The sequence below is a fragment of the Festucalex cinctus genome, chromosome 3, assembly GCF_051991245.1.
Source record: "Festucalex cinctus isolate MCC-2025b chromosome 3, RoL_Fcin_1.0, whole genome shotgun sequence".
NCBI classification, from domain to species: domain Eukaryota; kingdom Metazoa; phylum Chordata; class Actinopteri; order Syngnathiformes; family Syngnathidae; genus Festucalex; species Festucalex cinctus.
Window position 1 is genome coordinate 12,704,933 of NC_135413.1, and position 122,429 is coordinate 12,827,361.

A 122,429-nucleotide genomic window follows, 5' to 3' on the forward strand; every position below is an offset into this window, starting at 1 on the left:
TAAAATGGTACTCTTCAATATTTTGTGGAGAATCCGGCAATGACAGCCTGAAGCCTGGAACCAATGGACATCACCAAACGCTGTGTTTCCTCCTTTGTGATGCTTTGCTAGGCCTTTAGTGCAGATGTCTTCACTTGTTTTATCTTTGAACGTCTTTTGCCTCAAGTTTTGCCGTGAGCAAGTGAAATGCTTGCTTGATTGGTCAGAGATCGACTGATTAACTGGACCATTGAAGAATATTCCACTTCTTTGCTTTAAAAAACTCCTGGGTTGCTTTTGCAGTATGTTTTGGATCATTGACCATCTCTACTATGAAGCACCGACCAATCAACTTTGCTGCATTGGGCTGAATCCGAGCAGAAATTATATCCCTATACACTTCAGAATTCATTGGGCTGCTTCTGTCTTTTGCCATATCATCAAAAAACACAAGTGACCAAGTGCCATTGAAAGCCATGCATGCCCATGCCATCACACGAACACCACCACCATCATGTTTACAGAAGATGTGGTGTGCTTTGGATCATGAGCTGTTCCAATTCTTATCCAAACTTTCTTCTTCTCATCATTCTAGTACAGGTTGAGCTTATAGTCTCATCTGTCCAAAGAATGTTGTTCCAGACCTGGACTGACTTTGTCAGGTGTTTTTTTTTGGCAAAGTCAATTCTGGCCTTTCTTTTTTTGAGACTAACGGTTTGCACCTTGTGGTGAATCCTTTGTATTTACTCTCATGATGTCTTCTCTTTATGGTAGACTTACTTACTGATACACCTACTTCTTGGAGAGTGTTCTTCACTTGAGCGGATGTTGTGAATGGGTTTTTTTCTTCACCATGGAAAGGATTCTGTGATCATCCACCACTGTTGTCTTCCATGGATGTCCAGACCTTTCTGAGTTCACAAGCTCACCAGTGCGTTTTGTTTTTCTCACAATTTACCAAACTGTTGATTTGGCCACTCTTAACATTTCTGCTCTCTCTTTGATTGTTTTTTTTTTTGTTTTTTTTGTTTTTTTTGTCAGCCTCAGGATGGGCTGTTTCACTCCTATCGAGAGCACCTTTGACAGCATGTTGTGTGTTCACAGCAACAGCTTCCAAATGCAAACGCCACACATGGAATCAACTCCAGACCTTTTAACTGTGTATTTGTTGACAGGTTAATGAAGGAAGGGCCCATGTTTTTATCTTTTGCAGCCTTCTGAGTCAATTGTCCAATTACTTTTGGTCCCCTGAAAAAGAGACTGCTACATTTTAAAGAGCTGTAATTCCTAAATCCCTGCTCCAATTTGGATGTCAATACTCTCAAATTAAATCAGAGAGTCTGCACTTTAATTTGATATTGATTATATGATTGTATCCTGGATATGTTTTTGTCAACAGCTAACATAACAAAACTTGTCTCACTGTCCAAATACTTTTGGGCCTAACTGTATATACTTTTTTTTTTTTTTTTAACCCAGATTATCTGTTTATTGTTTTTGGTAGTATTTTGATTGATTACAGTCACACTGCTGAATTCCATTATTCATTTTTTTTATGTACCACCTTTTAAAAAAAAAAAAATCACTCAGTAGCAGGCTACCATTACGACTAAATACAAATTTTAAAAAATAAATACAAAGAAAACACAAACTTCCTTTCATACAAATCAATTAACCGGAAAAGTAATGTTGAAGCACCAGGGATATTATTGCCTTTCCTTTATATTCTCCTTCTATACAGTCCTATGAATCACATATAATTACAACAAAACAAAAACGGATAAATACTACATTCAGCATTATAATTCCTAAATGTTTTACATTTTATCACTGACACAATAAGCATTTATTATTTTACATTTTAAATTTGTCTTAAACCCCAACAGAAAAGTACACAGCTTCAACGCATCATTAAGTCCATTCCACAATTTCACACCAAAAACTGAAATACATCTATATGTATATGTTCTGAGGACTCCGGTTCGAGTCCAGGCTCCGGCCTTCCTGGGTGGAGTTTGCATGTTCTCCCCGTGCCCGCGTGGGTCTTCTCCGGGTACTCCGGTCTCCTCCCACATTCCAAAGACATGCATGGCAGGTTAATTGGGTGCTCCGAATTGTCCCTAGATTTGCTTGTGAGTGTGGATGGTTGTTTGTCTCTGTGTGCCCTGCGATTGGCTGGCAACCAGTCCTGGGTGTCCCCCGCCTACTGCCCAGAGCCAGCTGAGATAGGCTCCAGCACCCCCCATGACCCTTGTGAGGAAGAAGCGGTCAAGCAAATGGATGGATGGATAAATAAATAAATAATAAATAACCACACTCAATTACCACCAATGTGTGGATGGACAGACTTGTTTCGTCTTTCTGTTGGACTATGATTTAAAATGGTTGATTTTGCCCACTACTGTAGCCTATTTGTGTTGTCTCATTATGTCAGGTTGCCTTATTATTAATTTTACCTGGTCTAATCTAATATTTTTGCCCAACCCCTCCCAGTGTCAGCCAATCAGCCCCTTTCTTGACCTTGCCCCACCAGCTGTGGCTCCTCATCTGTCGTTCTGAATGTATTTAGATCTTCAGTTTAAACTCCTGAGTCACCGTTGCGTCTGTTCTGATTTGCATCCTATTCTTTTGTTGTTTATTCATGTCATAAACGCCCATGAACTGACACTGCAGAAAAGACACAGTCTGCTGGTGAAATGTGTGTGTCATGTGCCTACACTGCTCAGACCCACACCGTCCATGCCCCTCCCTCTCCGGCTGCCAGCATCGCTGTTGACCGGCGGCGACGCTGTCATCAAACGAAAGAATAAAATCCGGTTGCAGCACGCGTGCAGGCCTGGATGTCATTCATATTTGGATTTGTAAGTACGCGTGAGTGCATGCCAACGAGTTGTTGACTGTGTGCGGCACGTCAGCGCGTATAGGACGTCGCTCGGCTTCCAAGGACATTGGCGATGTGCACGTCTGACGACGACTGCACGGTGCAAGAGGGAGCGAGCGTGCACACCCCGCTCGTGTGATCGCGGCTTCGTCGAGTTTCATTGACGGTTACCAGCGCCCGTTTCGACGATGCCACGTCACGAGATGATCGCGCCAGGCAGATGCTGTGCTGCACTAGCACGGCCATAGATCGGGCTCTTTTGCTTCCCTCTCTCGCTTTAGCGCCTCTTCCGTTTTTTATTTCTTTTTATTTATTTCTTTTTATTTTTTTATGGTGTGCATACGATGATACCCGCCAGCGCCGCATCAATGTTACCGTCTGCAGAAGCTGCCAAACTGTACCAGACCAATTACGTCCGAAACTCCCGCGTCATCGGACTCCTGTGGGCCATATTCACCATCCTGTTCGGCATCGTGAATGTGACCATCTTCTCGCAGCCCTATTGGATCGGCGATGGCGTGGACACGCCGCAGGCCGGCTACTTCGGCCTTTTTCACTACTGCATCGGAGACGGGGTCTCCAGAGAGCTGGCCTGCCAGGGCAGCTTCACCGAGTTCTCCGCCATCCCGTCCAGAGCCTTCAAGGCCGCCTCCTTCTTCATCGGGATGTCCATGATGCTGGTGGTCACATGCATCGGATGCTTCTCGCTCTTCTTCCTCCTCAGCACCTCCACCGTGTATAAAATCTGTGGCTGGATGCAGGCTGCTGCAGGTAAGCCACAAAAAGACAGTGAACATGTTCCATAGGACACACATGTGGCTCCAACACTATTATAGACAGATAATTATTGGCGCGAAGGTTACAAGTTCCATGTCAAACACAATAGGATACATACAATACATATTTGGTGTACTATTGTAAGTCATCAATATGTCATTCATTTGTTAATAGTAGTATTCTACTAAACACTTTGCAGCAACATAATTAGACTATTCATTATTTATTTACCAATACCACCACACATGTGCTTTTTTTCCCTTGTTTGGATTCGCTTTAAATGTATTGTATTTCCTATTCAGTGCTGCTCTTTATTGTTTTGACTCTTTGTTGGCTGTACTCTATCTATCTATCTATCTATCTATCTATCTATCTATCTATCTATCTATCTATCTATCTATCTATCTATCTATCTATCTATCTATCTATCTATCTATCTATCTATCTATCAACTGCACCAACCGCTGAATTAACTTGCACATCCATTATATTTTGATTGACTTATTTTATATATATTAATATTATTTACTTAAAAATCGAAACTGACAGCACCATGGGTTTACTGTGTGCTCTCTGGGTTCCCATAAATTCCATAAACACACACGTTAGGTTAAATAAAGGCTCTTAATTGTCAATAAATGTGACCGTGAGTCTGAAGGGTTGCTTGTCAGTTTGTGCCCAGTGATTAGCTGGAGACTAGTCCAGGGTTTACGCTGCTTTTCATGCAAGCGTTAAAAAAAAAGTTAACCTTTGTTTATGCAGTAGTAAAAGAGGGAAAACCCTTAAATAGCAAGAGACAACACATCATCACAAAGAATTGAGTTTTCCTAGTCTAAATTTTCGGACCTGTCTTCTCTTAATGCTAGTTCATGAGGCTGCTTCTTCACAGGATAAAGAAAGATGTGCAAAACTGAGATCTCATGGATTTCTTGATGTGCAGTGACAACGTGTCTAAGTGACAATACATTGTACCGATAAGGATGCAAAAATAGCCAGATAACAATACACTCCAGCTATACAATTCTGTCTGTCTCACAGTCATTGTCATAACTTTGTACGTGAGCACTTGGACTCCTTTCCATGTGACTGGTGCACTGATTAGATAAATGAATTGTCAGTGGGAGCTGCCAAGACTGACAAACGCTGTCCAGAGTGTCTCTCCGAGCTGCGCTTGCAATGACACGCTGTCTGGAGGCGTTTTAGTACCTTTATACCTCATATAGCAGCTGCAGTGACATATGGATGTCGGCTCACATTGTTTGTTTCCCCAAGTAGCCTATCCTGATATATCCTGTAGTTTCTCAAACATTACTTACAATAAAAGACATGATCATCAGTAAAGTTCCAATGAGAATTATAATTATGTCATTGTATAAAGCCAAGGTCTATTACACCAAGGGTAAAATTTGACTCTTGCATGTAGGACTCATTTGTTTCCAAATGACTGAGGGTTAAGTCATGTTTTTGTTTTTTCCTCAATGCCATTGAGGGTTTTCTCCCATTAAAAAAAAGAAAAGAAAAAAAAAGCCATTTCCAGAGTGCAGATGGAAACAGTCAGATTCCAATGCTCTCACTTTGCTGTAGGTGTGATTGTTCATGTGTTGATATCGCCATTGTCACCATATAATGCCATCCATGCAGTTTGAGTGTTGTCTGAGGTATTGAGGTTGCCAGCCTGAGGTCGTATTATGTGGAACAGATCCAGCTCCGTGTGGTGTGATGGTCTGAATTAATGCATTAAGGCCGTTTTAATGAGCAGGCCACTGCTGCAGTGAAGAGATGAAAGAGAAAGCAGAGAGGAGAAAGTCTGACCATGACAAGCTGCTGATGTCTAATGAGCGAGCCTGACTGCTTAGCACTGTCGAGTGGCATTACTCTTAGATGAAGCTTAAACTTCCACTGCCTTCACTTAGCTACTATGTGGAAGACTGATGGGACACTTACCACTGGTGGAGGCTTTGATAAAATATACAATTTAACTTAAAAGTGCTATATAAATAAAGATGACTTGACTTGACTTGATTTGACTTGAGTGTGATGTGCAGAAGTCTTTCGCCAACGGTTGCTTTGTTGTTTTAATTACCTTTGTCATAGTTTTTCTTTTGAATCAGCAGACCAGTAACTATGATGGTCTAAGAACAGTACATCTGGAAAGTTTTCAAACACCTTTATTTTGTCCACATTTTGTTACATCGGTTGAATTAGACCAGAACATTTTATAAATGCATATAGGAAAAGGATTTATGGTCATCCATCCCTCCATTTTCTTTACCGCTTCTTCCTCACAAGGGCCGCGGGGGGTGCTGGAGCCTATCTCAGCTGGCTTTGGGCAGTAGGCGGGGGACACCCTGGACTGGTTGCCAGCCAATCGCAGGGCACACAAAGACAAACAACCATCCATACGCACAAGCACACCTAGGGACAATTCGGAGCGCCCAATTAACCTGCCATGCATGTCTTTGGAATGTGGGAGGAGACCGGAGTACCCGGAGAAGACCCACACGGGCACGGGGAGAACATGCAAACTCCACCCAGGTAGGCCGGAGCCTGGACTGGAAACTTGCGTCCTCAGTACTGGGATTCGGACGTGCTAACCAGTCAGCCACCGTGCCGCGGATTTATGGTCAGGTTGATCTTTTTGAACAAAATTCCAAAATGTAATTGGTGCATATACAACACCGCTCATCACCAAAAGAACACCTACCTATAAACAAGCATGGTGGTGCGAGCATTATGCTCTGGGGCCTTCATTAAGGGTGGAGGAAATTATAGCGTTCCAAATGCCAGTTAGTCTTAGCACAAAACCTTCAAGGCTTCTGCTTGAAATTTAAAAAGGAAGGAAGAAAGGAAGGAAGAAAGGAAAGAAAATGTCACCAAAAGCATACTAGAACAGTTGAACTTTAAGTTTTTATCTGAAGCACTTTAAATCATAGCAGTTTGCTGACTCCCATTGAACACGAGTTTGGATGTGATTGGTTAACTCTGAACACAGCCACATCCCTATTATAAGAAGGTGTGCACACTTATGCAACCCCCTATATCATTTATTTTTGCTTCACCCTCTCAAAGATTTTAAAAAATATATTTTCATTTGAGTTGTACAGATTATAGATGACAGTGATGGTGGGTTCTTGCTCTTATTTAAAAATAAATAAATAGACCACAAAAACATTGCATTTGAATGTGTAGACCTTTTTTCATATCCACGGTACATGCAACTTCTTAAATTTTTATTTGTAATACATTTGAAGATTTCTATAAAACCTTTTTTGTTTTGAATTAATATATATATATATATATATATATATATATATATATATATATATATATATATATATATGCAGTTGATTGATTGATTGAAATATTTAAACACACATCGAAAAATCAGCTGCAGTTAAGCACGTTTTACAGATATTATTATTTGTGTGTGTGTTTTTTATAGATTCAGATGTAAAAAGCATTACAGATATAGGGTCATGCATTAAAGTGGCCAAGTTGTGGAGGGGCAACTCCTGAAACTGTCTTCAAATATTCCTATTAGTAATGCTCAGATAAAAATGTTGAATGATTAATCTAAACGCAGACCACCAAGAAACACCTGAACTTTCTGTGTGCGTGTGTGCTGAGTGCTCCTGTGTCCATTTGATGGACTACGGTCTTTGCCTCTGTGCAGCTATTTCTGTCCATGCATCAAAGCCTTCTTACCTGATCTCCTCCTGTTACTTTTATATAATGTCACCCATCTGTGCATCAATCGCACTCATTTTGACCTTGTACAATATCTTTTTGCAATCCAGTGACCCCTCTTTCCTTGTAAAAAACAAACAAACAAACAAACAAAAAATCTGTCTTTGTTGCTTTCAGGAGAACAAAATGTGCTTTCCATTCTTTATCGGTTATCAGTCTCCTTGACTACTAAAAAATAGGTATCGGTTATCAGTAGGCAGTGCGAAGCACTTTGATAAGATAAGAACATTTATTGTCATTGTAAAATACAACAAAATTCTGTTTTGTTGCATCTCTCAATAGCAGCAGCAAGTCACATTAAAATACACAATTAAAACCAAAAAATAGTAATAATAAAGTAAGTAAATAAATAAATGAGTTGTGTACCTTAACAGGAGGAAAAGGCCTTATACTTTGTGTTTTACACTATGCAGTAGGACACCGTTTTAAATAGGAAGTCCATTTTGCCATTGAATGGACAGTCACAAGGAAACTGCCTCTAAAAAATAAGTAATTTTACAGTAAAAATGGACGTAAGGGACACATTTTAACTGTTTAACTGTTTGCAGTGTAAATGACAGTCCAAGGTACTCAAGTTACCACGGTGTGGTAGGCCTCTACATACCATACTGTACATACTTGATGAGCTGCCTTTAGCCACTATGGTCCTCACCTATGGAATGGCATGCCAGAGAGCATCAGGTCTGCAGAGAATATTTATGTTTTTAAGAGGAGGCTTAAGACTTACTTTTTTAGTTTGGCATTTGATTGACCTTTTTTTTATTTTTATTTTATTTTATTTTATTTATTATTATTTTTATTTTTTATCCCCTTTTATTTATTTAATTTTAAATCTATATTGTCTTGTAGCTTTGTTTTTATTTATTTATTTTTTCTATCGTGTTTAACCGTTTTCTTTTAGTGTTTAAATGTTTTTATTTGGTAGTTATAAAATTTTTAGCTCCAGTGTTTTCTCATGGGGGAGCCTCCACAGTGAGAGGGATGCTTGGTCTTCATCCATCTCACTGTGGATGAACTCCTCCTGGGTGCCTTTCCTTACAGGGTACATCTGTGCCCCGCCATGTTGTGGTTTTCATGTGTTTGTTGGGTTTTGGGTGTGTCTGTGGGTACGATCATGGGGATGGGGGGGCTTTTTCTTTCTTTTATTTTATTGCATTATGGATGTCCAGCACTTTGAGTTGCATTTTAAATGTATGAAAGGTGCTATATAAATAAAGTTGATTGATTGATTGATTGATAAAAGACTATTTTTCTGAAGCTTTCTGAAAATTATATTGGCAGGCTGTCAAGTCGTGTTTCGCCAGTCGGAAGCATGAAAAAAAACCATACTGCAGCTGCATGAGTAATACTATGTTTTTTTTGAAGTAGCAATACATTTGCTGTATTTATGTGTTATAAATATCCTCATATGGTCCGCAGGTTTAAGGTCAGTCGATCTCATATTGTAGGCCGATTGCTTAAAAAAGTAGACAAGCTTAAAAAAAAAAAAAAAACCTTGTTTAGCAACTGTCCTTAATTAATAGTGAATTTGTTCGCACTCATTTGTAATGTATGCAAAAGCACAAATAATTTTTTTGTACAATTTTTATGACTAAACACAATTTCTCTTCATAACATTATGTGGCCCTTGTGTCCTTCTGATTTTCTGTATGTGGCCCTCAAATGAAAAAGTTTGGACACCCCTGCTGTAAGGGATTTAAAATATGTAGTGTTATGGCTTCATTATAATACTGTAGGATTAAGATTGTCATAAAGCTCACTGAGCTTTTTCCCTAACAAGCAATTTAAGGGCCTCTCTGTTTCCCCGATCGCTACACAAACACTGAAAAGGACATTTTTGAAAATATTCACCTGAGCTGCACTTTTTTGAAAGCTTAGTACTCTGCCATCCTGAACTCACTTTATATGCACAGTGGCTCCTCTCTTCACATGCTTCGAAGTAGCCTGCATTAAGGGGAGTGGAAGAGAGAGAGAGGGGGAGAGATGTTGACGAAAAAAAAAGTGCGATAATGTTTGATGACATGTTGACTGTTGAAGGCTACCGAATGAATAATACTGAGCTCTCAAAAATAAAAAAAGACAACATTGAATGTCAAAAGGATTAACACATAATGGGTGCTCTTCAATTTTGGCGGGCAAAATATGTTGATAAAAAGTCTTTCTAGTGAAGTGATTAATTGTGATTAATCAAAATTATAAGATGTGATTGATCGTTTGACAGCTCTAGTGTGCGTGCGCGTGTGTGCGTGTATCGTGTGTGTCTTCCAAAATACCCAAATTTATATATGGACATGTTATCAGTTACCAGCTGAAGTACATTCAAATGAATTAAGTGATGACAAAGAAAAAACACTTATCTGTCTTTTAAAGCGGAAGTGGTCCCGATAATAACTGCCGTCTTGGCCCTTATCCACTCTCCAGATGTAATGCTGCAAATGAATACTTTCATTCCCAATCAAGCCTGTGAAAGCATTTGTAGTGCTTCATTGGAAAAATGTCTGGTTGTGTTGTGTATGTTTCTCATAATGCTGCATTCAACCCATTTGGAAGACAGAGGCGAGCAGACCTGCTGTTGCATCCTAATTGTACTAAAGATCGTTACAGCGACGATTAGTATATTGATCAATTGTGTGTCTATTAAAATGCATGAGTGGACCTATGCAGGCTTCTGTCTATAATTGCATTGACTCTGATGTTGTTCAAGTAGGACACTTCATTAGATACATCCACACCTTTACAGGTTATTGTGATCCAATACAATAGCTGTTGTCTGACACCGTCAGAGAGGACTTTATTCATTTTTTTGGGAGAACAACCTGGGTACATAAACGCATGCACGAAGCAGTGCTTTATGAAGCCTTAGCAACATGTTGACCTATAGTTACCTTCTTCCAGTATGATGCAGTGCAGTTCTACATCCATTTGAAGTACAAAGTTGGGTGCGATTTCAGGATCAGGGGTTCAGGGTTGCTAAGCTCTTAGGAAAGATAATTTAATTGTTTTGTACAATTGAACACACTTTCATTCCCACATGAGGCAACCTGCTCATACCACTTGACAGAAAGCCAATGTCACCTTGGGGGCTTTTTTTTATCTATTTGGTTGTCATGATAGAATCGACACAAGCAGTCAATAAGTTGTGGCTGATGCAGTTTCACATGAGAGTAGATGGTGTTGTTTTTCATACAGTGCATCAAGTCGGATACCCACTGGGGCAGATTTATGTAATGCACAAACTGTCTGTTACCATTAGAATGTGATGCATTGGGATTTTCATTCTTCACAAGCACTCAGTGTACTCTGCCATAGGGAAATGAGAGAGTGAACTCTTAAACCCTCAGAGGTAAAACAAACCACCAAGTTTGATATTTTTGCATATTCAGGCCTTTTACTTTTAGTCCATATAGCGTTACACAATAATATGGTTTAGGGGGAAATTCTGCTGCAGTGCAAGTCATCAGCATGTAGAAGATGTGCGTGCAGCGCGTATATGCTACGCCCGGTGCAGCAGGATTAAGTATGAAAACAAGTATAAGGGAGATTTTGGAAATGAGAGGAAAATGAATCCCCTGCAGAGACACTCACTCACTCACTCACCCTAAATAGTCCTCTCTTAACAAAGAACATTCTTTGAGCGAGAGACCATTGCTGGCTGCCACCTGCCACGGCATGGATCATGCGCGAATGCATACACTTATAAAGCTATATCAGCTAACGTTACTACTGTTTACTTTTTAGATTCAAACCAAGGTCATTAGATTTGAAAGCTGGCTGCATTCTGAATGAAACGGCCTAATCATAAATGAAGCTCTAGCCAAGAGTACAGGTGCTGGATTGAAGCTCGACAACAAAGCGATCTCTAGTGCTCAGGTTGTCCTTTATACTAAAAATAACAATAACACTGTGTCAATCTGAGCCAAATTAATGAGTGGAAAAACAACACGTCATATAAATGGTGAGGATTGTCACTATCAGTAGATACCGGATATGAAGTACCTTCCATACTTTGTTTTTCCACAGAGAAAATAAAGCATTTTTACTTTTAATGGAACTAAGATCTTTTTCATGATCAAACATGTACGTAATTTAAAATAAAATGTCATTTTAATTTTGACAAAGTAAATAGTTGACTAAAAGTGAGCAGGCTATTTCATTTCCTCTTTTTGTTTGCCTTCAAATGTCGAGTATTTAAAAGGGAAGTCAACCCAAAAATGTTCTTTACAATATGATTCATCTCCACTAGTCTGAACACACGGTTTTCTGATTAATGATGTGTTTGTGGAATTGTGAGTTGAGCACCAAAATCCACCTGTTTTTAGCCATCTCGAGGCGGCCATCTTGTCACGAGCTGTCGACTGAAAATGGCATCACAGTCGCTCAGGTAACGGCCAATTACAGCTCAGCTTGACGTCACATGACCAAACTCATTGATTGGTCGTTTACTGAGCCTGAGTGACTGTGATGTCATTTTCAGTTGAAAGCAAGTAACAAAATAGCCTTAACATGAGATGCATAAAAATGGGGTGTATTTTGCTGCCTCAAAAATCTGCACACTGCCCCCAAAATAAAGTGGAAGTTACATATTGCACTCACAGCAGCGGAACTCTAAGTGACCCAGCAAAATGTTGTCTGTGTGTCATCGGCACAGAGACACAAACTCAGGTAAACACGTGCTGACTCACCAAAAACACATACAACACGCATTTTTCGCGGCACCTGCGTCATAGCAGCGCATACACAATATAAGGGTTGGTCAACGGTGAACTGTACTGCAGTAAGTGCAGTGTGAAAACACCACAAAAAGGGGGCTTAGGACTGGTCTCAGACTAATAAGCTAGTTTTCACAGTCTGTGTGCAATGGCTCCTTCACAAGGGTTAGGGTAGTTTCCAATGGGAACACATCAGTGTTAGAAAAACTCACATCATCCGTAGAATGAAATAAAAATAATGGGAGAGACAGACAGTGGAATAATCTGTATTTACAAGCAGTAACTAATTTAGGTTCAGTTTTTCTTGTCCACTGTCCAAATGTTCATATCTGGTTTCTTCTACAGAGTATATCAGTCAATGTAAGTTAACAATGTCACAAAATTTTATGGCATTTGTGAGATCATAACAGACTGAATTCATTGCAAATGGCAGCCCAAGCACTCCTCTTATGTTCAGTAGCAGCAGGGTGGCATTTACTTTTAATAACATCATGGTTTCCCACAACTTGTTTCTTGAGGTTTTTTGTTTATTTTGTCATACTCTTTAAAGTTTTTGAACAAGTTCTTTTTCTTTCAGCCATGGAATTTCAGCATCTCAACAATAAATATTCTCAGATTTTTGTAGCCTGAGTAGTGAAAGAAGTTGTTTGTGTGGGTGTTTTTTTTTTTTTTTTTTTCATATATAATAAATGTGCAAATATCTGCTTTCACTTTGGAAAACAATGATCAATATTTTGCCAATTTTCTGACACATTACAGACCAAAGCAGTAATTGAATCATAATTAATTTGCATTTGTGGATTTTATGCACTGCAAATTATGAATAATCTCCTGTTCTTGAATCAAGGGATTTAAATTAAAACACTAATCAACAGATAAACGATATTTGTTAGTTGCAGCTCTGCTATCATAATTGTTTAAGCTGGATTCTATTATTCTATTTAAACATATTTAGAAGTGCCTTGTGGTAGACTACTTACCGCTATTTTCTGCCATGTATAGACACATATAACACATAATTGATTTAGGTCACTGATTGTGTTATGGTACATTTCCCTGACAGCATGGTTCAGTTCCTACTTAATGATGGTGTGAATGTTAGTGTTAATGGCTGTCTATGTGCCAGATGACTGACTGGCGACTATCCAGGGCAGGGATCGAGAATAACTTCTTTTCCGAGTAGGACAGAACGTGAAAATTTGATCCCTCATTTTTCCCTTCATGACTGATAAATGGGCTGAACTGTGGAGACGAAGTTTGTCAGCAACAAAAAAGATTTATTTATTTGGTTATTTATTTATTTATTTATTTATCGAATTAGCAAATTTGCTGGACGCACAGGCACGAGAAGATGAAAAATTTCCTAGCACAGTCACACATTTTAGGACCATTTAGAGGCAGTCTGGAGTCCTGCAGGGTGCAGGATCCAGTGACCCACGTCTTTGAGGGTGTCGTGGATGGATGGATGGATGGATGGATGGATGGATGGATGGATGGATGGATGGATGGATGGATTTCCACAATATATCAAGAGTGTGTAATAACCAAAAGCTATCTTACTGATGATTAGGAAAATGAATGTAACAAGTTGCAGTATGTCACATTTTCACATAAGCATTGTGCTCTTATCGTTGTAACTCCAAAATTAGTAGAATATTACTATCAACTCTTGTACTAACACAGTATTATGAGGTGTCTCGAGATAGGCCGATATGTTTTTTTCATGGTTGATACCAATACCGGTTATTAGTAGTCAAGAAGGCTGACATTTGGAACTGATATTCACTTTCTCGTACGTTCTTTCCTGAAAGTGAGGAAGGAAATTAGTCCCCTCGTGATGATTACTCCAGTAGGACGACCACTTTAAATGATATTTTCGCTGTACCATTCCTGGAGTGCGCCAGAGGACCAAAACAAAAAATACACACTCTTTACTTTGTTGAAATGTTTGTAAGCATATGTTTATTGAACACATTTTCAGCTTTGCAAAATGATGAAGTTTACTTTTAAAATCTTATACAACAGATGTCATTGCTTTCAAATTAGGATCAAGTTTTATTTCTATGCCATTGATTGTAGAGTAAACAGCATAATAATTTTAGCTCTTAACAAGATCAGCGATTCTCTACTGCAATAGTGTGCCATGATAAATCATCAACTATGCTGATTATTGGTAATTTGCAAAAATAATATATAGTATCTTTGTTGGTCTAGAGCGATGCCAGTTATGTATAGTGACAGGCAAAATAACAAAATGGTCTTCTACTCAATAGCAGAAGGTGCACTTAACAAACGATATATATCATGAGTTGCCATTTATACAACAGAATAATAGGCTTGTTTTTAACGAAACAACAGATTTCACAAATAAGTAAGACCATTCATCTTTTTTTTTTATTATGTAGTTGTAATATGTATTCTTTTTTGACATTTACTTTTGGTGTGTTGTGAGATTTTGTGAATGTAATATAAAATATGTGCTTTTGCTCTACAGTACAAAGGTTTGGAAAAACAGCTGAAGGTGATCTGAGGTCATCATTCTACGATTGATACATATTGTTGCTGTAAATCATAGTATTAATGGAATAATTCACATTTCTGTGGCTGTTTTGCATTAGTTGAAGCCGAACTGCCGGACCTGTCAGTATTGACACAAAATGTAAAAGATGCTTTTGATCCCCATTGCCCTTGCCTGTGTTTATCCTCAGTGGAGGTCTGCAACCTCTTTCTGGACGCGTTATGTAAGCTTTGGCTCTCTCCTTCTGTGAGATGGATGTGCTTGACTCCCACCCAACACCCTCCCCACACATTCCCCCACCACCGTCACCTCTGCAGTCGCACCAATGTGCAATCATTTCTTGTTAGTAGACGGATTAGGTAAGGTTGTTTGGATAATTAATACATAAATAAGTAAATAAATACTGCAATAATGGAACCACTAATTGCCAGATGCATTGTGGTGTTTGGTTTATACAGGGGAGGTGGCTGAGAGACATTTCATGACTTATTCATTGATTAAATAACTGTCGTATTTAACAATTACATTTGTATATGTGTAGGTGGCAAAAAGACATTAAATCATTCGGCCTCTGCATTCCTTTTCCCTGCTCTGTTAGATGCATTTTTTTTTTTTTTTTTTTTGGTCACCTGATGAGTCACTCAAGAAGTATAATCACAACATTTCGAGCCTCCGTCATCATTCCAGCCCTTGTAACTTGTAACTTGTTCCTTTAATAAGTGTTAAACAATCACAACTACTGCACTAAATGGACAAATGAACTCTATTTTGATCAATCTCGTTACATTGATCTGCGGGTGTCGCACGCCTGTAACAAGGCTATATAGATCATATCACATGTAAACAGGTGACAGATCTTCAATTGATAGGACAAAAATGTGTCTGACTGGTCCGGTTAAAGATAATTTTCTTTGACTATGCAATCAATATAAAACTACGTGTTGACACACTTGAAGTCTCCACTTAGTCCCCCTTTTATATGGGTGCAATTAAAGCATATCATGGTGCCACGCCATCTATTTGGCACTTTGTGCGCTCTTCCTTGGAGCCAGATAAGAGTCTTAAAGTCTTAACTGTCCAGTGTGAAGAGCAGCCCACACTTCATTAGTGCTTGGGCTGGTCATGGGAAAGATTGGATTGATCTGTCTTGTTCTATGCACTCATTATATGGGTGTTGAAAAGAGAGGGGGTTTGTTACACCCACAGCCCACGTGCAACTACTATGACCTCCACTACAACTAAATTCATGAGAACTTTTCTCGATATGCAAAAAAACCTATGGAAAAAAAAATACTAAAGTAATATTTCTCTTTATAATTACATAATTCATTCGTTATAAAAGCTCACTATTCATCTTACTAATAATAAAAAAATGCTATCACATCTACGTATTTTTTTTTTTCAATATAATTGTAGGTCTAGTAATCACTAACTGTATTACACAGGCTCGCCACACCTTCTGTGAGTTCTGGTCCGGTGTTGGACGAGAGGAAAATAGTCCAGCAAGTTGGCCACCCCCAACAACATGAAAAATCAAAAACTATTTTCCTTTCCACCTTTTAACAGAAACTTAGAAATACCAACAAAAAGAAGAAGAAGCTAAAATAACTATAATCCATAATTGCTTGATGTATTAGGTTTAGCATTTTCAAAAAGGTCGGAGAATGTCAAAGTGGCTGAAACCTGTCTAAAATCAGCATTGTTATCTGCCGATCCACGTTGCAGCTGATGTTTAGATTCAACTTCTGCACACAAAATTCAAAAATAGTGACCAGCTTTAGCTTTTCGGCTCCTGTTAAATCCAATCAAAAAGGGTTCAAAAAGTTGGAACACACTGGTATGAGCAATCTGCAAAGTGCTGTTGTAGTCACTGACACAATTTTGTCACGTGTTTGTATTTGCACATGTATGCGCAAAAAAATTGATATTTGCTTTCCTTAGTCACGAAAGCAGATGGACTGAGTCTCGCCAAATCCCATCCTGAAACTGCACTACAGTGCTAACAAATGATGCTCAGAGTTCACAAGTCAATGGGATTTTTTTTTTTTTCGCTATCAATGGGATTTGCTATTCCCTTTGTGCAAATGAGCCAATGTGCTGCTGTCAAATCTGCAGTACCATCTGCCGGTCTGCTGTCAAACTCTCGTGCGGCGCCGTTTGAGCGTCATCTGCCCTACCTACAGCATATTACATAAGCTGCTGTTAGCTTTACTAGAATTTCCCGCAACCTCGCTTTCCACTCGCATGATCCCACTGTTTGCGGGATGGCAGCAAGTCAGGGGAGGTGTGTGTGCTCGCGGCAGACGTGAAGAAAAGCTTTAAATAGCGATGCCAAAGGCGGCTCCGGCATATGGTGGCCAGTGCTCTTGATGGTTGCGTGGTGCTCGCCAGCGGCTGCATGCAGACAGACAGATAGACAGAGAGTCGGACAGGGTTGGAGAATGTCACCCCTGCACGCGTGTGCTCAGGCCCTCACCACCGAGCCCACCTCTCTCCCCCGCTTGCTAAGCTGTCTCTCCTCCCTGTCCCTGTCCTCAAGATGAGAAAGTGCGAAGGGTAGCATGAGGCCATCAGCTCCCTTCTGCTATGACTGATCATGCTCTTTATTCTGTCAGCTGTAACACTACTGCTGATGCTGAGCACGAGGAGCATTTGATAGGCACAATGCGAGATTCTAGATATGGAAAATAACACGTTCCTGTATTAGATTAGCACATATGCCTCAACTGAAGTTTTGGATTGCGGCCTAAAACCCAATTCACACTGGCTGCGGAACGGACGCGTTTGCCGCAAGGATAGAACGCATTCAACTCTACGTGTCAATTTACACCAGCTGCGGTGCGGTGCGTCTGCAGTGCGTAACGACTGCAGCGATGCAGAAGGTTTCCGCAAGCGTTCTATTTCTTCCGGATGCTGCATGCGGAATTTTGGGAAGTTGAAGAAATTACACGAGCCGAACAGGAAATTGGGCATCTCGCATCAAGGTAAAGGTGGTATAATTCAAAATAAAATCGTTTGCAAACTTGTTTTTTTGGGAGGGTAGCTAGCTAGCTACATAGCATGACATGAGTCAGACATTTAAGACAAAAAAAATGAGCTCAGAATAAATTAAACATGACAAAATAACACTATTTAAACACAAAACGTACTTAGAACAGCCATGGTAGAAGTCCCAGAAATAAAGTCCAAAAAGCATATCGAGGCAAGTGTGGCTATTGTTTACAAATAGGACTCTATATACACGGTTGTCATTGGGTGAACTCAACTCTCCAGCGTGAACCCCACGTGATCTCGTGGTCTGTCGGGAGTAGATTGCCGGACACGCAACACACGCGGTGTGAATTGCAGTCCTTGCGGAAGCCGTGCGGAAGCCGTACAGAAAACGCAACGCGTCCTTTCCGCAGCCAGTGTGAATTGAGCTTTACAGTGTGGAGTTGGCATGTTCTTCATGAGTTTGCGTGTGTTTTTGCCAAAACCTAACATTGGCTCGGTTACTTTTAAACCCAATGCTGGCTTAGGGAAGTCAACCCAAGCATTTTTTTTTTCACAATAATATGCTCTATGCAGCCACACAAGTCTAAACACAGTATTCGTATTAATGCCGCATTTGTGGAATATGAATTAAGTGGCAAAATCCACCTGAATTTATCCATCACAGGGGGCGGCCATTTTGTCACTGTCGATTGAAAATGGCGTTTTGTTGCTCACGTAATGACCAATCACAGCTCACCTAGTTTGGTCATGTGACGTTCACAAGCTGAGCCATGATTGGTTGTTACCTGATCAACAGTGATGTCATTTTCAGTTAACAAGTGACAAAATGGCCGCCCCTTGAGATGGGTAAAAACGGGTGGATTTTGCTGTATAAAATGTATTGAGCCATCCATTGCGTTGAAGCGCTGTGAATTTAGACTTTGTTATGTAAGAGGATTCTGCACTTCTGGAATGAGCGTGCTGCTGTGATTGTGGATGAGTTGACTCCAGGCTTAAATTTTTATTTAAAAAAAGTGTTTGACTGCATAAAGGGTGCTTGTGCTTCTGCTCTTGCCACTTGTCTGCATCTGGAGTCACAGGAGGCCACCATGCAGACACCAGATGAGCACAGTATGTAGAGCACATTCTATGACTCGCCATGATATTTTACTGCTCTCTTTTCCACTTTGTCCCCTGATGCTATCACTGCATGACAGACTACTTTTCTTCTTCCTCTGCCTCTGCTCGATCCTTTTGGGTCATGTAAAATTCATGATGGCACTGAAGGCATGCAGCAGCCACCCAGATGGATATGCTCCAGCTCTTGTTACTACTCTAGTAAAAATAACATGAGGCTGAAAGAAATATAGGATTGACTCACTTCTTTTTTGGTGTGAATACATATATCCTACACACACCATGCAGTCACATAATGTCCTAGCGTGCAATCTAATAAGATACAGTACAAACACTCAAAAAAAAAAAAAAAATATGGTACCTATGAGGATAACAATGCTGATTGATACTGTCAACTGAGTACATTGATAATGAGTTAGTAAATTGACTTTTTAACCTCTTGTATACAAAAAGTTAGGTTTCGGGTACCTGCCCACCCGAAAAATGTGAAATTAACCGAGTAAATATTTGGACATTTCTGAAAATATTCACTGCTGGGTAGGGCTGAGCAATTTATCAAATGGGTATAAAACGTAATCTCAAATAATCTGATTTTGTAATCTTCAAAGCTTCTTTTAAAGCACTCGTATTGGCCCCCAAGCTCACCAATCAAAAGCGGCAAGCTACTCGTGGACAGGTCAGGTCACACTAACCAATCAGTATAATCAATAGCATGAATACTTAATTCTATAGATGGTCGATTTGGATATATGTATTTGTGGCACTTGGACTTGGTCTTTGGTTAAAGATAGTGACTCCAGTTGTCTTCTAACAGCAATCCTTTTTTTTTCTTTATTTTCTTTGGTTTAACGGAATGCAATTTTTACTCATCCAATTGTTAATTTGTTCTATACAGTGACACATGTTAATTGAACTGTTGTCATTTGGGGACATTGATTCATAGCTGTGTGTCATCTGCATAGCCATGATAGCCAATATTGGCGTTTTGAAGCATTTGACCCAAAGGTATCATGTGTAGACTGAACAATAGGGGTCCAAGAACTGACCATTGCGCGACCACACATGCCATGGCTATTTGATCGGATTCGAAACTTCCAATGGTCACAAAATAACTCCTTTCCTCCAAGTAGAACCTGAACCAGTTTAGGACTGTTCCATTTAATCCCGCCTAAATTTCCAACCTGTTCAACAGTATCTTATCATTGACTGTACAATGCACTGGAATCCATTAAGATGAGCAACAACACGTCTCCATCGTCAATGTTCAATCTTATATCAGTTGTTACTTTAATATAAGAGCTTCTGGACTGTGACGAGTTGGAAAACTTGATTGAACTGTATCAAAAGGTCCATTTGAGTTCAAGAACGTGCCGAGTTGTTTAAAGGCCACTGTATCACTGTGTTAGTGACAGGAACATATATATGGGTAAAAGGAGACTTTTGTACCGGAGATAACCCGCCGTTGGCTCCACTTCTGTATAAATCTCTGCAGTCACAACCTGTGTCCATCAAGATTTGAGCCAGAGGCGGAATCATGCACAGGATTCTAGAGGACTTCTGGCAGGCTACGATACAGTAAAGTGAGTGACACAGGGCCAAGTTCACAGCCCGTCAGCTCCGACTTCAATCTGGCCTGAATAAAAAGGTCTTGTTGTCTGGTACCACCTAGAGGCATTCACTTGTTCATTCACTCAACATAGCTCCAGCCAAAGGTTCCATTCACTGGTTCTTTAACCAGCTATTCTGTGAAATGGTTAATTTCAACTCTTCCCTGAAAAAAGAAAATGTCAATTTATGTTCAGTGATTAATATTTTGTAGTACTTTTTATGAGCATTTTTGCATTTGGTCCAGTATCGGCTATTTTGGACAGTCACGTGATCATCGTGACGTATCGTGTGCGCAAAACACGCATAGAATGACATGGCTGCCAATGACTACAAAGAGACTCATGAGGAATTATTGTGTCCCACATCAAAGGTGAAATTACGCCCTATAGGACTCTCCAAAGACGTGTCCAGCCGAAAGCGCGGGTGAAAGTGGCCGATAAGAACTCATTCAGCCGGCCAGCTTATAGCAAGTCGGCGTTTGGGAGCGTCTGCAAGTTGCATGTTACAAAGGTTCAAATTGCCAGTCAAGTCACCATTGACATTGTTCAATCTGGAAATAAGCTATTAAGATAACCTGGACATTAAACATCCGGGTGACTTTTACTCTGCCAGGCCAGCACGCTTTAGCCCACATTAGGAGAGGCCAACCTCCACACGGAATGACATACTGACGTGCTGAGATTTTTTTTCTCTGATCAGAATTGGCGCAGTATTTGGGAAAAAAAGACGGACTTTTTCTTGCCCATCACGTCAGCAAACTCCCATTCAAATAAACCAAGGCAGCTGTCGTTTTCGCACCGGATACGTCATCACGACCACGTGATCTGGATAATGGCATTGCACACAGTATGTTCTTATTTTGATACTTAATCGGTTGAAAAGAAAATTTAGGGAATAATATGCCAGAGATATTTTTTTTTATACACAATGCCTAATCCAATACTGGAAAATGAGTTATAAGTCTTGTGTTGCTTTTATCACCATCATTATCTCTCTGTTTCTCCCTCCCTCATTTTAATTAAAACTAGATCTCCCAGAGCCGTCATTTTGACTGTTCTCAAAATTGGATTTGTTGTTACTCTGTTTACATAGATCAATAATGTTCCAGGTCTTTTGACTTTTCCTCTCTCTGTATATATATTATTACTGCACTGCCATTTTATTGCATTAAAAATAGAAAAATATTTAGGAGTACCGTATTTTCCGCACTATAAGGTGCACCTCATTATAAGGCGCACCTTCAATGAATGACATAGTTTAAAACTTTTTCCATATATAAGGCGCACTGCATTATAAGGCGCACCGCATTATAAGGCGCACCTTCAATGAATGACATATTTTAAAACTTTTTCCATATATAAGGCACTACAGTAGAGGCTGGGGTTACATTATGCATCCATTAGATGGTGCTGCGCTAAAGGGAATGTCAACAAAACAGTCAGATACGTCAGTCAAACTTTATTAATAGATTACAAACCAGCTTTCTGACAACTCTATTCACTCCCAAAATTAATAAACAGCTGTTTTATTGTTTTCTCTGAGGTAAAGTATTAGTATTAGCTAGCGATCCAAGATGGCGGGATCTTCCCCGCATGCGCGTGAACGATCGTGCAGGGTCACCGATAGCGTATTGACAGCGAGACTTGTTGCGGCTCAATATTGATCTATATACAGTGGAACTTCTACTTACGAACGTCTCTTCATACGAAATTTTCGAGTTACGAAACGCCTCAACGTGAAAATATTGCCTCTTGTTACGAACGAAATTTCTAGATACGAAAGGTAAAAATACATTACCGAACACAACATACTTTCGGCTATGGCTATTTCCTACCATAGGTATCTATGAGCGTAAATACGAGATTGGTGTTTTTGCATCTTTCTGGCATCCCATTGGCTAAGAGGAACCTTTACCATAAGTATCTATTAGCCTAGATACTAGATCAGTGTCTATACAGTGTCCTCATCATTCATCCCGCAGCCCATGAGGTGTTCCGATAGTATTTCATAAATGTATGAACTAACGGCCAACGAATTAGTGCAAAAATTAAAAAAAATGGTGATTCATGAAGGCACAGTAAGTTTTTAATTGCGACGTGACGGGCCTTTTTTTTTTAAAAAGATGCCTCGCCATACCGGAAGTTTCCATGACGTTTCAGAATTTGTTTAAAAGAATCGGCCAGAAAAAGTGTTCACCAGTCGGGCGTTTGCTCACTAAGATGATGTTTGCCTTGGACATTTTCAAATTGTTTAAAAAAATAAAATAAAATAAAAAAGCAAACATCCTTGGATCAGTTCTTTACAAAACACCAGGCAAAAAAAAAAGAAGAAAAAAAAAAACACTCTGAGAGAGGTGGACATGAACCAAAGAGGGCAAAAACGATAAGGACAGCAGTTAAAAAGGTGAATGACCATCATTTTTATTCTTTACTCTATTCTTTGTTTTTTTACATTACGCACAACTCTCATTTATTGTGCAATAATCTAATTGTAACATGTTGTTACATGTTTTGATGCATTTTTATGCTTTATAAAACATTTATGTCTGAATTTTGGGAGGCTTGGAACGGATTAGGGCATTTACATGGAAAATGCGTCTCTACTTACAAAATTTTCTACTTAAGAACTTTCTTCCAGAACCAATTAATTTCGTAAGTAGAGGTACCACAGTATAAGGCGCACCTGATTATAAGGCGCATGGTCAGCTTTTGAAAAAATTGAAGGCTTTTAGGTGCGCCTTATAGTCGTGAAAATACGGTAATTACTACTTTATCTCCACACCCGTCAATTTGACTGCTCAATTCATTTCAATGTACATCTTTTGCGTTGGGCTTCTGTAATTGGCGCCGCTGGGCTTCCATAGCAACTACCATTCAATGCGGAGGCATTTGGCTTTGAATTAAAATCAATAAATAAATACATACATACATAAATAAATAAATAAAAACGATAATAGAGAGGCTGCGATTGGCTGGCAACCAGTCCAGGGTGTCCCCCGCCTACTGCCCAGAGCCAGCTGAGATAGGCGCCAGCACCCCCCGCGGTCAAGAAAATGGATGGATGGATGGATGGATACTAGAGAGGAGACTACACAGCTACATTCTGAGAATCTGACAGAGGGTCCGACAAATCACAATGAGTGGTCGCTGGATCGCTCAGCAGTTTCAGACAGCATGTCCAAACAAGACCAGCCCACCCTCTCTAAAAGGAGCCATCGCTTCACTGGAATTGGTGACGCAGCTCAAGGTAGAGTGAAAGCTTATAGTAAAAAAATGCGCTCCTAGATGTGATGGAGTCATGGCGTTTTAGGCAATACAAGCCTAATAATCAAAATTAATACACCCGTTTTCCACAGAAAACCAAGAGAGGGACTTTATTAGCTACTCAAAACAGCGTGTAATAAGCATATTAGGCGATTACTAGTATTATTATTATTATTAATAGGCGGGAGTGCAACCCGTCAAAATGACTGCTCTGGGAGATCTAGTTGTTTTCAAATTCTAGTGCTAGTGTTAAGGATTCAAAGGGAGTGAAATTGCGTGTTCATGCCTCTTGGTGAGCTTGCAGGGTGCTCGCTGTCCACCTGAATCAGAGACAGTGTCTGACTCTTTGCTCTGGGAACTAGCGGGCCCACATGAATTGCTTATGACAGTTAGAGCCATGGGGGAGCGAGAAGTGGATGCTCTGCTCTTTTAAATTTGTCTCCTGCATGCATTGCTGTGTCATTCCCTTTGTACTCACTGAAGCATCTTGAAATGTCCCCTGTTGTCAGGATTCAGGATTATATACAGTTGCAAGAACGTTTTTACTGAATACAACATGGAAATGTCCAAATGCACGTAGAAAGATTTTGTGGACCTGGATTTATAGTAATTAGTACTTTGAGATCTCTTTGGAAGCAGTAGCCACGCCAAATGTTTCCTGAAGTTACAGATCGGAATGTCACATTGGTCAAGAGGAATTTTAGACTATTCCGCTCTGCCAAAAGTTTCAGTTCAGCACTATTACTGGATTGTCCAGTGAGGAATTTTGGATTCATGCCACAGCATCTCGAAAGTTGTGTTTTCTTCTGTTAAAGCCATTCCGTTTTTGATTTACATCTACTTCCTTTGAGCTGTGGTTGTGTTGCATCATCAATAGTCTGTTAAGGTTCAATGAAGATATAGATGGTCTGAAATTTTCCTGCAAAATGTCTTGATAAACTTCATTTATCCATTGATGATTGTTATGAGTCCAAGTCCAGAGTTAGCAAAGCAGTGCCAAATTGTGACACCTTCACCAGCATACTTTACAATTGGTTTTGATGATGATGGGCTGCGCTTTCTTTTTCTCCACTCCTGTTCCCGATCTGGTGCGGCATGGCTCAGGTTGTAATCCTAACCCCGCTCTTGTATCATCTTAAGCATTATTGTCAGATCACACTTTGTGACCAGTTTATGCAGAAATTTAGGTAATTACAAAGGGATCGCAGCCTATAACGTCATAGGATCAATCTAATTAAACCTGTTAAAACTTCAATTTGTTTTGAGTAGTTTACTAACTTGACCTTCGAAAAACAGTCTGCTCTATGAGGTTGTGGACAAGAATGTTTAGTTTCATCAATGAAATACAATATTAGTGTGTACATGTTTGTGTATGCGTGTGAACTTTAATGCAAATTTTTGAGCAGCTATGTTAAGAGCAATTTATTTAAAATGCAAGGTGAGAGAAGCCACAGTGATGAAAATGGATGGAATACAATTATAGATTGAATTTACATTTAAAAGGCGAGGCCATAAAATAAGGTAAACGAGTGCTAAAGATGCAATTTCTATGTAACAATCAATGATAATGTTGAAAAGTAGGCGCATTCATCCTTCACACCCAAACGCACAGCAAAGTTAGAGCAAGAGCAATGGGGATAACTAAGTGGAATTTGTTTTGTGTTATTAATGTGCAAATGTGGTGCAGTCAGCTTCTTTAGATGTTTTTTTGCAAAGGGGGCAATTTGAATCCTGAGGCCCTTTTTTTTTTTAAGAAGCGTAATAAAAAATAAATAAATAAAGGGCCTCTGATCTCATTGTGCTGCTCTGCTTCAAGACTCACTTTTATATTACACCGACCACTCGACAAATTGAAGATCAGAGTGATTTAATCTTCTGACTGTGAAAAACTGCAATTTCACATCTTTTAATACTTGAAAGGCAAGTCGAAGGATGAAGTTGCGTGGCTAAACAAAAGAACACTCATTATAAAGCACAGTGGTTGCGTGTGACTCAACTTCAATTAATTTATATATTTACATTTGAGCGCAAACTTTCGATACACTTCTACAGTAAGAAATTACAGCATTATCTCATTTTAATTGAATTTTACAGTACTTAACAGTACTGCAATGCATTATGGGTAAAAACAAAATACAGTCATTTGCTGTAATAATAATTAGCGGTCAAATACTGTAACTTTCACAGAAACTATGTTTTGGCATGTGGATTACATATAATACCATAAAAGATTGTTGGATTTTGGCGGGTAGAGAACTCTCTAGAGGTGAAGAAGCAAATAGCTGATCCTGTATTGTCACCGGAGGCAAGGACAAGAATTCAGGGAATTGGTGAGTAATATTTTAGTGCGAGGGCAGTCTGTGTCATCTTCACATCACATTTCTCCGATAAAGAGCCAACATTACAGCTAACATTCATTTATACACTTGGCTGCAGAACGGGAAAAGATTTTACAAGGGTGGCACGGTGACTGACTAGTTAGCATGCCCGCAGTGCTGAGGGTGTAAGATCGAGTCCGGGCTCTGGCCTTCCGGGGTGGAGTTTGCATGTTCTCCCCGTGCCTGCATGGGTTTTCTCCAAGTGTCCTGGTCTCCTCCCACATTCCAAAGACAACCGTTGCCAGTTAATTGAGCGCTGTATTGTCCCTATGTGTGATTGTGGGTCCAGATGATTGTTTGTCTCTGTATGTCAGCTGGGATAGGCACCAGCACCCTAGTGAACCTTTTGAGGACTAGGAAGTTAAGAAAATGGATGGATCGATTTTTTGACACTGTATTATTTAGTTAAATGAGAATACAAACTAGATTACAGTGAATTGCTATTTTCTTTAAAAAATAAATAAATAAATAAATAAATACAGGAAGTAACTGTAATTTATATATACCGTAGTAAATACTTGTAAAAAACAAAAAAACAGTAATATTCTGTAATAGATTTTCACATTTTAAATGAGATTTTGCAATAATTAGTTGGCAACTTGTTTGCCAGTGTTTGTTTTTTTTGTGTAAATTCTACAATCAATTTGTTACAGTGTACATGTGCTGTATAGTGGCAGTGAACTTAACTAATCAAACCAATAAGAATCAGTTTGACAGATAGTGGACAATTCCTTAAAAAAAATAAAATAAAATAAAATAAAATAAAAAAAAAAAATTAAAAAAAAGGCTTTGAACCATTTAAGTTAAGAAGTACACATACACAACCAAACCACCGTGTCTTAAAGAATGTCCCAACGAGCTTAATCCTAATGCATAATAGGGACCGTGCAAGGCGAGTCATCATTGACGTCATTGTCGACATATTTGTCATTTTGATGCAATGCCGCTATTGTTTACATGGCAAAATGTGCAAAACATCGTAGTGTCGCCGATTTATTGTCATTTATCTGGCCGAAATAATGAAATATGGTGAACTCTTTCTGTATTACGGGGTGCAGCACCACCTCCCACAATAGCAAAGGTAAAGAAACAACAAAATGAGTTTTTGCAGGTTTCCTGCTTGATGGAAGACCGAGGGAATCCACGTTTGTGAAACTTCAAAGCGACAACGAATGGCTTGATTGTCGGTCATCAGAAGGGAAAAAAAATCACCTTTTGAAAACATTCTGTCCTGGACAAGAGTGCAATCCATACGTTCTGTACGTTCTTAGATTTTTAACTTACACAAATTAAAGCAATGTATTAATTTAATTTATAGAATGTGATTTGTTACTTTATGTAGCTTAAGTGGATTTATAAAACAAACATAATGGTACAAAAGCATCAACAGCACATACCGTCGTCTAAATGACAGTGTTGGTATTGTACACCGGGTTTCATCATCTGCAGGTCCTGCACCCACCCATTTGTTAACTCCACACATGTGAGGCTACTGATTTATCATTTTTAAACTGTTCGGAGGTGTAGGCATTCACACCGTACATGGGGTATGCGAAATATCCGGTGCACACAAAGGAGGCTGTCGGTCTGGGTCACTGCTTCACTCCGGATTGGATAGGAATCCCAAACCATTTATAACTTGTATTTTTGCAAAGTATCAGTCCTGGACTTCGCGGTCCAGTTTGTCTTTCTTGTATTTTAACATGAAAAACAACCTCGACAATACACCGCCCTTACAGTACGGCTTTGTTTACATTCGCAATTGCATCCAAAATGGTGGATGATTATGTCTGCTGATATTGCGATGACATGGTGCACACGCCTTTTGGAAAAGGCCATTAACAAATGGCTCAGCAACATATCGACAGACATTGTCACAATACTAATCAACATATATTCTCTATCCTATGCAAAAAAAAAAAAAAGATTAATATGATTGCTTCTTTCTGAGTCCATAGATATATGACAGTCACATAAAGCCTTTTCACACTGCATTTTTTTTTTTTTTTTTTTTTGGTGTTTGTTACAAGGGAGCGTGCAAGGGCAACAGCGCAAGCTTGCCCATATTTGGAAGTACTTGTGTAGCAGCCCACCAGGAAGTAACAGGGAGGGTTTTTGGTTTATTACTCGTATGCTGCATTCGAAGATGGTCGGAAGTTGGATATATCTGAGTTGGTTTTTCCCGGTTCTGACCTGAAAGCGTTCGAGGCGAACGGAAACAAATAAAATGGCGGATAGTGATAAATTGTTTTTTATTTTGGTCTTTAAAACTCATTTTGACCTCTAGAAAACTTACCTTTTTGTAATTTTGCTTCATTTATAGTTTTAATCTTATTTTATAAGCATTCCATACAGTAAAGTAGTTGACAGTATAATAATTCCATGCAGGGAGATAGCGGCAATACTGTCACGTACGTTGCGTTACGTGGAGTTATGTTCAATATTTATAAATGAAAAAAGCTATCTAGTTTTATACTCAAGTAAATTGTGTTTTGGCACTCAGAGTAACGTCACATTGTAGTCCGCTGGTGAAGTCGGGGTGGTGAAGTGAAATTTCCGAGTTCAAGGGAGCTTTCCCGTACACACTTCCTCGTTTGAACTCGGAAAAGTCCGACTTCCGACCATCCGCGAATGCAGCATTAGCACTCTGCAATCATTCTGCTAGCACCTTTACAAAAGGATGCGACTTCTGATGTCACCGCAGCGCCGCTACCGAGATGAACATTTTCATTTACGGTAATTCTCAGACTTGACAGGAATAAGCCAGATTAACGACTTGATGAATTGTGCAACTTTACGTTTTTTGAGTAAACTGTACACATGAAAAAGCAATTGAAGTGGCTTTTTTCCCATCTCTGACTCACTCCCTCCTGGCATTTCCTCATACGATAACCTCTATTCACGCACATTGCCATTTATGTGCCTTCTCTGCAGGTGTGTGTCTGGTACTGGGCTGTATGATCTACCCCGATGGCTGGGACAGCGACGAAGTGCGGCGAATGTGCGGGGAGCAGACGGACAAATACAGCCTGGGGGCCTGCTCCATGCGCTGGGCCTACATCCTCGCCATCATGGGCATCTTGGACGCGCTCATTCTCTCCTTCCTGGCTTTTGTCCTCGGGAATCGACAAGACGGCCTCATGACGGAGGAGCTGCTGGCTGAGAGCAAGGGTGAAAGTGACATCATAACCTAATGATGATGTCATGTTTTATTCTTTCCCTATTAAAACCCAGCAGACATGATGAGTTGTTGTTTAGGACACCAATTAGTTCAGACTTGGTGCCCTCTGCTGGTCTCTGTGAGCAATACATGCTTTTGGCAACTTGTGAAAGTGGGAGTCTATTTATAGCATGACCTTGAGAGCCCGCAGATACATTTTAATTAATATTGTCTCCCTATTTCTGTTATTTTTCAGAGGGAGGCAATGCTTAGCAACATTCTGGTGAGTAAAACGTTTTACATTTGGATCCAAGTATTACCATATAATGTAATCAAACACAAAATAAGGGACTGGTGTTTTGGTAGCCATGTGTTAGTAATGTTAACTTTTTTTTAATGCATATTCATTTTAAGAATACAAACAATTTGCCCTGAAACTTGAGGCTATCTTATGGAGAGACCTTAAACATCTTGCTCTAAAAAATAAAAATTGTTGACATTAATAAAGAATTTTCATGTAAACCACTTTTATGCGGTTGCATATTGTTAAATAAAGGTGAAGTTAATACACAACATGCATAAGCACAAAATGTAATTACAGACATAAGTAAAAAAAAAAAAAAAAAAAAAAAAAAAAAAACAGCTGGACACCTGCAAGCATCATGCAAATGTATTTGATTGTATTTCATGTTAAGTTGAAAATTTCATTTGATTCAGTGATATGCACACCTGATTCAAATGGTCAGCACTCTATACAGAAAGTTTGTGTACCACATTTTGACAATAGTCTTTTCATTGTAAGTAAATGCCATTCCCGGCAAGAAACAACATTAACCATTAAAGGCCCATGACGCAGGATTCAGAGTTTTTGCACATTTGCGACCCCACTGACGAAACGCGGAATGGACGCCAGCGACGCGCACACCCAGGAACACGGGCATGACGTCATACTCGGAGCAAAAGTTAGTTTCCGGCCAGATCGCTCCAACATTATTTCACTTTACAGGAAAATAGGGGCAACAGTTATTTTGCCACAGGAGTAACTCCTGTCCATTATACAATTCTTAAAACATGTGTGGGTGAAAAATGTGATTATTTTAACACTCCAATTCGAGTCTTAGGTTGTGTCATGGCCCTTTAAATAGCTAGTATGTTTTTACACATCTTGTTAAAATTTTAAATCATTTGAATATTACCACACTACAAAATGTCCCATTTTGGGGGGCCATCCTAATTCATTCGTTTTGATTTGTCATACTTCCAGGCTCCTGTGGTCCACGGAGTACCATCCCTTCAACATCACATGCCAGGAACGAGGAGAGGAAACCAGCCTCTTTCCATCAACTTTCCAAATCCCCTCAGCCATTGACCTCTCCTGTTTGCTTGCAGCCCCTTACGTCATCCTCCAGCACTTAGACCGAGCCCGTGTATTACACATACAACCCAGTGAGTCTGCAGAGCAACCCGCTTTGCGTAGACTGACCATGGCGGGGGGCGCAGACTGTTACTAAATGACACGTGTGGACTCAGCACTACCTGCAACAACATACAAAACATCATTATCCAATACACACATGCTTACTGTACTACTGTACAACCCATTTACTATAATCTATTATCTGTATGTTCCACTGTCAACATCTGTGTCACAATTTATCCAAACGAGCAGAATCGATGTACAATCAATCTGTTGTGTTTCATCATTTTGATGTAAAGACTTGACAACAACACATTTGTTTGTCTTTCACTGTTCACATTTAACAAATATTCTATGTACAGTAGATTTAAGTATGTACAGAAAACGTATTAAGATGCTATAGGACTCAATCCCTTCTATGTCCATCTAGCTAACTTTGCACAGTGCTTCAGTTCTGTTTTCAGTAATTAATTGTAGTATCTACACTGTGATTGGGCTGTTCGAGGACCGCCTGTTGCAGGACGTGTAGCTGCTGTGTGAACGTAAGACTGAATGAGCACAGGCGTACACGCTCGTGTGAATGTGTCACAGTCTGTGTGTATAGTACTCACACACACACACGCACACACAATTTTCCTCTTGTATATCTATTTTAATGTGTCTTTATCTGTTTGTGTTTCTCTTTGACTTCCCCAGCTAACTAGTGAGTGCAAACAGGGTAACAGGATGCAGTGTCATCTAATGGTATGGCTTGTGCGTAAAGTCGAAATGAAATGGAATTAGCTTCACCTGTCTTGTGTAAATAGATATAGACAAGACCCCATTGGGGTTATCTCACAGCAATTTAATTAAGAGATTCCTTGAAGAATACTGTATATCAAGACGTAATAAAGATTTTCACTCTATCACTCTTGTCCTTTTGTTTTGGTCTGAGAACGCGGTGATAGTGTATATCGATTGTTGAATAACATGGGGAACACAGCGGAACACAACTTTTGTTGAGTTACAGTAGTTCTGACTTTTAACAAATTTTTGGGTGAGGAATCCAAAACTGGTCTCAGTTTCTTTCTATTATGTCAACCTTTTGAGGTATAGGATCCCCGTTTTCAGTTTTAAAAGATAAACAAACGAAATGAATTTTTATGCATTTAAATTAAACACTAAAATGAAATAGTTATAAGCTTTGAAAACTAAAAAAATCAGCAGAGAACAAAAACAAAGATTAAGAGACAAGCCAGCACTCATCCTATTAAACTATTATCAAATGAATTATTAAAATGACTATTTAAGTAAGGCAAGGCAAGGCAAGTTTATTTGTATAGCACATTTCATACACACGGCAACTCAATGTGCTTTACACGAGGAAAGACAACACATAAGCATAAAAAAACAATAGTTAACATTCAGAGGAAAAAAATAAATAAATAAAAATAGGTTACAAAATTTACTAAAAAAAAAAAAAAAAAAACATACAATAACAATCTTAAAACATTATTCAACAAACTTTAAAACATTTAACATAAAAAAGTTTAAAATAATATTTAAAAAAAAAAAAAACACTTAATTAAAGCTGTTTAAAAGTCCCTAATCAAAGGTATAAGAAAAAAGCAAAGTTTTTAACCTGGATTTGAAAGCATTTACACTCGGGGCTGACTTCACTTCTGTTGGTAGCCTATTCCATCTGTGTGCAGCATAATAGCTAAATGCAGCTTCACCATGTTTGCTTCGAACTCTGGGTTCCACTAGTTGGCCCAAGTCTGTAGATCTCAGAGCCCTGCTGGGTTTGTACTCAATCAGCATTTCTTGGATATATTCAGGACCCAAACCATTTAGTGATTTATAGACGAGTAGCAGAACTTTAAAATTGATTCTACAGCTGGCTGGGAGCCAGTGTAAATCCTTAAGTACTGGAGTAATATGTTCTGATCTTTTTGTTTTGGTCAGAACTCGAGCTGCAGCGTTCTGAATGAGCTGCAATTGTCTCATGTTCTTTTGAGATAGTCCAGTCAGAAGACCGTTACAGTAATCTAGTCTGCTGGAGATAAAAGCATGGATAAGCTTTTTTTTTGATAATATTGCAGGACTGATCTATTGGGAGCTACACGCACCTCTCACCGCACACTCTCAAACAATGGAGCTGTGTACGAGTCCGATTATATCATCTCTTCTTACTACAGTCTCACTAGAGTGAATCTGTGGAATTTTGCAGTAATCTGTGGAGTAAAAATGTTATTTGCTAGGGAAAAAAACTGACTGTAATTTTAGAATTAGCATGCCAATTCTTTGATCAGCATAAAAAAATCTAACAGATTTTTTTTTTCCCAAAAAAAAATTTCACCAGTTTAATAGATCAAAATGCTTCATAGTCATAGTAAAATGCTAAATGAAGCCTTAACGAGACATTGACTCATTTATCATCAGATGGTTGATGGTTAGATACTGTATGCAACTGAGCCCCTAATTTAATAATAAATATTGCCAACGATTAGTTGATTTAATCGTCACAGCCAAAATCATGATCATGATTAAGATTCAATTAATTGTGCAGCTCTTAGCACAGCTCATAGTACATGTTTAAAAGACAACAGGGAATTGTTTTAAATTCTGAATAAAATGACTGTCATATAAAACATGACATTTTATCAAAATCACTAAACCCTCCTAATGTCCTTGGGGTCAAAGACACCCTTGACTAAGAAGGAAAAAAAAAACTCCTGTAAGATTAAGCAAATGTCACAAGTAACAAATAGTATATATATATATATATATATATATATATATATATAAATATATATATATATATATATATATATATATATATATATATATATATATATATATGTGTGTGTGTGTGTGTGTCCCTTATTTCGGGATGAGAAAGTTGGCAACCCTACCTACTGAACACATGTAGCAACAGCAATGTGTTAGTTTGATGTTTAAATTGGGGATTATTGTCTCTTTTATAGCAGGGTTATTGTATAATTTATGATAAATCCCCTCTGAATCATGAATCAAACAGTATCCAGACAGCTGAAATTAGTTTGTTTAAAAATGAAAATAGATATCACAACCATTATCGTTTTCACTGCTGTTTTGTGTCCAAATGGATTTGTTATTTGCGAGGAATTAAGAAAATGAAATGGGACCACCCAGCCATGCAACATTTTTTGGGATCATCAAGCGACTTGACAAGCCCGAGTGCAAATTGATTTTAGTCAGCATGAGAGGTAGTTTTATTTTTTTCCTTGAGTTTTTCTTTGAACATTTATTTAGGTGTAATGTTTATTGAAGTTTGGTGCAAAAAAAAAAAAAATGTTAAAATAAATGATTAAGTAAAAAGGTGAAACGTCACACTCGGCGGCAAACCTTGCGCTGTACCTTTAAGAGTAACCGGAAGTGGGATTCAAACTGTTTTGGCCCCGCCTCCACCCCATCATCCCGGAAGTGGGTTTCCAAAAACATCGTTTCACGAAGGCACAACATGGGGGGAGTGTTGGAAACTCCAGTTAAGTGTCCTCTGTGTGACGAGCTAACGCGTGACTCTGTCGCCCTCAAATGTAACCACCGCTTCTGCCAACGATGTATCAGGGACCTGTGGAGTGCTCATCCCGACGGGCCGTTCTGTTGTCCGGAATGGAGGTGTAACACGAGCTACGACACGCTTCCGTTTGACAGCATCAAGTTATGGCCGCCGAACAGCAGCAGCCCTGGTACGCGATGCAAAAATGAAACTTAACTTTGAACGGTTTCACTTGGTAGACGTTTAAAACGGACAAATGGGTAATGTCATTCTATAAAAGTGTACATATAGGTGAATCATGAGTAGTCAGAACGTAAAGCGCTTTGAAGGCTTTGTGGGGTGGAAAAGCGCTATATAAATGAAGTACCATTTAATAATTAAACATTTATTTTAAAACTATGTACAATTGTTCTTTGTAATGTCTACTTTGTTTTGCATTCTTTATGTATTTAGTCATTATTATTATTATTATTATCGTTATCATTATTATTATTATTATTATTATTTAATAAACATGCATAACCCCTTAAATGAATCACATACACTTAAATGTGGAATACTATCATCTAATGCTGAAAATGCTTTTCCGGAATGTTTTTAATAATAATGATTTGCCGAAACGTTTTAAATGTATAGCTAAGAATATCAAAGAGACAACATTAAAGCAGTCAAATGGACACGCATTTTTTTTTTTTATACAACGATTTTGCTTTAATATGTAATATTAATGAAAACACGCATTCTTGTTTTAATCCTTTAGTGAAACATACATATTATTTCATAGTATTTTGTTGCGTATTCAGTATCACTCACCCCCCCCCCCCCCCCCCCACACACACACACACACACACACGCACACTAATCCCAAACTATCCATATGTTGTCCATCCAATGCATTTTGTCAATTGTCATATAAAATCATCCCCACCACAAACATTCACACACTGCCCAATTCTAATTACCATTCTTATACCAGTGTTATATCACTTGTTTTGCTGTTTTAATCCTTGCTGCTTTTGGTTGTCTGTTATTTCCAGGCATGTCCGCTAAAGACCCAACCACACTTGTCTCCCCACTGAGAAGGACCTCATTGGCCAGCCGACTCCTTCGGAAGAGAAAGGCCAGCACTCCTGACCCAGAGCAACCTGACAAAAAGCGACTATCGACAGGTGAAAGGTCATCTGGCAGCAAGACTCCTATAAATTCGCCGTCGGACACAGCTGAGGAACCCCCTAGTGTTGAGGCAACTGAGAATGGGCTGAATGCCGAGTGGGATGACCAATCAGGCTCATATGATGGTGATGAAGATGATGGGTCACAAGAATGCTCACAACAACTTAATCCATCTGAAAATGTGGAACTAGTTGACTCCGACGGCTCCACTGATTCTGATGTATATGTCGCCCTTTCTACCACAACACCCTACCAAGATGGCCAAGTGTCAGGGGACGCAGCTGCCGGTTGCCGTTCATTTACTTCAGCCTCCACTTCACTGGTATCACTTTCCCCTGTTCAGAATGTCAGCAACTCACCGATTCTGCTCCCAAAAAATGCCGCTGTCGCTTCAGGATCCCCAAGCAGGATTAGCACGTTTGCTCAGCCTGAGAGCAAAAATACAGGCCCTGTGCCATGCCATTATTGCACTGGAAGACTCATAAAGCAGTTGGCGGTGAAGACCTGCCTGGTGTGCGGGGCCTCCATGTGTGCCGAGCATCTGCGTCCCCACATGGAGTCCCCCGTGTTCCAAAGTCACGCACTGGTTCCACCCGTGGTGGACATTTCTATTTGGAGGTGCCAGGAGCACCAGGAGATCAACCGCATCTACTGCCGGCAGTGTGCCGCCTGCGTGTGCACAGTGTGCACCGTCATCGGCTCCCACCGTGATCACGTCTGCATCAGCATCAGGGATGCAGAGCAAGAGCTCAGGGTAAGCGTGTGCTAGGGCTGAACAGTTAATTGTAGGGGTGTTAAAAAAAATCGATTCGGCGATATATCGCGATACTACATCGCGCGATTCTCGAATCGATTCAATAAAAAAAAAATCTTTTATTTTATTTTTTTATTTTATTTTATTTATTTATATTTTTTTTTAAGAGCTCAGAATTGTTCCTTTGGTAGTCTTACCGATTCAACGTCTTATCATCATTGCCTTTTTTTTTTTTTTTTTTGTGTGTGTGTGTGTGTGAATCGATTTTTAAACTTCCATTTTTAATGGAAAAATATTCAACAAAACGTCTGACTTCGGGTTAGGATTCACACCTTGAGCATGGAAGAATGTTATATGAACGGAACATTAAGCCTTAATATTTTATTTTAATGCTGTTCAAACATGAAACAGATTACAACCTCTATAAGACTGAAATTTCAGATAAATAAATAATACATTTTCATATAAATCTTACACTCTACAAGCTTACTGATTAGTATTTTCTAAATTTGAATGAAAAAAAATCTCAACAATCGACTTATAAATTCGTATCGGGATTAATCGGTATCGAATCGAATCGTGACCTGTGAATCGTGATACGAATCGAATCGTCAGGTACTAGGCAATTCACACCCCTAGTTAATTGCATTCCAATCTACATCGCAATCTACCGGGAGCAATCTAGCGCTCTTCTAACTTCAAAGCTTGGAGAGCGGATACGTCATTTTGTTATGTTTTGACCAATTGTTTGTCTTTTAGCTGATGAAATGCATCAGAATATACACAAGAGGGTGATGTGGGCCTCGTAGCATGTCCTGGAATTTTATTTGCGCATTTATGGCTGATGCAGATTGGCGGGAGTTATGGAATTAATGGCACGGGATGAACTTGAATCAGTGTAACCAGTCAACAGTGACATACTGTTAAGAAATATGTTTCTAGACAAATGAGGATGTTGAAAAATTTCTACGGCTTTGTAACGGAATGGGCGGCAAATAATTACCACTCGATCCCCGAGGTTAATACAACTGCGCTCCAGTGTTGAAGGTAAATATACCCGCAGATGCGACACAGTTGTTTGTTGATATTAAAAAAAATAAAAATAAATAATAAAAAAAAATGAAGGTTTATAATAATAAACTTAGGATTGCGTGAACGCTGCATGTGTAAGCTCTGGAATGTTTTTGGAATTACGTTTCTATCTGCTTCAGGAACTGAGATATCAGTTACTTTGAATTTTGTTGAATTTTCAGGAAAATTTCAAACTTTATGGGGGTAACTCAAAAGTTACCCATAGGTTTTTGAGGAATGTTTTGTCAGGCGCTTTAGGCCTAAATGGGTTAAGCATTGAATGCACCGAGACACTATATAAATAAAATATAAATACCTTAACTCTTTAACTGCCCAACGTTATAACAACCCCGACAGTGCCAGACGATTTTCAGCATTTTCACTCATCTTTCAAGGCAGACAGAATATTGTGCACACGGACTACATAAACATGGTGAATAGTAATACCATATGAAAGATTGGATTTCATTCTTTCATTAGAAAAAAAAAGTATTTTGCTACTTTATTCGGTTCTTTAGTAATCAGTGATCACCATTTGAAAATAGGTAATTTGAGTGACAATGAGCGAAAATTTAAAAAATAAGGAGAAAACAAGCTTTTTGTGAAAAGTAGTGCTGTCAAAGTTAAAGCGTTAACTAATTAATTAATCACAAAAAAATATCGCATTAATCATTGTATTACTACAGATTAATCACACTATTAATTTTGACCGCAGATGATCCTTTTTAGCCGACAGTGGTGGTTTCATTAAAGGTAGCTGTTGGAGTTTGAGCAATAAACATAACTACATGCATTAAAGTAAAGCATTTAATAAATGTTTACATATACAGTAGGTCATTTTTTTCTCATTTTAAATTATGCAAATAATTAATTGATTAGAAAAAGCAGGATGAGCATGTGCAGCGGGCAAAAATGTTGGGGAAAAAAGCTTTTTTAAGTCAGTGATTAATCATGATTAATCAAAATTCTACGATGTAATTAATCTGATTAAAAAAAATTATCGTTTGACAGCTCTAGTGAAAAGATACATTTTCTCCACAACAGTGACTTTGACACTAATATTTTTTGTTTAGTGACGCTCTGTGAATTAGATTTAATGTGACAAAGGTTTTGATCATTCATGTCATCCTTGAAAACGTTCGATTTCTTCAGATTTGTCATGTTTCATTGAAATTCCATACACCAGCAGCCCATTGAAAAGAGATTCAATGCTGCCATCTGCTGGCCATAGTTAGTTGCTGTTTTTGATTCCACAACCCATTGACCAGGCAGCACTGCACATTGATTAAAAAAAAAAACGTACATGACGTTAATTTACGTTTATGGCGGCATTCATAAGGATTTTTAGCATATGTCATTAAACGTTTTAGGCGGTCAAACAGTTAATTGAAATAAATTCTATGATGTCAATTTGGCTCAAATGTTTGGTCCCTGCATTGGTATGTGTGTTTGTGCAGGGTAATCTGAAAGGGGATATTAATGAGTTGCAGAGGGTGGAACAGCAAGTGAAAGACCAAGTGACTGAATTCACTCAGAAAGAAGAAGCCTTGAGAGTAAGAAAATAGATTGTACATGCATAATATTGAATATTTTTGCTTTGTTCAATGTTTTCATGTGACACTGACTCCTTTTTCTTTTGGGTTGTCCCGTCGCAACAGCATATTATCGTTTTCCTTCTAAGCCTTTTTCTGCATCCTCCATTCTAGTCTTAACTGCCCTCAACAACCTTCCCTTCAGTCTCCCTTTGGCTCTCTTACCTGGCTTGCTGCTTGCTTTATCATCCTTCCAAATATACACTGTCATGAAATAGTGTGTGACCCCTTCTCAAATTAGTTTTTTTCCATGTCAGACAAAGTGCAGTTTTTTGAACAATGTTTTTATTAAGAGTGAAAAAAAAACCCATTCATTTATGCCTGTCTTGCACAACTGCAGGAGGTTTTGAACGTAACGCGGGCAGGCATACGTCAGCAGTATGCAGCCATCGCGGAGGTGCTGCAGCAGGAAGAACAATCGGTGCTCAAATGTGTGGAAGAGGAGGAGAGCAGGGTGGTGGGCGGCCTGCAGGAGAAGCTCAGCCTGCTTCGAGACTCCCTGCGCTCCATCCAGGGAGGACTTCACACATTGGAGACATTGGTTGATGCCAAGGGGCAAAATCTCATCAGGGATCAAGCCTTCATTATGGTGAGTTTGTAAGGTTGTCATAATGTATAGGAGTCATAGCTAAACATGACAATATGTTCTGTTCCTTTGTCACAGGAATACAGAAAAGTACCCCAAATGTAAGTCATTCATTTCTACTTCATTATGGAACCTGATTTCATTCATAACCGAATAGTACAATATACAAAGTATAGTATACTGTATAAACAATTTAACAGCAATGTACACGGTCTGATGAGGCAAGCATCACAATTAATGAATTCAATACCATTAGAATTTATGTAAGGAAAGTTCTCTTAAAAAAATAAAAATCTTTTACAATGTTTAAAATCATATGGTCTTGGATGTCTCTGCTCAGCAACATGGATACTCTACATCAGTTGGAAGCTTTGGAGAAAGTGAATGAAGCTCGGCTGGAATGTCTTCAGCGTTGGGTGGAGAAACGTCTGAACATGGTGGTCACCTCGGAGCCGAGGAAGGACCGAGAGCTCTACACCGTGTTCTGTGAGACTTGATCGCCTTCCAGTCATTCATCATCAAAGCTTATAAAAAAATCGAAGCCAGTAGAGATGTAACAAATTTGTTTGTTTTTTTAAGCAAAGTCAAGTCAAAATTTTTCTTTGAAATAATGTGTTGTTTGTGTCTGCTCATCTGAACACGTTATTAATATTGAGTATGGAATATGAGTTAAGCAGCAAAAATCCAGTCGTTTTTCTGCATCTCAGCGGGGTGGCCATTTTGCCACTTGCTGTCGACTGAAAATGACATCACAGATGCTCAGGCCTCAGGTAACGACCAATCACGGCGCAGCTTCAGAAAACAGGAGACCTGTCATTGAATGTTATCTGAGCTGATGTTATTTTCAGTCGAAGGCCAGTGACAAAATGGCCACTCCCTGAAATGGTTAAAACAAACAAACAAAATAACAGGTGGATTTTGCTGCTTAACTCATAAATAAATGAATAAATGTTATCGGAAAGAAAATGTTTGGCTTGACTTCCCCTTTAAAAAACTTGTTTTGTTTTGTTTGTTTGTTTGTTTTTATGAATCGGTTTAAATACGTAAATTTAATGTCCATCCCTTTATTTAAAAACTGAACATTATTTCAAATTGACAATGCACATAAATTATGATAAGTTACGTGACGGGTTTGGTCCATAAAATGTCAGAAAACAGGCAAAAACACTGATCATTATTTTCATTATTATTGTCTGCTTTCATGAAGGACAACAGAAATCGAGGGTTTCATAAGTAGCGCTCCCCTTCGCTCTTTTTTTTCCTCTTCATGCGCAGATGGCACCATCCCCATCTTTAATGCCAACACGGCCCATCGCAAGCTGCTGCTGTCCGATAACGACAGGAGGGTGACCTACACCGATGTTCAGCAGGCCTCCACCAATCAAGATGCTCGCTTCAGCTGCTTCCCGCAGGTGCTGGCCAAGCACGGCCTTCAAGGAGGTCGCTGGTACTGGGAGGTGGACGTGCCCGTGGACGAAGGCCGCTGGAAGGTGGGCGTCTGCGAGGAGAGCATGGAGAGGAAAGGTCAACGTGACGGCTCCCGTTTGGGCTTCAACGCATCCTCCTGGTGTCTGGCGTATGACAGGAGGAAGCTGGAAGTGCTGCACAACAAGACGGCGACGCCCGTGACTGCAGACGGGCTGCGGCGGGTAGGAGTGTTCCTTGATCATGATGGGGGAATGTTAACATTCTTCAATGCGACACCAGGGGGCAGTCTTGCTTCAATGCATATGTACAAGCACAGGTTTACTGGGCCCTTGTACCCTGCCGTGTCTGTGTCCAAAACCCAGCTGGCCATCTGCGATATTTTTGAGTCTTAATCGGCATTTTCCATAATCATCTTTTATGATAAGAATAATCTACTATAGAGCCCAAGGGCTTTTTTTTATAGACGAGCCGAAAAAAGCTGTGATTTTTTTTTTCTATGTTCATATGACATTCTAATTGTTTGAATTCTGAAAAGAGTATTCTACTCATTTCACATTTCTTAAACTGATTTAAACCTTTCAAGTTAACACATTTCCTCTTTCAAATTCCAACTTCAAACTGTTGAACTCTTTCAGGATGTCTGGGGAACTCTTCTACATTCCAATAATTCATCGAAATTCCACACAACCCTTAAATTTAAAATTGTATTGTGACCATTCTACCTTCGCTTACATTTCTTGACTGGTTAAAACCATTGCAAGTTGAAAATGTCAGCTCTTAGGAAGTCCACCCAAAAATTGTCTTTACAATTACAGGCTCCAGCACGCTTGCGACCCTCCTTCGGATAAGCAGTTCAGATAATGGAAAGATGGATGTTGTATGTGCCCCCACTAGTTTAAACCCGTTATTTTTGATTAATACTGTATTGTGTGTGTGGACAATGAGTGAAACAGCAAAATCCACTAGTTTTTAGCCATCTTGGGGCGGCCATTTTGCCACTTGCTGTCGACTGAAAAGGACATCACAGTTGCAAGGGCTCAGATAATGACCAATCACTGCTCACTTGTTTTCTGAAGCTGACCTTTGAGCGGCCAAATGTCAAATGTGTGGATTTTGTTGCTTAAAAGGAACCCCCGTTGTCATGACAAGTTTGCTCCGTGGAATTTATTTGGTTGTTACAAACATAATTATGAGATTCGTTTTTCAAAAATCATTACAGTTTAATACATTTTTACATTTTGTAGAAATTTTATTTATACCTACCATTGTTGTTTACATGCCAAACGCATTCTACAAAGTGACGTATAATGGTGGTTGGCTCTCTACGACAGCATATTAGGGCCACATATAAATAAATATTTTTTTTTAGAGTGTGGGGACAATATTACGAGAAAAAAACTCTGGGGCTGCATCAAACAGTTACAAAGAGTATTTTTGGGTAGACTTCTGTTTGAAGCATTCTTGCTCAAGTTTGACAGAAATACAAATTCTCCAGTTTATCTTTACAGTACAGTGGTGCATGCTCATGGTTCGCCACTGCCCTCCATTTTTCACGGAAGACGCACGTTGGAAGTGTATCAGTGGTTTATGAAGAATTTTGGGTGTTTAAAAAATATTTAATGCATTTCAATGGCTGTCAATTATACACAGATTTTATTAGGGATGCACGATAATGTGGCCGATAATTATCGGCAATTATCGACCAATTTGATATAAAATAGATAAACCAGATAATAGAGAAATCTGCCGATAATTATCGGCAATTTGATTTCATGCAGATAAACCAGATAATAAAGAGATCCAGCAATAATTATAGACACGCCACGTTGATTCATCTGTTGTGGTTTTGGCTCATATTAATAAAATTCAGCTTCATGTTCCTTTACATACATTGAAACATTCCGCAAAGTTTATACAATGTTTCAGTATATATGTTAGACTTATAGTAGGACTCGAAAGTATATTTGTATTCAAGTGAATTTTGCAAACAATTATCGACTTATCGGTTATCGACATCGGCACTTCTAAATTATTGGTTTATCGGTATCGATTGAAAATAGCATTATCCTGCATCCCTCGATTTTATCGCTATTCATGGGTCGGCCAGATCTCTGCCTCCACGAATAGTGGGTGTCAACTGTATTTGGCTAATACCACAGTTTGACCTTTTCGTCTGTCAATAATCATGAAACAATGTGTTGATGTGATAGTCTTTCAACATTCATCCTGTCTTCTCTACAGAAATTAAATAAAGGAAATATACAACTTGCTTGTTTCAGTTTAGTCTTATTAAGCCACCGTGAGTTTATATTGTACTCAAGTTAACGTGCCAACTTCCTGCCGCAACATGTGAGATAGCCCTACGGACAGCTGGATGTTTGAGATAATAGAAGCCAATATCTTTCTTCAGATCAGACTCATGAGAAATCCTCTCTGGCTCTCTCCCTCCTCCGTAGTCAGTGAAAGCTGCAAATAGAGTAGGGATAAAGAAGGAAAGTATACACATCCCTCTAAAATATTAATGAGCCAAAGATGAATCATTTTTAACCTTTAATAGTGAATGATTAAATGAGAAAGACAAACAGGGTCGAGCAGTTGCAGGAAAATTATAGCCTGCACCATTTTTCTTTTTTTTTAATCTGCCCAAATGAGCCAAAGATGAATCATTTTTAAACTTTATAACTGAATGATTACCGGTAAATTAGACAAATAGGGTTAGGGGTTGAGCAGTTGCAGGAAAAGTATAGCCTGCAGCATTTTTTTTTAAATCTGCCCACCAAGCAGTTACATTAGCAGCAGTCTTTATCAGCATTAATTTAGTCATTTATTTCCAGAAATTGGTTAAAATGTGTTTTCTAAATTCATTTATCTCATTGAATATCTGGTGAATTTTTTGGGTGTGCAACTCCATTGTAAGACGATTCGGTAACATCTCGATTCCATGGGTGAGATACCGTGATACGATTATGGTTAGATTTTTGAAGTGGAATGATTCAGGTCGACCTGGATTGGCTGGCAACCAGTTCAGGCTGTACACCGCCTACTGTCCGAAGCCAGCTGGGATAGGCTCCAGCACCCGCACGATCCTCTTGAGGAATAAGCGGGTAAGAAAATGTATGGATGACTGGATTGATTCAGGTCGATTCAGTGAGAATTCTATTCGATATGGCTAAGCTCGAGAGACAATGATACAATGAGTTATCATTTTTACATTCATGTGGATGAACTTATTGTCAATACCGGTACTTTCAATGTGGCATTTATTTCCTTCAAAGATCTAGCTTTCCAATAAAAGACATATCTCAGTTTGATTTGATCCACTCACCTTTTAAATCAAAAGCGCTTTTCAAATTATTTTTATTTATTTATTTTTTTACATCCCCTATGTATGGGCAAACTTGTTGATAACAGCAATTTTATTTCGATCGATTTTGCTGGTGAACTCGAGTTGCAAGTCTGTTAAAATGTCATTTTCAATGTAAACCTAATGTTTATTTCACTGCATCTTGGTCGACATGATTCATGAGGTCTGTTCATTGTCAAGCGCGAGAGAAAGCTGGGTGCAAATGCGAGGAGCAGGGGCGTGCACCGTCTCGACGCACGGGGTCGTCATGCCTTGTGGCTACGTCTTGCGTTGGCATGGCAACAGCTGGTGAGCTCAGGTGAGCGGGGAGTCTCACGTGTGAGTCACCTGGCAGACTCAGCTTGGCACAGAATGGAAATGTGAGACGAGGCTAGTGACAGTTTTTATTTATTTATTTATTTATTTATTTATTTATTTTACCCCCCCTCGCACTCTCTTGGCTTGGCCTCTGGGCAATTGTGTTTATTTTTCACTCACCTCATGACTTGAGCAGAGATGCTCTTGATCCAAATTTTGCGTTTGCGCTTTGCCAATTTTAAAGGCAATGCTACGGATCACATGCCACCGTGTAATGGACACAAGGATGTTCAAACCTTTTCCATAAGGCGTCACATACGGATGATAGGAACAAGCGACTTTGTGTTTGTGAAAGCATGCAAATCAATTCGATATACGCTAGGTCAAGATATGGTTGTAAGATAAATATATTGAATGAAAAAAAAAAATCAGGCCATTTCTCAGCTTAATCTCATCTATGACAAATACATTAGATGTTAAAGTGATCACATAAATCTCTTGTCCAATCATTGGACTTCAAGTTCAAATTGAAAATTAATAAATTACCCCACTCTTCCACATTCTCTCCGTGAAATGCATGCACTCAAGGCCAATGACGAGGCACTCTAAAGTGGACACATCAGGCCAAAGCCACTGTCTACCTGCATGTGTCAAGTCAAAAAAAAATTCCCCCCAAAAATATCTACCATCTTTCTTGCTACTCTGCCTTTTCCTATATTACATGGGTGCACTCATGGGCAACAAGGCGCTCTAAAAAGCTGCGGCACCTAACCTTGCTCTCGCAAGATGAATTCTTGAGTGAAGAGCGATATCAATATAGTTATTTCCATGTTATGCAACGCCAGCCCACTATTCAAAGGGATTAGCGAGCTAGCTAGCTAACCGAAGACAGTCAAGTTTGGTTTTACTGGACCCCATTTTAGCCACACACAATGAAAATGAGAAAACACAACACCTCAGATTTGTAAGATTCGTTAATAGTGTGTCATCGTCTTTGTACATCCAATACTTGAACATTTTCTTGTAACATTAGAATCCAGGCTGCATTTAATTTCATGAACAACATGTGGTGAGCCAAGTAAACACGTAGTGCGGTCTGCAATTGGCCTCAGGCCTTATTTGCACACCCCTGCATTGACATGTCAGCACATTGGGCGAGAAAGGACAAAGTGGCATCTATTTCAACACTGTTATGAGCTATGATGCCTGTTTGCTATGTCCTACACAACACACACTAACCCATCATTCATCATCCGTCAGCATGGTTAACACCAAACAAGGTGCTCATTCATTCCTGTAAGTACTCTCTGTCCGCCCAGCTAAGCAAACATTTTCACTGCGATTTTTAGTCATCTTCAAACATGCCGTCTGAAATCTGCTCTTCTTGACACGTCCTACAATGACAGACAGGGTCCTCGCAGAGCATCTGCGTTGGGAGCTCTCTGATAGTCAAGCAGCGACTCAGAGTCTGTGTTTTTGTCAAGGACATGTTCATCGAACGGATTCTTTCACGCATGGCAAAAATGAGATGTGATGTAACCCCCCTCCACCCGCCTGCTGCCTTTCTGTTAGCTGCTCTGCCCTCAAGGCGCACGTCAGCATATGCCTGATTGCAAGACCTCAAATGTCCTACCTCATGTATATCCTAAAGACAGCCAACTTTTTGCTATTACTTTCGATTAATGCAACAATCATTTGGAAATGTGGCCATCATGGTGGGCTAGCGGGTGATACGTCTGCCTGCCTCATAGATCCTGTGTGTTTAGATGTTAGAATGTGGGCCATATATCCGGGAGCGCCTAATTCACAAAACACGCGCAGATGGGGAAATCCGTCACTAAGTGCGCTGCCAACCAGACTGTGCCACGGTGCGCTGGTGTTATTTGCGTGCATGTAAAAATATAAAAACCTATGAATGTTTGGGTGGTTTTAGTTAACCTTTAACACCTTGTCACAGGCCTGGTCAACAAAGACTATTTGGGGTCTGGCTATATTATCTATACAGATATATATATATATATATATATATTACAGAGAGAGAGAGAGAGAGAGAGAGAGAGAGAGAGAGAGAGAGAGAGAGAGAGAGAGAGAGAGAGAGAGAGAGAGAGAGAGAGAGAGAGAGAGAGAGAGATCTACCAACGAAGAGATGCTCAACTGAATTGAAGCAGAGCTACTGCGCATGCCAAATTTTTAGCAATCAATTTAGCGTCAATGGATAAATATTTGTGCATCATTAAGCAACACGTGACACAACACAACTTTGATTCTATAGGCTGCATGGGTGGACGGGGGGGGGCAATTACATTTACAGCATTGTGTCAATATATTTAGCTCCACTTTACAACATTAAACACCATCCAGGAGCGATCCACGCTGTTGTAAACTAGCGAATGAGTTACCTCTATACACACATCAAGCAGACCATCAGTGGCTCCCAACGCAATCAGTTTTCTGCCGTGTAAATCAGCTCCCCCCTGGCCTGGACCTCTTTTCAACCACCTCCAATGCATTTCTGTCTTTTTTTAAGCGTGAAGGCTAATTGGTATGCTGTTGTTTGTGTGGGAAAAAATGCTTGTTTGGATTCTGATAGTTTTCTGTTTTCATGACCATGAAAGCCATAAAACTACACATCAACTTTACATGCTTCAATTTCTTTTTAATGGCAGAGATTTGATTTGGAGTGCACATTGAAACAATGTCCTCAAAGCTTTACACCTCCTACTCTACGCTTTCCTTGGAGCTATTTTGAATCCTAACGGTTCTCTATTTTCCTCGTATGCACCTTTCTTTGTCTCCTCGGAGATTTTCCGACGTGACTAATTTACACTGCTCGAATTCATGCTGGGGGAGAAATGTGAATAATGTCTTGCGGGTCCCTTTATAGCTCACTGGTCACAGCTGAATACACTCTGCACCCATTTCCCTTCGAAGCTGACAATCATTTACATGTTTGTTCCATTTAAATGTGAATATAAAAGTCTGAGTGGGCTTTTTGACTAATCCAAAAAACATCTTGACATTAAAAAAAAAAAAAAGTTGAAAAGTTGAATCCTACATTCTAAGTGTGTAGGTGGTGTATTACCCATTAACACTGGGAAAATACATTAGGCTGGGCCGCAGTGTTAAAATAATACACTTCATGTTGCACTTAGCATGCTTAATAGCCAAGTACAAAGTGAAGCTCCATTAATTCCATTATCACAGAGAGTACAGAAAAGGAACAAGTACAGATTTCAGATTCAGTGATGACAAGGGTTCATTCGATATATAGCAGTTAACATAGCTGACGTTTGTCTCACTGGCGTGGGCTCAAATCCCACTCAATGCACCATCACACCTTGACTGACAGGTGATCAGTAAAGAACGTAATCGTGTCTTTCCCTCAAAGTCATTTTGGATGGACTCTACGGCCCCTGTCGAGAAAAGCAACTGTCAACAATGCTGTTACGTTGAATTTACTCAACATTATCATCTTGTATTATTTACTAAAAGCAATTGTGTTGAATTTACTTGATATTAAATAAAAATGATTGAAAATTATCACAACCACCAGATTGGGAGATGCGCACGCTACCACTGATCCACGGCGTCTTACTGCAATCACATATGTTAAATATACTTAATTGAAATTTGTTTCGAGAGCAAATTGCCAAACACTGGCCCTAAAATACTTTATGTGTTTGTCTGCATTTGTGGTTGTCTGACTGTTTGTCCATCTGCAGCAAATGGCCATATGTATAATGGACTACAAATTAAAGAATGTAATCGTGTCTTTCCCTCAAAGTCATTTAGGATGGACTCCACGGCACCTGTCGAGAGAAGCAACTGAATGGATGCCCGTGAAAATTCTTTTGGGTATTACCATAGACATGTATTAAAGGGACTTTCAGTGATGCTAGCGCCATTTAGTGATCAACTAATAATTCATTTAATTCAATATGCAAAAAAAAAAGTACGGTCTTTCGGCATCGCTCGCCGGGCTTCACAGCTGCTGCCAATTCACCGTCACCGTAAGTCACACACCTACGCTGCTTCCGGTTACTGTTTGCGTCATATAGGCTCTGTTCCAATTGCATTTTCCACCATTGTGCCCCTCAGGCTAATTTCCACGCACTTCCGACGATAGTGATGTGTTGTGTACGTGCCAGTATCGAGTCCGTCGCATATACTCCATTGGTGGAAGACTTTATAAATGTGGTCTCTCTGAGCCACCGTAGTGTGTGTGCGCTTGCGTGCTTCTAACGTTATTCTTTGACCACTAGATGGCGCTAGGGACTACGCACTAGGGTTGGAACGATATCCAAACATCACAATACGATATTTTCCCGATATGAAGGTCACAATACAATAATTATCACAATATTGTTGGGAGGTCGGCGATATAAAAAAAAAGTCATAATATTTATTGAAAAAAAATTGGTCATACTAAAGAAAAACAACAACAACAAAAAATAAAATAAAATGTTGTGCTTTTTTCCATAACAGAAATGCCTACAATCTCTAATAGCACTTAATATTGAGGCACTTACTTGCTCTTGCACGCACGCATTAAATTCCTCCACATATTGACTGTGTTCACAAGCATATTACGTTCCCGTTCATCTGACCATTAGCGTGGATTTTAAACATGGAAGGGCCAAAACATGCCTTGTGAAAATTAAATGCAATAAAAAACTAGCCACTAGAGGGAGCTAGAACTGCACAAATGGAAATCAACCTGACTTGTTTAACAGATGTGCTGCTTTTAATATGACATGACGATATTGTGGCAGTTTTAATATATTGTGATATCACGATATTGCCGTTATCATTACATCCTACTACACACTGGGTCTTTAAATACAGTTGACCAGGTAAATCATGTTTTGCTAAAGCTAATTCAAATAAAGGAGGAAATATTAGTCTTTTCAGACCCCACACCACAGGATATCATTCAGAGATAACAGAGTTTGCTAACGTTTGCAAACCTTGATCGCAAGAGAAGAAAAATCCTAAAATTAGGACTGATTGTTGCTGTTTACCCTACTTTATTGAGGACGACAACAACCTGATCTATACAGCCAAGCCAATTACTGATCATTTTTATGACTGAACCCACCAGATGACTGCCACAGTCAACATTTGCTTGGTCATACGTGTCAGTTTTCACACAGTTATTGGAAGTGAGCTGAAATATAGGTCAGCTCATGTGTCATTTTTTTCCTTGGCAGACAGGATGTGTGGTCTTTCAACTCAACACATTTGTAATTGTTCAAATTAAAAAGTTGCAGTCTTTGACCTACCTGGCTGCAACATTGTGTTATAGGAGCTTCATGATATGTGAATAAAAAAAAAACAGCCAAAATGGCTTGTTGTTCCCAAAAGTGTGTTTTTTTTTTGTTTTTTTTTTACTAAGTATTTCTGCCACTGCAAATCAGTGTTGGCTTCTATCTGAGGACTACTTTAGTTTTAACTGTAGGCCAAACTAAGTGCATTTCAGTTGTACATTGCCCTCATCAATAAATAGCTGCACGGCGGGAGATGAATAATTGGCCTTGCTGGATAATCGGACTGCACAGAAAATGCAAGCTGTGCTGGTGTTGCATCAATAAAGCACTGAGGGGAAGTGTAATAGAAGTCGCCTCTCTTTGTGGATCCCCAGAGGGCCGTCATATTTTCATGCAGCGCTGCTAACATTTCATGACTATCATGAGTGTCAGCACCTCTCACTCAGTCTCCACTTGCGAAGGAGAAAAATATACTGCTAAAAAAAATTGAATGAACAAAGCGTTCCCTTAAATCACAGGTCTCAAACTACAGTCCTTGAGGGCTGCAGTCCTGCATGTTTTAGAGGTTTCTCTACTCAAACACATCTGATTCATCAGTAAGCGCGGCAGGAACCTGATAATGATCCTCGTTATATGATGCAGTTGTTTTTGAGGAGAGAAACCTCTAAAACATGCAGGACTGGGGCGCTCGAGGACTGGAGTTTGAGACCTGAGTTTGAGTTTGCGGCGAATTCTTTGTGAATGTAGCGACTGTCATTGGTGAGATTTAGCGTGATTAAGGCCATAATCTCACTGAGCGGCAGAAGCTTGTGAACTTGGCGAATGTTGGATTCGTCAACTATTCTGACGAATGTTGATGAAAATTATTAGGTCACCTCTGCCATTAGCAACTTTTAGCGATGCCTGTGACAGGCACGTGTTTAGTAGGGCTGGGAATTTTTGACTGTCTCACGATTTAATTCGATTATGATTTTTGGGTCTCTGATTTGATTCAGAATCGATTTTCGATTCTCGATCCACAGGATTTTCGATTCAAAATTATTTGATTGACAAATGATTCCTGCTTCAATTTACAGATATGGAACAAAATGTCATGATCTACTCCAGTCTGCTTTGCAAGACAAAATGACAAATAGAGACCTTAAAGTACCTTTTTTTTGTTTAAACATTTATTAATTTTGTATTGTAAGTGCCTTTTTCCACAAAAACAGCACGTGGGCTACAATTATTTTTCTTCATTTCTAATTTAAATAAAATTTATTTTTGGATATTAAATATTGATTCAATTCGATTAATAAATAAGAATCTTGATTCTTTTATGAATCGATTTTTTGGCACACCCCTAATGTTTAGGAAAGTGTTTGGAAAAAACCTTATACTCGATCTCTAGTATTGGTGAATAGAAAAGAAAGTCGGCGATACGTCTTACAACTGTTTACAAATGCTTGCAACTGTTTTGCAAACTGTTAACAAACAATGAAAGAAGAAAAACAGTGACAAGTAAAATTGGTTGCGAACATTTTTGCAACCTTTTGCGAATCCTGACAAAACCTAAAATTTGACTGCTTAGTGAGATACGAGTTAAGGTGAGCAGGCACCAACCAAAGACCTGACTACTTCCATACAAACATGTAAAAGTCAGTTTTATGATGTCCCCTTTGCATTTGATTCAAGTGAGCTACATGATGGCTAACGACATTTAGTCTCCAAGTATTACCGAATTATCTATAATCATACTATTTGGTCAGTTCAGACAGATATTAACAGTATTTGCCTGTCAAAATAAATGTGTTATACTTGGCTTATCCAGTGTGTGACCTCAGAGGGCTGGAGCCGTGTTCCAATCTGAACTGGCCGCCAGCCAATCACAGGGCACACACAATAGTCCATAGAAAAATAACTATTCATACCTACAGACAATTTCTGCTAAAATGGTTTATGTCCATGCTTCAGATGTTAATAACTACCCACTAACCTGTGAAATTGTTTTTGCTTTTGAGCTGGGAGAATTACAAATATTTACCCTGTAATTAAGTTTTTAATGTGTCTTTGATGGGGCAGCGTTGCGTCACACTCGAGAGACTGAATAATGCATGTTAATTAGCAACCTTTTTGCTGCTTCCGTGGGTTTTAATGTGCACTCAAGCGCCAGGACGACTGCTGCCTCTCAGGCTGAAAAGTCTGATTTCATCAAGCTGTTTATGAAGGCCTTCCATTAAAAATATTCCTGTTATCAGTCTTTGAACACACCAGTGAACATGGGCCTTTTCCTGCACTATTTTTTATTATACACACGCTATTTCCTTACCGTATTACTGCGAACAAGATTAGATGAATTGCCCTGTAATTATGAGTGAAAGCAGCTCACAAGATAGAGGAAGAAGTCATAAAAATGAATCCGCTCTGCAAAAACTAATGTAAATCATGCGAAGCCATTCATTCGTTGAGATATTTCTGGACCAAATCAAGGCTTGAGTTTAGGGATTCCCACACTTGCACTGTTTTACTTCCAAAGAGTAGGTTTTTTATTTTTTATTTTATTCATTTATTTATTTCTTTTTATTTTTTTCAGTGGGTGGGTGCTTTCAATGCTCCATGGGCCATGACTTCCTCACATGATTGCTTTGGCATATTTTCTGTTAAAAAAAAAAAAAATGAATGAACAGTTATCCTGTCCTGGTATCCCACTCTTGATGACCAATTTACTACATATCAAATATAACATGAAAGAAAAATTCCATCCATCCATCCATTTTCTTGACCGCTTATTCCTCACAAGGGTCGCGGGGGGTGCTGGCGCCTATCTCAGCTGGCTCTGGGCAGGAGGCGGGGGACACCCTGGACTGGTTGCCAGCCAATCGCAGGGCACACAGAAACGAACAACCATCCATACGCACACGCACACCTAGGGACAATTCGGAGCACCCAATTAACCTGCCATGCATGTCTTTGGAATGTGGGAGGAGACCGGAGTACCCGGAGAAGACCCACGCGGGCACGGGGAGAACATGCAAACTCCACCCAGGAATGGCCGAAGCCTGGACTCGAACCGGAGTCCTCAGAACTGGGAGGCGACGTGCTAACCAGTCAGCCACCGTGCCGCCTGAAAGAAAAATTAAATAACACAAATAAACATGGAAGGAGACGATACATTAGGCACAGTCGTGTTTCATGCTGACATTTTGTGCATCTGCAGTTTTACGTAGTGAGCAAATGTGTTTTTTATACAATACGATACTGTTGAGTACAGTATTTCTTATGAAAAACATGAAGACGATTTGAGTATTTTTGAATGAACTAAATTCATATCTTAAGGAACCACACAACAACTTTTTTTTTTTTTTTGTAACAGGCACATATTTTAAACAATAGTAATTAATTATGCTCTGAAAACTCTCAACATGCTGCAGTTTTAACTCTGGTTTGAAAACCTTTTAGCCATCTAAAGTAAAAGGGGAGAAAAAAAGTGAGCTGCATGACTCAGCAGAAATGCCAAACTTATTGCCCTGACCATAGGTTGATGTAAGTTAAGTCCTCAAGTCCTTTTTCATATTTCTTCAATATTTTCAGTATTTGCTTTTAAAACAAAGCAAACATGTGAATTTTCGACAAGCATGGGAAGACTTGATTCCTGCAGATGAATGATGGATTATCTAAGTGACAAAAATGACTCGTTTAGCGCTTACATGCAGCGATTGTAATAGGTGGTGATTATATATTGTGGTGACGCACCTGCAGCCATATGCAGAAAGTCATACATATTCATCCTGGATTTAAATGTATTCCATCTGGGTTACTTGCTGTCAACATAATGATTTCCTATTCTTTCATCTCAATTTTGATGGCTCTCAAATATTCATCCGTGCATCCACTGTCATACTTAGCCAAAAAAGATTACATAAATTAAGTGAACTCATTCACTGCCAGTCATTATAGAAAATTTTTACATTTCCAATACTCACGTGATATTACATTCAATAATTATATATAAACCGAATCTACCAAATAACAGAATAGACTCCCTACTTTTTGTCCCGTCCCGTTCTTTTATAATTGACAGCAGAAAAATGTAGGTTTGCCAAAATACAGCCATTTCTCCCATGGACTCTGAAACTGTGTTTATTTCCTATAAAATGGGGCAATGATGTCATCTGCCGGTGGTTGGGCATCAGTAAAGTTGTTTCCAAGTTTGATATTTACAGTGGAGCATGCTCAGATTCGCCCCCATTTAGCACCGCTCTAAAAAATACAATTGACAAGTATACTTGTCAAAGGCAGTGAATGAGTTAAGTGAAGTTATTAGGGTTCTGGACTGGCAGAGAGTAATTGGAAAAAACATTTCATATTATAATATCCAAGACATTTTTGTCTTGTAAAGTAATATTTGGTCACCCCACAGTCTTTCAACTGTCAAACCTTGAGAAAGATTTTAATTTGTGTTTGGTTTTAAAAACTTATTACAGGAAATAAGGAATGCCACTGCATTCATAAGAGGAGCAGCTTATAGAAGCAATTTGTGAGACACAAATGTACCAAAGCCTCGGAGAGCACCTTCACATTCAATTTCTGTGTAATTGTTTTTGAATGTGAGATATCATGCAGCCTGTGTACTCTTTTGGGAGGACATTTTTACTTTCTACTTTTATCGTGCATCCTTTGGAGAGCAATTAGCTTGTAATAATATTCTGTTTTGCTTATGTATTAGCAGCTTTTCTAATTATATCCAAAGATCAAATTGAAGGAATAATGATTGATCTCAAAGCAAAGGGAAAACAATCAATCAATCAATCTATCTATCTATCTATCTATCTATCTATCTATCTATCTATCTATCTATCTATCTATCTATCTATCTATCTATCTATCTATCTATCTATCTATCTATCTATCTATCTATCTATCTATCTATCTATCTATCTATCTATCTATCTATCTATCTATCTATCTATCCATCCACTATATGTGTTGATCTCTGGTGTTCTCAGATATAACACTTAATGATGCTGATGCCTCAATCTGCCTTAATGTTGCCAGAAATATCGTTCCTCTTCCTGTGTTTACAGTATAGGCATCACCGTTTTTCTGCAGGCATTATTGGCTTGTTCTTTCCTTCTTTCAGGAAGTAACTGCCCCCATTGATTTTCTACAACCTGTGTTGTGATGAGTGGTTCCCCTCCGGCGACAGCCCGAAATAATCCTTTTCATTAAATGAAGATGCCGCTTTTACTGCCTGGCGCTTAAAACGGCAACATCCTGTTTTCCATGTTAGCATCAGGGAATTTCGAGGAGGCGAAATTTTGAATTCTTGATACGTTTTTGGGCCGTGGAATTACCAACTAAAAGGGATATGCTTTAAAAAAACAAAAAAAAACAGAGACTCTAATGCTAATGCAGAGAGGGGTGTTTACAATTACCTGTGGATGTAGGATCTCTCGAATAAAACTGGTTTGATTATGCTATGTGCTGTATCCTAGTGTATGTTAATCATGACCATTTACTAGAATACTCTCAGTAGAGTGAGTGCAGACAGAGCTCCCCCAAAGTGGAACTGTTTACAAAAAGTAACTGGATTTACATTTGTTTGTCAGGCCACATTCTGCGTCATCTATCACGGTGTACTTCTGAAGTGGAATTGTTTCCGTCATGGACCATCAATATCTTTATGATATATATTACAAATGTGATCAAATATAGATTGAAATCATATTGCAATGACTACTTTTTGACATATTACCATCAGAGAGAAGCTGTCCTATTCAATGCAAAGATTTCAATCGCGCTGCAGATTTCACCAATACACATTCTGTAATCCTGCCTCCGCCACTAACTCCTCTGAGACTCCCCCCCCCCCCCAACACTAATTCAGCACCTTTGTTCAATGTCGAGGAACTTGTTTTATTAACACCTAGCCGAGTCGCAGTACTGTGATTTTCTCCACAAAGACAAAATGTAACAACAAAAAGATGAACAGCAGAGGCGGGAGGCAAAGAGAATTTAAATTTTTTTATTTGTGTAGTACACATGTCAATAATCGACATACATTTCAGCATTTTTTTTCTTCCTCTTCCAAATTAAGTCAACACATCAGATGTTTCTTAGATTATCTAGAGTGAGTGTTAATTATACTGTAACATGGAGCGATTTTTCCTCCCCGATCTGCTAGGAAAAAGGTCAGGGTCAACACTCACAAATGTTCAACCTGTTCAAGATTTTATGACGGACAATTTCAGGGACGATGAAAAATCTTAAATATGATTATGAAAACAGAATGATTCATTTTATTAAATAACTTATTTGAATGTAGTATGATTTATCCACTTGTCGCACACCATAGTTAGCAGAATTGAGTGTGGGATATGCCAAAATCACAGACATCCAAGAAAAAAAAAAAGTGTAAAATGAAAGAAACATATTTTATTATATTTATCATTTTATGTGTGTACATTTTTGCCAACTTTGGGGTTTAATTATTGTAATTATTCTACTGTACTTTTATGGCAGGATGATTATAGTGATACTGACACGAACTAAACGTGAGAGGGCATGTTTATGGGAGACGTATGAGGCGGTGCTTGTGTGTATATTACGGTAGTTTTTAAATACGCGCGTTTAAGAGAGCTCCGCTGGTTACGGTAAGCGGGAGCTCGTGTCTGGCTTTTTTTTTTGTGGTTGAGGAGATTGTGTCGAGTGAAAGCTCGGAGCGCGGGGATGTTCCTCCTCACTGTTTGCGGGGCTCGCTCGCTGCACTAAACGACGACTGCATTCCTTCAACTAAACTCCGGCTTCTGTGCTGTTCCCCAATCTGTAAGTTACTTTACTTTCTCCTAAAAGAAATGTGTACTTTACGTTGATTTGGGCGATGTTATCATGTGTGCGTCCGTGAACGCCTCATGCTGACTGTTTGCTCAAATACTGTCGGTCCACTCCACAGTTAAAGTGTGAGATCGCTTCACTGTTTGCTTGTATTTTTATCCTTGGGTTTAGTTGATGTGCTAATGAAGTTTATGTGTGTTCAACGTCGTATGGCTAAGTTAAGCGTGGCATCCTGATTCAATTCAACGAAATTACGCAAAACAATGCACGTCAAAAACGTCTTATTTACACAGAGGCAAATTTTGAGTCCGTGTTGTAATCTTGTAAACTTCACCGTTGAAGTATTTATTTATTTTTTTCGGGTCAGACTAAGTACAACTGTGACACCCCGCCCTGTTGATCTTGATTAATGGATAACGTTACGGTATTATTTTCAAGGCCGATAGTTATTAAGTTATTTAATTTGTTTTCTACTTATTGACAACAACTAAATAGAAAAATAAAGAGCAATAAGTACTAATTAAAGTAATTAATTGAATATTTAAATTCAGTGTAAACACATACACGCATATCTCCCTTCATACACAAGGTAGTTTGTTTGCCCGGTTTCTTTAGACTATTGCATTTCCACAGCAATGAAGGGTGTTATGGTATGAGCAGGAGGCATGCATGAGTTCGTGCTGCAGTTCAGGTTTGTCATGACTTGCCCTCAGAGCCGTTAAGCAATGCTGCAGTACACTCAACAAAAACTCTGCTCTCTACTTTTGTTTTGAGTAGAACAACGTTATTACCTTCAATCCATGCATGGGTCTTTAGCTTGGCCTGCAGTGAAAACAACACACAACAAACCATTAACTAAAGATGGTGGCTCGTGTCAAACAGGCGCCAATCATATAATGCGGGAAGTTTCATGCCTTTTTTTTTTTTTACATTTCTAAGTGTACAAGCATTGGTTTGAAATGAATACTTGGTGGACATAGGTTGTTGTTACTTGGCAAACATTGCAGAACGTAGCGTATGTTCTGTTTCGTCAGGGTTCGTAATAGGTCGCCATTCGCTAATATGTTCCTAATTAGTCTTCGTTGTCGTCAATGTCGCAAGGATATTTTGAACATGTTGAGAATCCATTCTTTTGACAACATGTATAAATGTTCATAGACGTTTTGGCAAAGTTAGTTCCTTCAATGTCGGAAGCATTGCCATATTCAGATGCAGAGGTGGGCACTTCCCTCATTACGTCGGCCCGTCATTGATGGACGCTCACCTTTCAGCGAGTGCTTCCGCATTTTCGGAGAGTGCTGTATGACATGAATCTTTGAAAAAAATACACGGACTGAGCACAACTGCAGGTTTATGTTCCTCAATCCAGGTCAGTACAGATGGTCCTCCTCAGTCCATGTGTTTTATTGGACTCAAATTTCAGATTAATTTGTGCGTTGTTATAAAGGTCGCTAAAAAGTCATATAGTTGTTGTTGTTGTTTTTTTAAATACGTTTGCTGTATTTGGCAACGTTCGCCTCTCAGTGGGATACGGCCTTAATCACTTTGTGATTGGGAATCAACAAACCATCCAAGCGCTGTGAGTGGGCACAGGGACTCTAATGGCCTGGAGTTATATATAGGAAAAATACAACTGGGCTTCCCTATGCTCTTTTGGAACATTTAAAAAAAAAAAAGAAAACGTCTCAACTGTACGGCTGATGCGTTTTCGCTCAAACATGCGTATCCAAATATTTGATCCATATTTTCCTTAGTTAAGCAGAATACAATGAATATCAGAAACCCCACATATTATGAGGAAAAACAATATACAATGCAAAATAGTTTAGGAAATAGTGCACTATTTCTTCTTTTAAAATATTGTTGTTAAACCGGGTCATACTTAAACCCTGTAGACAAATTGTTAGATTTTGCATTGTTGACATTTGCAACCTAATCCCAAAAAACCTATTCCCAAATGACAGACATATTTGTTTTCTTTGGGGATTAAATCCCCTAACTGCACTTCTGGTTCAGTTGAAGCCAATTGAGAACACATTAATGTTAGAAAGCATCAGAAGGATACTGATTGGCTAGCGTGACCTGTCCACAAATAGCATGTTGTTTGTGATTGGTGACTGTGAGCTTGGCAGGATGGTAGGTAGACGCAGTTTATATGTTAAAATAGTTGCCACAACGCGTGTTACAAAAAAAAAAAAGAAAAAAAAAAGGCTGATTTGGTGATCACATGATCATGTTGCCTCAAAACACACTTTCAATCAGAAAATGATCAATCTTTGTGCCTGCTACTAGCTTTACTTAAATCTATTGCTTTTTCCAACTTTCCTTGTCATGTTATACAAACATTTAACCCAACTAGTTCGTTCATTCTGAAGTTGCCTATAAAAATGTAAGCATAGAATTACGAAAGTTAGTGTTATCTAATTATTTAGTCTGCTTTATGCAAGTTTTTCCTTATCGCTTTAATTGCTGCATCATCATATTGTTGCCGATGGTCAAATGTGCGATTATGGAATTGTGTTACAAAATCTAATCTATTAGAGGTTTTGGCAAATAGGTCAGAGTGGCCTGATGACAACCCCCCCAACCCGCCTCCTTTTTACTGCACTTGTAGCCTCAGGATAGACTGACCATGGACAACCCTCATTCAGCTCTCCATCTTACTAATGGCACTCATGGAAACCAACAGCACAGCATGCTATGTCTCACTGACTGGATTTGAATTGGATGTCTAAGTACACAATTCTGATCTGATCTGTGTGTATTTTCAAGTGACCCATATCCAGCATTATTAATGAAGATCTGGAATAATGCATAGATTGTGTTGCTTTTTTTTTTTTCCTTTTTTTTTTTTTTAAGCCCAAATATTTCTTACAAGGAAGTTGAATCCAAGATCAACAGAAACACAGTGGTAGTGATGTCCTGTTATTGTGTTAAAGTACTTCACTTTCATTTGAATTGCTCTATGCTCCTCACAACATCTCGGGGGCATATTTGATAAGTTGTGGTGGTAAAGACGCTGGTTCACTGTTGATTCTTTTTTTTTTTGTCTTCATTTCTCAGCATGTATCATTATTTTTAGGGCCCAACTGATATGGAATTGTTTTAGGCTGATTCTGATACTTGGAAGAATAAAATTCTGATAACGATTAATCGGCCGTTAATGAATTCATAAATATATTGAATAAACTTTAAGACATTTACAGCCTTTTACAGGCATAACATTTCACTATTTTACAATACATAGTCCTTACAACAGGGGGGAAATGTGGCTAAAATCTGAAAAAAAAAAAAAAAAAAAGGCAGATTTTCTTTTGTGGTGGGGTTAATTTTTGAGCGTCTTTAACTTTGTCTTATGTTATAAATAAGAGCTTCTATTGGCCAAATAATTTGGATGGCCGATTTAATCGGTCAGGCCCCAAGTGATTTCTGAGTCTTTTATTGACATGAACATGTTTGTTCACACGTTTTCATGCTACAAGTGTTTTTTAGCATGGGCATCCCAGGAGGGAGGCAGTGAATCCCCACTAATCGGCAAAGGGTTTTTGTGACAAGGAATTGAGGCATATGGCAGCACATCGTACAGCTTTGTGGTCCCTCAGGTCCTTTGAATATTCTTTCAAAGCAGATGATGACCCCTTTTTTATTTCCTCAGTAACTAACAGCTTAAACTCATAATATAGGTCATTACGACACGGCATGCTGAATCCATCGTAGATTTATGATCATTGGTGGTTTGAAATGAAAAGGGCAATCAGAACAGAGCGGTTAGTATTTATGTGGCAGATCGAAGGCAAACATCCCTCAGGCGCTAAAAAAAAGGCTATGTTGTGCTTACAAAGTCTGAAGTGCTTGCAAATACAACAGTACTACTTTCACAACTAACGGCTGTATGGCTGGCTGAATAGTGCACTTGGATGGCATATTTGACCTGCATTATAAAATTTATAATCTATTTTACACACACTATATCTTATAATGGGATTCAAGTGCAGAAAATTCAAAATAAGCATTTTAAGAATGCATATTTGAGCAAATCTAATGGAACCACTAAAGAACAACCCTTAAGTCCAAGTGTAAAGTAAAGTTGGCCAACCATCTTTTTGAGTAATGCTAACGGCTAAAGCTATTTTATGCCTACTTCTGTTATTTTTATTTACGCAACCCACTTAGTTTCTTAGTTAGATCCATAGCAACGCACTTAACAAAGAAAATGAATATGATCAGCAATCTTCGGCACATAATGTTCAGAAAGGCTGAGCCGCCAGTCATCATAGTTGATTGTCCCCGTTTATAGTTAATCTGTTGTTCATGAATATATCAAGATGCCTCGGCGCTGTGTGGCGATGCAAAAACTATGTATGTTTGAAATAGGATGTTTGGAAGACTATCAAGTCAATCTTAATGTAAGTTGCATTTGATGATTCATTAAATGTGATGCTTTCACAAAATCAGGCATATGTCGTGGCTCTATTTTAATATCCCAGCACTAGAGATGTTTAATTTGTAGTCGGAAGTTTAAAAAAAAAAAAAAAAAGCAGTTCGTAAGTAATGTACATAATAAGTAGGTGTGTTCTTAGGTACTCGGCTATATATTAGCCGAGGTGCTAGCTAGCGCCGCGTCAGCAGGCACATTCCAAAACGTGTTCAAATGTTCAACGCCTCTAACGTCAATCGCTAACTATTTATACAAATGGATATAGGAATCAATAAAAGTCGAAACCACCATAATGTGACACTCAGCGCGAAATTGAACAGAAGCCAGACCACTGATCTATATATATTAGTGGATAGCCGATAGGAATTGAGAATTTTCAAGCCACGAGACCGCCATATTAATCCTCCCAACAAGTGTTTCTCGGCATATGATCCTATACTTTTACAGTAAGAAATCGGAGAACATTTGAGAAATACTTAGTAGAAACAGCATGATTTATGTTTTAAATGTGTTAAACATAAACAAGAGGACTTCAGACATTTTACAACTTGCTTTCAATACATGTATAAATGATATGCTTAATGATATTTACACGAGGAAACTTGTACCGGTGTGTGAAAGAATTATAACTGTAATTCAACAAGATGACTCTGCCAAATCTAATATTGGGGTCTAAGGAACTGAGCGATAAAAGCAAAAGGGGGTCTTCAAAGCAGCACATACCGTCCACTAGTTGTTTTTATAAAGAAAAAAAAAAAAAGAAGTGACTCCTCCCCCTATACTAAGACTCCATGAGCTGTTTGTCAAATCTGTACGTATAGTTTATAGTAGTCTGCATTCGAGATGGGGGGAGTAAGATGGCCGCCCTGTGGCTTCAACAGCTTGCACGTGCATGTGCTATCGGCTATCCAGTAATATAGTCAGATCAGTGAGCCAGACGCATGTACAGCCGTGTTGCAAGGTGCACATGTATGCGACATGGCTTTGCGTGTCCTTCCTTACCTTATCATGTGATCCGAACATCGGCGAATAATCCAAATATAGAAAATCGTCAGTTCCAGCATCTCTTTATCAAGTCTACTTTTAATGTAATGCTTTTATTTCTGCACTAAAGCAAGTTATGTTGTGAGGGTGTTCAGCTTGTTGACATGAGAGCACATCCCACCAGCGGAGGTAGCGAGTCGGGTTTTAGTGCAAAAGTTTAGAAATGCCTTTTGTGAAATCATGTACAGTATTCATAATGCAGTGTAAATATGTTTGGTCTTTAAGTTGAGAAATAACATATTCCACCAAAACTTTAACACTTTTGAACAATTGTCGTGTATGACGTAATGCAGACCGAAAGAGCTTCGTCAGCATGTATACTTTTCTATTAATGGTTACTCTTGATCTGAACCATTCCAAAAGCAAATATTGATGAGGATAATTAGGAAAATTAACACAGCATGCAAAAATTGTAGTATTTTTTCCATGCAGTAAATGCGTATAAAGAGAAGATTGGAATGTACATTGTATGTAAAGTCAGCTGTCTTTTGGTATTTTCAATATCAGAAGCTTTCACTGAATTGCAAAAAAGGCATTTTGGTTTCCTCAAAAGTTGTTGTTAAGATTGAAAGAAATATAATTTAGATGAAGTGTACAGTGTCCCGCTATATTTAGAATCATGATTATATTCTGCTTTGTGTTTAGTCTGTAGGGAGTCTTTGTATGATCAAACATGGATCACTTTCTTCATGGCATCTTGCCTCTTAATTCCCCGCCGACTGCAATGAAAGTTTAACTGTGGCTTTAATAATGACCCTCGAGCAGATGTGCTTGTTTATTTCCCGTGGACAAGATTAGCAAATCTTAGACCATATGCTGCCTTCTATGATGCTGGCACTTCTATTGCAACTGTAGGCTGCCAAAGTCATTAATTCTTGCAGGGGGAAGACACCAAAGCAATTCCATTTTTGAGCCGTGACAAACCACTGTGGACAATATTGTGTGTATATTTGGAAATTCATGTCCCTCCTCAGGCAGGTCCAGCTGTCTGCAAATCTCGTTTGGCATTTATTGTATAATTCCCCCACTTCTTCTTGTCATGTCGGTCAACCTGACCTTTAGGTTTTTTTTTTTTTTTTATTATTATCTATTCATATCTGTACTGCATTGTGAAAGTTTCCAGTTGAATGTATTTTAAAGCATGCTCTTATCTTGACTGACAGGTGAACTACTGTTGACACCACGGGAAATTTGTTACAACAATATAGCTGCATCATCTTGCCACTCCAAATCCCATATCTACAATCGGTAAGCCCAATGTAGCTCCTTCAAGGACTAGCAGTCACTGGAAATTATTTTGTTGTCAGTTTGTGTTGCTCGCTTCCATTGCTTTGTCACTCCAAGTTTCCATGTTTTGTGCGTGTGTGTGGTTGTGCGGATGTGTGTTTGGGCGAGTGGTTTCACATTCCCCTTTTGTCATTTGGATGAGGTCATCAGCCGCTTTCACTTAGAACTTCTTGTATTTCACGTCTAACATTTCACCTCGCAGCATAATGTGCCGTTACCTAATGCTGATATCTTGGAGCTACTTTTTATGATGCTGACATTATTCAAATGAAATGAGTACAGAATGTGTAAAATGTGCTAGACGAGAGCCATTATCAAATCATTACGTATCTGTAAATGAACATTGGAATCCGGTTTTACTCTTGTTAGCTTTACATTCAGTGATGTAAATTCCCCAAATTTCAAACTCATTGAAAACATAGTTTTGGTTGAAGGCCTTCTGCTTACCTGTAGTATTAACCATTATAGAAACATAAAAAATAAAAAATAAAAAAATAAAGTCTCATTACAGATACCATAAATTCCTGTGTACATTATGCATCCATGTATAATAAGCACACACACACACACACACACACACACACACACACACACAAAAATCACCCTTAAAAAGCATGTTGTTTTTTTCACCCCCCATCTGTACCAGTTTGATACGGACCCCTGATTTGCTGATATCCTTTATTATACTGGCCAACTACCGCTAAAAAAAAAAAATGCCAAGGAGATGTTAATGATGAGTAATTCTGGGCTACTGAGTCTGAAAATGACATCCATTTCTTTCTTAGAATTGGCTCTAATTTTAGAGAGATTGATATTTTTGACAATTAATGATTGATAATTCATTTGGAGATATCAAAAAGACCTGTCACTTATTCTCTAATAAAAGCGAAACAGGCTTGTTGATTATGGCTAAAATTGCTTAATTTTCTGTATGTTTGGGTTTTAGATGAATCTCTCCCAATAGATTTTGATCGATGAAACCAAGTGACGTCCGTCAGTAGTGATTTTGCCAGCTTAAACAACACGTAAAGAACTGTGTCAGGCAGCATCAAAAGTTGTTTTTTTTTAAGAACTTTTTATTTATCACACACAATCCAACAAAGAGATGTACAGGTCTCAGTATTACGGTCTCATAACAATTAACCTTATATACGAAAATAAATTATTGGATAGTCCAATCGGATTCAGTCCTCTAGGCAGAAAGCATCAGCCACTTTATACATCTTGGGTTAGCATCTCTTAACGCAAGTCACTCACTATACAACACAAAAAATATACAATTAACATCCCCATAACAAACAAAACAAAACAAACAAACAAACAAAACAACAATAATAATAAAAACAATTTTAATAATTTTTATTATTATTTTAAACTTCCTTATGTTAAATGTTTTAAAGTTTGTTGAATAATGCTTTAAGATTGTTATTGTATGTTTTTTTTTTTAGTAAATTTTGTAACCTATTTTCATTTATAAATAAACAAATAAACTTGCCTTGCTTGGCCTTGCCTTGCCTTGCCTTCTGGCAAAATTCCTAATATATAGGTCACTGGATCCAGCCTCAACTCCCAACCAATAATTAATTTTAATTCTGTCTGAATACTTTTCCAGAAATCTAATATCTGGGCAATCCCAAACAATGTGAGTAAAGTCCCCCACCCTGCTATAGTTCCGCCAACATAAATCAGATGTATTCTTGTATTTTGAAATGATAGATGGTGTATTGAAGTAACACATTTTTACTTTCCATTCAAACTCCCTCCATGTCGGACTGTTGGTTATTGTGTGCCCCTCTTTGAAAGTGTTCTCCCAATCTTCATCTTTTATCAATACATTAGCTTCCAGTTCCCAATTTTCCTTGTCCCCCATAACATCATTTCTGAAATCAATTTGCAGAGCTTTATATATTTTAGAGATAACCCCCTTTATAGATTGTCCCTTTGAATACAATATGAACAATTCGTCAACTTTAGTTGGTTCCTTACATATTTTTCCCCATTCCTCATGCCTCATGTCTTAGTTGCAAATATTTATAAAAGTCATTCTTAGACAGATCAAATTCTTGTTGAAGTTGTTCAAATGATTTCAATACCTGTCCTTCAAACACCTGGGTAATAAACATCAATCCTTTTCGTGACCATTTTTCAAATCCGACATCCATAACCCCAGGTATAAAATTTGGGTTTTTCGCTATTTTCGTAGCCCTACTCACAGACCTTGATATTTTTATTTTGTATTATTGACCATACTTTGATAGTTCCCTTAATCCATTCATTCTGGAGTTTTAACTTCTTCCGCATTGCTCCTGATATGAATGGTAAGGATTCCACAGGCACATTTGGACAAGACCGCTGCTCCATGTCCACCCATATTGTATCTTTGTCTTTCGTAATCCAGAGAATAAGAGCTCTAATTTGAGCTGCCCAGTAATAATTTCTAATATTGGGTAGATTCAAGCCCCCTTTATCTTTGGAAGCTAAAAGTGTTTCGTATTTAATTCTTGGTTTCTTATTTTGCCATATGAATTTTGACATTAAAGGGACACTTCAGTTATTTAGCCCATTATAGCAATAAAAAGTTAATAGTTTGTCTAGAATTAATTTGATATTTTCATTATTTTTCACATACAATTAGTACCTTTAAAAACACATTTTGCAAGTTGCTGTCAACTGAAAATGACATCACAAGGGCTCAGATAACCAATCACAGCTCACCTGTTTTCTAGGTTTGGTCATGTGACATTCACAAGCTGAGCTGTGATTGGTTTCCTGAGCTCTTGTGATGTCATTTTCAGTCGACAGCAAGTTGCAAAAGTTGTTTTAAAGGTACTAATTGTACGTGAAAAATAATGAAAATATCAAATTTATTATAGGCAAAATATTAATGTTTGACTGCCAAAAATGGCTAAATAAGTAAAGTATCCCTTTAATTTATTTAACACTTTAAATGTGGAGCCTGGAACCACGATAGGAAGAGACTGAAACAGAAATAGCAGTCTTGGTAATATATTCATTCTAATTGTTTCTACCCTCCCAATAAGGCTTAAGGGCCAAATCTTCCATCTTTCCAAATCCTTCTTAATTTCTTTTATCAATTTCCCATAATTTGCATCAAACAGCTGTGTGGAATGTGGGGTAATAATCACGTCCAAGTATTTAAACCCTTCATTCGTCCATTTAAAATCAAATCTTTCTCTCACCTCTGTTGGACAATTTCCTGATATCATCATTGCTACTGATTTACTGTCATTAGTCAAATACCCAGAAACTTCTCCATATGTTTTAAGAGCCTCCAATGGTGGTGGTAATGATAGAGAGGGATCTTTCAACATTACTTACAGGTCATCTGCAAATAGAGATGTTTTATGCTCGTCTCCACCCTCATCTAATATTCCCCTTATTTGCTCTTTTTGTCTTAACGATTCCGCCAGTGGTTGCATACTTATTTCAAACAAGATAGGACTTAAACAGTCCCCTTGCCGGACTCCTCTTTTGAGATCATAAAAGTCCGAACAGTGACCATTTACTCATAGCCTAGAAAAGTCATTTTTGTCTATTAAAATGCCTTTGAAAAGTAATCTGATATCTCTCGCTTGTCTTGCTTGCTTAGCGGCTAGCTAGCATCTAGCCAGAGATGCTAACACTGGATGAACAGGCGCCAAATAATACAATGTTAGTGTAATTAAGTTTTTTTTTTGCCACCTTAAATAGCAACTGAACTTCAGAACAACATTGTGTTGTTGACGTTGGTGGCAAAAGTTTGCAAGACACCGCAACCACAGTGGCTGTGTCCAAATGTCCACCGAGGCGATCCACCGAATCGTGGCGATTCGGATCGCCAGCTCACTACTTTCCATACCTGTCATGACACACTAACACATAAATCTCCGACTATTTATTGTGAATGACAGTTTTAAAACTGTACTTTATTGCCTTTGTTGTAAATATTTTCAACTAGAACAAATTATTTCCGTACTAGTATATATTTAATGCATCACTTTGATTCCCGCGCTTTCGCTGTCGCTCGCGCCATGTTTTTTTCATACTCACATTGTGGTCTATTTCAATCCGTTTGAATGATCGATGTTCACTACTTTTCACTGCATGTACACTAACTGCAGTATTTCCGCATTGAACAGTTGGTTAAAACAGTTGCTGGCTTATTACATCATTCATTACTGAACTTTCTGGGCTCATCTGGAATTAGCTTCACTGAAGTAGTCTCTTAGTGATCACTATAAAAACACATTTCATATAAATGGTTGCTTTGCTTTATTATAAACGTTGGCTAGGAATTGTTGTGATTAAAATACATACGGTGTGTACTTGTGTACTGTATTTAATCCAAAAAATAGTCCCACACTTAACTGTATGTATGTATGTATGTATGTGTGTGTGTGCGTGTATATATATATATATATATGTATATATATATATATATATGTATATATATATATATATATATATATTCTGCCCTTTTAGTTTGTTACAGTAAATTGTGATTTGAAAGTACAATTTAGTAGTTTGTCCTTCCTTTTAAAAGCTAGTAAAAGATATAGGTATAGGATGATTTTCAATAACAGGAGTTTAGAAACTAACAATATGGGCTTCAGTCGGGTGCATAACATTCATGTTTGCTGTGTGCCATGTGTTTGCAGTGCAAATTTCAGTTGCATACATTTCGCTTTGTACTGATGCAACCAAAGGCATTCTTGTTGTTTTATTTGCCGTGTCAATTTCTGTCAATGGGAATTTAAGTTTTTTCTTGCCAACAAAGAAGTCTATTTTAAGCAACTGACTTTGGAAAATAAAGCCCACTTTTGAAAGGAGGAAGTACATATAAATGCAAATGTATGCAAATATATGCTAAGAAGCTAGGCTGGTGCTTTGTATGGACACACAATTTACACAATTCTATTGTCTCATATTAATTCTAGAAACGAGCTGACGCTTTTGTTGGAGTGTGTTTGTTTGTAAACATATCTCATATGCCTGTTTGGATGCTCTCATGTTGGACTATACTGTACAGTGTGTGATGAATTGTGAGACGGTAATGAGTTGGATGTCCCATCCATTACAGCCGACTGTGTTGTATACCCGTGGATCCCTCGGACAGCCAATGATATTTTCCCACATTGTTTTTATTTCACCGGGTGTGTGTTTAAACTTTATTCGGCTGTGTGTCAGCTTGTGCTGGGCCTGAATGTGATGTGATGTAGAAAGTACATTCTCCAACACCGATTGACTGTCGGTGACGCTAAAAGTTCACATGAGCAAAACATGGCGAAATGGGCGAAGGAGCAAAATGTTCCCTTCCTACACTGGCTACATATGGCAGGTTGGAAACGTGCCGCCAGAAGCGTCCAGCTTGCATTTGGTCTGACTGCAGCAGAGAATTAAATTGTGATGTTATTGGTCGTCAGGTTTTTTGCCCGATATTCGTTAAAGTGCCAAATGTCGGTGCCAATAATTGGCCTGGCTGATATTCAGTCTATCCCCTCGTATTGAGACTGTCTGTAGAGTATGTTGACCCAAGCAAAAGACAAATCTACTGGTTTCATCATTACATAAGAACAGGGCAGTTCTGGCAGTTCTTCTACTTGAGCATATTCTGCATTTTTTTTTTTTTTTCAACATTGCAATACAAATATTTGGCGAATTAACAAATTTAGATCTAGCCAATGTATCCTGACAGAAAAATCTGTTACTAACACATGAGACTGAGCAGTAGGCCACTGAAGTTAAAATGGATAAAAATCTCAAAATGACTCTAGCTAAGGAAATAAATTAAACTAATTGGTCCAGGAGACAAATTCAACCTTTCCTGTGATTAAAGTTCAAGCTCCTCATGCATGAACATCAGCCATATTGTGCAGGCAAGAAATTGCTGCCGGCTAAGGTTGATTCCCTCATTTGTTGCTATGTAAACTTTGCTGAACCCTCATGGCATTTTGTGGACTTTGTAAAAACCTGATTAACAAGCTGTGTGGCTGCACTCACATTTACCAAGTAGCCGCTACGTCTTATTTGGAGATATAGAGCATGACAAAAAAATCCACTTAAATGGAGCCTTCCAGTTTGGACACATTTAAGATGTATCATATCTCAAATGAACATCATACGAGGCCATATCAGTGCACTGTACCTTCATAACTCAGTCAAGCCAAAGGAAATCAAATTAGCTAGATGCGTTCACTGATTGAGCCATTTCAGTGCACTGATCTTTTTCTAAAGGGTCAGGAGGGGCATCTGAGAAAAGGTGCATGATGCGTCTACTGTCGACATCAAAGCTGTCTTTTAATACTCACGGAGATTCAACGCTCTAAGGCTCCATCGAGTGCAAGTTGTAAAACGAATTATGCACATGAATAGGAAACACGATCATTTGAATTAAAATTTGTCTATTCATTAGAAATGTTGTCATTTGTTTGCAGATGGGTCTCCAGTCTTGTATTACATGACACCTTTTTTTTTGTTTTTATTTGGGATGCTAGCGGTGAGTTGCCATCTAACTAAGGCCCCCGCCGGTTGCATATTAGAATGTATTATGTCGAACACTTTTGAGTTGACTTCCCCTTTGGGTCCGGAAAAGAACGAGTACCAAACAATTACCTCTGGTGCTCAATTGAGAACCACACCAAAATTTTTATGTGCACTCCAGATTATATAACCCACACATTCAAACAAACAATGATTTACCATTAATAAATCATATGGAAAGCTTGTGTCGCCTTTGAGATTCATCAGGTAGTGATAGTGAATGGAAATTTTGAAGAGTGAGAGTAAAGACGGACAGCTTTGGTCCCAAAGAATGACAAACTTGACAAACTGAATTTAGTTGTTTATGTGTGCTTCTCTTGATTGGTTGCTTGCCATTTTGTGCTTCCAAGATGAGGACATTTCAAAGACAATTTACTAAGTCCTCCAGACCAGAATTAATTGAATTCTCTTGTCTGGCACCTGATGCTTTGCCACAAGCACGAAAAACAATCTCCAACCCCCAGTAAGGCTTTTGTCTATTTATGCAGCCTTTCAAGATCAAGATACGCACATAAACTAGGGGAAAAAAGTCAAATAAAAACTGGTCAATATAAAGATTATATTATACCTGTTGATATACGATGTGCTTAGTAGGGCTGAACCATTCAATACAATATTCAATACAATTTTTTGTCATTGATACAATTACATTAAGCTTAATTCAAAGCTCAGACAGTGTTAGTGGAGCTAGGATGTCAAAGACAAGGATCTCTTCAACTTCTACACCATGTATCCACTGCGATTGGCTGGCAACCAGTCCAGGGTGTACCCCGCCTACTGCCCAAAAGCCAGCCCAAAGATAGGCTCCAGCCCCCCCGCAACTCTTGTGAGGAATAAGCGGTTAAGGCAATGGATGGATGGATCGACCATGTATCCATCCGGAGGTGTTTAAACGGGTTAGTTGTATGAACAATATAATGTTGTTGAGAATTGTACCAAGTCGACTGTTGGGGTGTGCTCAAAAAATCGATACGGCAATACATCATTGCAGGTGTCATTACAATACATGTATTGATACGCAGGCGTCATAATCAATATTGCTCGTTAACTTTAAATAGACAGTTAACGATTCGTTGCTTGCGCAGGACTGAGTAGAGGGAGTAGAGGAGACATGGTTTGGCCTTTGCAGCTTGCGTTGTGCCTATTCAAAAACAAACAAACAAGCAAACAAAAAAAGACAGCAGTGTCTTTGAAGTTAATTGCCTTCAATTAGTGCACGTGCGGCTTGCTATGAGGGGAAGGGAGTGGGCCAGTGTACGTGTGGCTGGCTGCAGTGTCCCAGGAGTAACTGAATTATCTTCTAAAAATAGCTTACCAGTGATTGGACGCTGTGTCTTGCTATGAAAATTTAAAACAGAGGAAGAATATCAACATTTATGTACTTATAAACTTAACATGGTACATGTTTCTTAACATACTCATTTAAAAACTATATGATGTGTTACATGAAGAAAATGCTGTTTTTATTTCCCCAAATATTTGAAATAAGCACATTTTAGCTCTGTAATTTAATACCTCATTAAGATGACTTGACTTGACATGACCTTGATATTTTTGCTCATATCGGTCCATGCCTATTCATAAAGTTTCCTGGTGTGTCTGTGAAAGCTGCTCCTTGCTCTGCAGTGCGTACACATTTAGACCAGGACCAGGCATGCCACTTGGTGGTAAACCAGAAGAGCAGCTAAGTGACGAATGTGCGTTGTCTGCGTACTGATAAGTGTTCAATTGATTCAGGTGGTACTGACAGTTGAGTTATTGCAGTAATAATTACAGGCCGGCCAAATTTTCCTAACGGGTTTCTGTGGATATGTTAACTCAGATTTGTCTTTCACAAACCAAGTATGCACAAGTATAGGATTTTCATATTTTAGTGGCTGTCCTACAGTGCAGAAATCCAAATGTCACATTTGTTTATGGTCGAAATGTTGATGGTCAAAAGGCAACACACACAGTCCTCCTGAACATACTGAATCAAAAGGCAGAAACGGAAATGAAAGACCTGATGGGGTTTATGAACAATTGCAAGCTAATTATTTTGAATTGGCTTTGAAAGTGAAATACATTTAAATTAATCTATCAGATTTCACATTAATATTGAATGTGTAATGTAATAAAAAAAAAAATCCCCTTCATTGTTAAAGGGGTACTTCACTTATTTAGGCCATTATAGCAATAAAAAAATATTTTGTCTATAATTAATTTGATACTTTCATTATTTTTCACATACAATTACCTTTAAAAACACATTTTGTAACTTCCTGGCAACTGAAACTGACATCACAAGGGCTCAGGTAACCAATCACAGCTCACCTGTTTTCTAGGTTTGGTCATGTGACATTCACAAGAAGAGCTGTGATTGCTTAGCTGAGCCCTTGTGATGTCATTTTCAGTTGCCAGCAAGTTACAAAATGTGTTTTTAAAGGTACTAATTGTACATGAAAAATAATGAAAATAACAAATTTATTATAGGCAAAAGATTAATGTTTGACTGCCAAAAATGGCTAAATAAGTAAAAGTATCCCTTTAAGTAAGGTTGATTGCTGGTGCTTTTTCAGTAAACATAATGGCAGAATAAAATTCAGATAACCGGTTAATCGGCCATTAATGCTGAAATAGTCAAATTTTTGCCATTTTCCAAGAGCTAATATTGGCCGATTAGATTGGCCCTAAAACATTTTACCGTTTATGTACTCTTAACTGCTGTTTCCTTATCTTCAAGTGGGCGGCTTGAAATGTTGCTGACTTGTCAAAACCTCTTGGTGGTTAATTTCAATTGGTCATGATAAGCATTTGTAAGTCTGTGTACTTACATTCTCTTAGTACTTACTACTCTAACCCAGCAAACCGCACCTCTCACACTTCTGCCAAAAGTATTCATTTGGTGAAATGAAATTCTTATTTTTGAGAAAGTGTAATGACGTATTTTTGAAACTTCTGATCGATTTTCGACCTTTGCCAAGCCGTGAATGAAGTCCATGTGTAGGCATTATTTCTGACGCAAATTAAATCCTGAAATTAGTTCTCCTTGTCACCCAGGGAGACTGCTTAGCAACCAGGTAGCACTTCAGTAAGCCAGACTACCTCCTGTGTGCAACTAATATTGTTTTAATAGAGATACACTCAAACATTTTCTGCAATAGCCATAAAGTCAAGGAGTCTTCTCTTGATTGACTTGCATTATCTTGTATGTATGGCTTGATCAGTAAAAGAAGTCATTTTATTGCCAGTGCTGTTCAGGGCTACAGGATGTGGGCAGCAGAAAAATGGTTTCATTTGCTTTATCGCTGACCCAAGGACATGAATAGAAAGGAAATGTCCCTTCCGTAAGATATTTCTCCATACTCTGAATGTCATATAGAAGAGATAAGCGCATGCTGATTCTCTTCAAAATGAGTAGGCTTAGGTGGGGAATGCACTTTTTACTTTTACTTTTTATTTCCATGTATTAGAATGAAACCTAACTCATTAAATTTGTCTTATATTTGTTTAATGGTTAATAATGTTAATGGTACGTTAGGGGTGTTAAAAAAAATCGATTCGGCGATATATCGCGATACTACATCGCGCGATTCTCGAATCGATTCAATAAAAAAAATCGTTTTTTTTTTTATTTTTTATTTTTTTTATAACAGCTCAGAATTGTTATTTCGGTAGTCTTACCGATTCAACATCTTATCATCATTGCCTTTTTTTGTTTTTTTGTTTTTTGTGTGTGTGAATCGATTTTTAAACTTCCATTTTTAATGGAAAAATATTCAACAAAACGTCTGACTTCGGGTTAGGATTCACACCTTGAGCATGGAAGAATGTTATATGAACGGAACATTAAGCCTTAATATTTTATTTTAATGCTGTTCAAACATGAAACAGATTACAACCTCTAGAAGACTGAAATTTCAGATAAATAAATAATACATTTTCATATAAATCTTACACTCTACAAGCTTACTGATTAGTATTTTCTAAATTTGAATGAAAAAAAATCGCAACAATCGACTTATAAATTCGTATCGGGATTAATCGGTATCGAATCGAATCGTGACCTGTGAATCGTGATACGAATCGAATCGTCAGGTACTAGGCAATTCACACCCCTATGGTACGTTGCACATTGCTTATTGGAAAAATCCAATATAATCCACAGTGCCTGCTGTGTAATCCATGGTCTGTGGTTGCCTGAGAAATAAAAAAATAAAATAAAAATCTCCAAATTACTGGTGGTCTTGATGAGGGGGATTGTTTGCATAGGATTTTTATCCACTTGTCATTAAAGCCTACCTAATTAGTTTCCACTCACAGTTACCACGGACAACAAGCTTTTGAGATCTAGCATTTCTAGATACCTTTTTGATTCTGCCTTATTGTCTGGCCTCAATTTTCTTCACAGATCCTGCTAAGAAAAATTGTAATGGATGTTTTTCCTGTCCTCTACATTGTACCTGATTTAAAAAATAAAAAAAAACACACACAAAAACAAAACTACAAGATATGTCGCGAAGAACATCAAATCAATCAATAAAGCAAATTTAATCAATCCTATTTGTAGTGTATAACAATACACTACAAATAACAGTAAAAAAGAAAATAAATAATTACGTATAAGTACTTTTATTGTTTGGCCCTGATAGAAAAGCATCTGTTGGCGCAAAGCAGAACAACGATTTGTGAGCTTTGCTGCAAAGAGCTCAGGACCTGATTGTTTACTTTTCTTTCAGCACTAGCTAGATCCCTGCTGTGCTATGATGTCATTTCATTTTATTTTCTTGCTCCTTGGAAATCTTTCATCTACTGCCTGCCTGTGTGTCTGTCAGCACTTGTTTTACTTCCCATTTTTACTCTTTCAAGCATGCTCCAGTGACAGTAACACCATCACTGACGACTCCTAATGAATCTACACCTTTGAAGACGCATCCCCCGATTCTGTGACCCACGTATGCATGATGTAACGGATTATAAAACAAATCTCAGTCAACGTTGTCATGACACAAGAGGAAACCAAACTTTCCAAATCAATTTGTTTCAGGTTTTATTCCATTAGTGCAGTTCGAGCATCCTCTGGAGTTTAATTTAATGCAGTTTAATTGTAATTAGGGATGTTTTGGCCACAGTGGCGGTTATCACTCCCATAAATCGGTCATATCAGCAATTATTTTGCAACGTCTCTGTCAAAAAGTATTACTTTTCACCTGAACACAGCATTGTAAACTACGTAGACTAGGATATTTTCACCTCTGAGCCAGTGACATGGCCAAGCCTATTTCTTTGTCACTGCTGTTAATATGTACAAAAACATATTCTTTTTTTTTCTCCCCAATATCAGATTTTTAAATACAATATCATGAGGGTTTTTTTTTTGTGTTTTTTTTTTAAATACAGTACCAATCTCCCCACAATATAATTACAATTATTGTATTAGGAAGTCATTATCATGATATATATCGTATTGTGACGGTTGGATATTATTACATCCCTAGTAAACGTTATTGTCAAACAAAATTCACCATTAAAATGTAGTACTCTTTGAAACCCAGGTTGCTTGGGTTTGCGTTGGCAAGGTGATGGTGAGGTCAGATATCTGATTTTTCTAGACACACCAACGTAACGAAGCACAACTAACCCTTAAATTCAACAAAACATCTTGATTGTGTAATGTCGTTCAAACACATCTCACATTATGTCCTCCTCTTAGCTTGTGACTAACGACACAACACTTTGTTTGAGAAGGTGTACTTCGTTTTCTCATTTGTAAACCAACCAACTAACCATTCATCATTCAGTTTTCTCCTTGGATTTATAGTGAAGTTGCTTTTTATTTTTGTCAACATATACATCACAGTCATCAATCATTCCTCCACGCCTAAGAAATAATTGAAGTGATTGTCAGCTCCTGGTAAGTGATTTCTGCAGATTTCAAGCCTTATCACTTTCTTGGTCCCAAGTTTGCCTTGATTTGCCTTCCTCAATCTTGCTCCAAATTTTCCCTTTTATGTAGTCTCCGACTGCCACCATTATCATATAATAACAGTGATTATTACCCCAGCACAAAATGTTGAAAAGTGTGTGATTATTTTGTTCTACTTGACGAAGCTTTTATCTTGGTCTTCATTATATATATATATATATATATATATATATATATATATATATATATATATATATATATATATATATATATATATATATATATATTAGGGGTGTGAATTGCCTAGTACCTGACGATTCGATTCGTATCACGATTCACAGGTCACGATTCGATTCGATACCGATTTAATCCCTATACGAATTTATAAGTCGATTTTTGCGATTTTTTTTTTCATTCAAATTTAGAAAATACTAATCAGTAAGCTTGTAGAGTGTAAGATTTATATGAAAATGTATTATTTATTTATCAGAAATTTCAGTCTTATAGAGGTTGTAATCTGTAAACGCGCGATGTAGTATCGCGATATATCGCCGAATCAAATTTTTTTAACACCCCTAATATATATATATATATATATATATATCTCCATCCATCCATCCATTTTCTTGACCGCTTATTCCTCACAAGGGTCGCGGGGGGTGCTGGCGCCTATCTCAACTGGCTTTGGGCAGCAGGCGGGGTACACCCTGAACTGGTTGCCAGCCAATCGCAGGGCACACAGAGACGAACAACCATCCACACTCACAAGCACACCTCGGGACAATTCGGAGCGCCCAATTAACCTGCCATGCATGTCTTTGGAATGTGGGAGGAGACCGGAGTACCCGGAGAAGACCCACGTGGACACGGGGAGAACATGCAAACTCCACCCAGGAAGGCCGGAGCCTGGACTCGAACCGGAGACCTCAGAACTGGGAGGCGGACGTGCTTATTGTAGGTGACAAGGGCTAATGTCAGCCATTGAGCTAATAGAAGCAACCGTCGTACTCGTCATATTGAAACTTTTAATATTGTGGACTCAAGTAATCACTTTGAGAATATCCGTAATTACAATGGATAAGATATTTGACAAGGGAGCTAATTCTCTTCATGTTATTATTAACTGACGAGCTAATTCTATGTTGACTGCTCTCAGAAGAGCAAACAGTTTTCATCTTTTTTTTTTTTTTTTTTTATCCCATCACAATAATATGTTGATGGTAAACGGGGGGATTAGTTCAATGCACGGAACTGCACAAGTACTGTAGGTCTGTTTCTAACCTGACCATTCTCAGGGATAGGGGTTGTGCAAACTAGTCAACTGTACTACTTGACAATGACAATTAGTCACTAATTTTGCTTTCACAAACCCATTTTTTTTTATTACTGTTTAGTCATCGATTATTTTTGTTCATTTGGTGTTGTTTAGTGATTAAATGACAACTTCACAACAATGACGCGGTATCACACGAAGAGCGATTGACCTTTTGAAACTGATTCAGTTACTGGTTTGGTCATTGTTTTCCAAAGACGATGTTTGCAAATGTCTTAAAGATAGCCACTCAGCTTTCATAAAAGACTACTACAGTAAGCAGTTTAAAAACTATTGTTGAGAGGTTGAAATCAAAGGATTTGGACAATTTTCATTTAAACGGTGGCTCTTAGCGAGTCCTCAATTATTAATATAGTGGGCAATTAATTTGATAAATGATGAGCTGTCCATTTAATCTTGCCACTTCTAATAACTGTGTTGTATTGGCGTGTTTATTTTAGAGGCCTGACTTTACCAGCTACAGGATGTTGCGGCTCCCTTGGGGCTCTGCATATTATTAAATTGACGCTCGTGCCGTTTAAACTGTGTATAATTTAATGAGGTGTATAATTTCATGTGGTCAATGTTGTTGCATTCACTGCAGCATGGTCATTATCCTGAAAGGGGGTGAGGTCGGGGAAATCCCTCCATCTGTGTTTTTTCTCAATGTTTCTTACTTTCAGCCCCAATTTAGTTTGCGGTAGTTTTCCTTGTCTGGCTGTGAGTAAGGGGATATCTGCAAATTAATTGTACTTTATCGCTGAACGTTGGGCTTGTAATGCGGAATTTAATACAAAGGTTTTGTTAGATTGTTCTATACGTATATGTGTAAATATAGATTTGTTGGATGCTTTGAGCACCCTCAAACTAAGTCATACACATTTACAGTTACCTGACACACATTTGTTGTACTGCCATCATTGATGACTAAATGTACGTTTTTCAGCATAGGCACCAGGACCAGTTGTTATAAATCCAGCATTCACGTCTTTTGGGGATTAAACAAGCATTTCTCCTTTGCTGTCTTCCTTCACTTTGCTGACTGCACATGGTGAAATCTATTTACAGAGACCGACGTGATGCTGAGATATACTGCAATATTACTGACTTGACCTTACAGTATGCTGATGCTCCTGCTGATCTGCTCCACAGGGACTGGTTCTTCCTTTCATTAGCTTAAAGTTGCACCACTATGAAACTAGTGGTACCTCTACTTACAAATGACCCTTCATACAGAATTTTCAAGTTATGAAACTCCTCAACAGGAAAATATTACACTACCGAGAGAGAGCATGAGCCAAAGATGGCAAAAAACGATGAGGACAGCAGTTAAAAAAGTAAAAGACCATCATTTTTATTCTTTAAACTATTCTTTTTTTCTTTTCTTTTTTTTACATTATGCACAATTCTTACTTATTGTGCAATAATCTAATTGTAACATGTATTTGTTACATGTTTTGATGCAATTTTATGTTTTATAAAACATTTATGTCTGAATTTTAGGAGGCTTGGAACGGATTAGGGCATTTACATGGAAAATGCGTCTCTACTTACAAAATGTTCTAGTTAAGAACTTTCTTCCAGAACCAATTAATTTCGTAAGTAGAGGTAGCATTGTAGTCCCTGAAGTAACAAGGAATGAAATCATTAGCAGTTGATGTTTTTGTTACACATGGCTACACAAGCAAGCCATACATCATGTAATGTCACCAAAAAATTCAAATGGCCGTGTGTCAGGATTACTAATATGTTAAAAAGAACACGCTTTGTGTGCACCATATTCATAACAGCTGGTACAACCCAGAAGGTAATGGCTACATTTTCTTATTTTTGGACAATAGAAGATAAGCAAGGGTGTTGGCCCTCTAATTTTAAATAACTTGATGTTGTTGTTGTCGTTATTGTTGTCGTTGATGATGTTGTTTTAGCACATTTAATTTCGCTTGCACGGTTCCTGGGGAGTTCACACATTTCCTACAGTTCTTCCTATGTTTAGCCATTTTTGTCATTTCACCAACACTTGCTCTGCCAGCAAATCCAGCAAACGAATGAGACTGTGATGCCTCTTGTGCACACGTCAGACTAATATTTTGCTCTGTTTGTAATGTATATTTTTATATATGTGTATGTGTGTGTATTGTAGATTGGTGGATGGATGGAACAACACATTTAAACAGGCAATATAAACAATCCTCCAAAATTACTTATAGCAGCTTACTGAGTAAGTTGTGAAGTCGTATGCTTTTCTGTGTCTGTCTTATACTTACACCGGGTGGCCAAGGCACGGACACCAGAGGAGCAGCATATTGTCAATCAAGCGGAAGCAAAAAAAATGTCAAAAAACTGTTCATTTCTTGACGCTGTATGTATTATTGGAGTTACTACATAGTAGGCAATGAACATTGCCAATCACGTACTTTCCCATGAAATTGGCCAATCATAATCGTTGGCTGATCTTTTTTTTAAGTACAGTATTTTTGACTGCTGTTTTCCTTATTAAAAAGTACATTAATTAATGTTGTTTGGGGGTAGATTGGACTGCATTCATGTTATTGTGCTTCATTGAGGAAAGAAAAATGATCTGAGTTACAAGAGTATTTATTCATGGTATCGTAAGGCATCACTTTATTTTATAAAAGCTATAGGCTCGCATTTCAATGGTTGATTCTTGCTGACTGTGAAGTGAAAGTTTGGGTCTTCAGTACCTTCGATCACAGAGACTATTCAAATTCACACCATTTTTTTATTTTTTATTTTTATTTATTTATTTCAAGTACACTCACTCACACCAACATGCACACATACAAAGATGGTCTCGCGGGGGGAGAAGCGAACCCACGCCGGTTGCATCGAAGGCTGGTGATGGTACCACTCTATTCACATTCACACCTGCGTTCTACAGGTATAAGTTCACAAAAACACCTTGTTTATTTATTTTCCATTTTTACAATCTAGCAGTGCCTTTTCTGTTGCAACCCCTCCAAGTTCTTCGGGATTTCCATCTGTGTACTTTCCTCATTTTTTTTAAACTGTATTTCTGAAGAAAGCAGCACTAGTTCTTCTCAAATTCTGTTTTCCCCCACCACCTCCTCTTTCATTATGAAAACATGGCCTGTCTCCAGTTGACTGAGTGACTGAATACTAATCTTAGTCGATCTTGAAGTATGCTGTGGAGAATAACGCCAGTGGAGTCATCATCAGTGGCTCTCAACAGCGACCTCCTCATCAAAGCTACGGTAGTTGTAATCATGACAGGTATTTTCTACGATGAGAAGTTGATTGGACCATGGGTAGTTGCTAGGCAACTGCATCAGCGCTACATTGGCAAGTCAAGAAGCAGCATTAGGGAGATTCATAGGGGAGACCTATGCAGGAGTATTTGAGCATATGGAAGATTGTGTACTTTGATGAAGAGTGCAGGATTAGCACTCAAAGTCATTAATGGGGGTCTTGGCCATGAAGCAGTCCATGGCTATAGTCGTATATATTGTAACCATTTAGAACAGGCTGGCTCATGCTGCGCAACATAACCAAGTAAATGGGTCTTGATGCTATAAAGATTTTAGTGTTTGGTCCAAGTGGGGAGGTTCTCCATGATTACTTTCCATTTTCCTCTGTGGACTGTTATAGTTTGCTTTATTTTATTTATTTATTTATTTATTTTCTCCACCTTAGCAAGAGATTCTTGTGAAATGTCATTACCTCAATGAAGTACAGCAAGTTGGGTAATTGTGAAAGGCGTAAAAAAAAATAAAAAAAATGCATGCATTGCATACAGGTAAAATATATTCCTGTGACATACTGGTGACCATACAAGTTTGTTTGTTTGTTTGTTTTTTCAATAATTGGTTCTATTAAAGGGATACATGACTCATTGAGCCATTTTCAGCAGTAAAAAGTTAATATTTTGTCCAGAATTGATCTGATAACTTCATTATTTTTCACATATAATTAATACCTTTAAAAATCCAATTTTTCCACTTGCTGTCGACTGAAGATGACATCAGCTGTGCTGACGAAATGGGTAACGGCCAATCATGGCTCACCTGTTTTCTGGGTTTGGTCAGCAAACTGAGCCATGATTGGTCATTACCTTCTTCCTCAGCACAGGTGATGTCATCTTCAGTCAACAGCAAGTGGCAAAATTTGTTTTTAAAAGTATTAATTGTTCATAAATATGATGAAGTTATCACATTAATTATAGACAAAATATTATCTTCTTATTGTTGAAAATGGCTCACTGAGTTGAGTATCCTTTTAAACTCCCCGCCAAGGATTTTCCCTGTGGAGCTGTCATCAAATTCTGGACAGGTTGTTCCTTAGAGCACGTGTGCTTTGTGGAGATTATCATTATTGGAGCAATGATGATGTTTCTTGTTTTGACTATTGCTTGTCCATGTTGTGTCAGACAATGGTCATTAGCGCTAATCAGTTGGCCCTCTGCAATTTGCATGTGACAGTTCCTATTCGTATGTATTGTCAAACATATAATTAATGAACAACATGCATTTGAAGCATTCTTTAGTACATTATCTGCAAAAACACTTGAATTGGATTGCGTTTTTAGAAAAAAAAATATGTCTGATGGAGTAACACTTCTTTTTGTTCATGCTCACTACTACACTAACGAGGAAAATGAAAGGACATTGATAGCAGAAAAGAATGGCCCACTGATTGAATTCATTTTTTTTCTCCCTGTTTTAAGTGAGTCATTGTCAGTGAGTGGATTTAGATTTGCCATTTTGAGGTTTGCCCATTCTATTCTGTCATAAAGATGAATAATACCAACAAACAGTCATTCACAATTCACAGGCCTTTCGGCATACCAACAAAGTAACATAATTTCCGGTCTATAGAGTGCACCTGATTATAAGCCGCACCCAGTACATTTCTAAAGGAAAAAGCATTTTGTACATATATAAGCCGCACCTGATTATAAGCCGCATGTGCCCACATTGAAACATGAGATATTCACAAAGAAAGACTTTTCAAAGGTTTAATAATATACCTTAGCTTTTCTTTCTAAACAGTGCCTGTGACGCGGCAGTAACACAGAAGTGCTGGTTAAAAATAACATACCGGTAAAAGTCACTGAGACTGAGAATTCTTGTATTTTCCATTATGATGGTCTGTTCATTCTCATTTTATTCATGCACAAAGCACCAACTTACATTAAACTTGCGTCTTCCTCGACACTTACTGTATATTCCACCTGTCTTACTCTTACCTTTTCTGCTCGAGCGCCCTGGCGGCCATTAGAAAAAATGCATGAATTAACCACATCATTGTATAAGCCGCAGGGTTGAAAGCGTGTGACAAAAGTCGCGGCTTATAGTCCGGAAATTACAGTAACTGTCACTTGCGTCACATCTGAGTTAAGACGATATCAGTTATCTGTCTTTATCCTCTAGAACAGGAGTGTCAAAGTCATTTTTGTCACGGGCCACATCATACTTAGGGTTTCCTTCAGAGGGCCGTTATGACTGCGAACTGTGAATGTATGATAGCCTCGTATTACATACTGTACCTGTATATCCAACAAATTGATGAATAATTTGTTTTGAAATCAGAGGCCAATAAAAAGTCTTTGTTCAAGTATTACTACATTTATTTTAGAAGGGGGATTGGTAACAAAAGTCTTGCAATATCTCAACCTCTTTAAAAGTGAAGACAATTTGAATGTAGGCATTTAGCAAGAACCATGTAATTGATAAAGGACTGGGTAATACATTTGAATTAATTTGTCATTTTAAAAATCAACAATTTGAAAATGAGCTAAATCGTGAAATTGAGGTGCGCATAAACATAGTAACTACAGTCTTTTTCTGGATGTTATCTACAAATGTTATTGTGAGTTGTAATTTTTCACAAGTGGCATAATGCTTCATGGCTGGTTTACAAGACATGTTTACAATAGTTACTAACTAAATTGTGGCATTTAAGCAAGTTAGCTACTTATAGCTATAGCTTAGTTGCACAAACTGTGATGTGAATGTTAACTTTACGTTAAAATCAGTTTACATCTTGTCTGAATATTTTGCACGGGATTTATTTTATAATGAAACCCTTGAATAAACTTTTGTTGGGTTTATTACTTTGATTAAATTGTAATCATCCAGATTGACTGGGGGAAAAAAAAAGATATTATTTTTTGGCCATTTCTCCCAGCTCTAAGTTGATGCACATAATTTGCTTACCATGTAAAATGATGTGGTGAACCAGATCTGGCCCCCGGGCCTTGTGTTTGACACAGGTCTGTGCTCTAGGCTTGTGTTATGTCAAGTCAAGTCATCTTACAGCCTTTACAGAAACACAACAAAACAAACGTAACATAATTAAGTTTCTGCTTTATCATGTTTAATTCCACAAGGGGGCGTTTCATATTTTATAGGACCCTTCTGCCATTGAGCAGCATTAAAAAAAAAAAAAAAAAAAAATCCCCCCCAAAATGTTTTTTTTTTTAATTTCAATATCATTTTCTATTTTCTTGCCAGGTGTGTGGATCATGGCTTCTAAACCCCAACCTCCTCTGATGAAGAAGCACAGTCAGACCGACTTGATAAGCCGCCTGAAAAGCCGGAAGATTCTCGGAGTTGGAGGCGAAGATGACGATGGTGAAGTTCACAGATCAAAGGTCAGATTAAATTCCAATCGTGGATTGTGCGAAAGGCAGATTGTAGCTGGTGTAAATAATGTGAAGCACATTCTTCTTCGCTAGCTTAACTCATTTGCTCCCAAAAATGTATTAATACGTTCTAGTTTAAATGTTTTAAGTCTCCCAAAGACGTATTTATATGTTTGTTTGTTTTTTAAATATATATATAATCTTAGAGCATACAGAAGGCTTTGATGCTGCAGAGAATGGGGTGAAGTAATGGTATTAATTACAAAAACGGCCAGCAGATGGCAGCAGAGTATAAGAGATCAACCAAGGGCCATGTTGAAAACCAGCTGTTTCCCCACAATTCTAAACAGCATTAAAATATAGCTAAGATTCATCATTATTCACAAATCTAATTGCTGCAAAATGGAAGCAGATAGAAATATACTTTTTTTTCCTATTGAAAGAAGATACTCTTGTCTTTCTTTGGGTAGGTTCCATGTTTTTATAGCAAAAGAACACAATATTCTGTGGGCCTTGCAAAATCAGTCAAAAACCAGTAAAACATCCGGGAGCGAAGGGGGTTACTTCAGTGAAAATGGCTGGGAGTGAATGAGTTAATGGCTACTTTTACAGCAATGTGTAGAATACAGTCTTCGGATCCGCTTTCAAAGCTACACTAATCTGCTAATTGGCTCCTTACTTGTACCAGTGTCCTATTCGGTGCATTTTCTGTTTCCTCTGGAAAACAGAGGACTTGGATGCTGAGCATTCCGATAAGAATTCACATGTGCTTGTACTTTTAGACAGTGATACATACTCAAAGCAGTCATTTTCCAAAACTCGATGGTCAAGTTGGCCTAGAAAGACTCATTTGAGGTTTTGATCATTTTGAGATTTAGATTATAGTTGAATGTTGAAAATGAAATTAGAGTAAGGACCATCACCAACATTAGGAGGCCAAATCAGACATCTGCCATGTACAACCAGTTACACATATCATGCATCGTTGGACGCATACTGTTTATATATAGTCATCTGACAGAGGGAGGCTCTGTTGATGCTTGACAGTCCATGCTAATTAACTTAGTCTCATGGTCGGTGTTATGGAGTGTAATGATTTCGTGGTAATCCATGATAAGTCGCACTTAAACCACTGTGGTTTTATGTATGTAAATTGTGCTGTTAATTCCTTGTTTAAATCAGACATTCACTCTGGCTTAGAATTTTAATTATGGTTCATCATGTGAGGTGATGAGTAGAAAATGTGGATGGGAAGTCTGAATCCATGTGGCTTTGCAAACAAAGGAGGGAAGTGCTTCTCTTGTGCCTCACTTGTTGCCTCTTCCTGCCGAGATAGGAATAAATTGCTATTAGTAATACACCAGTTAGATAGACGCATTCTATTTATGCTATGCGATTTGACATATTGGCTGTGTTTCACTGCCAGCTTCTTAACACAGTGGACGCTCTTTCAATGCTCTGACAGCATGAGACAAGGCCTCCAAAAAAAACGCCTACCACTTCATTAACTGTCAAAATCCAGAGCAGCCTCGTATAGATTGTGTTTCACCTGGACATTTTTCATTCTCTGTTTACTGCTCGTTTCGGATGCAGTGATGAATGGTGAAAAAACAGGATTGAGCAGCTGTGATTAAGCGTCTCTCCTCAAATGCCACGCTCGTTCTTCATTTCCTGTTTCTCCCTTTGGCTCTCTTTCCCTCCCCGAGTCAATCCTGTGCCATCAGTTGCTGCTCAGCTCGCTGTGGGTATTTTTCCATGCACAAATATTCCTGTGTTTCTGACTGTCAAACAGCCCCCTGGAACCACAAGAAAGTGCATTCATGATGTCACATGGTCACAGCTGCCACAGATGGATTCATTATGTATGGTATATGTAGAGCTGTGCAATATAATGTGTGGTGTTCATTTCATCAGCCATGTTGAAATTGTCTGTTTTAGTCCAGTTTCAGTCACATCTGTTAGTCTTGATCACATTGAGTCAACCTCATCCCATTTTTATTGAGTCAAGTTTTAGTTGATTTTGAAGTTGAGCATTTTCGTGGCGGCCGTAGAGACGGTCGTTCAATAACCCGAAGGTTGGCTGTTCGAGCCCCGCTCTCCCCAAAAGTCATGTGTCGTGTCCTTGGGCAAGACACTTCACACACGTTGCCTCCAGTGCCACTCACACTGGTCCCTGAAAGGTGCGAATGTTTGGTGGTGGTCGCAGGTGCATACTGGCAGCTTCCGTCAACCTGCCCCAGGGCAGCTGTGGCTACTTCAGTAGATTACTGCCACCAGAGTGTGAATGTGTGCGTGAATGAATAATGTAGCCATTGTAAAACGTCTTTGAGTGTCTAGAAAATCACTGTAGAAATTTGGTGCATTATTATTATTTTAGTCTTTTAGTCCAAGATAATTTTATTCATCCAGTTTTCAGAAACAAAAGCTCAAAACTAGTCTAGTTTTAGTCAGGGCAATTTTATTTACTTTTAACCCTTTTAAAATTTTGTCAGCAGATAATATTGAATATTTCCATCCATCCATTCATCCATTTTCTTGACCGTTTATTCCTCACAAGGGTCACAGGGGGAGCTGGCGCCTATCTCAGCTGGCTCTGGGCAGTAGGCGGGGGACACCCTGGACTGGTTGCCAGCCAATCGCAGGCCACACAGAGACGAACAACCATCCACACACACAAGCACACCTAGGGACAATTCGGAGCGCCCAATTAACCTGCCATGCATGTCTTTGGAATGTGGGAGGAGACTGGAGTACCCGGAGAAGACCCACTCAGGCACGGGGAGAACATGCAAATTCCACCCAGGAAGGCTTGAGCCTGGATTCGAACCCGAGTCCTCAGAACTGGGAGGCCGACGTGCCGCCCATTATTTTTCATCTGGTCTGAAATTATTTCACAAAACATTTGCACTCTCTCTTTTTTTTTTTTTTTTTGGATGTAAAACAAATTTTTAATGGACCATGTTCTGGTCGCCGGAAGTCTTGCTCTGTTTAACAGGAAGTAGTACGCCTTCCTGTTCCTAATGCGTCGGGCCACCCACCATCTTACATGTGTCTGGCCGGCGGCAATAAATGAATTTAAAGCTATTATTTATTTAGCAATTTTGAGGCGGATTGTTTTGTTACAAACATAAGACATGTCGCGATGTTAATTGTCTCCCTTTTCAGTCTAAAGAGACCACAAACAAACCCTAATAAGCATCTTAGTTAGTAGGAGTGAAGCGGAGTCTGTCAGCAATAAGGGTGGAACCGAAATATTCGTTCTCACTGTTCTCATTGTGCACACTGAGAACAGTGTTCACACAATGCGGAAATTGGAAGATTTTTAACCACAAATTCCAATACTGTGCCTGTGTTGAAGGGAGCATTAAAATGTATGTACTTGTACAAACACAGCTAGATGAAATTTATACTCGTACATGCTAAAAGTCAGGTCGCAGATGTGAACATTTTTGTCGCCGTCTCAAGCCAAGATACCCTTAAGAATGATGACACAGAACATGGCTGTAAATCTATGTGTACTTATTGTTATGTACTGAAGAGGTTGGATCCCAAAGCGCAGACACAAATAAGGTTTTTAACTATTTATTCACATAACTTGGCTAAACGAAAAACGAGAATGCATCGAATCACGAGACGCCAAGCCCCCCTTGGGCTGCGGAGAAGCACAGAGGAACAGAGGGCAATAATCCGGCAACGCACACATTTCTCACACAGCTTACAGTGGCATGAAAAAGTATCTGAACCTTTTGGAATTTCTCACATTTCTGCCTAAAATCACCATCAAACGTGATCTGATCTTTGTCAAAATCACACAGATGAAACAACAGTGTCTGCTTTAACTAAAACCACCCAAACATTTACAGGTTTTCATATTTTAACAAGGATAGCATGCAAACAATGACAGAAGGGGGGAAGAATAAGTAACTGAACCATCACATTTAATATTTTGTGGCCCCCCTTTGGCAGCAATAACTTCAACCGGACGCTTCCTGTAGCTGCAGATCAGTCTGGCACATCGATCAGGACTGATCTTGGCCCATTCTTCTTTACAAAACTGCTGTAGTTCAGTCAGATTCCTGGGATGTCTGGCATGAATCGCTGTCTTGAGGTCATGCCACAGCATCTCAATGGGGTTCAAGTCTGGACTTTGACTTGGCCACTCCAGAACGTGTATTTTGTTCTTCTGAAACCATTTTGAAGTCGATTTGCTTCTGTGTTTTGGATCATTGTCTTGTTGCAGCATCCATCCTCTTTTTAGCTTCAACTGTCTGACAGACGGCCTCAGGTTTTCCTGCAAAACATCCTGATAAACTTTTGAATTCATTTTTCCATGAATGATTGCAAGTTGTCCAGGCCCTGAGGAAGCAAAACAGCCCCAAACCATGATGCACCCTCCACCATGCTTCACGGTGGGGATGAGGTGTTGATGTTGGTGAGCTGTTCCATTTTTCCTCCACACATGACGTTGTGTGTTCCTCCCAAACAATTCAACTTTGGCTTCATCAGTCCACAAAATATTTTGCCAAAACTTCTTTAGAGTGCCCAAGTGCCTTTTTGCGAACATTAAACGAGCCACAATGTTTTTTTTTAGACAGCAGTGGCTTCCTCCGTGGAGTCCTCCCATGAAAACCATTCTTGGCCAATGTTTTACATATAGTTGATGCATGCACAGAGATATTGGACTGTGCCAGTGATCTCTGTAAGTCTTTAGCAGACACTCTAGGGTTATTTTTTACCTCTTTGAGTGGTCTGCGCTGAACTCTTGGCGTCATCTTTGGTGGGCGGCCACTCCTTGGGAGAGAAGTAACAGTGCCAAACTCTCTCCATTTGTACACAACTTCGCTGACTGTTGATTGATGAACATCCAGACTTTTAGAGATGGTTTTGTATCCTTTGCCAGTTTTATACAAACCAACAATTCTTGATAGCAGGTCTTCCGACAGCTCTTTTGAGCGAGTCATGGTGCACATCAGACAATGCTTCTCATCAAGACAATTCTGACCAGGTGTGTGTTTTATAGTGGGCAGGGCAGCTTAAAGTCACTCATCAGTGATTGGGCACACACCTGACTTAAATTGTTTGGTAAAAATTGGTTTCAATTGCTCTTTAAGTATCCTTAGGCAGAGGGTTCAATTACTTATTCCTCCCCCTTCTGTCATTGTTTGCATGCTATCCTTGTTAAAATATGAAAACCTGTAAATGTTTGGGTGGTTTTAGTTAAAGCAGACACTGTTGTTTCATCTGTGTGATTTTGACAAAGATCAGATCACGTTTGATGGTGATTTTAGGCAGAAATGTGAGAAATTCCAAAAGGTTCAGATACTTTTTCATGCCACTGTATATAGACAGTGAATGGATCTCATTTGTTGTGGCTAGACATGTCTGTACCAGTACTGACATGGAATTATCTGATTGGCTGTTGACCTGTTGACACGATTAAAGGTTCTTGACATCCCATAGTTCTTACAGATAGTTCTTAACATCACCTAGCATTAAAGATTCTTGACATCACATAGTCTTAAACTAGTTGAAACTAGATGATGGTTACATCAGTACAAAACAGATGCTTGACCTCAAACTTAACAGTTCATGAACTCAAACCAGGCGTGACCCCAGACATGTGAAACAAGACCCAAAAATTACTCCTGCATGACCCGAGTCATGACACTTATATGTACTGAACAACTTTATACGAATAAAACCATGCTGATTTTACAGTTTACTTTCGTCATTTTATTTTCTTCAGTATTTTTTTATTTATTTTTTTCACCCATTTGCTCCTATTTTTTGTGGAAACTGCACACCATGATTTAGAGTTAAAAAAAATAAAATAATTTATTCTTTTTTTTTTTCTTCAGTGCATTTGGGCAAAAGTTATATGCAGATTTTCATTATTCACTGGCCGTGGTTGTTATACACATTATTCATTTGTGGTTGATAATACAGACTTGAAAATCAAGTGATGTAAAACATGCCCCAGATATGACTTGGCAATTGCCAGTTGAGCATTGTTTAATAGAATACTACTTTGTATGCGACTGCAAAAGGCATAGAGATTTTCCTTAACTTTTAATCTGTCATATTTTCCCCCTGCAAGCAGCTTTCAGTTTTCAGGAATATAAATTAAGCATTGTTTGGTAGCAGGCGCTGTCAAGATTAAGTTAATTTGCAGCAAACAATTTGTCTCCTGGGATTCTCTTGACTGCTGTTTATTCATCCGGAATTCACAAGATGATGATGTTATGACACATCCCCTCTTAATCTTCAGGCTCTGATTAAGGAGCTGAAGACATTTACAGTCGCTAATTAACATCATAAGAGCACTTGCTATCATCCTCAGCCTGACTCTCATTTTGTCTTCTTGTTTTGTTTATTAATGGCATCTTACTAATAGCCACATGAGCTACAAGGAGGGCACTTTCTTCCTAGTTATTTGCTACTCACTGAATAACTATCATTTAGATATTAAGTTAGACTAAGCTGTACTAATTGTTCTTAATCCTTTCTTCCCTCTTCTGTTACAGATCAGTCAGATGCTGGGTAATGAGATGAAGTTCGCAGTTCGGGAGCCAATCGGCCTGAGGTGAGATTTCAGCTCCTCAGTTCACTCGGCAGCATCTCTTATGAAGCTAACTGAAAATTTAAATAAACTGTTCCATGAGATTATCACAGTTTTAAATGGATCTGTTATCGTCTGTCAGATTATTTTTTTTTCTTTTTTAATGTCGACCGGTGTTTGATCCCGTCAGTAATGTTCAAACAAATTCAAGGTGGTTTCACCTTTGTTCTGTGTCCTCCTGTAGGATGTGGTTGCTAACCTCAGCTGTGGGTTTCACTGTGATCGCCTTAATGGTAAGTGCTGCGGAAATTAAAGCATGCTGAGCAAATTGTGTCCATCAGTCATTGTGTCATGAATGAATCGTCACTTTTTCAGTTGTGCGTGCGTGAGGCGTCTTGAGAAACAGTTTTGTCTTTGTCCGCTTTGTTGCTTGCATGTTCAATATCGCCAGTGTTCATGGCTTTTAGCTCGCATGCTGCACACTGGCTGTATTTTGGGGTGGGGGACAATGTTCCTGTGTTGAGATCATGATGTTTGTGTCGTCGTTTTCCCACACAGGCCTTGGTGTTTCCCAACCATCTATATGAGGTTGTTTTTGAGGATGAACTATCTACAACCAGCCTCTCCGTTCGCCTTTATGGAGGAGCACAACTCAGTGAGTCTTGGTCCCATGCAAAAAAGCTTTCTCGCTCAGTGATCTATCTTAACAGCTGTATTTGTATAAATGGAGACATGATGTTTTAATGTTCTCAACACTGCACACTGAGTTTTTTGTGTAGTCATAACAGCTCCGTCCAAGCATTCATAATGGAAGCTACAGTTGGCTGGAAAACATCCCTTAGGGCTAATGGCTGAGGCTTTCTGTTTTTTTCCCTCTAATTTCATTCATGGGCATGAAAAGGTTCCAGGAATTGTTCAAAAATAACTTCTGTATCCTCATACATCACTTCTTCTGGCAGGATGATGTATGTGCTGTAGTGTGGAATCTTGGTTGGCCAATGGTCCAAGATTTGTGAACGCAAGCAATGTTTCCCAATGAAAGTTATGGAATTAGATTTGATCTTTTCCAGCCAGAAAATTTGTTTCCCTTTTTTTATTGGCATGTAATTTAAAATTGATATGGTACAATATAGAAATAACTGAAAAGGCACTTTCTTATGAAATACCATAATTTCCACACCATAAACCACAACTTTTTTCACGATGCTTTGAACCCTACGGCTTATTGATTTTAGAGCTGTCAAAATTAATCGACTTACTGCCGGAAATGCGGACCAAACTCTGGCAACTGTTGTACAGGGACAGAACAGCCAGTATCAGGGGGTTCGGTACCCCATACTCCCGAAGCACCCCCCACAGGACTCCCCGAGGGACACGGTCGAACGCCTTCTCCAAATCCACATTTCCGGCAGTAAGTCGGATTCGTTTCCAGTAAGGGTTGGACTCCGCCAAGGTTGCCCTTTGTCACCGATTATGTTCATAACTTTTATGGACAGCATTTCTAGGCGCAGCCGAGGCTTTGAGGGGGTCCGGTTTGGTGGCCTCAGCGTTGCATCTCTGCTTTTTGCAGATGATGTGGTGCTGTTGGCTTCATCAAGCCGGGATCTCCAACTCTCACTAGAGCGGTTCGCAGCCGAGTGAAGCGGTTGGGTTGACGATCAGCACCTCCAAATCCGAGGCCATGGTCCTCAGTCGGAAAAGGGTGGCGTGTCCTCTCCGGGTCGGGGATGAGATCCTGCCCCAAGTGGAGGAGTTCAAGTATCTTGGGGTCTTGTTCACGAGTGAGGGCAGGATGGAGCGGGAGATCGACAGGCGGATCGGTGCAGCGTCTGCAGTGATGCGGACTCTGTATCGGTTTTTAGTTTCAGTATTAGCGTTAGTTAAAAAAAAAAAAAAGTATTACTTGTGTGCAATATTTAAAAAAACACCATGGGAGCAATGTCATCTGAAGGTGCTTTTCTATTGGCTGATGCTAATACTTTCAAACGTCATTATTCCAGTTTGTATCAAAATAAATCTATAAAAAAAAATCACATTTAATATCATCCCCAAAGGCTCATGCATTAAATTAATTACTAAAGACTAAAACGAAGGACATGTTTGCTATAATTATAGTTAGTTTTAGTTAATTTTGTAAACATAAAATGTAGTTGGTTAGTTTTCGTTTTTAAAAGGCATTTTCATTTTTATTTTATTTCGGTAACGATATTGTTTTATGAATTTTAGTTTTTTCCTTACTTTTAGTTAACTAAAATAACCTTTTAATGGCACCAGTTTTTCGATACCCTCCCTTCTTCCTTTGACCATTTCCAAACATTTTTGTTTAGTTTATTTTATTTGAACTGAGTCAAATGCCATTTTTAGCATATGTCGCGGGCCACTGAAAAATGGACAGCGGGCTGCAAATGGCCCCCGGGCCGTAGTTTGGACACCCCTGCACTAAATAAAGTGTTCTCCTTTTTTGAGTCATAGCCTACAAGAAAAAATATTTATTTAAAAAAAACTGTAGAAGTGGATTTAATAATCCTCAACATGAATTCAAGCTACAAACCCACTTTAGAAGATGACAACTTGGCAAACAAGGGATGAAAAGTGAGAGCACCCTTGCTGTAAGACCCATATACCTTCAATTGGATATTTTTTTTTCTTGTTCTTCTCTCATTTGAATTCAAGCATTGTAGTCAACAGAGGACAAGCCATGTTGAGGGGTAATTATGGCTTTTCTGCTTTGCGGCTTCTTTTGACAGAAATCCTATTGGCAATGCGTAATGTTTACGGTAATAGCAGGTGTTTGGAGTAAAAGGCTCTCAGGCAAGTCTGTGAGTCGATCACGTTATGATTACAGGTTTAGTGCTGACTTACTGACAGCAAGACCTGTTGAAAAGTAGACTGAGCAGGCTGGCCTTGATGAGGAAAGCACTTGAGAAATACTTTTAAGTGTCAAGAAAGACTTGTCGAGATGAAAGATTAGGACCGCAACATTTACCTTCCATTTTCTGATGCTTTATTCCATGTGACTTGTATCCTCAACTGACCTTGCCAGCAAGCTGAATTTTTTTGCGGTATTTGTGAGTTAAAGCTACTATATGTAGGATTTCCCCAAAAAACATCTTAATAGCCTTTTTATTTGACCATTTATGACTGAAACATATTCTAATTAGTAGATCAACATCTTCGCTGTTCACAATGGGTACTCCGACAAGCCTCTGGCCAATATTATTTAGGAAGCGTCCGGTCCGAATCCTTCGAATTTCCCGCCCTCTGTCTGCGGGATGTGATGTCATGCACGTTCTCGTCAGTTGTTTCCTGTGGTGCGAAGACGGAACTAGTACAGATTTTCGCTGCCCCAGACACCCGCTTTTACTCCGCGGAAGGCTGCTTAAAAAAATAAAAAATGAAAACAATGTCAAGTGCCACGAAAAAAAAAAAAAAATCTAAACTTGATAGACCGACGTCGGGCAAGACCGAGAGTGAACATTGGTTTGACATTTCAGCGGTGGAAAAAAAATCGGAATTAGAAAAGTGATTCACAGCTGGCTCTCTTTCTACTCCAAAAGGTAAGAAGCGAGTATCTTGACATTTAGAAAAAGATGGGTTGTTTTCAAATAGCAGTAACCTCAAGATCGATCACTTCTCGGTCGTAACTATTGGGGTGAAAGTGAGGTGGACGGCAACATTTAGCGTGAAAGGGGCGGCAAAGTTGAATGTAATAGAACAGAATGACTTTATGAAGAACAGACGTTCCATTCCGCGGCGTTTCAATCAGGCTAAATGTTGCCTTATTTTCCTCCGTGAAAACAGCCTATTGTAGCTACATTATGCTAACGGCATGTGAACGGTACTACTGAATGGCGATAACATTCACGGCCGTATCACACTAAGTAGTGAATGGGTCTATATGTTTTTCACAATCGTCAATTTCCATAAATGACAGCCCACCTTTCGGCTCATGCACAATGACGCTAGCCTGGGGGCGACATACACTAATAATGACTAGAATCAGGTTGACGTCCGTCGAGCGGGGTGACTACAATATGGAACTGCATATTAACATCGGAATGAGGTCCAATTAATTGACGTAATTTGCACATCGTTTTGGAGTACAGCACAGGACTGGACTTCGACCGACTAAAGCAATATGATCTGCACGTCCCGTGGACATCAGTTGTTTAGTGGGGATCGAGAATCTCATTCCGTGAAGTGGCCAGCTGTGTATAACATTATAAAACTTCTTACCTCTGAAAACATAGTTTAATTGGATATGAAGAGCCCAGTCTTCAGTATTGAGGTCGTGCACGTACGAGTGCGCGCAGCGTGTACGAGCGTGCAGTTTGTTTTCCGCCACAGGTGGCTGTAGCGATTTGAAATTTTAAATCTTCCATATAGCTGCTTTGTCAAACTCCGGAAAATAGCCTACATCTTGTACCGCTCGCGCTGATACGTCCCCCCTCCCTCCCTAAGAAGAGACGGCATTTTCATCCGTTGCCTAGATTGGTCAAAACAAAAGTGCAAAGATGCCGCATCGTCCAATCAGCTCCAAGTATTGTACAGCAAGTCCCGCCTTTCTCGAACGGATCTGCCGAGTGAAGTACCAGATTGATAATGTGAAGAACTCCCTCGAGTGAATCACAATTATCAATCTGGCTTGTGAGGTTAATAATCAACTTCAAACTCAAAGATTAAGAGTCTATTAATTGAATTCAGGTGGGGTAGACATGACAGCCAGCGTGTGGACAAGGGCTTCACTCTGATGTTGCTTGAGTGCCTCGTTGTCACAGCATGGAAAATCCCTGCCCTGTGATGGCCTTGATGGGATATATTCCAGTCACCGGAGATTTTAAGCAGTTTTATTTTCAGGGCTCCAACGTGTAGTTATGATGAAACTACAGTAGATGGAGTAGCATCAGTTTTTTAGGTCATAGAAGTGGTATCTGATTGATACTTGAGCAGGATGTTGACTTTTTTTTTTTTAAATCATTCAAATTTGTCATCATTGTTAAAGAGGAAGTCAACCCCCAAAAAATTTAATTACTAATTAGGATGTAACGATAAACGTGATATTGTGATATTAAAACTGCCAAAACAGTTGTCATGTTCACGATATTTAAATGCAACACATCTGTTGATTGATTCAGGTTGATTTCCATTTGTGCAGTTCTGGCACCCCCTCGTGGCTATTTTTTTTGTGCAATTTAATTTTCATTAGGGATGTTTTGGCTCTTCTATGTTTAAAATCGACATTAATTGTCAGATGAAGAGGAACATAATGTGCCTGTGAAGCAAGTCAATATGTGGAGGAACTTAATGTGTGCATGCATTAACAACAACAGTAATCATAACAACATAATAACAAAACATAATAATAACATAACATTGCTGCTATGTAAAAAAGCACAATATTGTGCCTATTTTTTTACATGAGCTCTTTTTTTTGTATCGTGAGCTTCATATTGTGATATCGTATTGTGACATTTGGATATCGTTACATCCCTATTAATTATGTTCGATGCAGCCTGACTAGTCTAAATATGTTATTTTAGTTAATATTGCATTAGTGGAATATGAGTTAAAGCAGCAAAATCCAGCCCTTTTTATCAACATCACAAGGCGGCCATTTTGCCACTTGCTGTCAAGTAAAAATGACATTAGGGTTGCTCAGGTAACAACCAACCACAGCTCAGCTTCAGAAAACAGGTTTGCTGTGATTGGTCGTTGTCTGAGCTTGAGCAACTGTCATGTCGTCTTCAGTCGACAGCAAGTGGCAAAATGGCCGCCCCCTTAGATGGATAAAAACCGCTGGATTTTGCTTCATAATTCATATTCTACGAATGGAATATTAATCAGAATAGACTAATGAGGTCACATATAACCTATTATTGTCAAGAAATGTGTAAGGTTGACTTCCAGTTTAACAGTCTGTGGTGTGTCAGATTTAGAAGACATGTTTATTTTCACTTAAGGCATTAAAAAAACGCCCCTAATTCACATTAACTCAATTTGAAAAAAAAAAAAAAATCAAAATCTTTGCAGAATTTATGAATTTGCATTTGGCATTTCAATTGTTGAATCAAGTATTCACTCGTTCCATGATTTCAGTTTTTATTGTAACCTCCATCGTGCACTGTAGCGGTATCACATTTGAATCAAGCAACCAAAAATGAACAATAAATATAACAGTGAACAACTGAACATGCTGCCCAGCACAAAGGAGAGATAAAACATGGCGGTGCAGAAGATGACTGAACCAGCTAACATGGGCGGTCTTTGCTGAATGTCAACAGGCCTTTGGGGGTTATCAAAGGGGAGGGGGATGATTTCTTCCTAGATAAGAAGCAGCAAAGGGTTTGAAGGACGGGTCTCATCAGCCAAATCAGCCAGCTGCTATCTGGCAGCGAGACCACTCAGTTCATCAACCACCCCCACCTTTCAGCCCACCCTTGCTCATTTGTGTCGCATGTCTGTCTATGGGCAGGGTGGGAGTGACATGCGGGGAAATTAACTGGAAGAATGTCGGGGAAAGAACATGAGCGTTTATCAAAATCAAGAAGTTAACAGAATCAATCATATTGTCACGGCACACAATGTTAGTTGACTAAACGTGGGGATAATTTTGTGTTGATTCAAATGCGTCATTTGCACACGCAGGCTTGGCCCTCATCATGTGGAATGGCCTCTACACAGCAGAGAAGATCATCATCCAGTGGACTCTGCTGAGTGAAGCTTGCTACTTTGCAGTGCAGTTTCTTGGTATTCACCGCATCTCCCCCCCACGCAACATTTTCTTGACCACTTCCAGTCAAAAAGCTGATCAAGTTCACCTGTCTTCACATTCATGAGCACAACCTGCCCTCTAGTGTTCAGCATGGAGAATTACAAGCTACATTTTTCAGCGCTTCAACTCCGTTAAAATGAAGTGTTTTGGGATCTCAGGGGGAAAAAGCACATTAAATGGAATATTTTTCCTCTTTGTTGATAAATTAAATTTGAGTATTGGTGAATGTTTTCAGCTCCGTAGCAACTGTGCCTTTGTTTGTCTAATAATACTCATGTGATGCGTTGTGTTTTCAGTGACATCCATCACCTTAATAGAGATTGGCGTGCTTCCCAACGCTGCCATACTGCTGCTTCTCAGCAGGGTCCTCTTCCTGGTGGTCACCATGGCTTACTACTACCACCTGGGCCGCAAGCCAAAGAAGATCTGAGCTGATGGCGCATGCTAACAGGGATACAGGCAGTGGACGGCTGACTGAGCACAGATCACAAAACGTGTTTGCAAGCTTTGGAGCTTGGTTGGAGTGTTATATGTTGCCAGTGGGACGCACTTCTGCATGCTCCATCCATCCAAAGGACTTAGCTTAGTGTTAGCCCCAAATAGTCAACAAATGAGCACATTAGACTTGGTCAAATAAATGCATTTCGTCTTGATATGTGTGAGGGGAAAGCCTCATGACATAAATTACTCCTGAGTGCTGTTATTGTTAAAAAAAAAAAAAAAAAAAAAAAAAAAAAAAAAAACGCCTTAAAAATTGCATTGTATGCTTGTCACCTTGTTTATGATCAGCTATACAGAGCACACTGGCACTCTGTTGCTGACCTTGAAAATCGTTGTTCACTTGTGTTTATTCAAACTGTGTTTGCTGACGTGCTTCGAGCATCAAAAGTGCTCTGTCAGATTCAAATGTAGGCTTAACGAGTCCAATTTTCTTTGTTGACTTTGATAATTAGCACAATAGTGCACAGTTGTAGTTAAATGTTCAACAAGGAAGCAAAGTGTTTTTGTTTTTGCGACCAAAGTGAAGAATAAACGTGTACATTGTGTTCACACCAGTAATGATCTTTTTCAACATGTGAGGCAGATGAGCATGGAAAATTTGGCCTTTTTGTAATGAACTGGCTTCACAAGCAGTCCTTGTTTTGAGAGCAAACAAAACTGCTTTGGTTTCTCCAGAGTAGCGTAGCACAATTTTGATATAACGCCATATCCGTAGCCTTTACCTTCAACCTATTTCAAACGGTCACCAACACTGCATATTTACCCTTTTTGGGTGTATTTGTAAATAAAAGTACATGTGGTGGTGTTGTGAAGCGGACATGGCACTTGTTCAGTATTTTAGGTCAAGCTAAGGTTTCTCTCAAGTGTAATTTTGTACCTATTTAAACAACTCGTGTCTATAAATGTCATGCATGAAATAATTCAGCAGTGCGGAAATGGCTGAGATAGCGTAGCAACCAATGAACCAAATATAAATGTGGTGGATGTGAAGTGAACAGTTAAAAAAAAATTGATTTGGTGCACTTGGAACTTATGTGCTTTGTAACGGGTATTTAGCAATTTCACAACTCATCTACTGCATTCAGTACAATTCTACCTCCCAGTTAGTTGCCATCATTCCAGTTCCATTCAGGTTTTTATTCTGAACTCGTGCTTTTCCAAACATTAGGCTCTGTCAACATTTAAAAAATTCAACTGAACACAAAGCTTAAATAGTTTGCAGTTGCCTGTTCAGTATTCGGCACCCACGTGCTGGTTACTTGGGTGAGTCTTAACTCCAGATAGGGAACACGTGGGTGAGGTCTGCTTGACTCCTTTAAAGTAGTAATTATCTCTTACCAATGTTTAATTAGATACAGTTCTCCCCAGCAACAATGTGCTCAAGCGTAGTCTGTCCTTACAAGCATGCTAATTAAGAGGTTGGAGAATAACTATCAATCCATTTCCGCCTATACTGAAGACCTCCAATCATCAGACTTGAAATGTTCAAAGGTCTGAGGAGTGTGTCATTTTATGGTAAATGTTTTTTGTTTTGTTTTTAAGATCAGAAGTAGGCCAACTTATATACTGTTCTATCCTTGTGGTTCCCCTACTTTACTCCAAAATGTCACTTGAGTTGAGTGAAATATTAATAGAAATTGTTTAAGTCTAATTACAGTTCATTCTGCTCTAAATTGCATCCTGGTTCAACTTGTAGCATTGTTTTCTTATGTATATGCTGTTTTGTGGCTCTTGTACCTCAAATTGAAAAGCTGGTTTGAAATAAAGAACCTTGTTTGTTTATTTTGAAGACTTCTAAATTCTGCCAATTGCTTGTGTTTTGTTGTGCGCCAAACTGGAACTCACACATTATTTTTATTATTATTTTTATTTATTTATTTATTTTTGCATGTTAACCAATTTGTGACCCCCACATCCGACGAGGAAAAAGTTCTTGTCAGTGTTCATACGGTCATGAAAAACCTGGAAAAAGTTATAGAAATTGAAAATGCGTTTTCAAAATCCAGTTATTAGGAAACTAACTTTATATTGTAAATAAAAGTAATGGAACTATTGCGTGGATATTATTCACTGGATAATATGCAACGTCATGTAACGTCGGAAACAAAAACTTTTGTTTTTTTTCCCCAATATTTCCTGTGCCATAACGACTCAAAACACAGTACTCTGATTAATACTGTGTTTGTGGAGTAACTTATTAAACGGAATGATAAATGACTAGAGCAGTGCCATTTAGGTAGATTTTTTATTTATTTTTTCACGCTCACACAAACTTAGATGGTCTACCAGGCAGGATACCATACCAGGGATGCGAACCCACACCAACCGGCACTGAAGGTTCCACACCTCCACCATGGAGCCCTTTTGGTAGAAACTTGTAGGAGATGGAAATGGGTGAAGTGACGCCATTTTCAAGTAGCTGGTTAGATTAAATGGGTCTTGTCTGTGCCGAGTATTTACTAACTATGTCTGCTTTTGTCAACTTTAACCATTTATTGAACAATTGGGAACAAACAAGTTTATAATACAGAGAGAGCAAAAACAGAGCCATGGGAAATTTTAATTTAAAAAATGAGCATGAAGCATTAACAGATTTCATCACTCTTTTGTTGGTTGACATTAATATAGTATTATAATGTATTGTTTGTTTTTCCATTTTAATAACGAAATGGTCATTATGTAACAGATAGAAAAACGACTATTGCAAATTATTGTAATTTTGTTCATTTCTCCAAAATCTTTTGTTTTAATTGTATATTTCAATTGAGTTATTGAACATTCGTAGCTTTATTGGTTACTTCCTATGTTTGCGTCAGTTTGCGCTTTTATTTGGAAAGAATACGCCGTTATAATACATTTTCTTTCTTTCTTTCTTTCTTTCTTTCTTTCTTTCTTTCTCTTTCTTTCTTTCAAATAATAGCCTATGTACACCTTGATGATGGCATCCCTTTTGCAGGTGTCGCGGAGAAATCCCGAAGAGAGCCGACTTGTTCCGAAGAATCACGAGGCGTTGTCATGGCAACCCGTGTGTTTCGCACAGCTTCCACTGGGGAGGGGGGAAAAAAAGCTCCTGGTCATTTTTGCACGGTGAACATTTTCGACTCGCCAGTGTGACAATGATGACGAACAGCATTGAATTGTTATCGGAAGGCCTGTCAAATGTCAAAGTGCAGAGACGTCGGGACATTGAGGCACGACGACGAGAGAGGCTGTTGGACGACAAGCTGAGGAGCATCGGAGTAAGTTTTGTGTTGGTTGTACATCTTTCCATTTAACTTTAATCTTATTCAGAAAATAATTTAGATTGACAAGGAATTTCTTGACAAGCAAGTGGCTGAGAAGATGGCAAGGAAAAAGGCAGAAAAGGAACAACAAGATGCATATGGTGAGCAAATAGAGAAATACTGCCTTGAAATTAATTAAAAACAATTTTGTTTACAATGGAAAAGTACGTTTGTTTGTTTTTATATTTAGCCTACCTATTTTGTTTTCAAGTTAATTTTATTTTCCATGGTGTTCCCCTTTATTGAGATGTGCCATGCCGTATAATAATCATTTTTGAGGGGAAAACATTTATGTGAGGTATAATCAGCTTGCATGCCAATTTATAAGTAATCTTGGTACGCTGTAAAAATAATTATCACAAGAAGAGTTGTTTTGTGTACATTTTACCAGTTCTTAAGAATAATAATTATAATAATAATTAATCAAATAATGATGATAACGTTATATACTCAAGAGTTGAGGAATAAACCCACAACTGTCAGGTTGGGAGACAGTCACTTTGACTCTACCACTTGAGCCATGCCAATCCTGCTGTTTATTATTAGGCTATAGCCTACTGTATTGCTGATGTAAGATGGAATCCTCTCATTTTAGACACACCAGTAATGCAGTATAGTGGAAAATACTGTATAGCAAGAGTGACATGGCTCAGGTGGTAGAGTGGCTCTCTCCCAAACTCAAGGTTGTGCAGCTTGTGAGTTCATTCCTTGATGCTTTAGTAACTTTTTTAATTTAATTTAAAAAAAAATAAAAAATAAATAAACAGCAACAAAACTGTTAATGGTACTCTAAACTCTCCTTGTAAAATTTACTGAGAATTTCTGAGTTTAAAAAAAAAATTGTGTTGTTCCCATACCGATACTGGTATCGGCAGAGGTGCCGATACTGTATTAAAACAGTGGTATCGGTATCGGTGACTACTCACAAGTAACATGCCGATACCATTAATTCCAACGCTAATATAGGATTTTGGATGCAGCATCTTGTGTCTTGCAGATGCACGACATTCACTGATATGTGACATGTTCACTGCATGCCGATCTAAGATATCCTATTGGCCCTTGAATGCTCTAAACCAATGGAAAGACAGCTTTTTTATGTTGAGGAAAAAAAACCTTAAGTATCGGTATGGTATCGGCCGATACTGCAAAGCTGAGTATCGGTATCGGGAGCCAAAAAAAACGGTATCGGAACAACACTAAAAAAAAGTTACGATTTTTTTTCAAGTAAATATCACTCCCCATTTTTTACAGTGTAGAATGTTTGACTAAGCAGCCAGATGTTCTCCCCCCAGATACTACTTTGCTTGACAACATTAAACAAGCTTCCACGCTCCATCCTCAACATCTGAATGTCAAACATGACACGAAGAAGGCCATCGTGGACTCCCGCCATCAGCACCAGCAGCCTGGGAATGGGAAGGAGTTGGACCCAGAAGCGCAGATGATGATGTTGCCCGGTCTGCTCGGGGAGGACCCGGACAGCAAGAGACGAGCGCAGAGGCAGAGGGAGCAGCTCCGAAGGTGGCTCGAGCAGCAGCAGGAAGAGAAGGCCGCAGAAAAGCACAGACAGAAGATGGAGGGTAGGTTTTCGTAACATTCAAACAAACACACACACACACCTGAGCTCATAAATGTGGCGTCTGGCCCCTCAGAATTGCAGGACGACCGAAGAAGAGTAGACATGGACACTGAAGCTCTGCAGCTGCAGAACAAAGAGATGGGGAGGAGAAAAGCAGCAGCGGTTGTGACTAAAGAGTGGAATTTGAACACAGTGAGTCGTGCCTCGAGGCTCGGAATGTGGATAAAAAACAACTTGATGCACATGCTTTGCTTCAGCAGGCTACATTGTTATTAATGTGGCAGCACAGGTATGGCCCCTGCTGGCCTTGTGTTTGACGGTAATATAAGTGTTTAGAATTTTATTTTATTTGTTTCTATATTCTGTGCATGTCTCTCTCTCTCTCATTTTTTTAACCTACCAAGGGTTAGATAACTGGAGTGAACTATCAATTCTGACATTTACATAATTTTGAGCCAACAATAACATTCCTTTTTATAGGCAATTTTTTTTAAATAACGAATTTGTACCCAAATACAGTAGACAGATTCACCATGACTGGACTCAAAAGTCCAGCAAGTCCTAAAATGAACAGGACGTTGGACATTTTGTTGGCTTGATGCAGACCATTTTAGTTCACGTTCAAGTGGTTGGTCAGGTCAATCATAGATCAAAAGTTCAAATGTGCAACATACTTGATTCAATAATGAAGTTGTGAATTTTTAACTATCAATCCATTTTCTGATCGACTTAAGTCTTCGGGCAATAGGCAGGATACGCTCAGAGCTGATTAACTGTTAATTTACTATCATTATGAAACAATTAGGCTACTTAATGAAATAAAAAGTATGTACAGTAAACTCACCCACTATATACTGGATTTTTTTTTTTTTTGGTACATTTTATACCTCAATTTTGTTATGTTGGGTGTAACTCCACTGTTAGCCACTAGATGGAAGCACACCATTTTGTTTTACACTAAATTTGAAAATACAGTACGAAGTTGGCCTTTTTCTTTTCTTCCCCCAAATGCACAAAGCGTGTTGGTACGGTACATTGCATTGGTATACAGAACATGTAAGAGAAGCCTCAGATCATCGACCCAAAAAATAAAATAAATAAAAATATAATTACAAAACACTTGTGAGGAAAAGCAGTCAAGAAAATGTTTGGATGGAAATAAAAAATAAAACAAGGGGAGGTAATTTGATGACTTTTACAAGAATCGCACACATTTTTCTTTTGTCAGAAGCCTATGTCAACCTCAGTCCAGCTTTTGTATAAGATTATTTTGAATGTTAAATTCTCTGGAATCCTGCTTTTTACACAAAGTGGCAGCTTCATGTTTATAATGTACATCTTTGGCCATAGTGATGTAAATTGTGAGATAAGAAAAATATATTTGTTTATTGTAAACTGTTATCGGCAACAGTAAGTTTTTTGTCTAATTATGCTCGCTCAAATAATTTAATAAAATGTCACAAATGCTGTAAAAACATGCCAATATAAAAAGTATTTAAATAGGGTATTTCTCTATCATGGATTTCACATATTGTAGTATGGAACGTAGCCCCTGTGATTTATTTATTTTTTAATTATCATTTACAATAAATAATTGAGCCAATTAATGAGACTAAGAGAAAAATATTTGATTATTATGTTTAACTGTCCAATTTTGGCAGGGTAGGTTCAATTAATGGTCCAAATATTGCGGAACTGTGGTGAACCTGATTGAAGAACACAACAGGTAGTTTGCCCACATTGCTATGTTCAAGCATTTGATACCAAAACGTTTGATTTCCCCCTCCATAAATTGAACTACTACTGACCAGACTGAGTTGAAAAGTCAAAAATTAGTATTTGGCTCTGCTGTTAGATGACAAAGACAGAAGAAAGGCGTCGTCAGGAGCGTCATCAGGACGACATCCAGCAGCAAGGTCAGCACAGAGGCATGATGGGAGCTCCCGGCCTTTATCCCAACAGTGACAGGAAGCCGCCTCCTGAGAGCTTGATGCAAATCGTTCAATTCCACAAGTATCAGATTGAAGAGAAAACGGTAAAGTCAATCATAGTCTCTATTTTACGTGCAAAACATGCTTAACCTGAAATGGATACGTGTTATAGAGGGCAGAATTAGAGAAGAAAAGAGAAGAGCTGCGACACGATGGCGTCCGTCTGGACTCGGCTCGGACAGCTGTTCTCTTGCACAGGCAGCAGGCCCGACGCAGGAAGCAGTTACGACGACATGTGGACACCACCAACAAACATCTGGCTGCAACACAGGAGCACAGGTACCACACGCACATACAAAACAGCTGTCTGTTCTCTTCCGGATGCTTCATAAGTCACGTTTTTACACTAAGGAAAGAGGACATTGGAAGGGGACACATTGATGAGCGATTCTTCTCCCAATTCAACACCAGCTGCCGCTGATGATGACAATGGTGATGACGATCCAAGGCGGACTTATTGTGTCTTCCAAAATCAGACAAATGAATACATGCAAATACAGCACCTTTCAAACATGCAATGCTTCATTGGTAGTTTTTAAAAAATGTGCAGATGGGTGCTCCAAGGCTGGTGGACAGGGGGATGATGTGAGCGGTGGGGAGGTGATGGGTGGTGGGCACTGGCTGCTCCAAAAAATGTGTGCGGGAATTCTGCAGGCAAGTCTGTGATTAAACAAAATCTGGTCAAGGTTCTTAAAATGATGAGCCTCAGCACAGGAGAAAAGATTCTAATTGTAAAATATGGTAAAAATTCGAACATCTTGGGGAGGGCATACTACACCTCAACATACACGTACATGTTTCTAATGTAAACCAGCCCAACTACAGTGAGTACAAAATTGGGTTCTACTTTTCTTGAAGGACTGTGAGGGAAAAAAAAAAAAGTTGTAGAAGTACTACTTCTACCACCACGATTAGGCTACTACATGTACTACTGGAACAAGTACTTCAATTTCTACTACAACTACAAGTACTACTACTACTACTACTGTTGCTGCTGCTGCTTCTACTACTATTACATGTACTACTGCTGCTGCTACTACTAAAACTACTACAAGTACTACTAGTAGTAGCAGTACAAGTAAGTACTACTACGACGACGACAATTGCCCTAAACCAGTGGTGTCCAAACTACGGACCGGGGGCCATTTGCGGCCCGCCATCTATTTTTTAGCGGCCCTCAGCATATACAAAAAATTACTTTTGACACAGCCAGTTTTTCTAGATATGCAAAGAAACTATTTAAATCTAAAACAGAAATACTTCTTTTTGTAATTCAATTAATTAAGTTAGTGATTTCAATTCCAGAAGCAAAAGTGTTTTCCTCCATGTTCCGTTGTCTGTGTCAAGGTCTAATTTGTGAACACATCATATTAATGATTAACTAAGATCCTCAAGTGATTTAAAATTTGTCATTTTATTAACAACTACTCTTCCTTTGATTCTGAATTTGGAGATTGGTTCAGAGATGGGGCGGATCTATTCTTGTGGGATACAGGGGTGTGGGCCACCCCAAAATCAAGAAAAATTCCTAACTGTCTTGTTTAAAAATAACTAGCTAAACTATAGTACATTATTAATGGACTTGTTAGTTTTAGCGTTTAATAAACTCAAGACAATTTCAAAATGGCCCGAGCATCCTTCGATTATAGTGTATGCGGCCCTCAAAGGAAAAAGTTTATAGACACCCCTGCCCTAAACTGATGCACTGCCTCGAGGCATTTGACACACTGCAAAAGAGCTCCATCTGCTGGTCAAACCTGCGCAGATTTTTATTTTTTATTTTTTTAAATCAGCGTACCTTCATTTCTTACTGTCGTCTATCTTATTCAACTGTGGGATTGTGTTGTCCTTTTAAAATGTGATTTACACAAGTGGACCTTTCAAGTCTGTCATTGCTTTTGTCTGTTGTGTTCAAAACAGTATTTTTAATGCATGAGTATGGCAATACTAAAGTATTGTAAGTGGCTAGTCTTAGATGTTTGACAGTATATCTATTGTTATAGGTATAGATTTATATATATATTAGAGGTGGGCTACAGTATACTAATTTTTTAAGTGTATGCATAGGTTGCTTGTGAACAGGAATATTGTTTTATTGTATGGTAGGCCTATAAAGTTTTCCATAATGAGACGGAAAAAATATTTGAGCCAAATGATCATAACTTCCTATTTTGTATCAAATAACTGGGGCTTTAAGTACTGCAGACAGGTTTGTCAAACACCGAGTTCGTCTTTCCCGCGAAACAGCGTGAAGTCGCAGTCACGAGCTGTGACGTTCGAGGCCCCGTTTGCAGTGGTTACGTGATTTTCGGCATGTCCGAAGCAGTTGTCGGAACGCTTCTTCGACACGCCTCCACTTCATTTGGTCGAATCATATTCGAGTAGGGAGGCTCGAGCGTAACATTTCTACTTTTTTCAGAGAAGATGAAAATAGATCACCGTCAGATTGAGATTGAATATGCTCATGCTTCAAGCTTGGAGCACCCAAACAAACCTGCGTGCCAACATTAGCGCAAATTCAAGTCACTGTCAATGTCCAGTCACTTAAGTGTGAACAGTAAAACCCCACAATCCTTCTCAGAATTAAAGAGTCTGCTGAAAGGAAGAATGCTGGGACCAAAAAAAATTGCCACCACCGCACTCTTGTTTCGGGAAAGCATTTTCAGAGACAAACTTGTCCCATTTCCTCTGCCACAAACCCAAAGCCTTGTTCTGCAGTTCTGGGCTCAGCGAGCTGTATCTGGAAGAAAAAAAAAATGGGGACACATCAGCAAGCAAACATGAGCATTCACTCACTTTGGCTGAACTCACAGAATCGAGTTGATGGCCAGTTGCTTGAGCGTGCCCACGTGGGACCTGTTGCCCCCGAAACCCACGAAGGCCTCGTAAAAGTCGTAGGAGAGGCCGGAGGAACCGAACATGGCCGGGCCGTCGGAACTGATGACAATCGGGTGGTTCTGGGACATCAGCACCACCGCCGGGTGGTTTCGCAGATCATCTACCAGCTTCAACACCTGCTCCAGGAAAAGAGGACTTTCACCACTAAAATACAACCAAAACTCTCATGCAGAAAAACTTCCATGGGATGAGATTTAATCATAGTACTTTTTTTCTGTCCATATGTTATGAAGCAAATTCCAAGTATATGATGTGGTTTGCTAGATTAAGCCATCCGGTTCCCCATATGACTCTGTTGCTACTTGTTTTTTAAGATGGTTTCTTCTAAGTGTTAGGAAATCGGTTTTGGCCATCAACGGCAATTTGTCATCTTTGTCTCCGAACAATTTAAACATGCTGTGGTGCAACTACTCAACAACCTGATTTAAATGTGCTGTCAAAGTTTAGACCAATTTCCAAGCTGCCTTTTATTTCAAACATTTTGGGAAAAGTGGTACAAAAGCACCTGAAATCTTTAGACGATGTTAGTACAGACAGACATTGTGCTCCTAGAGGTGACAGAAAGAACTGCAGGCAGGCTTGATTATACTGTACATCGCTAGCTTGAGCGATCCTAATTTATGCTACCGCTGTATTTTGTTATTCATTTATTTTATTTGCTTATTGTATTTATTTAGTGTTATAAGGTTTTGTCTTTGTGACTGATTTTTGCTCCATGTAAAGCACTTTGTATGCAGCAATGGTTGTTTTAAAGTGCTTTATCAGGAGACCATGTGTACCTGGTTGGATATGGGACACACTTCCACAGCCACGCCTCTCTTTCTGGACAGTTCTCGAGCCAAAGGGTGGCGGAGCAGAGCAAACCCGTGGCCGATGCGTGAAGTATTAAACAAAATGGCGTCCAACAAGTTCTGGTCCACGTCGGTGCCTACCAGATCTGCGATAATATGCAGTGCATACAAATATTAGAAATTAATGCATTCCACTATTTCCAACATTTCCCTCAATCTGTTCCAGTGGAAGCAGTTTGAGCTCTCACTTGTCTCTCCAGCGTGGAAAAAATAGGGAAGAGTCACGCCCATGTCTCCTGGTAGCGACAAGGCGTCTCGGAAATACCAAAGCGGCTTTCCGTCATCTTCACGACCGACCTGCACATAGATTGTACACTTTAAGTTAAAAGATAGTTTACTATTATGACTACCGCTACATACTAGCGAATAAATACAAATGATGGAGCAAGGTTTTTATAGTTCATGAAAAGTAACGCAATAACCAAACAGGGAAAAAAAAGATGTTAATGAAATAAAGATGAAAAAGCTTTCTAGAAAAACAAAAAATAATTTGAAACTACATCTTATGTGTTTTAAACTAACAATTATATTAAATGGTACTTATTTTTCATCTGTCAGTATCTTACATGAGCTTTCGGGCTAATTTTAAAAGTATTTATTTCTGTATTGCTGTGCGTCCCTACAGAGGAATGAAGATCAAACAGTTGTTTGAGAATTGTACTTTACTTGAATCCACAAGACTTTTTCTTTAATCTTGCACTCGAAGAATATTCCATACATTAAAAGAAAAACAAAAACAATACTGAAACTAATACAAATTAAAACAAAGCACTTTTGAAAAACTAACAAAGTAAAAAAAAAAGTTAAAAAAAATGCTCTAAAAAGTCAATTAAAACCAATGAATTTACAAAACAAAATAAAAACTAACTATAATGAAAACACATAACTATTATAACATATTTTTTTTTCCCATTCAAAATTGTATTTCATTCTTTTAAACAAGAAATGAAAGGGGACAGAAATAACTAAAACATCCATCCATACATCCATTTTCTTGACCGCTTATTCCTCACAAGGGTGCTGGCGCCTATCTCAGCTGGCTCTGGGCAGTAGGCGGGGGACACCCTGGACTGGTTGCCAGCCAATCGCAGGGCACACAGAGACGAACAACCATCCACACTCACACGCACACCTAAGGACAATTTGGAGCGCTCAATTAACCTGCCATGCATGTCTTTGGAATGTGGGAGGAGACCGGAGTACCCGGAGAGGACCCACGCGGGCACGGGGAGAACATGCAGACTCCACCCAGGAAGGCCGGAGCCTGGACTCGAACCGGAGTCCTCAGAACTGGGAGGCGGACGTGCTAACCACTCGTCCACCGTGCCGCCTAACTAAAACATATATGCCCCTAATTAACGAAAGGAAAAAAATGAATAAAACAAAATCACACGCACACACACACAAAAGATCAACACAAAATAAAAGCCAGTAAGCAGTCAAGATACTTTCATGGTAACAAACAAAATGATTCAACAGCATAACATTGTGCTATATACATTTTCCCAGTAATTGTGCTGTTATACATTTAAAAAAAATACAAATGGACTGAGATGATTTAGTTTTATAGTCCAGATTGTTCCACAAACTGACACCTTGAGTTGAAATATGTCGTTCTTTTTGTTTTATTCTGTATTTAGTTTTTTTTTTTTTTTTTTTTAAATATCTATTCCTCTTAATTTTGTACTCACGTTCCCTTTTTCTTTTCTTTTTTTATTATTTTTTTATATTTTTACTTGCATGTTAATTGGTCAGATTTCATGATGGGCTTTATACATTTTTTTAAGGTGGATAAACTACATTAAATCGTTGAATTTAAAAGTTTTTCGTTGTACACATATTGGATTAGTGTGGTCTCTGTAACCACATCCAAAAACAACACAAATAGCACGTTTTTGTAAAAGAAAGATGGATTTGATGTATGTTTTGAAAGCACACTCAATGCAATAGGTGAGGTATGGAAAAATCAATGAATTATATAACAATAACACCATTCTTGTTCAATGATATTTTTTTTTTAACGTTGTGTAACACAGCTGCAGTTTGGGATACCTTAGATTTGACATAGTCTACGTTTTACATGGAAAACGTTCTACGTGTGGAGCCCTCAGCTAAGTAAAGAAAGTAATCATAAGGTATTTGTTTGTCCACTTTTTTTCCCCCATCATCATCAGTCATGCTGCTGCCATGTGTGTTGGCCTCTTCAATCTCTCTTGACCATGATTTTTTTGGAGAGAGCATTCTAATGCAATGCAGCACATGTCTGAAAAATGAAGCTTTGATTGATCATGTTTGTAAGTATGTACTTACTGGTTTATGGAGGAGGTTGAGTAACATTATGAGGGCTCCGGTGAAGCAATAGCTAGAAATTGTAATTGCCCATCGACACCTTTATCTATAGCTTCTCAAACTTCTCACCTAAATATTATGGATTCCTTCTTTGGACAATAAGCCAACATTCTATTGACACAACCTGACTGGAATTCGGGTTTGGAGTTCAGTTTACCGTGGATGGAATGTTGAAAGTCTTTTAAGTGATGCTTGTTGACTTTGACTCAAGCTAATTTTAAATAGGGGGGTGAAATGAAGTGAATTATTTTGTTTTTGTTTTTTTCCTTTATTGCCAATTTTTTTTAAGAAATATTTTAAGAGTTAAAAATAGGAATGTTTGATACCACTTTTTTCTAGACCGATACTAACTTTTTTTTTAAACACGGTCAAAATGTCTTTGCAACAAGAAAGAGAGCAGAAAGAAGGTTTGAGAGTGTGTGTCAAGTCTCACCAAGTCAAAGCCCACCATCAAATCTGGGAAGTCCCTCTGCAGCTTCATTGCCTTCTCCACTACCCCCTTCAACGCAGATGCGTCTATTGTCCTGAAAAATAAGCCACGATTAGTGTTTTCACTTGCAGTCCCATTATTTTTAAAAGGCAGGACTCCAAAAGGCACCTGTGGACAACAAAGATGAATCTGCTTCCAAAGAAATCCGGGTGGTCTGCTATGAACTGTCTGGTGACATCTCCATAGGTTTTCAGAGCCCATGCCGAGTCGTGAATGCTGCCGTCCAACTCGTATACCTGAGTGCAGTCGACATGTTATCAAGAAATGGCAAACGACAAAAAAAGGTTCAAAGCAGCCATGAAAACCTACCTGCAAAAGTCCTGTGCGCACTTCCACATACATGACATGATCCTTGTGTAACAGGCTGAGGCTGTGGTAGTAATAGTCTCTGAACACTGGAGCATATGTGAGCAGACCCATCACAGCCATGAAGTTCAGCTCAAATTTCTCCCAAACCACAACCTGGTCGGGATACAAGGTCTCGGGATCGCCATCTGTGAAAAGTGTCAAGTTGGCCAGGATGCTGTAAACACATGACAAATCCACTCAAAGATAATCGATTCTCATGAACACAAACGTTTTCACATTATATGTCAGGTTTCGAATCCAGTTGGATGCTGTGTTAAAATCCTCTAAAGGTCTTTAATTTCTTTAAACTCTGCATCATACATTTTTCTGAGTAAGATGATAATTATTATTAGCATTTGTAGTATACGCTAAACTTCATTACCACATGCCATTTTAAACTGACATAAATTGTTAATAAGCATTGACATTCAAGTATCGAATAATATGCACATAAAACCCTCACCTGTTGTCTAGATCTGTGACGTTGACCAGTTTGTTCCTGAGTGTTTGCATCAGAATCCAAGGAGAGCAGTTAGGCACACTCTTAGGCTGCTCCGCTGAGAAGATGAATCTGACCGACTGTTTGTCGGTTACACACATGTAGCAGTTGGGCCGATACGTCACATTCTTCACGAGCCACTCGGGATCCCCCATGGCTAGGTCATGGACGTGCAAGGCTCCACCTGAAACAAAACCTCAATTACAGTTGTGCCTTTTCTTTTTTTAAGACGTGAGCATCTCAAAATGAATAATTAAATCAATCATTCCTAGCCATTATGCAACCGTATTTATTTACTGCAAATAATGCATCTTTGTTCATCAGTCCGTGAGCACCTACATACGTGCCTCGGCTCACTGAAGGTTGGGAAACACTGAATTAAATGAATAACCTTTGGGCATTTTCTGCAGCAGGCTAAAGATGGGGCTGCGCTCGATTAAGGGTTTGGCCTGGAAGAAGTGCATGGCCGGAGGGAAATTAGCTTTGGCCATCTCATCCTGCTTCATTTGGTACAGCCGAGCATCCAGAAGCTTCTCCAAGTCTGTTAGCACAATGTTCCCCCCTGTCTGCTGGGAGGCTTCCAGCTCGATGAGAGCCTCTCTCCTCTTGGGGTCCGGCCTGGAAAGGACACCTGCTGCATGCCAAAGCAGCAGACAAGCGATCGCCGCGAGGGGGCGCTGTAACACTGCCACCATCCTTCACTGGCAAACCACAGAGAAGTGACGACCTGAACACAAAAGAAATGTTTTATTAAACTTGTTAAACGTCCCTGACCCTGTGGATTTAAAGGGAAATAGAAAAGAAAAGAAAAGAAAAGAAAAGAAAAGAAAAGAAAAGAAAAGAAAAGAAAAGAAAAGAAAAGAAAAGAAAAGAAAAGAAAAGAAAAGAAAAGAAAAGAAAAGAAAAGAAAAGAAAAGAAAAGAAAAGAAAAGAAAAGAAAAGAAAAGCGCTTTTTTCTTCAACGCATTACCTAATGAGTACAATTAGGATTGAGTGCCTTCAAGTCAAATTACTGTCCTGTGAATAAATCGTAACTTTATGTCGACTCAATTTCGACTATTGGTGAACATTAGAAAATGGCTTCAAAATGAACGTGACAGCGAAAGGAAGCTGAGAGGTAGGCTAAACACAAACAAATTCGCGGTGTCAAAATCTGATCGAAATGTGAATTATTAGGCAATTACATGAGAAATTACCTTAAAACTGCAGTGCCACCAAATGAATACACTGACGAGCTCACGGCCGAAAAAAAATTAGAGGGTCCTCTTCGGAAAGTCAAATCTCAGAACCTTTATGCCACTTCCCTTATTCCAACCTTTGCCCCCTCATTCTAGAGTCGGCCGGCCGCTTATCACGTGACCACCGCCTCGCACCCTCCTTCTCCCTCGCTCACTCACACCACCTGTTGTTTAATTGAGCCATTACTCTTTTTGTATAAACTTATAGCTGAGATAATGCACCCTCCAAAACGGAATTTCTTCATAAGGGACTATAGAACAAATGGATGGATGTTCTACGGTATTAAATGCTTTGTAGAAATCGAAAAAATAGCCTGAGCCCTCCGTCCTACACAATATCTGGATAATCTAGAATACCTAAAAATAGCCTCATATTATTTACAATATGTCTCCTATTCATAAAATCAGATTGAGTTTTATATGATAGAATCCAAGACTCAACTTAATCCTCTGCCGGGATACATTGATGAACAATTCTTCTCCCGATTGATCACCAGCAGCCGCTGATGATGGTCCAAGACTCATTGTGTGTTAATAAGAAAAATAAAACAAATGCAAATAATATAACTTAGTAATATGCAATGCTTTATTGGCAGTTCTTGACAAATGTCACCATTAATGCAACAACATTGCTTTTCTTGTAGAAAAGGGATAGTTTCAAAACAAGAATGGTCGGATAGTGTTTCCTCAACCACATCATACAACACATTTGAACTTAGTGCAGTGTGGAACTTATTAAAACACAAGCAAATCACTTACAGAACTGCAAGATCCAAAACAAAAACATGTGTGTCCTACTTTTGGGGTCTTGAGAATTTCTTAAATACAAATCTGTTTGCATGTTGCCAAAACAAACCTCAAACTTTAAGGCCACCATGATAGCCAATTGTAAGCCTGAAACGTGTTTTCCAGCAAAGATCAAAGTGGCATTTAGTCTACAATGCAAACAAACGTCAGAAAATTTGATTTTTGGTTTTCCAATAATCAAACAAGTTGTAAGCAAAACGCTATACTAAAATGTTTAAAAATAGCTAGTGTAGTTCGTATGGCAAAGGCAGATGAGAAAGCATGCTGCATTAACATGAACCTGCGTGCCACCAGTAGTACAAATTCAAAAGAAAACCCAACGAGGTGCCTTTTGTCCAGTTCCAAAAGTGTGAACAGTAAAACCCCACAATCCTTCTCACAGCACTGCAGGAAGATTAAAGAGTCTCCTGAAAGGAAACATGCTAGCATAAGAGCAAAAAAAATTGCCATCATCACACTCTTGTTTCGGGAAAGCATTTTCAGAGACAAACTTGTCCCATTTCCTCTGCCACAAACCCAAAGCCTTGTTCTGCAGTTCTGGGCTCAGCGAGCTGTATCTGGAAGAAGAAAAAAAAAATGGGGACACATCAGCAAGCAAACTTGAGCATTCACTCACTTTGGCTGAACTCACAGAATCGAGTTGATGGCCAGTTGCTTGAGCGTGCCCACGTGGGACCTGTTGCCCCCGAAACCCACGAAGGCCTCGTAAAAGTCGTAGGAGAGGCCGGAGGAACCGAACATGGCCGGGTCGTCGGAACTGATGACCATCGGGTGGTTCTGGGACATCAGCGCTGCGGCCGGGTGGTTCCGTAGATCATCTACCAGCTTCAACACCTGCTCCAGGAGAAGAGGACTTTCACCACTAAAATACAACCATATGCAGTACTCGTGACCACTTGGGTTGTAAAATTCTGATACAGAAAAGCTTCCATGGAAAATACAGGAGTATCTCATTAGATTTGGCAATGGTACTTTTTGGAGATTCATTAAAACACAAATATTTGTCACATGACCAATTTCTACCTTTAAAAATCTTTGATTTGTTTCTTATATCGTATTTGAATTTTTTCTTTTTTCTTTTTTTTTAAAAAGGGGTGGTTGATCGGTCAGTAAGTTACAGTCTACTCATGAAAATCATATCTAGGCCAAAATCAATTAAATACTGAAAAATAGCAATAGTGTTTAGCATTAGCTAAAGTATTTAGCACAACCAGCGGCCACCTGATTGCCACTGAAAACATGCGTGCTCCAGTGTGCTCGAAGAAGCAGCTGCGTCCGCTACAAACTCCCGCGGTGAAATGGCAGTGAGTAGTGAAGTGGAAATCTCCCAGCCGACATTTAGCAGCCAAAATTCCGGTGCATTCCTCATTTTCACAATATTCAAATTTGACATGTACCTGCGATGGGAATTTAAGGCAAATGGGTGGAATAAACTAGAAAAATGTCAATTTTCATGTTTTTCCATTAATGGGAGGTTAGAACTAACTTTTTATATATTAAAAAAATATATATATGGGGGTTGGGGTGGTCGAGTAAAAATACCAGATAACGGAATCAGGCCAATACCGAGGTCAGGCCAAGGTATCGATATTGGCTTGTGGCTGTTTTACAGTCAGGAACTAAAAATTTGAGAAATAAAAAAAAATGTTACTGATTTCAGGCAATTTTAAGGAAAATGCTATACTGGGATATAGGTCTTTTTTTAAAAATTATCTTTCATTGTATTTGGGGAGAACAGTTTATGTAAAAAAACAAAACAAAAAAAAAACAAAAAAAAGTACTACTGGTACCTTTCTGAAATTAAAAAAAGAAAACATAAGTGTTACTCAACTCACGTTTATTTTTATACAGCCTGAGCTGTCACAAAGCGCTTTACAGAAACACAAAAACAAACATGAAACATTAACACCAATACAATACAATCACGGATTACAGAACATCCCCATATAAAAAGACATGCAGCACAATCATTCTTAATATAGGCAAAATATGTGTAAATTGATTTGAAATGCTACCCTACCCTTACCTTGTGTGCGACACAATGAGCATTTTGTGAATGTGGCGTCACTCACAGGCTTTTGCTGGGTATAATACGGCTTCCTCACTCATTCCAAAACTTTCCATCCATCTACTGCCCGTAATGCTTGTTGCCGTTAGGGCCGCAAATAATTATAGTCTGTCCCAGCTGACTTCAAACAAAAGCTAGGTACAGCACAGGAGTGGGTGCCAGTCAACTGCAGACAGTAATAAGATTAATATTTTCATTCAAGTAGAAAGTGTCCAACTTAATGTTTTTTTACACTTTCATTTTATCCATGTCACCTTTTGAACGCATTAACTCATTTGCTCCCAATAACGTATAATTATTATTTTTTGTTTTAAGTGTCCCAAAGACGTATTTATACGTATTTATATTTATTTGGGACGTTTTTTCTTTTTTAAGACGTGAGCATCTCAAAATGAATAATTAAATCAATCATTCCTAGCCATTATGCAATCGTATTTATTTACTGCAAATAATGCATCTTTGTTCATCAGTGCGTGAGCACCTACATACGTGCCTCGGCTCACTGAAGGTTGGGAAACACTGAATTAAATGAATAACCTTTGGGCATTTTCTGCAGCAGGCTAAAGATGGGGCTGCGCTCGATTAAGGGTTTGGCCTGGAAGAAGTGCATGGCCGGAGGGAAATTAGCTTTGGCCATCTCATCCTGCTTCATTTGGTACAGCCGAGCATCCAGAAGCTTCTCCAAGTCTGTTAGCACAATGTTCCCCCCTGTCTGCTGGGAGGCTTCCAGCTCGATGAGAGCCTCTCTCCTCTTGGGGTCCGGCCTGGAAAGGACACCTGCTGCATGCCAAAGCAGCAGACAAGCGATCGCCGCGAGGGGGCGCTGTAACACTGCCACCATCCTTCACTGGCAAACCAGCGAAATGACGACCTTAACACAAAAGAAACATTTTATTAAAGGTATATATATTTGAGTTGTCATTCTAGGTCGAGCAGCCAGTTGGCTCCGGCGTTGGTGTGGCTTCTCCCCGGTTCTTTTGAAGGCAATGTTGTACCTTGCTGGTCGCTGGTAGTATTGTACAATAAATGAAAATTGCAGTCGTCAGTAACAATACTATAACCACCAGTGCATGCAGTGAGCACCCAGGCTTGGGTAGGCAGGCAATTGAAACATACACACCAATTACAAATGTGTGCCGGCAGGCGAGTGTACAACATATCCTAGCGTGACCCTATTTTAATCGGGGTGAGAAAAAAAAAATAAAAAATAAAAAATAAATAATAATAATAAAAAATAAAAAAGACACTTGGGCCTAAAACTAATAATCTTAAAAATGATACTCTGTTTACCCCAAGATACATTCAAACTATTTTAATGCATGCCTCCTCTGTTTTGTTAGAAACAAAAATTACTTGACTAAAATGATTACGTGCATTTTCTGCCCGTAAACAAATTGGGATGAGCGAGGTTCGTGCCCTTCGCCTCCCTTGAGGCATCTCATCATTTCGCCGAGGACAATATTCGAACGCTAACTGATGTACGCAAATATGGGTCTGCCCGTCGCGATAAACACGATGCAGTGCACTCCGCCTCCCATTTGCCGCACAACGACAACCGGACAATTTCATTCATTAAAAAAAAAAACCCGTCCGAACGCCAGGAACGGATGTAATAAAGTGGACATCTCCCAGTAAAACAGTTTAATTCCTTACAAAATCAAGCTAGCAATAGCAATGTCAAACATCATGTAAAGTGAAACCATCCACAAAGCCAGTATTTCCTTTTGTAGCATTCTTTGTGAAAAGTGAGAATAATTCTCTTTCCCTTACTTTGCTGAAGATCTGGTAGCTAAGGCGTTGGTCTCCCATCCTTAAAAAGATGACGTTTTTCCTCAAAAGAAAGGTGTGAAAATAGTTTTTATATTTTCCAGAGTGGCGTCATCTTACCGGCGTACTGTGCACTAAGTGTGTTTTAAATTCACGAATGCAGTGTGCTAACGTATGTTCGCATAAGAATAATACAGCTACGTAAAAAAGCTGCGTAGCAATCTGCCTATTTACGTAAAGGACTTTTCTACTGGGAAACTGAGTACGCATGCGCCAACACACATCGCTACTCAGAAAGGGCTGCTGGAGGCATCGGAGGCGTGTGCCTTCAGCAAGAGAATTTTGCAGCATTTTTGCCTGCAGGCCAGAAGAAGTCATGAGTCCTTTTTAACTGAGCTATGAAACTCGCCAGATGTTGTCACTTTCAAATCTTAAAAATAATTTAAATCAATAGAAGAAGCCAATTCATTTTCGTTTGATTTCAGCCTTGGTCAGGCAGTGCCTACCTTGCCTGAACTGACCACACGTCACTGATAACTACAAACTGTAATAGTAGTAGTATTGATAATACTGTACTATAAGACATATCAATCAAAATAGTATAACCACATACAATGGGGTATATGCCACGGAAGAGGCAGGACTGTTTTTTGCACATCAGTTTGTTTCTGGTTCGGTTTGCGACGTGTGGGCTGTGTCAAAAATACTTGTGCTTCAGACTTTGTGCCCCTAGGTTGCGTGTTCGCAACACAGACCGGAAATAAATTGATGTGCAAAATCACGTCCCGCCTCTTCCGTGGCATATACCCCATAGTAGTAGTGAAAATGTACAATAAACATTGCAGTCATGTCATTGCAATTATTACCGCCACAAACAGTAGTGATAATACTGTACAATAAATGAAAGTAGTAGTTGTATTAGTACAGTTACAATTTTGTACCATTGGCAGTCACAGCACGAAGATAGATACAAAGTTTAAACGAGTTGCATCGATAAAAAACAAAGTAATGTTGCTAATTTTAGCATCTCGAATGCATAAAATAAGTGCCTTGTCAATCATATATTTATAAGCCACAGAAGATTAGCTACAAAAGGTACCAGTAAACAATTTTGTTTGCTGTTTTTATGTTGCTGGTAGGCCACTGACCACGTTCATTAATTTTTCATTACTTGAATACTCCATCGCTCAAAAATTCAGTTTTTACTTTTGAAAACGTTACGGTACAAAAAATGTATTTTTATTTAGAGAGCGCATTCACAGAGTCCAAAAGTGCTTTACAGAGCAAAGCACAACTACACATTAAAAATAAAATTACTATTAAAAAAAACAAAACATCACAAATCAACACAATTTAAAAATACATTTGAAAGAGGTAACTTACAAATTGACAGTTTTTCTTACCTCAAGTGAAATCTTCCTTTGTCAACCCGTGGCTGTTGCTTAAAGATCATGCACGTACACCAACGCACACCATGAACGAGCCTGACACAGATGCTGCAGTTACGCTTTGGGTCAGAGATGGCAGTCACGAGTAAAAAAAAAAAAAATGACAAACAGCACAATCATCCTTTAAATTCGTTAAACGTCCCTATAGATAAAAATCAACAACTTTTGTTCAATGCTTTGCCTATTAAGTACATTAGGATAGATACAGATACCAAAATGAATGCCTTCATTTCAAATCATCGGTAGGCTGTGTACTTAGTGTCGATCAGATTTCAAACCGAAAACAATTATTTTTTATTTAACCAGGATAGTCCCGTTAAGATTAAAAACCTCTTTTTCAAGGGGGTTCTGGACAAGAGGCAGCAAAACAGTTTACATTAACAGTTGCAAATAAAAGTTTCACTTACAATCACATAAAAATCATATAAAACAGTTACAAATCAATGAGGCCGCCTCAAGTGCTCTTAATCTGGATCTAAAATCGTTCAATGAAACAAGTTCTGTTAGTTTCTAGTCCTTTTGCAACATGTTCCATGCAGAAGGGGCAGAGAAAACAAAAGCCTTTTTGAAGCCTATTTGATGGCTAACATTACAGAATGGCAAAATGGCAAAAGATCACCACACAAAGCATAATACAAAATGACACAAACACTTCTGTGCATTTTTTGTTTTTAAACAGAGAACAGACCCGCGGTGTCAATGTCGACGAATAACGCCACAGCATGAATTACTAAACATGGCAGTTACCTAAAATAGAGAAGAGCCACCCAATTAGTAGACTGATGAGCAGACGCCGAAAAAGTCAAGAGGATGCCGACTGGGACACATTTCGCCTGCGAGTATTGGTCCTGTCAAAAGCAGCTCTCTTGACTCATAAGCTCTGCCCCTTCAAACATAATTGGTTCCAATATCATGTACACAAAATTCTCCTGGAGCAAGATTAAATGGGGTAAATCAAAGAAGAAAAAAATCATTCTACGGAAGTTACTGAGATTTGTTGACTTTGTAATTATGTCTAACACTATCACATAACGCTAGTTACTTATACATCAACTACTGTAAAAGAGTAATAACCATGTTGCAACACAACACTGTCCCCACCCTGAAACACGGGTATGCAAGAACAAGTTCATAGTTAAGCGGCTTCGAGATTTAAGAACAGCACACAGACAGAAAGTAAAGAGTTAAACTGGGTATGTAAATATGGAGGGTTAGTTAGTTAAAAACAAACAAATCCATTCATGTCATGGTGCCCTTTATTATTTTGAAGCAGCACACTAAAAGAGCACTGTGGCCTAGTAATTGCCAATGGGGGCTACGTGTCACAGGAGATCATCAGTTTTGCCTTGGGAAATGATCAGACCTCACTTCATGCGCCGAAAATCATCAATTATTTGGAACAAATAATGTCTTTGTTAACAGGGCTAATGGCGCTAGCCAGTTTGATGGCTTAAGCATAAATGCTTTATGGTGCCCCATCCCACCCCTGACAGAAACAATATGTAAGTATTTGGCAGTTTTGCTTTATATTATAAAATAACTTGTCAATATTATCTATCTATCCATCCATCCATCCATCCATTTTCTTAACCGCTTGCTTCTCTCAAGGGGCGCGGGGGGTGCTGGAGCCTATCCCCCCTGTCTTAGGGCAGTAGGCGGGGTACGCCCTGAACTGATTGCCAGCCAATTGCAGGAAACACAGAGACGAACAACCATCCACACACAAAAGCACACCTAGGGACAATTCGGAGCGCCCAATTAACCAGCCATGCATGTCTTTGGAATGTGGGAGGAGACCAGAGTGCCCGGAGATTCGGAGAAGACCCACGCAGATATGGGGCGAACATGCAAACTCCATCCAGGAAGGCCGGAGCCTGGACTTGACCTTTCGTTCTCAGTACTGGGAGGCGGACATGCTAACCAGTCAAACACCGTGCCGCCTTATCAATTTTAATGTTTCAAAAAACTTTCACAAAAATAGGAGATAAATAAGATTTTATAAAACACTAACAATGGCACCAAATACTGAAATAAAACAAAATATCTTAAAATAGAAAAACACCACTATTAACAAATATGGCAATAAACATAAATTAGGAACTTTAAATACATAAGCAGCAGTTGGTAGAGGCCCTACAAAGGCACGCGTCTCCTTTCCGTGCTGCAAAAACAGCTACATGTCATCAATATGACAATGAAATTTCTGAGCAATTTCCCCATTGATGCTGATGATTACCAGAGCAATTTATAATTAGGTTGCATCATAACTTTCAGGATTTATTTTCAAAAAATATATCTCTGTAATTATTGTATGTAATGAGCTCATTTCTTCACCAATGGGTTCCCTTGCATCGATAGATTGTACGATATTAATTTCATGATTTATTTTTTTTTTAAACCATGCAATATCATCTTTAACCACAGTGTGGCGCAGGAACTCAACTCAACTTAACTTTATTTATAAAGCGCCTTAAGAACAGGCGTTGCTGTATACAAAGTGCTGTACATAACAACCATGGAAGCAAAATATGTTATTAGGCCATAAAAGCAACAAAATCACGTCAAAATGTATTGATTTATTTTATACATTTTTTTTTTTATTATTATGCAGCACCTAGCAGTGGTGCCCACTGGGGGGACTGGATAAAAAAAATAAAATATTCTTCTTGGAAATAAATAAGTTTGCTCAAACTGAAGTGTTTTGTGACCATCTGGGCCCGCTCTTCATGAGCCTATATTGGATGAAATATATATATATATATATATATATATATATATATATATATATATATATAAAATTATACCTGATTATTTTGTCAAAAAAATAAATAAATAAAAAATTAAAATAAAAAAATACAAACTCACATGCCAGTAGCCACAATTTAAACCAAGAATTCTTGCCCAATATATATAATAATAATATAATAATACGCAGTAAGGCCTAGCGACCAACTAAATGTCAGAAATCTTTTTTGAGGCTACAACCAGTGGAGGACAGATAAAAATGATACCTTTAGCTGGTACTTGAAATGTCCTGATAAACGTTAACCTGTTTCAAAGCCACTGGCTGTGAGGAAAAGTAATAAAACAAAACAAAACCACAAATAGCCTTGTGACAAAGGGATGTGAAATCTCCTCTAAAAGTAGTCTAATAGATATGTTGTATGAATTTCTTGGCAGTTCAAGTATTTTTCTTGGAACCTACAGTAGCGTGCAAGTTTTCCTTCTAAGCTGTGTGGCTGGACCAGTGCACTACCTAGTAAAAAAAAAGAAAAAAAAGAAATAAAAATAGCCAAAAAACAAAATGAAAAACTGAAGCATATGGGGCAAAATGAATGGTACCGCCGTCTTCAGTGCAAAAAACTAATCTAGAAAATATATTTCGTCCTTGTATATTTTAATAATAACAATAAT

At 38.8% G+C, this 122,429-nt stretch overlaps 7 protein-coding genes across 11 annotated transcripts in view; 4 read left to right on the forward strand and 3 right to left on the reverse strand.

The window, feature by feature from the left end:
* Positions 1-2,702: 2,702 nt before the first annotated feature.
* Positions 2,703-31,452, forward strand: LOC144015674 (LHFPL tetraspan subfamily member 3 protein-like). The gene is made up of 4 exons (XM_077515888.1): positions 2,703-3,631; positions 28,905-29,141; positions 29,387-29,413; positions 30,395-31,452. Exons 1-3 carry the CDS (start codon positions 3,205-3,207, stop codon positions 29,401-29,403), a joined length of 681 nt encoding a protein of 226 aa, XP_077372014.1. The 5' UTR covers positions 2,703-3,204; the 3' UTR covers positions 29,404-29,413; positions 30,395-31,452.
* Positions 31,453-33,997: 2,545 nt separating this feature from the next.
* LOC144015675 (tripartite motif-containing protein 14) lies at positions 33,998-42,939 on the forward strand. Its single transcript, XM_077515889.1, has 7 exons — positions 33,998-34,257; positions 35,105-35,994; positions 38,523-38,618; positions 38,998-39,246; positions 39,322-39,344; positions 39,584-39,729; positions 40,519-42,939. Exons 1-7 carry the CDS (start codon positions 34,029-34,031, stop codon positions 41,061-41,063), a joined length of 2,178 nt encoding a protein of 725 aa, XP_077372015.1. The 5' UTR covers positions 33,998-34,028; the 3' UTR covers positions 41,064-42,939.
* Positions 42,940-56,256: 13,317 nt separating this feature from the next.
* On the forward strand, positions 56,257-99,177 carry LOC144015676 (tumor protein p53-inducible protein 11-like). Of its 2 annotated transcripts, XM_077515890.1 has the most exons (8): positions 56,257-56,403; positions 63,058-63,142; positions 83,433-83,572; positions 90,088-90,146; positions 90,367-90,415; positions 90,681-90,777; positions 96,768-96,869; positions 97,191-99,177. In XM_077515890.1, exons 3-8 carry the CDS (start codon positions 83,444-83,446, stop codon positions 97,322-97,324), a joined length of 570 nt encoding a protein of 189 aa, XP_077372016.1. In that variant the 5' UTR covers positions 56,257-56,403; positions 63,058-63,142; positions 83,433-83,443; the 3' UTR covers positions 97,325-99,177. The 2 variants fall into 2 exon arrangements, with proteins under 2 accessions (XP_077372016.1, XP_077372017.1); XM_077515891.1 differs by lacking the exon at positions 63,058-63,142 and having other exon boundaries at positions 56,262-56,403.
* Positions 99,178-100,270: 1,093 nt separating this feature from the next.
* LOC144015678 (adenosine deaminase 2-A-like) lies at positions 100,271-113,009 on the reverse strand. 2 transcript variants are annotated; one of them, XM_077515896.1, is made up of 13 exons: positions 112,884-113,009; positions 112,079-112,414; positions 111,652-111,871; positions 111,150-111,363; positions 110,949-111,076; positions 110,784-110,874; positions 108,190-108,298; positions 107,930-108,087; positions 107,064-107,266; positions 106,952-106,992; positions 104,070-104,912; positions 102,302-102,384; positions 100,271-100,441 (listed from the first exon to the last, which is right to left on the reverse strand). In XM_077515896.1, exons 2-11 carry the CDS (start codon positions 112,380-112,382, stop codon positions 104,788-104,790), a joined length of 1,593 nt encoding a protein of 530 aa, XP_077372022.1. In that variant the 5' UTR covers positions 112,383-112,414; positions 112,884-113,009; the 3' UTR covers positions 100,271-100,441; positions 102,302-102,384; positions 104,070-104,787. The 2 variants fall into 2 exon arrangements, with proteins under 2 accessions (XP_077372022.1, XP_077372023.1); XM_077515897.1 differs by lacking the exons at positions 100,271-100,441; positions 102,302-102,384 and having other exon boundaries at positions 104,763-106,992.
* ribc2 (RIB43A domain with coiled-coils 2) lies at positions 100,497-104,809 on the forward strand. Its single transcript, XM_077515899.1, has 7 exons — positions 100,497-100,634; positions 100,699-100,780; positions 101,975-102,262; positions 102,335-102,453; positions 104,117-104,296; positions 104,365-104,531; positions 104,604-104,809. Exons 1-7 carry the CDS (start codon positions 100,512-100,514, stop codon positions 104,671-104,673), a joined length of 1,029 nt encoding a protein of 342 aa, XP_077372025.1. The 5' UTR covers positions 100,497-100,511; the 3' UTR covers positions 104,674-104,809.
* An 814-nt stretch (positions 113,010-113,823) lies between the features above and the next one.
* On the reverse strand, positions 113,824-116,641 carry LOC144016617 (uncharacterized). Its single transcript, XM_077517956.1, has 3 exons — positions 116,338-116,641; positions 114,364-114,643; positions 113,824-114,289 (listed from the first exon to the last, which is right to left on the reverse strand). The coding sequence occupies exons 1-3, from the start codon at positions 116,639-116,641 to the stop codon at positions 114,109-114,111; spliced, it is 765 nt and encodes a 254-aa protein (XP_077374082.1). The 3' UTR covers positions 113,824-114,108.
* Positions 116,642-122,391: 5,750 nt separating this feature from the next.
* Positions 122,392-122,429, reverse strand: part of LOC144015677 (adenosine deaminase 2-A-like) — a 17,684-nt gene continuing 17,646 nt past the window's right edge. For all 3 annotated transcript variants that reach the window (XM_077515892.1, XM_077515895.1, XM_077515894.1), the window contains one exon: positions 122,392-122,429. This exon is cut by the window's right edge and continues 392 nt beyond it. The gene's annotated coding sequence lies outside the window, so the exon portion shown is untranslated.

Bases quoted from the DNA above. Each gene is read 5' to 3' on its own strand.
- LOC144015674 (XM_077515888.1), top strand. From the start codon at position 3,205: ATGATACCCGCCAGCGCCGCATCAATGTTACCGTCTGCAGAAGCTGCC. The intron at 3,632-28,904 runs GTAAGCCACAAA...CCTTCTCTGCAG, and splicing joins CTGGATGCAGGCTGCTGCAG to GTGTGTGTCTGGTACTGGGC.
- LOC144015675 (XM_077515889.1), top strand. From the start codon at position 34,029: ATGGGGGGAGTGTTGGAAACTCCAGTTAAGTGTCCTCTGTGTGACGAG. The intron at 35,995-38,522 runs GTAAGCGTGTGC...GTGTTTGTGCAG, and splicing joins ATGCAGAGCAAGAGCTCAGG to GGTAATCTGAAAGGGGATAT. The intron at 39,345-39,583 runs GTAAGTCATTCA...GTCTCTGCTCAG, and splicing joins TACAGAAAAGTACCCCAAAT to CAACATGGATACTCTACATC.
- LOC144015676 (XM_077515890.1), top strand. From the start codon at position 83,444: ATGGCTTCTAAACCCCAACCTCCTCTGATGAAGAAGCACAGTCAGACC. The intron at 90,416-90,680 runs GTAAGTGCTGCG...TTTCCCACACAG, and splicing joins TCACTGTGATCGCCTTAATG to GCCTTGGTGTTTCCCAACCA. The intron at 90,778-96,767 runs GTGAGTCTTGGT...TTGCACACGCAG, and splicing joins TTATGGAGGAGCACAACTCA to GCTTGGCCCTCATCATGTGG.
- ribc2 (XM_077515899.1), top strand. From the start codon at position 100,512: ATGATGACGAACAGCATTGAATTGTTATCGGAAGGCCTGTCAAATGTC. The intron at 102,263-102,334 runs GTAGGTTTTCGT...CTGGCCCCTCAG, and splicing joins GCACAGACAGAAGATGGAGG to AATTGCAGGACGACCGAAGA. The intron at 104,297-104,364 runs GTAAAGTCAATC...TACGTGTTATAG, and splicing joins ATCAGATTGAAGAGAAAACG to AGGGCAGAATTAGAGAAGAA.
- LOC144015678 (XM_077515896.1), bottom strand. From the start codon at position 112,382: ATGGTGGCAGTGTTACAGCGCCCCCTCGCGGCGATCGCTTGTCTGCTG. The intron at 111,077-111,149 runs GTAGGTTTTCAT...GACTGCACTCAG, and splicing joins TGCGCACAGGACTTTTGCAG to GTATACGAGTTGGACGGCAG. The intron at 110,875-110,948 runs GTGCCTTTTGGA...CTTATTTTTCAG, and splicing joins TTCATCTTTGTTGTCCACAG to GACAATAGACGCATCTGCGT.
- LOC144016617 (XM_077517956.1), bottom strand. From the start codon at position 116,641: ATGGTGGCAGTGTTACAGCGCCCCCTCGCGGCGATCGCTTGTCTGCTG. The intron at 114,644-116,337 runs GTTATTCATTTA...TTTCTGTATCAG, and splicing joins GCTGCAGAAAATGCCCAAAG to AATTTTACAACCCAAGTGGT. The intron at 114,290-114,363 runs GTGAGTTCAGCC...TTCTTCTTCCAG, and splicing joins CTGGCCATCAACTCGATTCT to ATACAGCTCGCTGAGCCCAG.